Source organism: Podarcis erhardii, assembly GCF_964252035.2.
Source record: "Podarcis erhardii genome assembly, chromosome: 13".
In the NCBI taxonomy this organism is placed as follows: Eukaryota; Metazoa; Chordata; class Lepidosauria; order Squamata; family Lacertidae; genus Podarcis; species Podarcis erhardii.
Window position 1 is genome coordinate 3,453,498 of NC_138502.1, and position 134,262 is coordinate 3,587,759.

At 48.0% G+C, this 134,262-nt stretch overlaps 4 protein-coding genes across 6 annotated transcripts; 3 read left to right on the forward strand and 1 right to left on the reverse strand.

Moving 5' to 3' along the window:
- The first annotated feature begins 10,316 nt into the window (after positions 1-10,316).
- TNFSF12 (TNF superfamily member 12) lies at positions 10,317-28,899 on the forward strand. The gene is made up of 7 exons (XM_081835814.1): positions 10,317-10,592; positions 18,671-18,709; positions 20,583-20,667; positions 24,369-24,431; positions 24,691-24,726; positions 25,856-25,980; positions 28,124-28,899. The coding sequence occupies exons 1-7, from the start codon at positions 10,410-10,412 to the stop codon at positions 28,373-28,375; spliced, it is 783 nt and encodes a 260-aa protein (XP_081691940.1). The 5' UTR covers positions 10,317-10,409; the 3' UTR covers positions 28,376-28,899.
- A 9,117-nt stretch (positions 28,900-38,016) lies between these two features.
- Positions 38,017-59,143, forward strand: TNFSF13 (TNF superfamily member 13). 2 transcript variants are annotated; one of them, XM_081835817.1, is made up of 7 exons: positions 38,017-39,187; positions 44,330-44,432; positions 49,311-49,358; positions 52,337-52,455; positions 54,671-54,812; positions 56,855-56,967; positions 57,003-59,143. In XM_081835817.1, exons 1-6 carry the CDS (start codon positions 38,954-38,956, stop codon positions 56,962-56,964), a joined length of 756 nt encoding a protein of 251 aa, XP_081691943.1. In that variant the 5' UTR covers positions 38,017-38,953; the 3' UTR covers positions 56,965-56,967; positions 57,003-59,143. The 2 variants fall into 2 exon arrangements, with proteins under 2 accessions (XP_081691943.1, XP_081691942.1); XM_081835816.1 differs by having other exon boundaries at positions 56,855-59,142.
- A 10,798-nt stretch (positions 59,144-69,941) lies between these two features.
- Positions 69,942-81,197, reverse strand: LOC309326818 (thialysine N-epsilon-acetyltransferase-like). Its single transcript, XM_081835852.1, has 6 exons — positions 80,883-81,197; positions 78,752-78,803; positions 76,119-76,202; positions 74,902-75,003; positions 72,380-72,420; positions 69,942-70,533 (listed from the first exon to the last, which is right to left on the reverse strand). Exons 1-6 carry the CDS (start codon positions 80,943-80,945, stop codon positions 70,357-70,359), a joined length of 519 nt encoding a protein of 172 aa, XP_081691978.1. The 5' UTR covers positions 80,946-81,197; the 3' UTR covers positions 69,942-70,356.
- Positions 81,198-84,829: 3,632 nt separating this feature from the next.
- On the forward strand, positions 84,830-110,837 carry WRAP53 (WD repeat containing antisense to TP53). Of its 2 annotated transcripts, none has more exons than XM_081835728.1 (11): positions 84,830-84,900; positions 89,584-90,048; positions 91,954-92,052; positions 93,689-93,797; positions 96,577-96,665; positions 98,782-98,872; positions 100,644-100,776; positions 102,613-102,821; positions 104,376-104,479; positions 107,015-107,167; positions 109,886-110,837. In XM_081835728.1, exons 2-11 carry the CDS (start codon positions 89,768-89,770, stop codon positions 110,082-110,084), a joined length of 1,467 nt encoding a protein of 488 aa, XP_081691854.1. In that variant the 5' UTR covers positions 84,830-84,900; positions 89,584-89,767; the 3' UTR covers positions 110,085-110,837. The 2 variants fall into 2 exon arrangements, with proteins under 2 accessions (XP_081691854.1, XP_081691855.1); XM_081835729.1 differs by having other exon boundaries at positions 84,847-84,996.
- The last annotated feature ends 23,425 nt before the right edge of the window (positions 110,838-134,262 follow it).

The following is a 134,262-nucleotide window of genomic DNA, read 5'->3' on the forward strand; positions in this document are numbered from 1 at the left end:
TGTGGCCCGTGTTTTGTTGGCCAAAAATGGAAAACGAGCGAGTTCCCAATAGCAGCTTAAGTTGACCGAATAGGCACAACTCGCAGACTTAACATATAGAATAGAGAACAAGAAGAACATACATTTAAAGAAGATTGGGAAACATTTATAGAACATACGGGAAATCTGTACAATCTTGCCTCTCTGATCATATCTTGCAATAAATAACCTTCCATATTCTTTTTCTAGTTGTATATTAAGGTTACCAGTTGTTTTTTCCAATGAATCCGGGGACACTTTTCAACTTCCTATTAAATAGATAGATTTTGTCAGGGGACTGATTTGTAAATCCGGGGACTGTCCCCCGGGAAACGGGGACGTCTGGTAACCTTATTGTATATCCACTAGTCCCAGCAGGGAGAGTTCTAGTTTCCATTGAACATTAATCTTCAAAATCTCCTGTGTCAATGAATGTATTTGCGTCCAATATTTTATATATATATTTTTATCCTTCTACCAAGCGTTATAAAATGACCGTGTGGCTTTCCTGGTGCCACTGGACTCCCAGTCCCATCAACCCCGGCCAACAGGGGCCAGTGACCGACGATGATGGGAGTTGTAGTTTTCCAACACCTGAAGAACCACAGATTCCCTCTCCCTCCCACGTCTGCACTTTGAATAGAGGAGGGAAAACTGTTACAGTCCAAAATATGATTCCAGACCTACCTGCTGTGGCATATAGGATATTTTTTAGGTTTTAGCATTCCAGTTGAGTTGTGTGGAGGTTTTTTTTTTGGGGGGTGTCCTTGCTCCTGTTCTCGTGATTTGATGATGATGATGATGATGATTTGTACCCCGCCCATCTGGCTGGGTTTCCCCAGCCACTCTGGGCGGCTTCCAACAAAGATTAAAAATACATCAAAATGTCACACATTAAAAACTTCCCTGAATAATGTGCCCCCCCCCAAAAAAAAACCTCAGGCTGTTGCAAAACGCACAGCTGGCATTTCTCTAGTCTTTTTCTGACGATTTGCTTCCACAATGTCCTATTTTAAGGCTCCCGGCTCGAGAGGTCAGTGTACACAACAGTTAACTCGTGATCGGCCTAAAAGTAGAGAGGCGGAGCATATGCGCTGCATCTCTTGAGATCATCCCTGTTCCAAGGAAGAGGGAAGTGTTTTGGGGAAAGCATATTGCTGACCTGGCGACCAAGAAGCGGAACTATCTCTCGTGTTCTGGAGGAGGACGGTCAAGTCTTCCCCGTTTTCCTAGAAATGTCTCCCTAGAGTGCTGTACAGTGGTACCTTGGGTTAAGAACTTCATTCGTTCCAGAGGTCTTGATATGTGATATTTGTTATAATTGTGGAAAACCCAATAATTTAAAATAAATAAATAAAAAATAAGAAGAAGAAGAATTCAGGTCCAGAAGTAACATAGAAGAACTGGAGGCGGCTGCAGGTTCTTTTTGAGAAAAGGATGAGACGAACTCAAGTATGGGGTATAAAGCAGGCGAGGCAATCATTCTAAATAAAGGATGGTTTCTATGAGGTCAAAGGGCCCACAAAAGGAAGAGGCTGCTTGTTGCCTCTCTGTGTGAGTCTCTGCTTCTTCCCATCAGCCTGTGCCACTGAGTATGGCGAATTTCCCTTCATCCCTACGCTGGGGGAGATTGGAGCATCTCTTTAACTCCTGGCCCAGAGAGGCAGAGTCATGCGCTTTCTAAGGAGGGTGCTTGTCGCACCTCTTTGCAAGCCAATTCCTCTGGGCTTGTCTCCTAACATGCTTGTTCTGTTTAGGAGTTTGCTGTAACATCACACACACACACACAAGAGTTGGCAGCCTTTAAAAGCAACTTGAACACCTTCAGTGCGGAAGGCTAATCCATGATGGAGCCTTCAAAGTCAGGAGCAGTCTATCCAGGAACACAAGTAATTTAGCATGGGGTGGCTTTTTCTGCTCAGTCTTCTGCCCCAAACCATTCTTGTTGCTCTGATCACGGGACACCCCGCCTGAAATCCGGCAATCAGATTCCTTCTCCTTGTTTTCAAAGCCCCCCGGCTCAACATGACCCTCTTATAATCCCCAATTATAATAATTATAATTTTTATTATTGGTTTTGGGCTGGGTTGCCATCAGTATGCCGATGACACCCAACTCTATCTGTTGATGGATGGCCATCCCGACTCGGCCCCAGACACACTGACCAGATGTTTGGAAGCTGTGGCTGGATGGTTACGTGGGAGCCGGTTGAAGCTAAATCCTTCGAAGACAGAGGTCCTGTGGCTGGGACGGGACGATATGGGATTGAGGGGGCAACTCCCATCTCTTGCGGGGGCGCAATTAGTGCCAGCACCGTCCGTTAAGAGTTTGGGTGTAATCTTCGACACCTCCCTTTCCATGGAGGCGCAGATTGCAGCTATAACAAAGGCGGCATTTTTCCATCTCCGCCAAGCTAAGCAGTTGGCTCCTTACCTCTCTCGCCCTGACCTAGCCACTGTGATCCACGCAACGGTCACCTCCAGACTGGATTATTGTAACTCGCTCTACGTGGGGCTGCCCATGAGACTGACCCAGAAACTCCAGCGGGTGCAGAATGCTGCAGCGAGACTCCTTACAGGGTCTTCGCTGCGAGATCACATTCACCCGGTGCTATACCAGCTGCACTGGCTCCCGGTGGAGTACAGGGTCAGGTTTATGGTGCTGGTTTTAACCTTTAAAGCCCTATACGGCCTAGGACCCTTGTACCTATGGGACCGCCTCTCCTGGTATGCCCCACAGAGAAACTTACGGTCTTCAAATAAAAACATCTTGAAGGTCCCAGGCCACAGAGAAGTTAGGCTGGCCTCAACTAGAGCCAGGGCTTTTTCAGTAGTGGCTCCGATCTGGTGGAACGCTCTGTCCCAAGAGACTAGGACCCTGCAGGACTTGACATCTTTCTGCAGGGCCTGCAAGACAGAGCTGTTCCACCAGGCCTTTGGTTTGGACTCAGTGTGACTCCCTCCCTCGGCAATCTTCGCGGAGCTCTGGCCCAGTGGTTGCCAGTGGCTTGATTTGAATTAATTTTATAATGAATGGTTTTAGAGTGTTGTTTGTGCTGTACTTTTGTACTGTTTTATTGTCGTTAGTCGCCCTGAGCCCAGCTTCGGCTGGGGAGGGCGGGATATAAATAAAAATTATTATTATTATTATTATTATTATTATTATTCTTTATACTCCGCTCTCCCCAACCAAGGCCGGGCTCAGGGTGACTAACAAGCAATAATAAAAACAAGTTGAATGAATACAACTTAAAAACAAGATTAAAATACAACAATTAAAATACTGAAACATTAAAATATTAAAATGCAGCCTCATCACAGGAGGAGAAAGGAAAAAGGAAAAAGAAAGAGGGGGACGGAATCAAATTGGCTCCAAGCCAAAGGCCAGGTGGAACAGCTCTGTCTTACAGGCCCTGTGGAAAGAAATCAGATCCTGCAAGGCCCTGGTCTCATGAGACAGAGCGTTCCACCATGTCGGGGCCAGTGTTAAAAAGGCCCTGCCTCTGGTTGAGGCTAATCTGACTTCCTTAGGGCCCAGGACCACTAGGGTGTTGCTATTTATGGACCTTGAGGCTCTCCGTGGGGCATACCAGGAGAGGCGGTCCCGTAGGTACAAGGGTCCTAGGCCGTGAAGGGCTTTAAAGGTCAAAACCAGGACCCTAAATCTGACCCTGTACTCTACCGGGAGCCAGTGCAGTTTGAAAAGCACTGGGTGAATATGCTCCCATGGCAGGGACCCTGTGAGGAGCCTCGCTGCAGCATTCTGCACCCGCTGGAGTTTCTGGGACAGCTTCAAGGGCAGCCCCGCGGAGAGCGAATTACAGTAGTCAAGCCTGGAGATGACCGTCGCATGGATCACTGTGGCCAGGTCGGGGCGGGAAAGGGATTTGTGGACATCCATGGGCAACAACCCGCTAACCATTGGCCATGCTGGCCGTGGCTGGCAGCCACAGAAGTCCAACAAACGGTCTATCGCTCCGTCCGGTTCCCGATCGATCCCTGCTCTGCAGCCTCCCCTATTGAACTGTGGATTGTAAGCTCCAGAGGACAGAGTCCTTTTTGTACTCTGAAATGCTCTCATGCCCAGTGATCTCCTTTCTGAATTCAGGTTGCAAGAAAGGTGACTAAATGACAGTAATGGATTTGTAAACTAAATGAATATTTAATTTCGGCAAAATCAACTGCTATAATAAGAAATCAGTCGAATCAAAAATGTAAAAAGGAGTGGAAGTGTTTTGATGAATATATGGCAAAATATTGCTTTAAAAAATATACGCTAATATACGTAGATTAAAATGTGAAGTGATGGATGGAATAAAAATTAGTAAGGAAAGATAATAAGAATATATAGATGATTTGAGAAGATTGTGGATTGCAAAGATTATTGTAAATTTTATAGTGTGGAGGAAATCGAGTGGAGGCGGAGGGAAGTGGGAAGAAGGAGAAAAGAATAATAATAATATGATGATGATGATGATGATGATGATAATTATTATTATTATTATTATTATTATTATTATTATTATTTATTTGTACCCCGCCCATCTGGCTGGGTTTCCCCAGCCACTCTGGGCGGCTTCCGTAGAAACCAAGAATACACTAAAATATCACACATTAAAAACTTCCCTGAACATGGAAGTTTTTAATGTGTGATATATATCCTTCTCCGAGGATGTGGACAGGCTGCTTGGACGAGTGAAGCCAACCACCTGTCTCCTGGATCCTTGCCCATCCTGGCTTATAAAAGCTAGCCGGGAAGGACTGGGCGATGGGCTTCGTGGGGTGGTGAATGCTTCCCTCCGTGAGGGAGCCTTCCCAGACCCGCTGAAAGAGGCGGTTATTAAACCGCTTCTTAAAAAACCATCTTTAGATGCGGCCACGATGGCCAATTATCGCCCAGTCTCAAACCTCCCATTCTTGGGCAAGGTGATTGAGCGAGTGGTTGCTGAACAACTCCAGGCACGCCTGGAAGAAGCGGACCATTTGGATCCCTTCCAGTCGGGATTCAGGCCTCATCATGGGACTGAAACTGCCTTGGTCGCACTGGTTGATGATCTCCGGCGGGCTAGGGACAAAGGTGAGAGCTGTTTCCTAGTTCTGCTGGATCTCTCAGCGGCGTTTGATACCATCGACCATGACATCCTTCTGGACCGTCTTGAGGGGCTGGGAGCTGGGGGCACTGTCATACAGTGGTTCCGCTCCTTCCTCCTGGGCCGTGTTCAGAAAGTGGTGGTGGGGGATGAGTGTTCAGACCCCTGGCCGCTCACTTGTGGGGTGCCTCAGGGTTCTGTCCTCTCCCCCATGCTTTTCAACATCTACATGCAGCCGCTGGGAGCGATCATCAGGAGGTTTGGGCTGGGTGTTCATCAGTATGCAGATGATACCCAGCTCTACCTCTCTTTTAAATCAGAACCAGTGAAGGCGGTAAAGGTCCTGTGTGAGTGTCTGGAGGCGGTTGGAGGATGGATGGCGGCTAACAGATTGAGGTTGAATCCTGACAAGACAGAAGTACTGTTTTTGGGGGACAGGAGGCGGGCAGGTGTGGAGGATTCCCTGGTCCTGAATGGGGTAACTGTGCCCCTGAAGGACCAGGTGCGCAGCCTGGGAGTCATTTTGGACTCACAGCTGTCCATGGAGGCACAGGTCAAATCTGTATCCAGGGCAGCTGTTTACCAGCTCCATCTGGTACGTAGGCTGAGACCCTATCTGCCTGCGGACTGTCTCGCCAGAGTGGTACATGCTCTGGTTATCTCCCGCTTGGACTACTGCAATGCGCTCTACGTGGGGCTACCTTTGAAGGTGACCCGGAAACTACAACTAATACAGAATGCGGCAGCTAGACTGGTGACTGGGAGCGGCCGCCGAGACCATATAACACCGGTCTTGAAAGACCTACATTGGCTCCCAGTACGTTTCCGAGCACAATTCAAAGTGTTGGTGCTGACCTTTAAAGCCCTAAATGGCCTCGGTCCAGTATATCTGAAGGAGCGTCTCCTCCCCCATCGTTCTGCCCGGACACTGAGGTCCAGCTCCGAGGGCCTTCTGGCGGTTCCCTCACTGCGAGAGGCCAAGTTGCAGGGAACCAGGCAGAGGGCCTTCTCGGTGGTGGCGCCCGCCCTGTGGAATGCCCTCCCATCGGATGTCAAGGCGATGGACAACTACCTGACATTCAGAAGACATCTGAAGGCAGCCCTGTTCAGGGAAGTTTTTAATATGTGACATTTTAGTGTATTTTTTATCTCTGTTGGAAGCCGCCCAGAGTGGCTGGGGAAACCCAGCCAGATGGGCGGGGTACAAATAATAAATTATTATTATTATTATTATTATGATGGACTGAGGAAATGGAAATGGAAATGTATGAGGGGATGGGAAGGAAATGGTGTTGGCTTTGGTACATCTGTATTGTAATGCAATATGTGAAAACCAATTTTTAAAAACTGGGGGGGAAATCAGCACTAAAAAAAAAAAAGGGAACACCTGAAAGACTTTTCTGCCAGTTAAGAACTCCTGGACAGTGGAGCAAATGGTCTTTGGAGGTTTTTAAGCAGAGGCTGTCTGCCCATCTGTCATTGATGGTCTAGTTGAGATTCCTGCATTGCACGGGGTTGGACTAGATGACCCTGGGTGTCCCAACTCTGTGCAATCATAATATTGGGCTGCATGGTCTGCCTTTTTTGCAAGTTGCATCCTGGGCCAAATGAGCTTAGTCCTGATAGATCAGGGGGTCTGTGGGTGCGATGGGAAGAGATTTTTGTTTTGGCATTTCCTTAACAATAAATAAGCACATGTTGTTGTTGCTTAGTCGTGTCCGCCTCTTCGTGGCCCCTTGGACCAGAGCACGCCAGGCACTCCTGTCTTCCACTGCCTCCCGCAGTTTGGTCAAACTCATGCTGGTCGCTTCGAGAACACTGTCCCACCATCTCGTCCTCCGTCGTCCCCTTCTCCTTGCGCCCTCCATCTTTCCCAACATCAGGGTCTTTTCCAGGGAGTCTTCTCTTCTCATGAGGTGGCCAAAGTCTTGGAGCCTCAGCTTCAGGATCTGTCCTTCCAGTGAGCACTCAGGGCTGATTTCCTTCAGAATGGAGAGGTTTGATCTTCTTGCAGTCCATGGGACTCTCCAGAGTCTCCTCCAGCACCAGAATTCAAAAGCATCCATTCTTCGGCGATCAGCCTTCTTGATGGTCCAGCTCTCACTTCCATACATCACTACTGGGAAAACCAGAGCTTTAACTATACGGACCTTTGTTGACAAAGTGATGTCTCTGCTTTTTAAGATGCTGTCTAGGTTTGTCATTGCTTTCCTCCCAAGAAGCAGGCGTCTTTTAATTTTGTGGCTGCTGTCACCATCTGCAGTGATCATGGAGCCCAAGAAAGTCAAATCTCTCACTGCCTCCATTTCTTCCCCTTCTGTTTGCCAGGAGGTGATGGGCCCAGAGGTTTTTTTAATAAATAAGCAAACCCCCCCCCCCATTGTTGGATTGAAGCATGTGGGGAGCGTTGGAGAAAACCTCGACCGTCCTTGTTTGCATCTCGGGGGTGTTTGCATTTTGCAACAAACCAACATCAAGGTTACAGGCGCGGGAGCAGTGGAATTTTAAAGAAACCCGAAATAAATAAAAATTTAAAAATCTGCTGCGTTGGCCGGGAATCGAACCCGGGTCAACTGCTTGGAAGGCAGCTATGCTCACCACTATACCACCAACGCTTGCTGGGATTAAGCAAGCTGCCGGGAGCCAGAAATGGAAGGATCGCCTGTGCTTTTCTCCCTTTTGCAGAAAGGGAAAAGAATGCAGTGGGGGTGGAGGAAGGAGGAGCCAGCCAGGAAAACAGCGAGCTGCCTTTTTTCTCCCATAAGCCTGGGAAGCGCCGCCGACTCAGCAAAACCCTGCGAAAAACATCTGGCAGCGGTGGGATTCGAACCCACGTCCCCGGAGAGACTGGAGCCTAAATCCAGCGCCTTAGACCGCTCGGCCACGCTACCTTAAGTGGTGGGTGGGGGGAGGGCAAAGGGAGACGAAACCACAAAAGCGGTTTTTAAAAAAGGAGGAGATGCACCTATGCACGTGTGAACCCGCCGACACGTGTTGACCCCAGATGCCCCCGTTCTTTCCAGACAGGGATGCCGTGCGAGGAAAGCGGACTCACGTCCTTCTGGTTTGCACGCTGAGCAAGGGAGAAGCTGCGGGTTTGTTTGTTTTTTGTTAAATAACCATTTGCAACATCCAGAGCAAAAGACATTTTTTTTTGCAAGCTCCCTTTGCACGGGATGTCTCCGTCTTTTTGCTGGAGGGGCAGAAGTGAATGCAAGAAATCGCCTGCTTGATTTTATTTTATTTGCCCCTTTTCCAACTGGGATCTCTCTCCTGGGTTGATGCTCGTCTGAACGGAGCCGCGGGGTGACCCGGGTTCGGTTCGTGCTAGCGCAGGAATTGTGCATTTAAAAAAACCCCCGAAATAAAATCATTTTTTTAAAAAAAGCTTTCCGCCCCCAGAGAAAGATTAAACCGAGAAGTAGGATAATTTGTAACATTTGCAACTCCAAACTCCAAATCCTCACTTCGCAGGATGTATAGGAAACTGACGTAATCGGGTTCCGATCACATTTCATTCCCCTCTGACATCACTGTTGACAACGTCCCCTCCATGCAACACGTGTGTGTGTGTGTACACACGTGGTAACACAGGTTAACACTTCCCGCATGGGACGGACTGTATTCCTCGAAAGCTATTGCTACCACTAAACGGTTCAAGGTGCTACAAGACTCCTTGCCGTCTCCGATGTGACCCGTGCTTTATTCCGCGTTCACACGCCCATCGTTAACACGTGTCGACGCCTCAACTTTAAACGTATACCTTGAAAAAAAGGTGGAGCGGGGAAAGGCTCGATCGTTGATTCCCAAGTCCTGTGAGATCGCGCGCTTGGGCAGAAACTCCGGGTTTGTTTAATTGACGTCCCACCCCGGCCGCTAAAAAACCCCAAAACCCATAACGTGTGAAGCTACATCCTCGCAAACCACCCCCAGGTAATCTAAGTACGTGTTGGGAGAGAGGTGCCGGAGTTACACGCAACCAAGAGGGCAACACTCGCGCACGCGATCTCCTTCTTCGGGATGCGTTAACCTGCGGAACTCCCTGCTACGTGGTCCCCAGTAGCTCATTCCAGCCCGTCAGCTTCGGTTATCCAGAAGCTGCCAAGCTCTATAATGAATTGAAAAAAATGTTGAAATGTACATTTATAAAGAAACCAGAGGCCTTTTCTTCTTGGAATAACAGGTTTGGAATTGCCCAAGAAAGATGTTCAATTGTTTTTGTATGCCACAACTGCTGCGCGTTTTCTGTTAGCTGAAAAGTGGAAAAGCCAGGAATTACCAACCATAGAAGAATGGCAGATGAAGATGATGGATTTTTCGGAGCTTGCCGACCTAACCGGAAGAGTCCGCGACCAGGAGGAGGAGGAGTGGATTAAATTTAATGATTACTTAGTTAAATATGGTTAAGTTAAATTAACTGAAAACAGTTTGCAGATACAGTACTTAATTGGTTTAGGATTTTATTTATGTCAAGTGTCGAATTAATATGTTTCATTTCATAATGTGAAGATCTAAGGATGTTAAAGTTAAATTTTACAAGAACTGTGATTTGGAAAACCGTTAAAAGGACATGCAATGAAATTCAACCAAGAGGAAGCGAGGAAGTCACTTAATAATAATAATGTGTAATTTTCAATAAGGTTATGATTTATGTTTGTTAGTCTTATGTGTTTTGTTTATAATGTTGTGAAAACCAATAAAAAAATTTTTTTGGGGGGAAAGAGGGCGACACTCGCGCGCGCGCTCTCCTTCTTCGGGACGCGTTAACCTGCGGAACTCCCTGCTGCGTGGTCCCCTGCATATCATTCCAGCCCGGGGGCTTCGGCTATCCAAAAGCTGCCAAGCTGGGTGGGGAAAGCAGCCAGGCAAGCAGTCCATAGTTCTCCCCCAGCATCACCGGCCCCTGGGCTTCGTCTCCATTCCCTAAGATAGATTGCCACCGAAGCTGGAGGCTCTACTTTGCGCGCTTGGAGCTGTAGGCGGCGGCCGCGGCTTCCTGTGCCGGCGCCCCCGGCCGGGCCTGCTCCGCCCTCGGCGCGCCGCAGCTCCGGCGGGCGTTTCCTGTCCGGATGCTGCTGTTTTGGTGCTGCTGCTCCGCCTCGGCCTCTCGCCGCCGGGGCTGCTGCTGGCAGGCGGCCGAGCGCGGCCTCCCCTCGACGGCCTCGCTGTTGCTGCAGCCGCCGCTGCCGCCTCCTGCTCGTTCTCCGGCGCCGCCTCTCCGCGCCCGGTCGCTTCCGCGCTTGGAGTCGCCCTTCGCCATCGCCGCCGCCGCCGGCCTGGTCCGCCCTCTCCTGCCCCGGCCATGGGGAGGCGCCGCCGGGCCCGGGAGCCGCCCGCCCGCCTGGTGCTGCTGGCGCTGGCGCTGGCCTCCGGCTCGGCGTTGCTGCTGGCCTCGCTCAGCCTCCTGCTGGCCGCCTGGCCCCGATCCAGCGCCCGCGCCGCCCAGCAAGAAGCGCCGCCCGCCGCCGCCGCCGCGGTGCCACAGGTGAGGGGCGCACGGCGAGCGCGCAAGGCTCCAAGCCGCGCGTAATGCCAGCGAGGCGCACGGAAAGGTCCTTGGGGAGGAGGAGGGGGGACCCAACTCGGGGCCCCCCAGATCGCAGAGTTGCAAAGAGATTCGCACCGAGGGCGGCGAGGCGGACGGGCGGGGAGTAGCGGGAGGGAAGGCACCCTTAGGTGCAGCCACCAGCACCCATCAGGCGCAGCCAGGGCTGGGCGAAAGCAGCGCAGGGCGTGCGTCCGGGAGGGCTGAGGAATGCGCTCCGCTGTGCGCACTTTAAGTCAGCGATAATCCGGCCACCTGCTGTAAACGCAGGAGACCCGAGGCAGAGGGGAGGGGCGCCTGCCTTGCAAGATGCATATCTGCCAACAACACACACACACACACACACACACGTGTGACTCTTTGAAGGTGAGCAGGTTTATGGTTGCAGGAAGTTAATCAAAGAGTGATTCTGAATGGCATTGCAGAGGGTTGAGCTGGATGATCTTTGGAAGTCCCTTCCAGCTCTACAGTCTTGTATATAAATAAATGGAAGGGAGGAGGGAGATTGTAAACAGTGAGGCCAAGAGGCCAGGCCAGGCAAGAGTTCAAATGCAAAGCTCAAATATGCCCAAGATAAGCATTTGACAGCGAGCGATAAGGCACAACCTTCTTAGCTTTGCCCTGCTATTTCCAATCCTGTCGTGGGAGAGGAAGAAATTAACTCAGTGGGTACCAAACTTTTGGGGGGACCATTGCCCCCCCAACTCTGCAATTCTCAGATTCCAAACAGCAACAATTAATTGCAACCCAATTAAAACTCTTGAACTGCGGTGATTAATTTGACCCAGCGATTCCAGGTTGTGGAAGTCATTTATAACTCCGGCGCCCCACGCCTGCCCCCTTTGCCCCTTGGCAATCCCACTGCCGCCTGCCCGGGTGATGCTGCCCATTTTGGGAGGCCCAGCACTAACTGATCCCTCTGGAAATGGTGCAGGAGGCTGCCCGCACCTCCAGGGTCAGAGCAGAACAATGGGCATAAGATCTAGACCAGCCTTTGCCAGAACTGGGTTGGGGCTACGACTCCCCTCTGGAGGGTGCCCGGTTGGCAGAGCAGGCTGGTCTGTCCCCGGCCAGTAAAGAGTGCAAAGATCTGCACTGCTGGGAAACATTCCTAGACCCCTGAGGCAAAGCACACTGTTTGCCGCCTTGTGGGCATGCAACGCTCAACCACAGACCGCCACATGCCTGCCAACCCCTGCTGAGCCCTGGGCTGTGGGAAGCAGCCCAGTAGTTATTATGGTCTGCAGAGTGGGCATAACACTTCCTCCAAGTCCTTTAAATAGCTCTAAGTGGGTCATGTTCCCGCACCTTTCAGCAACCGCGGCGCGGCAGGCGGGAATTCAACTGGTGTAGCCTCTTCTCAGCATGCTGGTGCATTGGGGAGAGAAACCGGGTGAAAGCAGGGGACCCCCTTTAACATACCATGCTTGAAACAACAGATGCATTTACTTAGAGGGGCAGGGTGGGGTAGTGGTTAGAGTACTGGACTAGGGCCTGGGAGAGACCAGGGTTCCAGATGCTAATCTTGACGCCTCTCATTTGTCTTTCACTGTGCAAATGGCTCTGTTTTAACGCTGCCTTTCTCGCTCCTGCATGGCTGCGCTCAGGAGGGGTTTGCTGCAGATAAAACCTGAGGCCGCCCCAGCTGCCAGGCGCGAGGATGGGTTCGGATTCGGGTGGGGAGAGGTCACCCGAGAGAGATCTCCCCGGCCCCGGCCCGCCTTTCAGGTGGGGAAAGCGAAGAGCCTTCACAGCTTGGCCAAGCCCACCCAAGTGACTCAGTTGTTGGCCCGAGATTCGAACCTGGATCTTGCCAGAACTGTGTGCTCCGAAAGCCTCTGCTTTTTCTCTGAGTGGATCTCTTTGAGGCAGCCTGGATCCTTTGACGACCTTGTGCCCTCCAGATGGTTCTGCCGTGTACTAGTAATAAAACAGTCAGGCTGGACCCCTTTATTTGGAGCTGAAACCCCCAAACGAGTGGTGTGTGTGGGTGTGGGTGATGTGTGGTTCAGAGGTGAAGCCTCTGGTGCACCTTTTTCCCACCCCACCCGCTGGACCCACACGCCCAACAGCTGGGCTGGCCCCCCTGAGGCTGGAGGCCGGCCTGTCCTGGCTGCCTCTCCGTAGCAACCTCCCGATCGCTCCCTTCCCAGGCCTTTGCAAATAAAAACAAAAAGCCTTCGCTGAGTGCTCACATCTGTTAGATGCGAACAAGGCCCAGCAGAGTCCTTGAAAATGCAGAGGCCGTGCTGAAGCCCTTTGCAGCCCTCCCACCTGTCTGCACATGCAAATAACCTGGCTGCAGGATCAGACCCATCTGGTCCAGCCCCCTGTTCTCACAGCGGCCAACCAGATGTCCGTTGTGGGAAACCCGCAAAGCAGGATTTGAACTCTCTTCCCTCCTGTGCTTTCCAGCAACTAGTATGCAAAACGATTGCTGCCTTCTACGGTGGGGCCCGGAAGCCCCCCAACCCACCCCATAGCCCTCCCCTCCTCCATGAATTTACCCGATCCTCTTTTTAAATCCATCCAAGTTACAAGAACTGAGATTCCGACGAAACATCAGGAAGAACTTTGGGACAGCAAGAGCCGTTTAACAGTGGGATGGATTCACTCGCAATGTGGTGGGCTCTCTCCTTCCTTGGCAGTTTTTAAGCAGAGGTTGGGTGGCCATTTGCCATGGATGGTTTTGTTGAGATTCCTGCATCACAGGGGGTTGGACTTGTAATAAATTAAAATCTGCCCTTCTTCCCTTATGGGGGACACAAGAGCCCTTATAGAGTCCTTTGCAGGTTCTCCATCAGTCGGAGAAAATAACAGAGGCCAACCAGAGAATACTGAGAAGCAAAGCAACTCGTAAGCCTGATCTTTATTGAACTGTTGCAACAAGGTGCTCCCCTCACCCGCAGGAGAGGAGGAGGGACCCCGAAAAATGGCGTGCAAGGCCTTATATAGACATTTTAAATTGCCCGTCCTGGAGTCCAAGACCATCCCCAGAAACATCATACCTACATCACAGAAGAGGCGGTCTACAACAGAAATCTGAGTGTGTTGTTTATCTCCTGTCTGGCAAGTTACCTGTTAATGGTCTCTTGATTGGATTACCTGGGGAGCCTGGCCAGTCTTTTGTAATGATAAATACTTAGTTCCTGAGCAGGTCACAGGCTCACACCCTATTCATACGCAGACATACCCTTCAGACAGGATTTGTGAAGGAAAAGACAATGGGGAGGCTCTTCCATTTTCCTTGACCTTGCAGAGAAATCATTTGGTCAGTTTGGGAGTGAAAATGGTTCCAGGGCTGTTTTCCTGTGCTGCTTCAGACATGTGGTTTATATATTTATGTACGTGTTTGCTTGGTACAGTTATGAACATTTATTATATCTATAAGACCTTAATTTTTATATTTCAGACTCGATGACCCTCGGGGTCCCTTTCCAACACTCCGATTCTCCCGATTCTAAATTGGTGGCCATCCCTGCCTCTTGGAATCCCAATAGTTTAACTGTCCTGATGATAAAAGAGCACCTCCAATGCATTGTTTAATGTTTTCTCTTCTGTATGCTTGATGGCAAAGGAGAGAGAGCTTCTGAGCATGCGCAGAGTTGTTTTACTTTAAAATAGAGCAATTGCGTCTTGCTCATCCTCCGCCCATGAGATGGGGACGGACGGACGGACATTCTTCTCTCTTTTTTTTGTTTTTTAAATAATATTTATTAAAGTTTCAAAAAAAGTTACAGAAATGAGAAAGAAAAAAACACAACACAAAAAATACAAAATACAGAAAAATAAAAAACAATTGAAAACATTTCAATCTTTCCATGTCTTGTCTTTCATTTACTTGTTTCCCTGACCTCCTCACACCTCCCTTTTTCGTATTCTAATTCAATTAGCAATTTCAGCAAATCCTTTCCATCTTTACTTTTATCTTAATAATTCATCTTAATACGTTGTGACTTTATATTCTCACCTATTCATAATCCGATTTTACTTATTTCTATAACATTACTGCTAAACCACAAAACTTCATTCCAGCATCCTTCTAACATTCCTTAATTTTACAATGTTTCTGTAAATAATCTTTAAATTTCTTCCAATCTTCTTCTACCGACTCTTCTCCCTGGTCTCGGACTCTGCCAGTCATTTCCGCCAATTCCATGTACTCCATCACCTTCATCTGCCATTCTTCCCTGGTGGGTAGATCTTGTGTCTTCCAGTACTTTGCGATGAGTATTCTTGCTGCTGCTGTAGCGTACATAAAAAAAAATCTGTCCTTCTTTGGCACCAATTGGCCGACCATGCCCAGGAGAAAGGCCTCTGGACATTCTTCTCCAGGTCAAAGGTCACATCCTACGAAGCCTCATCTGGGAGTACTTTGCAAGAATGACCTCCTCTACAGTTGACTGGTTCTTTGGAAACTTTTCTTTTTTCTAATGGGATGAAGATGAATCTACATTCTGAAAATTACCATAAGAGACAGGTTTGCGTGGATGCGATAAGAAAACATACATTTCGCACAGTGCTTGTCTTTTCTGTGGTTTTTTTCTAGCCATACTGGACCAGAAATGTTCTAACTGACTGATGAAGGACACTGCTGCTTTTGGCCCTAAGATTCCCTCGTGCAAATTGTGGCATTGGCACTTGCAAGGGTACCTCTGAGCATGCACCGAGTGCTGCGTGGCGACAGGTGTGGGCATCGCACGACCCCGCTTCAGAAATTTGGGGTGCTGCCAAAGCTAGCCCTACTCAGAGTAAAATTAACAGGCCTTCCTGAGTTGTTGTTGTTGTTGTTGTTTAGTCGTGTCCGACTCTTCATGACCCCCTGGACCAGAGCAGGCCAGGCACTCCTGTCTTCCACTGCCTCCTGCAGTTTGGTCAAACTCATGTCCGTAGCTTCGAGAACACTGTCCCACCATCTCGTCCTCCGTCGTCCCCTTCTCCTTGTGCCCTCTATCTTTTCCAACATCAGGGTCTTTTCCAGGGAGTCTTCTCTTCTCATGAGGTGGCCAAAGTCTTGGAGCCTCAGCTTCAGGATCTGTCCTTCCAGTGAGCACTCAGGGCTGATTTCCTTCAGAATGGAGAGGTTGGATCTTCTTGCAGTCCATGGGACTCTCAAGAGTCTCCTCCAGCACCAGAATTCAAAAGCATCCATTCTTCAGCGATCAGCTTTTTAAGATGCGGTCTAGGTTTGTCATTGTTTTTCTCCCAAGAAACAGGTGTCTTTTAATTTCATGACTGCTGTCTATTTGCCAGGAGGTGATGGGCCCAGTGGCCATGATCTTCGTTTTTTTGATGTTGAGCTTCAGACCATATTTTGTGCTCTCCTCTTTCACCCTCATTAAAAGGTTCTTTAATTCCTCCTCACTTTCTGCCATCAAGGTTGTGTCATCTGCATATCTGAGGTTATTGATATTTCTTCCGGCAATATTAATTCCGGCTTGGGATTCATCCAGCCCAGCCTTTCGCATGATGAATTCTGCATATAAGTTAAATAAGCAGGGAGACAATATACAGCCTTGTCGTACGCCTTTCCCAATTTTGAACCAATCAGTTGTTCCATATCCAGTTCTAACTGTAACTTCTTGTTCCACATAGAGATTTCTCAGGAGACAGATGAGGTGATCAGGCACTCCCATTTCTTTAAATTTGAGCATGTCTGTTCTGCAGACTCGACAACGCTGAGCTCAATATCAGATGGTTTCCTATTTTCCTGAAATGGTGACTGGCCGTTCTCACACCTCCTCTCCCCCAAATGTACTCCCCACCCTGCTGTTTCCCCCCTTCCTGATGTTCCCCTTGACAGCAGAGAGGAGGATCAGAAATGCTACTTTTAAGAAAGGCGTTAGCAGCCGGGATGTTGGGAGAGACGTGTTTTCTGAGTTTCCGGGGCAACCATCTCCAGGCTGAACTCCCTGCTCTCCAAAAAAAAGTACATCTCAGGGCTGCATTTTTGAACCGTTCCCAGAACTGTCCTCTCCCACAGGTACGGAGCAATAAATCAGCCTCGAACTTTGCGTCGCTGTCTTCTTAACAACCCTGAGTTAAATCTGCAGGGTTATATATTGAAATAAATAATAATAATGTTCATAAATGTACCAAAAAAGCACGTGCATAGATATGGGGACCACATGTCTGGAGCAGCACAGGAAGACCGCCCTGAAATCATTTTGGCTCCCAAACTGACCAAATGTTTTCTCTGCAAGGAGGGAGGGGGTGAGGCAACCTTCCCATTGTCTCAGGAACAGGGTAATCACCATCTCAAAGGAATGGGCAGACTGCCAGGAAAGGCAATCAGATAAGGCGTTATCAGATAACCTGGCAGACAGGAAAAACAACAACACTCAAATTTCTGTTGTAGACCACCTTTTCTGTGATGTAGGTGTGATGTTTGTGGGGGGTGGTCTTGGGTTACACCCCTTCTGAGATGTATGTATGATGTATGTATGGAGGGGGTGGTCTTGAGCTCCAGGGCGGGCAATTTAAAATGTCTATACAGTGGTACCTCGCAAGACGAATGCCTCGCAAGACGAAAAACTCGCAAGACGAAAGAGTTTTTCATTTTTTGAGTTGCTTCTCAAGACGAATTTCCCTATGGGCTTGCTTCGCAAGACGAAAACGTCTTGCAAGTTTGTTTCCTTTGTCTTGCAAGTTTGTTTCTTTTTCTTAAAACCATGCATTCACTTCGAGGAGCAACTCATAGCATGCGGTGTGGCCTTTTTTGAGGTTTTTGAAGACTTTGGTGATTTTTGAAGCTTTTCCAAAGTCCGTGCTTCGCAAGACGAAAAAACTCGCAGAACGAATTAATTTCGTCTTGCGAGATACCACTGTATAAGGGCGGGCACACCTTGGTTCTGGGTCCTCCTCCTTTTCTGTGTGTGAGGGGAGCAACAGTTCAATAAAGATCAGGCTTACGAACTGCTTTGCTTCTCAATATTCTCTGATTGGCCTCCATTCTTTTCTCTGACCAATGGAGAACCTGCAAAGGACTCACCCCCAGACACATCATACCTACATCACAGAAAGGGCAGTCTACAACAGAAATCTGAGTGTGTTGTTTACCTCCTGTCTGGCAGGTTACCTGTTAATGGTCACTTGATTGGATACCCTGGGGAGCCTGGCCTGTCTTTGGTAATGATAAATACTTAGTTCCTGAGCCAGGTCACAGGCTCACCCTATTCATACACAGACATACCCTTAAGACAGGATTTGTGAAGGAAAAGACAATGGGGATGCTCTTCCATTTTCCTTGACCTTGCAGAGAAATCATTTGGTCAGTTTGGAAGTGAAAATGGTTTCAGGGCTGCTCCAGACATGTGGTCCACACATCTATGTATGCACTTGGTTGGTACATTTATGAACATTGATTATACAGTGGTACCTTGGGTTAAGTACTTAATTTGTTCTGGAGGTCCGTACTTAACCTGAAACTATTCTTAACCTGAAGCACCACTTAAGCTAATGGGGCTTCCTGCTGCCGCCGTGCGATTTCTGTTCTCATCCTGAAAGGTAAAAAGGTAAAGGTACCCCTGCCCGTTCGGGCCAGTCTTGCCAGACTCTAGGGTTATGCGCTCATCTCACTTAAGAGGCCGGGGGCCAGCGCTGTCCGCAAACACTTCCGGGTCACCTGGCCAGCGTGACAAGCTGCATCTGGCGAGCCAGCGCAGCACACGGAAACGCCGTTTACCTTCCCGCTAGTAAGCGGTCCCTATTTATCTACTTGCACCCGGGGGTGCTTTCGAACTGCTAGGTTGGCAGGCGCTGGGACCGAACGACGGGAGCACACCCCGCCGCGGGGATTCGAACCGCCGACCATGCGATCGGCAAGTCCTAGGCGCTGAGGTTTTACCCACAGCGCCACCCGCGTCTCATCCTGAAGCAAAGTTCTTAACCCGAGGTACTATTTCTGGGTTAGCAGAGTCTGTAACCTGAAGCGTATGTAACCCGAGGTACCACTGTGTATATATATAAGACCTTAATTCCCCCCCCCACACACATTTTTCTTTCTCTTTGGTCCTCAGGAGCTGCTGTCTGAGGATGATGCCGAAGAGCTGGACCCGGTATGTGGCTTTCTCTCCCAGGGGTCTGACCCAGTTGAACTGCTGCCTGCATGAGGGCTGTATGTCCATTTCGTCGCGTGTTTTGGAACAGCTCTGGAGCAGGGCTTCCAGAAAACCCCTTCTCCTCTGCACTGGTTTCTGCAGGAAAACAGATTGTCTAAGGCAGTGTTTCCCAACTTTGGGCCTCCAGCTGTTTTTGAACTACAATTCCCATCATCCCTGACCACTGGTCCTGCTAGCTAGGGATGATGGGAGTTGTAGTCCAAAAAACAGCTGGAGGCCCAAGGTTGGGAAACACTGGTCTAAGGCCATGGGGAGGAACCAGGAGCCCTTTTTGTATGTTTTCTGGAAAAGACTCCAGCTCCCATCACCCCCCACCATGGGCCACGCCAGCTGGGGATGATGGGAACTGAAGTCCAAGAACATCTGGGGGTCCCTGGTACAAGGGAACGGATCTGGCTGGGTCAGGCCAATGGCCCATTTGGTCTAGCACTCTGTTCTCATGGCGGCCACCCAGATGCCCCAAATGGGAAATCCGCCAGCAGGATCCGACCCAAGAACCCTCTCCCCTCTTGCTATTCGCAGAAATTGGTATTCAGAGACATAATAATAATAATAATGCCATCCATTTGGGCGGCTTCCAGGAAAATATAAAAACACAAGAGAACATCAAACCTTAAATACTTCATGTCTCAGACCGTGGAGGCAGATAACAGCCATCCTGGCTAGTAATAATAATAATAATAATAATAAATTTTTATTTATACCCCGCCCTTCCCGGTTCAGGAAACCAGGCTCAGGGCAGCTAACAACAAATTTTAAACACTTAATTGATGCTACAAAAAAACCCCAGCATAAAATACGGTATAAAACGTAAATAACAATAATATCAAAAATCAATTTAGTAGCTCTTTCTTCCGCCGTGAATTTATTTAAACCTCTTTTTGCTGCCTCCTGTGGCAGGGAGTTCCATAGTTCAGCTACGCCTGAATCTTTCAACGTTCAGTGTTGTTGGGTGTTCACGAATTCTCACGTCATTGGAGAGGGAGAAAAGCATTTTTCTATCCACTTTCTACATTTTATAAACTCCTGTTGTGTCTCCCGTTCCTTGCCTTTTCCGCAAGCTGAAAATGCCCAAACTCTGTAACCTTTATTTGTGGGACAGCTGCTCCAACCCCTCTGTCATTTTGGACACCCCTTTCCCTGCCCCTCTCCTAACTCTACAATAGCAGGTGGATGGAAAAGAAAATGTTTGATCCAAATATTACCTGGTAATGGAACAGCAGGCTCATGCCCCAGCTGAGCCTGGCATTGCCATCCTTTGGGGGTTCGCTTTTTACGGAGAACCCACATACAGTGGTCCCTTGGTTCTCAAACTTGATCCGTTCCGGAAGTCCGTTCCAAAACCAAAGCGCGTTCCAAAACCAAGGCGTGCTTTCCCATAGAAAGTAACGCAAAACGGATTAATCAACTCCAGACTTTTAAAAACAACCCCTAAAACAGCAATTTAGCATGAATTTTACTATCTAAAGAGACCATGCATCCATAAAATGAACGCAATAATTAATGCACTCTATTAAAGCCTCAAAAACGCAAAATAAATACCAAAACCAAACGGGCCAAACTTAATCTGTTCCAGAAGTCCATTTGACTTCTGAAATGTTTGAAAACCAAGACGTGGCTTCTGATTGGTGCAGGCACCCCAGAAACAATAGCCGACAGCCGCATCGGACGTTCGGCTTCCGAAAAACGTTCAAAAACCGGAACACTTACTTCCGGGTTTTCGGAGTTTGAGAACCAAAGCTTTTGAGAACCAAGGTACCTGTAATTTTGCCTGCCCTCTGTGTCTTGCATTGTCCCTCTCTAACTCTAGGTGGTGCTGTCTACCGGCTGGAGCAGCCAAGGCAAGTTCCTGCACCATTTTGCCCAGCAGGGGGCGCTGCGGCAGAGGAGACAGGGTGAGTGTCACCGCCTCCCTCAATGGAGTGGACGGGGAGGGGAGCAGGCGAGGCACCTGATAGGCCAGGGAATGTGGCAGTTGTACAGGTGAAACTCGAAAAATTAGAATATCATGGGAAAGTTCGTTTATTTCGGTAATTCAACTTCAAAGGTGAAACTAATATATGAGATAGACTCATGACATGCAAAGTGAGATATGTCAAGCCTTGATTTGTTATAATTGTGATGATCATGGCGTACAGCTGATGAAAACCCCAAATTAACAATCTCAGAAAATTAGAATATTACATGAAATCAGCAAAACAAGGGCTGAAAATTGAGCAATATTGGACCTCTGAGAAGTAGAAGCATGCATATGTACTCAGTGCTTGGTTTGCGCCCCTTTTGCATCAATTACTGCCTCAATGCGGTGTGGCATGGATGCTCTCAGCCTGTGGCACTGCTGAGGTGTTATGGAAAACCAGGATGCTTCAATAGCAGCCTTCAGCCACTGTCAAACAGCTCTTACTGTCAGGAAGTTCTTCCTAATGTTTAGGTGGAATCTTTTTTCTTGTAGTTTGGATCCATTGCTCCGTGTCCGCTTCTCTGGAGCAGCAGAAAACAACCTTTCTCCCTCCTCTATGTGACATCCTTTTATATATTTGAACATGGCTATCATATCACCCCTTAACCTCCTCTTCTCCAGGCTAAACATGCCCAGCTCCCTTAGCCGTTCCTCATAAGGCATTATTTCCAGGCCTTGGACCATTTTGGTTGCCCTCCTCTGGACACGTTCCAGTTTGTCAGTGTCCTTCTTGAACTGTGGTGCCCAGAACTGGAGACAGTACTCCAGGTGAGGTCTGACCAGAGCAGAATACAGTGGCACTATTACTTCCCTTGATCTAGATGCTATACTCCTATTGATGCAGCCCAGAATTGCATTGGCTTTTTTAGCTGCCGCGTCACACTGTTGGCTCATGTCAAGTTTGTGGTCAACCAAGACTCCTAGATCCTTTTCACATGTACTGCTCTCAAGCCAGGTGTCACCCATCTTGTATTTGTGCCTCTCATTTTTTTTGCCCAAGTGCAATACTTTACATTTCTCCCTATTAAAATTCATCTTGTTTGTTTTGGCCCAGTTCTCTAATCTGTCAAGGTCGTTTTGAAGTGTGATCCTGTCCTCTGGGGTGTTAGCCACCCCTCCCTCATGTCTCTCATCTTTCTCTTGGCGATGCCCCATAGATTCTCTATGGGGTTCAGGTCAGGCGAGTTTGCTGGCCAATCAAGCACAGTAATCCCATGGGCATTGAACCAGGTTTGGGTACTTTTGGCACTGTGGGCAGGTGCCAAAGTCCTGCTGGAAAATGAAGTCAGCATGCCCATAAAGCTCGTCTGCGGAAGGAAGCATGAAGTGCTCCTGGTAGATGGCTGTGTTGACCCTGGACTTAATGGAGCACAGTGGACCAACACCAGCTGACGACATGGCTCCCCAAATCTCTTCTGATGAGAGCAGCTTTTGCACCTCATTTGGAAACCAAGGATCCAGAGTCTGGAGGAAGAATGGGGAGGCACACAATGCCAGATGCTTGAAGTCCAGTGTGAGGTTTCCACAGTCTGTGTTGATTTGGGGATGTTTCAGACTGCAACTCCCAGTCGCCCCCAGCTAGCACCGCCGTGCAGTGACGATGGGAGTTGTAGTCCGACGTGGCTGGGCATCTGGGGCTGGAGGGGGTTCTGGTGCAAAGCCTTCACATCCCAGGAATGGCTTCAGCAGGCCAGCGAAACCAGGCAAGGGTCAGCGACGGGTCTCAAACCCACCTGTTTCAAAAAACAATGGAGTTCACCTCGGGGGGTGAAGTCAAGGGGAGACGGGAAGGCGAAGGCTGACCACAATGGACTTCTGAGCAGCACCCCCCCCCCACTTTAAACAGCCAGGACTCCCCCACCTCCCGCCAAAGAATCCTGGGAGATGCAGTTTGTTTGTTTTAAAAAATTTATTGATTTTCCAAAAATTTTAAACAATCAGACAAATCTCAACCGTATTTAAACCAATCTGAGTAACATTGTTAAGTGACTTCCTTGAGTCCCCCTTGTTGAATTTCAGTGTATATCATTTTAACAGTTTTCCAAAACCAATTTTCTCATAAAATTAACTTTATCGCTTAACATCTTTCTTTCTTTCTTTCTTTCTTTCTTTCTTTCTTTCTAATTTAGCTTTAAACATATTAATGCCTAACATTACATACTTAAATCCTAAGCCTATCGGATTAAATTAAATTTCCAATTAAATTATCTTAACATATTTAGCTAAATAGTCTTTAAATTTCATCCATTCCTCCTGGTACTCCTCCTTCTTCTGGTCGCGGACTCTTCCAATCAGGTCGGCTAGCTCCGAAAAGTCCATCATCTTCATCTGCCATTCTTCCACCGTTGGAACTTCTTGTGTTTTCCAATTCTTAGCTAACAAAATTCTTGCTGCAGTTGTGGCATACAGGGAGATGTAGTTTGTTAAGGTTGCTGAGAGTCATTAGGCGACCCCTGTTCCCCTGCTGGAACTACAGTTCCCAGAGTGGCGTAAAAACCAGTCCCTCTTCGTGGAGAATTCTGGGAATCGTAGCTTTCTGAGGGGAATAGGAGGGGTCTCCTAACAACTCCCAGCAAACTACAGCTCCCAGAATCTGCAACTCTCTCCGGCATCCTATAACTAGGCACTGGGTGGAATTGTGTACCCCCAGCCATGCCTTATTGATCTAGCAAGGCCCTACCTCTCTTTCAAATCAGAACCAGTGAAGGTCCCGTGTGAGTGTCTGGAGGCGGTTGGAGGATGGATGGCGGCTAACAGATTGAGGTTGAATCCTGACAAGACAGAAGTACTGTTTTGGGGGGACAGGGGGCGGGCGGGTGGGTGTGGAGGACTCCCTGGTCCTGAATGGGGCAACTGTGCCCCTGAAGGACCAGGTGCGCAGCCTGGGAGTCATTCTGGACTCACAGCTGTCCATGGAGGCGCAGGTCAGTTCTGTGTCCAGGGCGGCTGTCTGCCAGCTCCATCTGGTACGCAGGACCCTCCCTGCCCGCAGACTGTCTCGCCAGAGGGGTGCATGCTCTGGTTATCTCCCGCTTGGACTACTGCAATGCGGTCTACGTGGGGCTACCTTTGAAGGTGACCCAGAAACTAATTCAGAATGCGGCAGCCAGACTGGTGACTGGGAGCGGCCGCCGAGACCACATAACACCAGTCTTGAAAGACCTACATTGGCTCCCAGTACGTTTCCGAGCACAATTCAAAGTGTTGGTGCTGACCTTGAAAGCCCTAAACGACCTCAAAGGCCCAGTATATCTGAAGGAGCGTCTCCACCTCCATTGTTCTGCCCGGACACTGAGGTCCAGCTCTGAGGGTCTTCTGGCGCTTCCCTCCCTGCGAGAAGCCAAGTTACAGGGAACCAGGCAGAGGGCCTTCTCGGTGGTGGCGCCCGCCCTGTGGAACGCCCTCCCACCAGATGTCAAAGAGAAAAATAACTACCAAACTTTTAGAAGACATCAGAAGGCAGCCCTGTTTAGGGAAGCTTTTAATGTTTAATAGGTTTTTGTATTTTAGTGTTTTGTTGGAAGCCGCCCAGAGTGGCTGGGGAAACCCAGCCAGATGGGTGGGGTATGAAATAATAAATTATTATTATTATTATTATTATTATTATTATTATTATTATTTCTCCCCATTTCACAGCTGCCAAAGGCAAGCGCTCCCGGCCTCGGAGACCCAGCACTGTCTCAGCTGCGCACTACGAAGGTGAGAGAACGTGTGGCATGCTCCCTTGCGCCTTGTGGCCAGATCTGGCCCCACCCAGCCCACCTGTTGGGGGAAGAAAGCAGGGACCCTTCCCACAGCCCCCCTGCTTTTATTTGGAAGGGACTGCTTTGGGTTTTTTTGGGGGGGGGTCTTCCTTCTCGCCAAGCGGTGCTTCTTGCGCCTTCAGGAACCCACTCGCGGTCCGCTGGAGGACCCAGGAGTCCTGCTTGACCCCCGTCTTTTATTTTTATTCTTTCAGTGCAGCCCACCGAAGGACGAGCTGGGATTCAGGCAGGTAACACTTCTTGGGCTGGGGCTTCTGTAATGGCTGGGAGGGGAGAAGAGGGGAAGACTTCTGAGACCCTGCCTGCACCCTAATAATAATAATAATAAAAATAATAATAAAAATAATAATTTTTTATTTATACCCCACCCTTCCTGGTTCAAAAACCAGGCTCAGGGCGGCTAACAACAACTTTAAAACAATTATAAAAGCAGCATAAAATACAGTATAAAAACATGAATTAACAATAAAATTCAAAAATCAGTTAAATAATCCCCAGGGCTAGCTGGCTGAATTGGTCCTACTTGGGCCAGCGAGGAGGCCAGAGAAGAATTTGCTGTGGGGTCTCAGAGCGGGTGATCTTCATAAAAGGGGAAGGGGAGGGAAGAGAAGGGAAGGGAAATAAAAGATCAGGGCCATGCGGAATAGCTCTGTCTTACAGGCCCAACAGAAGGAGGTTAAATCGGACATGCTATGTGATCTGATGGTGAATTTGGGGTGACCCAGTGCAAAAATCTTGAGGATCCACGTGGATCCGTTCTTATTTTTTATATATGCAGTTGTTAAAAAAGGTAAAGGGACCCCTGACCATTAGGTCTAGTCGTGACCGACTCTGGGGTTGTGGCGCTCATCTCGCTTTACTGGCCAAGGGAGCCGGCGTCCAGCTTCTGGGTCATGTGGCCAGCATGACAAAGCCGCTTCTGGCGAACCAGAGCAGCGCATGGAAACGCCTTTTACCTTTCCGCTGGAGTGGTACCTATTTATCTACTTGCACTTTGACGTGCTTTCGAACTGCTAGGTTGGCAGGAGCAGGGACCAAGCAATGGGAGCTCACCCCGTCGTGGGGATTCGAACCGCCGACCTTCTGATCGGCAAGTCCTAGGCTCTGTGGTTTAACCCACAGCGCCACCCACATCGTATATGCAGTTGTTACATACATACATATACATGTGTGTGTGTGTGTGTATGGCACCATTCACATAGCAAAAACTACTGTAGATATTTTATCAAAATTTTTAAAAACGGGACCCCGCTGGGTAATCTGACCGGGGTAGCGAGGCAAAGGGGGGTAATTTGGAGAGATGCTTTGCCAGCCGCAAACTCCTCAACCGTTTCCTTCTCCCCCCACCCTGCCCCATAGATGCCGACGGGACCATCCGCGGGTGGGTGGAAGCTAAACTCAACACGACGAGTCCCCTCCGTTACGACAGCAGCCGGGGCGAGTTCAGGGTGGCCAAGAGGGGACTGTATTACCTGTACTGCCAGGTGAGGGCTAGAAAAGGTAATCTGGGGCCAGGGAGGGCCCAGGTGGTTTTTGGGTTATTGGGGGGGGGGAGGAAGCGGAGACTTGTGGGTAAAAAGAGCAAGGCATCCTGGGAAATGATGAGCTTTGGTTCTTGGGGGGGTGGGGAGAGGGAGAAAGAACATTTCCCAAAGTTTTCGGTATTGATCTCCCGGGGTCAGTGGGGCTTGCGTTGGGGTGATTAAAGGTCTAGAGGCCAGAAGGGGGTTCACGAGTCTCAGCAAGAAAGGTCACGAGCATGTACAGAGTGCCCCTGTCTGGCCAACAAGGACCCTCCGTACCCCATCTCTTTAGGTGATATTAAAAAAAATCATTATTTTGACCTATTGCACTTCCTTTTTTAAATACACATTTTATTATTGCTAGCTAACGGCGACGAGTGATTAATGTGAATTGTAAATATAGTGGTACCTCGGGTTACAGATGCTTCAGTTTACATACACTTCAGGCCACAGACTCCGCTAACCCAGAAATAGTGCTTCAGGTAAAGAACTTTGCTTCAGGATGAGAACAGAAATTGTGTTCCGGCGGCGCGGCGCAGCAGGAGGCCCCATTAGCTAAAGTGTGCTTCAGGTTAAGAACAGTTTCAGGTTAAGAATGGACCTCCGGAACGAATTAAATACTTAACCCGAGGTACCACTGTACTGATATTTCTTGACCTCTTTCTAGTTGCGAGTTCGCAAGGATTTGGGTTGGGGCAGGTGACAGGTTTAGGTTACGCCGATCAAGGGGCAGCTGAACTCAGAAGTTTGGGAAATAACAATAACAACAACTTATTATTTATACCCCGCCCATCTAGCTGAGTTTCCCCAGCCACTCTGGTCGGCTCCCAATTGAGTGTTAAAAACACTACAGCATTAAATTTAAAAAATTTCCCTAAACAGGGCTGCCTTCAGATGTCTTTTAAAGATAGGATAGCTGCTTATTTCCTTCACATCTGAAGGGAGGGCGTTCCACAGGGTGGGTGCCACCACCAAGAAGGCCCTCTGCCTGGTTCCCTGCAACCTCACTTCTCACAATGATGGAACCGCCAGGAGGCCTTTGGAGCTGGACCTCAGTCTCCAGGCTGAATGATGGGGGTGGAGGCGCTCCTTCAGGTCTACTGGGCCTTTGAGGCCGTTTAGGGCTTTAAAGGTCAACACCGACACTTTGAATTGTGCTTGGAAACGTACTGGGAGCCAATGCAGATCTCTCCGGACCGGTGTTATATGGTCTCGGCGGCCGCTCCCAGTCACCAGCCTAGCTGCCGCATTCTGGATTAATTGCAGTTTCCGGGTCACCTTCAAAGGTAGCCCCACGTAGAGCGCATGGCAGTAGTCCAAGCGAGAGATAACCAGAGCATGCACCACTCTGGCAAGACAGACAGCGGGCAGGGAGGGTCTTATCCTGCGTACCAGATGGAGCTGATAAACAGCTGCCCTGGACACAGAATTGACCTGCGCCTCCATGGACAGCTGTGAGTCCAGAATGACTCCCAGGCTGCGCACCTGGTCCTTCAGGGGCACAGTTACCCCATTCAGGACCAGGGAGTCCTCCACACCCGCCCGCCTCCTGTCCCCCCAAGAAGAGTACAGTGGTGCCTCGCAAGACGAAATCAATCCTTTCCGTGAGGCTCTTCGTATAGCGGTTTTTCCGTCTTGCGAAGCAAGCCCATTGACAGCTTAGCGGATTAGCGCTATTAGCGGTTTAGCGGCTTTTAGCGGATCAGCTGATAAGCAGCTTAGGGCTTAGGAAAAGGGGGGGAGGGGAAAAAACCCCGCAGGAACTCGCAAGACATTTTCGTCTGGCGAAGCAAGCCCATAGGGAAATTCGTTTTGCGAAGCGCCTCCAAAACGAAAAACCCTTTCGTCTAGCGGGTTTTCCGTCTTGCGAGGCGTTCATCTTGCGGGCACCACTGTACTTCTGTCTTGTCAGGATTCAACCTCAATTTTATCTCCAAAACCAGAGCATGCACCACTCTGTCAAGAGTTCATGCAGCTGCCTGCGAAGGATTCTTTAGCTGAGATTCCTGCCTTGCAGGGGGTTGGGCTGGATGTCCTTTGGGGGTCCCTTCCAGGTCGACAATTCTGCGATTCTGAGCTTATTCTCCGTGTCACCCCTTGCCAGGTCCATTTCAACGAAGGGAAGACCATCTACATGAAGCTGGACATCATGTTAGACGGCGAGCTGGCCCTGCGCTGCCTGGAGCAGTTCCCCCCCACCAGCTCTGGGCCCCAGGACCCCGAACTTCGCGTCTGCCAGGTCTCCGGCCTGGTCCTTCTCCGGCCCGACGAGTCCATCCGGGTCCGCACCATTGCCAACGTCCGCCTCAAGGCTGACCGTTACCTCACCTACTTCGGTCTCTTCCAAGTCCACTGAGACGAGGGGCGCTGGGGATCCGTCGAGAGGGAGGAGTTGGTGGGCTGCCTGCGCCCTTCAGGGAGCTGGATGTGGGGGTTCAGAGAGGAAGGGGGCAGGAGCCACTACGGACTCGATTCCTGCGTTGCGCGGGGTTGGACTGGATGACCCTCGGGGTCCCTTCCACTTCTATGGTTCTAGGACTCCCTGCGTTCAGTCTTTCGGCCTTCCTGGCTCCCAGATCGGAGCAGCACCAACGATTCGTTCCCCCTCCCGATCTGGAACTTCCCGTTTCGGTCCCGCTAAAGACGCCTTGGTCCATTTTTGCGGCGGGCAAAAGCTGCTCACCCCGCTGTGGCCAGAACCCGCCTTGCCACCCATCCCAGGCTTGGCGTCCCGTTGTTGCGGACAGGTGGGCCTCAGCTGTTGCGATTTGTGATTCCTGCGTCGCATTGCAGGGGGTTGGTCTAGATGACCCTGGGTGTCCCTTCCAACTCTATGAAAACAGAAGCCACAAACTGAAAAAAGAGAGAAAGGAAAGAGGAACTGGGAATTGTATTTTTCGCTGCTACACTTCTGCCTCTGCCGGGATCTGTGCCTTCCCAAATTTACAACGCCTCGTGTTTCCTACGTTATTCTGCTTTGTTTTCCGTTTCGTTTTCCGATTTTGTTTCTTTGAAGCTGCTGGACATTTGCTGTGGGTTGGGCCAGATGACCCCCCCCCAAAAAAACTCTGCAATTCTACGATTGTTTCAAAAGCTGTCCTGCTAGTATGGAGAGAAATAGACGCTGCTGAGGACCCTGCCAGCCTCAGCCCACTGCTGACATATATACTGCTTCATGCCATGCGCAGTATATAACGCAAAGTTTAGAAGCACATCTTGTACATAGAGACTGCAGTTCGGGTAGCGGCCAGCAGGTGGCGACATAGACACAGGAACAGGAAGCGGCCTGCTTTGGTGGATCCCGCCCATTCCAGCCAGTCGAGGGCCAATGGGATTCAAAGAAGCTTCCCATTGGCCGCGGAGAGCAAAAGGGGATTTTTCAAAGGACAACACATTGGCTGACGTCTCTGTCCCTGCAGATAGATAGATATACAGTATAATCTCTGCTAGCCAGTGCCGGACTTGAATAGGGGAGGAGGGCCTGATCCTGATGGACGGGAAGAGTTGCTGCTGTTATGTTACCTGTTCATACCTGGGGCAGTGGGAGGGGCTGGGGTTTTAATGACCTGTTAATTACAGAAGAAAAGCCTTCGTAAAAAAAAAAATTACACATTTATTTCCTTTTCAGTCTGAAGTGGGGCACACAAACACACACAGCTTAGTTCTCAGACCTCACCCCCCAGGCCAAAGTCCGTTTCGGGGGCCTAATCCGGCCCCTGTGGCTGTTTATGTCCTGGGGTAAAACCCTAAAAAAAGTTCCAACAACTCCAGTCCTAAAAAAAAGGCCAACAACTTTGGTTGGCCCTCACGGCCCTTCACTTCATCAAATCTGGCCCTCTTTGAAAAAAGTTTGGACACCACTCAAATAGGATGAGGTTGTTCCAAATGCCTCAGACCCACACGATTTGGAGCTTCCGAGTGCTATGGAGCAAGGGCAGAGGGCATTGCAAGGGGTTCGGCTAGATGGCGCTTGGGTACCCTTCTAACGCTGCAATTCCATGTCGCCGCCTCATTACAGAGCCCCACATTTTAGGGGGGCAACAGGGAGGATTCATGGCTAATGGTCTCCAGTGGTCCGCAAGGGATTCCCTTGCAGCGGGGCTGATGTTTCCGGCCTTGGTTGTCCCATTTGCAGACATCTTTGGAATGCGGAGTTGGTCTGGCAACAGGCCTGGCGTCTGAAGCCAGCTCACCATAGAGCACATTGGTGGGGATCTTGCCATCTTCCATTCTGTAGCAACATGCTGAGAACATGGGCTCGGGAGAACACCCTGAAATAAAAAAATTAAGGTTATATATAAACCACATGTCTGAAGCAGCACAGGAAAACAGCCCAGAAACCATTTTGACTCCCAAACTGACCAAATATTTTCTCTGCAAGGTCAGGGAAAATGGAAAAGCCTCCCCATTGTCTTTTCCTTCACAAATCCTGTCTGAAGGGTATGTCTGCCTATGAATAGGGTGAGCCTGTGACCTGGCTCAGGAACTATTTGTCATTACAAAAGACTGGCCAGGCTCCTCAGGGTATCCAATCAAGTGAGCATTGACAGGTAACCTGCCAGACAGGAGGTAAACAACACACTCAGATTTCTGTTGTAGACCACCCTTTCTGTGATGTATGTATGATGTTTCTGGGGGTGGTCTTGGACTCCAGGGTGGGCAATTTAAAATGTCTATATAAGGGCAGGAACACCTTTGTTCGGGGTCCTCCTCCTCCTCCTGCTTGTGAAGGGGGTAAGAGATCAATAAAGATCAGGCTTACAAGCTGCTTTGCTCCTCAATATTCTCTGATTGGCCTCTATTCTTTTCTCCGACCGATGGAGAACCTGCAAAGGACTCTATAAGGGCTCTTGTGTCCCCCATAAGGGAATAAGGGCAGATTTACCGGTATGTTTATTACAAAATCCTTTCTTTGTGACTCTTCTTTGGAGGCTCTGTCCTGCCAAGTGACACCTCTTTGCTTTGTTGTTAAGCTGCCCCGATGGTGATGGCAGTTTGGAGGATGGCGAAGGGGTGGAATACCCTATCTTTGTTCCACAAGCAGGGGGAAAGGAACTCTTCCGGATAAACCTGAGTGCATTATTTACTCTTGTTAAAAGAAAAAACTGCCCCTTTCCCTTATGGGGTATTCCAGAGCCCATATAGAGTCCTTAAGTGGGTTACCTATCAGTAGGAGAAAATAACAGAGGCCAACCAGAGAATATTGAGAAGCAAAGCGGCTCGTAAGCCTGATCTTTATTCAAGGAATTGTTGCAACAGGGTCCTCACTCAGGAGGAGAACCCTGAAAAATGGTGCACAAGCCTTTATATAGACTCTAGAAATTGCCCACCCTGTAGCCCAATACATCATTCATACATCACAGAAGGAGGCGATCTACAGCAGAAATCCTGCCTGCTGGGATACCTGATAATGGTCACTGACTGCATTACCTGGGCAGCCTGGCCATTCTTTGTGGTGGTTAATACTTTAGTTCCTGACACCAGGTCACAGGCTCACCCTATTCCTACACAAATACGCCCGTAAGTCAGGATTTGAAAGCGAAAAGACAACGGGAAGGCTTTCCCCATTTGCCTCTCTTACTGCAGAGGAATGTCTGAGGTCACTGGGAGAGTCCAAATGGCTTCAGGATTGCTCCCCCGTACCATTTCAGGCACATGGTTCATATATTTAGATATGTGTGCATTTATGAATATTTATTCTATATTTGAGACCTTATACCGTAATTCTTGTAACACTCTACAGCCAGCTCAGCCGTCGTGTTTGTTGTTGTTGAGTCATTTAGTCGTGTCTGCCTCTTCCTGATCCCCTGGACCAGAGCACGCCAGGCCCTCCTGTCTTCCACTGCCTCCCACAGTTTGGTCAAACTCATGCTGGTAGCTTCGAGAACACTGTCCCACCATCTCGTCCTCCGTCGTCCTCTTCTCCTTTCGCCCTCCATCTTTCCCAACATCAGGGTCTTTTCCAGGGAGTCTTCTCTTCTCATGAGGTGGCCAAAGTCTTGGAGCCTCAGCTTCAGGATCTGTCCTTCCAATGAGCCCTCAGGGCTGATTTCCTTCAGAATGGATCGGTTTGATCTTCTTGCAGTCCATGGGACTCTCAAGTGTCTCCTCCAGCACCAAAATTCAAAAGCATCCATTCTTGGGCGATCAGCCTTCTTTATGGTCCAGCTCTCACTTCCATACATCACTACTGGGAAAACCAGAGCTTTAACTATACGGACCTTTGTTGGCAAGGTGATGTCCCTGCTTTTTAAGCCCTCTACTCACCTGTAAAGGATGTGGGGAGACTTATGCACAACACAACTGCCTTGCAAGGAAGGCCAGCTGCTTCCCAAACCATGGCAATTGCTGTCATCACCACCACCCTGATTAAGTTCTACAACTCCCTGCCCCGAGTGCATTCTGGGAGGCCAAAGCAATCATTTCTGAAGGGGCCGCCTTGCAAGGGGTTGGAGCAGAGGGCCCCAATCCTTTCCAACTCTACCGTGCTGTGAAACCAAAACACCTCACTCACTCTGCCCTTATCAGCCGGGTTCCTCTCAGTTTATCAGGGACCAGAAGGCTTAGCAGCAGCCAGCTGCCTTCCCCACTCCTGGGGTCCATCGCAGCCCTGCAAAGCCCCCCTCTTCCACCCCAAAAGGATGCCCCCAGGAGATTGCAAGGATCCAGACCCCGACAGCCAAATGGCAACGGTGTTTTATTTAGAACAGAAAAGGGAAGGCAAAGAAAGGAGAGAACAAAGCGGCAAAGCAGGATGTTAAAAAACGGGTCTCTCCAACTCAAGTCTCTCTTATCTTAAACAAACAGTCTTCCTTATGAGTAACGCAGGGTAGGTAGGTGATGAGTCGCTGGGTTTATTTTATTTTTTTAATAATAAATTTTATTAATTTTAACATATAAATTATAATACGTACCACAAAATTTCACCACTTATACAATGTGTGTTTGGTTTTTTTTTTTTGGACTTCCATCAGCACCTCTGATGATCCACCATTTAAACCACTTTTTATGCATTTCTTAAATTCATATTGCCTTTAATTATCTTAACTAACCATCCTCCCCTTTATCCATTTTGGCAATAGTTCCGATAATTCACCTCACGAAACTTCTTGCAAACCTACAAACGTAGTTTGATCATCAGAAATACTTTTCAAATAGTCTGTAAATTTACACCAGTCTTCTGTGAATTTCTGGTCCCGCAGATTTCGAATCCTTCCTGTTAATTTATCTAGTTCTGCATAGTCCAGAGTTGCTGGGTTTTTTAATGGTTGATAAGGGACTGCTGGACTTCTTAAAGGTTTCCTGCCCAGGCTGGGCTGAGTGGCAATGCCTTTGCAGGAATTGGGCAGCGAGGAATGTCTGGCACGTTGCAGTCCAAGCTTGGGGATCCGGGAGCGCTGGGGACTGAGACTTCTTGGCAAACCAACCCTGTAATCTCGCAAACCTGAGCCAGGGGGAAGCAGCCCACCCCCTGCCTTGCCAGAACCAAGCCCACCATTTATCCTGTAACAAAGAACCAAGCGCCTGGGTCCCAGATTCGGTGCCAAGTTAATTCCCAGAAGCCACACCAGGATTGAGGAGGTTGTAAAGGTAAAAACTCGGTGCCAAGCTCGTTCGCATCCGCCTCGAGAGACAATGGAGTGCGCCTCTGGGGGTGAAGTCAAACAAGCAGCCCCAAAGTGACTTTTGGGGGCCCCAAGCCTGGGTATTGTGGCTGAGATCCTGGGCTGCCCAGATGGCAAGACCCCCATCTCTGCCCTACTGATGGCGTCCAAAGGAAAGCAGAGCAAGACGCTTGGCACCAGCTTGGCTTGGAGTTGCCGGAAGGAGGCGTACAAGGCCTCATCCCTAAGCCCTTTGTGGCTTAGGGCCCTGGTATTTATGGGACCGCCTCTCCTGGTATGCCCCGCAGAGGACCTTAAGGTCCATGAATAATTATAGTTTAGAGGTCCCGGGCCCTAAGGAAGTCAGATTATCCTCCACCAGGGCCAGGGCCTTTTTAGTGGTGGCTCCGGCCTGGTGGAATGCTCTGTCCCAGGAGACCAGGGCCCTGCAGGATTTAACTTCCTTCCGCAGGGCCTGTAAGACAGCTACTCCACCTGGCTTTCAATTTGAACTTAGCCTGATCTTTTATGCCCCTTCCTTCCCTCTCCCTCCCCTTTTTATGAAGATTACCCACTCTGGGATCCCACAGCTAATTCTCCCCTGGTCTCCTCGCTGGTCCAAATAGGACTAACTTAGCCAGCTAGCCCTGGCGATCATCTAATGTTTATTGGATGGTTTTTACCCCCTAAATTGATTTTTGAATTCTGAATCTCCCAGCATCCTTCACAACAAAGGAACTCCTTGGGATGCGGTTAAGCCTGTTTCCGGTCAAAGGAGCTGTCCCGGGAGAATCCTTTACAGCTGCACAGGCACTGTAAATTTCAAGCACACTCCACACACAAAATACTGGGAGCTATAGTTTAAGGTGCTGGGAATTGTAGCTCTGCAAGGAGTCAACTGAAGCGCCCGCAATTCTTTGCAGGCGAGTGTGGTTTGTGTGCTCTTAAGGGGTGGCATCTACGCAGCAGTTTCAGAAGCCTTCATTAGGCATCCTGGCTGGGTCCGTGAGTAGAAGGAAAAGGCTGAGCATCTCAAGGGTCAAAGGCCAAGATGGAAAGATGGGTGCCTTCAGCCTTTGCCAGATCCTGAGCAGCGATGGTGCTAGGCTCACCTCTGAGGGGAGGGAGTTTCGAAGCTTAGGGGCCGCCACTGAGAAGGCCCTGTCCTGGTATGCCGTACACTTAAGGAGAATGTTATGAAAATGGCGTACAGGTGGTATTTAACACCAGTTAAATTGGACAAAATGTATAGAACAAAAAATGAATGTTGGAAATGTAAGGAAAAGGAAGATACTTTTGTGGTGGACACACAAAGAGGTAAAAGCTTTCTGGGAAATATATATAATATAATGAGCTAAAGAAAACACTTTTGTTAAAAAAGCCAGAAGCTTTTTTACTGGGGATAGTGGGTAGAGAGGTACTGGCAAACTGGCGAAACTGACCGGAAGAATCCGGAATCAGCGTGACCAAGCATTCCAAAAGGACTGGAACAAATTTATATTATATATTTTTTCTTTTTTTATTAAATATTTTCTTTCTTTCTTTATGTTATATTTGAAAGACAACTGTCAGCAATTAACATCACTATCAGATTTGTCAGATGAAATTGCTACCAATCCAGGGTTGAGTAATACAATATTTTCGGTAGCGATATAACAAGGATAGGAAACAAAGCGAAATGTAAAGATGCCAAGTTTAATTTTGTAAACTGTCAGACGGGAGGGAGGGAGGGAGGGAAGCCGCCAGGCTCAGTTGAGCCAAAAAGATAAAATAAGAGGAGACGGTGTTACATAATGTGCTTACAGTATATGTAAAACCAATAATTTTTTATTTTTATTTTTTAAGAGAAGGCCCTCTTCTGAGCTGCAGCTACCAAGAGGGCCTCTTCTGCTGATCTCTGCACCCCGTGGTTCTGTAGGTCTTGCCGCCCCGGAGGCTACTTTTCCTTTCCCTTTCCTCTTTCATCGCCACAGGATTTTCTGCCCGCCTATTAATAGGTGTTTATTAATTGCGTCTGTGCCCAACCCTTCACGGGGCAACGTTCACCCTGTCCCTCCCCACCCAAATTATCCCTTACACTGAGCCTCTCACTCTCTCATAGTCCGCATTCAAACCCCCCATTCGGTGCCTTTAAATGCCACCAAGAATTGTGGGAGTTGTAGTTTGATGAGGGTGCTGAGAATTGGGAGAAAACCCTTTCTCTCCCCCCCCCCCAGCTCCTAGAGTTCCCTGGGAATGGACTGTTAAAACAGCCATGGCTTCCCCCCGCCCCCAAGGTGTTAAGTTGTGGGGGAACATGTCAGACGACACAGCGATTCTTTAAACAGCTCTTCTTTATTCAGATGCCAGAACAGAACTAGGCTGAGGAGCTCAGTCAGCCTGCTTATATAGAGCAGTGTTTCCCAACCGGTGTTCCGCGGCACACTAGTGTGCCGCAAGACGTTGCCTGGTGTGCCGTGGGAGGGAGGCGGGCGAGTCCGGCGGCGAGAGGCGGGGCGGCGGCGGCGGCGAGCACACGCGGGGCGGCGAGCGAGCTCCCTCCCAAATCCCATCGCCGCTCGCTTCGGCCGGCCGCCCCGTGCCGCCGCCCCAAGCCTCGCGCGCCCAGCAGGAGCTCCTGCCGGGCGCGCAAGGCTTGCAGACACTCGCCCGAAGCACGGGGAGCCCTCCGGAGGGCTCCCTGTGCTTCGGGCAACAGGCTGCCGCCCCAAGCCTTGCGCGCCCAGCGGGAGCTCCTGCCGGGCGCGCAAGGCTTGCAGACACTCGCCCGAAGCACGGGGAGCCCTCCGGAGGGCTCCGCGTGCTTCGGGCAACAGGCTGCCGCCCCAAGCCTTGCGCGCCTGGCGGGAGCTCCTGCCGGGCGCGCAAGGCTTGCAGACACTCGCCGAAGCACGGGGCACCCTCCGGAGGGCTCCGCGTGCTTCGGGCAACAGGCTGCCGCCCCAAGCCTTGCGCGCCCAGCGGGAGCTCCTGCCGGGCGCGCAAGCCTTGCAGACACTCGCCCGAAGCACGGGGAGCCCTCCGGAGGGCTCCCTGTGCTTCGGGCAACAGGCTGCCGCCCCAAGCCTTGCGCGCTGGGCGGGAGCTCCTGCCGGGCGCGCAAGGCTTGCGGACAGCTTCCTGAAGCCTGGAGAGCAAGAGGGGTCAGTGCGCACCGATGCCTCTTGCTCTCCAGGCTTCAGCGAAAGCCTGCATTCGCCCCATAGGACGCACACACATTTCCCCTTTATTTTTGGAGGGGAAAAAGTGCGTCCTATGGGGCGAAAAATACGGTACTTTCTTTGTGTTTATTTGATGCCTATTAAAGAGAGTTACTTTATATATAGTCAATATAGGCACAGAGTTAATTTTTTAAACATTTTCTAATGGTGGTGTGCCTCGAGATTTTTTTCATGAAACAAGTGTGCCTTTGCCCAAAAAAGGTTGGGAAACACTGATATAGAGCTCCAGAATAATGCAACTGTTGCCATTTTCTAAAACTATCCAATCACTGAATATCACTTTTCGATCCTTCATTTGCATACAAAACTATCCAATCACTGAACGTCACTTTTCGATCCTTCATTTGCATACAAAACTATCCAATCACTGAACGTCACTTTTCGATCCTTCATTTGCATACAAAACTATCCAATCACTGAACGTCACTTTTCGATCCTTCATTTGCATAACTATCTACAGTATCCGCCTGCTGGCCCAGGGTGAGAACTTCAGTACATAACACAAGGAATCCTGGGAGTCGTAGTTTTGCTGAGGGCGCCGGAGTTTTTCGGAGACTCCCGTCGTTCCCCCTCACAGTTCCTGGAGAAGAGGGACTTGTTGTCAAACCACTCTGGGAATTGTAGCTCTGTGAGGGGAAGCTGGGGGTGCCCATGTAGTCTTATGAGGCTTTGCCCTCGGGTGGGAAAAATATTGCGCCCGGGAAAGGGAGATGGGAGTCAGCAGACACTCAAGGAATAGTTTCGGAGAAAAAGCGTTTATTTCTACCATCCATGAACTGGTAGAAGGAGCAAGTGTGATAAGTCACAAAAAGCATGCACAAAGTTCACAGCCATGTGCACAAGCACATACCGGTATACGCTTCCAGTTCCCTCCCCCTTTCTCCTCCTTCTTCCAGAGTCCTGCCTCGAGTTCCTCTGAGCATGAACAGAAAGCTCCTGTCTTGGGACTCTTGGACTCTTGGCGCCCTTCCCAGGAAGGGGGAATGAAAGCGGTTCAGCCTGTCCAGAGATGTTGCAACTAGAATGAGATAAGATTCGTTTCTCAGGCCTGAGTATTCTTGGCATTGACAGAGGCTATTCATTAGCCTTTAAAAGTAACATTTTGCCTATGCACAGCATCTTGTGATACAGCAGAGAAAAGCTGTTTGGGATTTTTAGAAGACAAAAGGTGTGATTATTGAAGCCTGGGGTGATTTCACAGACAGGATTTGGGTATCCTGTCCCTTCACCCTCTAACTTCAGGAAACTACAGTTCCCAGAACTAGCTGTGACGGCTTCAGGAGGCACCGCAGCGCTTTAAAGGCATGGTGGCAATGTGGCCTACCTTGCAGGTTTGCCGTGAGGCTCCTTGCAAAGAAAAGGAGTCCCTTTGAGAAACTGGCATGGGAGGGTGCCAAGCAGTGCCAACACGCTACCCTACTCTGAGATCTGGGTGCCGGACGACCCAGAAAGAGCTCCCTCTTGGCCTCTCTCCACTCTGGGCGCCGAAGGCAGCAGTCTGTCAGCCTGCTTCCTCAAAATCTTGCACAACCCTCTCGGCTGTTCTTGGCACGGGTTCAGATCCCGCCCGGCGGAACAAGAGGCAGAGACGGCCAAAGCCAGATGCATGCCAGCGCTGCCGGAGGTAGGGAGACTGGGTGTGAGTGTGGAGGATTGGCACCCCGTCGCCTTGAGCACCCAGTGGACGCCGGGCACAGGAAGGGCTGGCTTTTGAGGGTGCCCAGAATTCGGGTATCAGATGGGCAGAGGCTGAGTTTCAGCTGAACTGGCAGCAGGTGTCCTTTGGGGACGAAGAACCTAGGGCAGACCAGGGGGGTATACTTTGGAGGGCATGGGGATGTTTTCGTGCCCAGGGGACCCTGGCAAGCAAAAAGGGTCTCCTTAAGAGGAGGGGTGGTTTTTGTGTGTTTCTCCCCAAAGCCCAGTCCAGGTTCTCCAAGGAAGGAAGCAGTAGAGGGTGCAGATTTCCTGGGTTCTACCCCTGAGAATCTGGGTGCAGAAATCCTGCGGCTCTGGGACGCCTAAAGTCAAGGGGGTCACCAATTTTGGACCTGCCAGGCCATTTTTAGAGAGCAGGGACGGTCCGGCTGTATTTCCAGGCCCCCCCATATGGCAAAGACAAGGTCGCAGCGAGGGTCCTCTGAACAGCACCCCTCTCTGCCCGCCACGGTCTGGGTGGGTGGGTGCTTCCTGGGGGTGGGCTTCTTGGCCTGCCTGCTCGTTTTGATCTGCACCCAGTGGCGCCTGGAAACTCTGCGCGGAGAACTGTCACAGCTGCGAGGGGAGGTGCGATCTGCCATTCACGGGACACTGGGGGGCCAGGTCACCCCCAGGCCATGCCAGGTAAGCGGGAGTCGAGACGGGCGCAGGGGGGAGCTGGAAAGGGGCACAGCAAGAAGGGAGGTGGTGGGTGGGTACTAGCCACGAGGGGAAATGGACTCTGGTGGAAGGGACCCTGGGAGTCATCTAGTCCAACCCCCTTTCAATGCAGGGATCTTTTTTGCCCAATGTGAGATTCGAACCCACAACCTGTCCTGTGCTCCACCGAGCAAGCTCTCCTCCCTGGGATATGTTCATATTTTCAGCTTGAGGAGCAAACTTCTCAGTGCCTGGGAAACCGCCAAGGAGCAAAGACAAAACAAATTCCTTCCAGTAGCACCTTAAAGACCAACTAAGTCAGTTCTTGGTATGAGCTTTCGTGTGCATGCACACGTCTTTAAGGTGCTACTGGAAGGAATTTGTTTTGTTTTGACTATGGCAGACCAACACGGCTACCTATCTGTAACAAGGAGCAAAGAGTTCTTCTGAGCACGGGCAGAGTGCCTTCCCCACACCATGGTTTGGTTTTGTCTGTTTGTTTCTGACCTAAATGTCTGGGCAAGAGGCGAGGCCCACGGAAGGTCAGAAGCGATGTGATATTTGAATTCTGGAGAGCTCTGTTGTTTCGAGCGTGTTGCCAAGGTTGTGGGTTCGATTCCTGCATATTCCTGCCTGGCAGGGGGTTGGACTAGATGACCGCCAGAGTCCCCTTCCAACTCTACAATTTGGTGATTTCTGCCAGAGCATCTTAACAGGTTGAGGGCAAGAGGAATTCCTGCTAGAGGGCAGGAGGAAGGAGAATGAAAAGAGCTTGGCAAATGTTTATTGAATATATGAGGGGGAATTGTGTACACCAGAAAAACGTTGGCAGCATTAAATCCAACAGCGTAATTAAGTTTAGGTGGCTGTAATAATGGAATACTGAATGGTTTAGTTTTTGTAAAATATGCAGGGGTTTATGATATGCAAAACGAACCACGGAAAGAGAAGAAGGGAAGTCGTTGATATTATCAGGATGTTAAAATGAGTGTTGTGAATTTAATAACATTTTAATATAATAAAAGAGAAAATGGAAAAGCTCTGTGTTACAATGGCCTTGTGAAATTTTGGGAACTTCGGAGTTCCCCGGCTTCGAAGAACCAACTTTCCAACCCAACCCTGCAAAATGGCGTGGATTTATTGAATTGGGGTTTTAAAAACCTTCCCCAAAACATTCATTTCCCTCCCCCCTCCACACCCCGCAAACCAGATTTCTTTCTTCTTCCCAGCAAAAGCTTACATTTTATTCTGGTTTGGTTTTCCCCAAATCCCAACTGGGAGCAAATCCAGTCTGGGCAGGAATGAAGGCAGAGATTCCCAGAAACTGCGCAATTTCAAAAAATCCAAACTTTTTTCAAAGAGGCCCAAATTTGATGAAGTGAAGGGCCGTGAGGGCCGACCAAAGTTGTTAACCTTTTTTTTGGATTGAAGTTGTTCTTGAGCTTTTTTTAGGCTTTCACCCCAAAGTTCTAGTTCTTAAGCTTTTTTTAGGATTGAAGCTGTTCTTGAGGTTTTTTAGGATTTTGCCCCAAAGTTGTTTAAGTTTTTTTAGGATTTTAACCCAGGAAACAAACTGCTGCAATGGCTGGATTAAATCGACCGGCAGGCCGATTTAAGCCCCCGAAACGGACTTTGGACATGCCTGATTCTGGGGAAAGGAAGAGAGAAGATAGAATAATCCTCCAGGAATATGTCAATTATAGGAACAGCTCTTAACGTCAGAAGTAAATAAAAGAGGGAAAGATCCCTCTGAGCATGTGCAGAGTCAGTTCTTTCTTTCCTCACAAACTGTAAGTGGCCTGCCTCCTAATATGTGTGCGTGGTTGAGGAGAATGCACTCTGCACATGCTCAAGGACACAGTTGTTGTTCTGTCACATATTTCAGGATTGGGTTTGGGGCTTGGCCTCCGTGACTGACACTGACTGCATATTGCGGAGAGGACCCAGGAGTCCGGTCTTCCAGTCACCTCCCCACTCCCCCACTAGATTCTGCTCTGGGAGGCAGAGATGAGGAATTTTATCCATTCTGTTTCTCTCAGTTTTTCACGTCTCAAGTCTTAAGTTCCATTCCCACATCCGTCTGCGACTTATTTATTTTAGTCCTCGTGGAGATTCATCAACTATGCTGTTGTTATTATTATTGTTATTCCTATAATTTATTCTTATTATTAAGTAGCTGCCCTTCACCTTAAGGTCCCAGGGCGGCTCACAACATTAGAAACAGTTTAAATAATCGCAAAAATAAGGTGGGTCATAAAAATATACGCCTCAAGTGCCAAGAGAAGTCAGGACAAAGGGGTGTAAATTTCTCCCGATATTCTTCCATGCATTTTTTGCTTGTAATTCTCACCAAATTATACCTGTTTTTACGCACCCTTTACCCCAGCAGATGCATTTTTGCAAAGATTCCCTTGGGCTGGAGAACTGCAGAATTTGGAGAGGCCCGAATTTCAGACAGTTTGCATATTGTTGCAGAAAGTACAGATGGGATAGGCCTGCCTTCTCACCCCATTCCTTATCGCATCTTACCTCCTTCCCTTTTGAACTTCCTGTTCCCTAGTTCGCTGGAAAAAGGGGGAATAAACACACACACAGAAAACATTGTCTGTGTGAAGACAGAAGCAGGTGTTCCCGTAACCTGAAGGCTACAAGTCCCTGATTGCCTCTCCCTCCATCCTGAGACCAGGAAACTGCTCTTAGGTGTGCCTCCTCTAGAGCAGGTTGCCAACTTCCCACGACTGGTCCTGCTGCTGCGCTCTTATCCAAACCCCGACACGCAGAAATTAAGCCGATTCACCTGCCTTTCCATCATCGGCACGCTTGGGAAAATTGCACCAGCTCATTTCTTTTCCACGTCAGAGAGTGCTGCTAAAAGCATAGGAGCATACCCAGAATGGGAAGTTGGCAACCCTTCTCTCAAGCGAGTCTGCAGACTTAGGATTGCCAAATGTCCTCTTTTTCACGACGAGCGTCGTTGCTGCAATCCATAGTTAAAAGTAGAAGTTGGCAAATGTGTCCTCTTTTTTGCTCTTCGAAACATGGCGGCCACTTTTTAAAATGTTTTGTTGCTGTGGGGAAGGAAGAAAGAAAGGACACAGACAGACAGAGGCTTATTGTAGGATCAGCGTTGCTCATGCACAGAGTTTTGCTTTCGTTTTGCCTTTGTTGCTCTCAAGATGCCAGCCTGTGCTTTTTATTTACCATCATCCGGATTTCCTCTTGCTGCAGGAAAACCCTTTATGAATACAGTAAAACAATACGTTACACATCCACAGTCACCGCCGATGTGGAAGCAGTGGCGCTTTTGTGGTGGGGACGAGTTGGGGCAGTTTGTCGTGTGTGTGGAATAGGGTTGCCAGTTCAGGAGCATCACAAGACTTTGCGATGTCAGGTCCCTAAACTGCCCCTGGTGAAATAATGGGGGGGGGGAGTAGCCTTTGGAGAGGGAGGTTAATTGGGAGAGGACCCCGGCAGAGTGTCTTTGTAAAAACTGGCATACTACAGAAGAAAACACACAATCCAGCTGGGGGAAAGACAACACCCACTTTGCAAAATCTAATTAGCTCCCAAAGGCTATGGTTTGGTTTCTTAAAGCCAGTTTTTAAGACCTGTTTTAAAATTAGAAAGGGTTTGCTTTCTCTCGCCTGGGTATTTTATTTTATTTTTGTGCGGGGGAACGGATGGACTGCTGAAAAAAGCCAATAGGATTGCCAAGTCAGGACAGAGCATCCCAGACCCTGAAATTTCAGGGCCCCAAACTGATCAATAGGGCAAGTCCTGGAGATGGAGGTTAATTGGGAAGGAGGGCAGACCTGCCCAGAATGCCTGTACAGTGGTACCTCGGTTTAAGAGCAGCCCTGTTTACGTACTATTCGGTTTACGAACTCCGCAAAACCGGAAGTAGTGTCCCGGTTTGTGAACTTTACCTTGATCTAAGAATGGAAGCCGAACGATGGAAGGGCGCTGGCGGCTGGAGGCCTCATTAGGGAAAGCGCACCTCAGTTTAAGAACGGTTTCGGTTTAAGAACGGACTTCCAGAATGGATTAAGTTTGTAAACCGAGGTACCACTGTACAGTGGTACCTCTGATTGTGAACGGGATCCAACATAAAAAGAACTCAAACCAAAGGGGCGCGTCTGTGCACGCGCTGGTTGTGATTCGCCACTTCTGCGCATGCATGTGACGTCATTTTGCGCGTCTTCCGGGTTGCCACGGGAGGTATCCTGAAAGAACGTAACATGAAGAGGACGTAACATGAGGTATGACTGTAGTATAATTTCATTCCTGGCTGAAACTTGCAAGATGCGTGCATGTTGTTGTTGTTTAGTCGTTCAGTTGTGTCCGCCTCTTCCTGGCCCCCTGGACCAGAGCACGCCAGGCACTCCTGTCTTCCACTGCCTCCCGCAGTTTGGTCAAACTCATGCTGGTCCCTTCGAGAACACTGTCCCACCATCTCGTCCTCTGTCGCCCCCTTCTCCTTGTGCCCTCCATCTTTCCCAACATCAGGGTCTTTTCCAGGGACTCTTCTCTTCTCCTGAGGTGGCCAAAGTCTTGGAGCCTCAGCTTCAGGATTTGTCCTTCCAGTGAGCACTCAGGGCTGATTTCCTTAAGAATGGATAGGTTTGGTCTTCTTGCAGTCCATGGGACTCTCAAGAGTCTCCTCCAGCACCAGAATTCAAAAGCATCCATTCTTCGGCGATCAGCCTTCTTGATGGTCCAGCTCTCACTTCCATACATCACTACTGGGAAAAGCATAGCTTTAACTATACGGACCTTTGTTGGCAAGGTGATGTCTCTGCTTACTATTATTATTCTTATTATATTATTATTATTATTACCACCACTACACACCTGGAGATTGACGCCTGCCCCCTGGAGGCAGCCAGGCAAACCTGGTGATATCATGTCAGACCTGGAGGTCCCTATTGTGGTGACATTTCGGTGGGTGGCACCCATTGCTACTCCCCTCTTTCCACTTGCTCCTCACCTGAACACAACCACACCCTTTGCTTCCAAAGGCCGAAAAGGACACGGCCGTGGGAACTGATGGGATGGTTGAAGGCAAAACAGCACTCTTTTTAAGCCAAACCCCCAAGTTAACGCCATTCCTCTCTGGTCTGGTTTCAGAGTCCTGGAAATCTTCCAGAGAGGTCTCCCACACATCTGGAAAGGAGGAGGCGGAGGCGAAGGGATACTGGAAGAACCCCCCAGGACTCGCCGCGTCCCTGCAGTAAGTAGGCCATTATGAGATTTGCCTCCTGTGAAACCATGCCCTATGGAGGAAAGCAGAATAAGCCAGAACTCGTGTGCCGTTCTGGTGCATATCGCTCAAAATAAAGCTTTGGGATGGTAATTTCTCTGGGCGCAGGAACAGTCACTCCCTCTTCCCTCTCCACAAAAAAATAAAAACCTTCAGGGAGCAGGGAGCATAACCTGTCTGTGCACTGTATCAGTTGAATGCCTGCCTCTTGCGCTGCTATTAAAAGCCCAGGAGCTCCCCCAAGGGGGAAATGTGGCAGTCAAAAGCCTAATGATGACATAAAGGTAAAGGTTAAGGGACCCCTGACCATTAGGTCCAGTCGTGACCGACTCTGGGGTTGCGGCGCTCATCTCGCTTTATTGGCCGAGGGAGCCGGCGTACAGCTTCTGGGTCATGTGGCCAGCATGACTAAGCCGCTTCTGGCGAACCAGAGCAGTGCACGGAAACACCACTGGAGTGGTACCTATTTATCTACTTGCACTTTGATGTGCTTTCCAACTGCTAGGTTGGCAGGAGCAGGGACCAAGCAACGGGAGCTCACCCCGTTGCGGGGATTCGAACCGCCGACCTTCTGATCGGCAAGTCCTAGGCTCTGTGGTTTAACCCACAGCACCACCCGCGTCCCTTTGATGATGACATAGGGGTTTATAATTTTTTTAAAAAGATATTTATTAAGATTTTATAAGCAAGGAAAGATTACAGAATAAAAAAGATAAAAATAAACAAAACAAAGATACAAAAATACAAGTTAACAAATGCAAAATACATAAAAAAGAATAAATGGAAAGAAAAAAAAAAACCTTAAAAACAAATCCGTCTTTTCATGACTTGTATTTCATTTACTTATTTTCCTGACCTCCTCACATAGGGGTTTATAAATTTGGTCCGCTTTGTAGGGCTGTCTGTAAGGACTGCTGAGCAAAGGCTGCTATTATTATTGTATTTATTTATTTATTTCGTAAAACATAGGCGCCGCTTGACTGCGGAAAAATAGCCCCGAAGCTCTTTGGGAAAAGGATAAAGCGATAACGCTATCCATCAGAAGAATCTTTTAAGACTTTTGAAAAGTTCCAACAGATTAAAACGCTAAACACCTGGGTGGGCCTGTATAGGACTTGATTGTAAGAAAACACAACAGCAACCTCAAAGTGGTTTGCAAAATTAACAAATCATTGCTGTAAGGTTATAGCAGAACAGAAGGTCAGCGGTTCAAAACCCCACGATGGGGTGAGCTCCCGTTGCTCGGTCCCTGCTCCTGCCAACCTTGCAGTTCGAAAGCACGCCAGTGCTAGTAGATAAATAGGTACAGCCATGGCGGGAAGGTAAACAGTGTTTCCGTGCTTTCTGGTTTCCGTCACGGTGTCCCTTTGCATCAGAAGCGGTTTAGTCCTGCTGGCCACATAACCCTGAAAGCTGTCTGTGGACAAACACCGGCTCCCTCGGCCTGAAAGCGAGATGAGCGCCGCAACCCCAGAGTCGCCTTTGACTGGACTTAACCGTCCAGGGGTCCTTTACCTTTTTTTTTTGTAACCTCTACAACCACAGAAGGCACTGTTACCATCCAACAACTTGACCTCACCCCCAAAGGCACATTCCTCCATTGTCTCCCAATCAAGTAAAAGCATTCAATGAATTAAAACCAATAAGCGGAAAAGGCTAAAAATCAGCTTTCTAAGTATCCGGGTAAAGGTAAAGGTAAAGGTAAAGGGACCCCTAACCATTAGGTCCAGTCGTGGCCGACTCTGGGGTTGCGGCGCTCATCTCGCTTTACTGGCCGAGGGAGCTAGTGTACAGCTTCCGGGTCATGTGGCCAGCAGGACTAAGCCGCTTCTGGCGAACCAGAGCAGCGCACAGAAACGCCGTTTACCTTCCCACCAGAGTGGTACCTATTTATCTACTTGGACTTTGTGGCATGCTTTCGAACTGCTAGGTTGACAGGAGCAGGGACTGAGCAACAGGAGCTCACCCCGTCACGGGGATTCGAACCGCCGACCTTCAGATCGGCAAGTCCTAGGCTCTGTGGTTTAACCCACAGCGCCATCTGCATCCCAAGTATCTGGTCAGGTTTGTGCAAATGAAAATGTTCTTGACAGGCTCTGACAAGGGTACTGTGAAGGCGCCTTTCAAGGGGCAGGGAGTTCCAAAGTCCTGCCACGCTGGGAGTTCGAGTTCTTACGAACACAGCAGCGGTGCAGTAAGGAACTGTGAATATTCTTGCTGTTGCAAATACTAAATTCGCATTGGAGAGGGAAATGATAAGAGGGACGTGATGGGGAAGACGGGAAGTGGCCTTACGCTGTGTCAGGCCCTCCAGCAGTTCTCCAAAATTCTGGATTAGGGGACATGGCCAGCAGTTATTCTGTCGCTGAGTTATGACCCTACTGTTATAAGGGGAAGAAACTGTTCCCTTTCCCTTATGGGGTATTCCGGAGCCCGTATAGAGTCCTTAAGTGGGTTCCCTATCGGTAGGAGAAAATAGCAGAGGCCAACGAGAGTATATTGAGAAGCAAAGCGGCTAGTAAAGCTGATCTTTATTCAAGGAACTGTTGCGACAGGGTCCCCACTCACCACACGCAGGAAGGAGGAGAACCCTAAACAGTGGTGTGCATGTCCTTATATAGACACTTGAAATTGCCCACCCTGTAGCCCAAGACCACCCCCCAAAACATGCATACATCACAGAAGGAGGCGGCCTACAGCAGAAATCCTGTCTGCCAGAATACCTGATAATGGTCACTGATTGCATTACCTAGGCAGTTTGGCCGTTGTTTTGTGATGGTTAATACTTTGGTTCCTGAGTCCAGGTCAGAGGCTCACCCTATTCATACACAAATGTGCCCTTCAGACAGGGTTTGCAAGCAAAAAGACAATGGGAAGGCTTTCCCCATTTGCCTCCCTTACCGCAAAGGATTATTTGAGGTCACTTTGGGAGAGTCCAAATGGCTCCAGGATTGCTCCCCTGTACTATTTCAGACTAATAATAATAATAATAATAATAATAATAATAATAATAATAAATTATTTATACCCCGCCCTCCCCAGCCAAGACCGGGCTCAGGGTGGCTGACACCAGATATTAAAAACAATTGATTGAAATACAACTTAATAACTTGATTCTAAGCCAAAGTCCAGGCAGAACAACTCTGTCTTACAGGCCCTGTGGAAAGAAATCAGATCCCGCAGGGCCCTGGTCTCATGAGACAGAGCATTCCACCAGGCTGGGGCCAGTGCTGAAAAGGCCCTGCCTCTGGTTGAGGCTAATCTGACTTCCTTAGGGCCCGGGACCTCTAAGGTGTTGCTATTTATGGACCTTAAGGTCCTCCGTGGGGCATATCGGGAGAGGCGGTTCCGTAGGTACAAGGTTCGTATATTTAGCTATGTGTGCATTTATGAATATTTACTCTATATCTGAGACTTTAAAATTCTTATAATACTTCCTTCGGGCGCACGGCGCACTCTCCCAGCTTTTACAGACACCTGTGTGCAGGAACACAGTGAGGGTCACAGCTGGCTAGACGGGTGGGCAAACTGGGTCTCCCCCTTCCTGTTTCTTGTTTTCAGCCCCACAGAGCGAGGAGAGGAAGGATGGAGAGGAAGTTGGAGGGGAAGTGAAAGTGATATTTAAATAAAACAGCGGAGTATGCAAAGCCAGCTCCTTGATCCAGAGCCCCCTCCTAAGGATACGTGGCCATAGCTGTCAACTTTTCCCTTTTCTTGCGAGGAATCCTATTCGGAATAAGGGAATTTCCCTTTAAAAAAGGGAGCTATGTACATGGCTAAGCAGAGGAAGGGCCTTCCTGGCTACAGGGCCCTGGACGTTGTGTAGAGATTTTCGCCTGATGCCAAATTTGGTGTATTTTTGGCCCCAGCTACGATAGCATGGCAGTGTTCGCACTTTGGAACTCCCTGCTACTTGAAATCAAGCGCTCTGTTCGGTGCCTGCTAAAAACATTCTCATCTAGACAAGCTTGCCCAGATGCTTAGAAGGCGGAGGTGATTTTAATCTGTTTTAGCATTATGGCTTCTGTGTCCTTTAAAGCACGGTTGCAATCTTTTCGTAAACTGCTTCGACGTATGTGGTTATTTTTCCTTACAATCAAGTGGTGTGTACATTTTTCCCTGTATACTTGAAAGAGCGGGTGGCGCTGGGGGTTAAACCACAGAGTCTAGGACTTGCCGATCAGAAGGTTGGCGGTTCGAATCCCCGCAATGACGGGGTGAGCTCCCGTTGCTCGGTCCCTGCTCCTGCCAACCTAGCAGTTCAAAAGCACGTCAAAGTGCAAGTAGATAAATAGGTACCGTTCCGGCGGGAAGGTAAACGGCGTTTCCGTGAGCTGCTCTGGTTCGCCAGAAGCAGCTTAGTCATGCTGGCCACATGACCCGGAAGCTGTACGCCAGCTCCCTCGGCCAGTAAAGCGAGATGAGCACCGCAACCCCAGAGTCGGCCACGACTGGACCTAATAGTCAGGGGTCCCTTTACCTTTACCTTTTACCTGAAAGAGCACCTCTGCCTCCATCGTTCAGCCTGAGGTCCAGCTCTGAGGGCCTTCTGGTGGTTCCCTCCCTGCGAGAAGGGAGCTTACATGGGAACCAGGCAGTGGGCCTTCTCGGTGGTGGCGCCCTCCCGTCAGATATCAAGGAGATAAACAGACCTTCTGTAGACATTTGAAGGCAGCCTTGTACGGAGATTTTAATTTTTGATGCTTTATTGTGTTTTTAAAGTTTGCTGGAAGCTGCCCGGAATGGCTGGGGAAACCCAGTCAGATGGGCGGCATATAAATAGTAAAAATGTTTATTATTATTATTATTATTGTTGTTGTTGTTATTATTATTATTATTACCTGCCAGGAAAGCAGTCTGTTCTGCATTTGGCTCCCCTCCGACATTCCAACAGTGGTGAGTTTTGGTCTCTTTCTTCCATGGAGCTGAATGGCTTTGTCATTCAGTCTTCCGACTGTTAAGATCTGCGTGATTGTTCTGCCGCTGTGTATTGTTGTAAACAAAACCAATCTGCCCTTTTTCGCTTATGGGTACCCAAGAGCTCATACAGAGTCCTTACCTGGGTTCCCTATTGGTAGGAGAAAATAACAGAGGCCAACCAGAGAATATTGAGAAGCAAAGCAGCTCGTAAGTCTGATCTTTATTAAACTGTTGCAACATGGTGCTCCCCTCACATGCAGGAAAGTAGGAGGACCTCGAACAATGGCGTGCAAGGCCTTATATAGACATTTTAAATTGCCCGCCCTGGAGCTCCAGACCACCCCTCCATACATCATACATACTACATCACAGAAAAGGCAGTCTACAACAGAAATCTGAGTGTGTTGTTTATCTCGTCTGACAGATTACCTATTAATGCTCACTTGATTGGATACCCTGGGGAGCCTGGCCAGTCTTTTATAATGATAAATACTTCGTTCCTGAGCCAGGTCACAGGCTCACCCTATTCAAACACAGACAGACATACCCTTAAGACAGGATTTGTGAAGGAAAAGGCAATGGGGAGGCTTTTCAAGTTTGACCTTGCAGAGAAAACATTTGGTCAGTTTGGGCATCAAAAATGGTTTCAGGTTGGTCTTCCTGTGCTATGTACGTGCTTGGTTGGTACATTTATGAACATTTATTATATATCTAAGACTTTAAAATTCTTATCACAGTATAAAAATGTGCAGTCCTTTCCAATTCCTTCCTCTCTCGTTTTCTTTTAACGACACAAGACTGCAGAAATCCGCCATCCTTAACTTTTAAAATCCCCCGAAAATACATTCTCTATCGCCATCACCCTCACAGTTCAAAAACACTGATCCGTTGTTTATAATTATTTCCTGGCTCAGCTGCTGCAATTCTCTTTCCAGGTTTCTTATTTGTTGCATTCGTGATCGTTTTGTGCTTGTGCGCTGTTCCGCTTCCAAGACTTTTTGAGCCTGCAAAAGATTTGGGGTGGACTGGCTGCTTCATTTACGACCAACACATGCTGAAATTCCTTTAACTTTTCATGCCATTTTTGTTAGAGTTGCTCTCTAAACGGCACTCACGTGGCATCCCAGAACAATTAATAAATTCGAATAATGGATGGATGGTCCCGTATAAATCCACCACAGATGCATGGAGAAACTGCAGAAGATAGTGTTGGCAAGAGATGAAGTTCTAGGTGGAACAGACAAAATAAAAACTGTCAAATCATTGGGTTTGGGCAGCAATAAAAGACCTCAAACGTGAAATTGCTGATCTTCTAACAAAAAATATGTAATGTCTCCCTCAGATTAGCCTGCATACCCAAGGGCTGGAAGTAGCTAATATAACACCAAATAATAGATAATAGATAATAGATAATAGATAATTTATTTATACCCTGCCCATCTGACTGGGTTTCCCCAGCCACTCCGGGCAGCTTCCAACAAAATATTAAGATACAATAGTCCTTCAGATATTAAAAGCTTCCCTAAAAAAAGATTGAGGGGCAAATTACAGGCGAGTTAGCATAACATGGTGGAAAGTATTGTTAAATATCTTACTGATCAGCTGCTTCCTTTCAACACTCCCTTCCCTCTTGTTTGCCTTAGTGTTTTTTCCTTAGCTGGAGCAGTTTTTTGCTCCTCCTTTTCTTCCAATTTCTCTCCTCGTTGCTTTAGTCTTCCTGTCTCCTCTCCTTGCAAGTTCGCTGTCTTTACCTCCCCCCTCCCAGGCAGCCTCCTTTATTGCTAGCGTCCCTTATCTCGCTCCCGATCACTTGCCGATCAGCGGCTTCCTTTCAACACCCCCTTCCCTCTTTCTAAAAAACAAAACAAAAAACCATGATCTGCTTTTTGCCCCTGGGCAATTCGGCTCCAGGGACCACACATTTGCTCCATAAGACGTACAGACATTTCCCCTTACTTTTTAGGGGAAAAAAAGTGTATCTTATGGAGCGAAAAATACGGTATTTTGTGTGGAGGGGGAAGCTTTCCCAATAGTCCTTTTCACTTGCAAAACCCTTCAAATCCTGTGTAAATAGATGAATGGGGTAGGTCTGTCGAGAAATACTTATTTACCTTTTCAAAAGAATGACCAGAATAAAGCAATCGGCACTCATGATCAAGTATCTCTCAAATTTATTGTTGTAGACCATTTCTTTTCTGTGACATAATGATGCTTTTTCTGTGATCTTTGGCTAAGGGGTTGGGGCAATTTCTGAAGCTTTTAAAGGTGGTTACACAGCTTTTGTTCTGTGTTAAGTTGTGGGCGAACATATCAGACGACACAGCGATTCTTCAAACAGCTCTTGTTTATTCAAAGGCCAGAACAGAACAACGTAACTGTAGCAACTTTCTAAAACTATCCAATCACTGGACGTCACTTTCGATCCTTCATTTGCATACAAACTATCCAATCACTGAACGTCACTTTCGATCCTTCATTTGCATAACTATCTACAGTATCCCCCTGCTGGCCCAGGGTGAGAACTTCAGTACATAACATTCTGGGTCCTCACCTCCTTGCAAAGAGGGGGGGACTCTGTTGCAACAGAAAACAAAAATATGCCTCATATTTTACTAGTTCCTGCCTCCAGCTATTCTTCTCTGATTGACAACGAACAGGGGATCGCCTTGATAGAGAGATGGGCTATAAAAACCAACCCCATTCCCCGCCCCACCTAATTTCAGAGGATGGGGCAAGAGAACGACCAGACAGTTGTGTTAACTCAAAGATTTAGTTTATGGGGACAGCTTTACCCTTTGAATGTCTGCCTGGCTTGGGAAGCGACCCAGGAGTGGTGGGTAAAGGAAAACAAAAGGTTGGCAACTCATTTGGGGGGGGGGGTGGATGGACTGCCATGGGTGAGTTTTAAATGGGACGACAGTGTAATAATCTTTTTCCTGTCGCCCGCATTTTAGAAGATGGATTTGCCACAGAAATATGGTGGGAGCCTTTCCTCCAGCAAGGCCGAGCCCTGGAGCTCAGCGGACGGGACGTGGTGGTGAGGCACATGGGGCTTTACTTCATTTACAGCCAGGTAAGAGGGCAGGGCAGGATCCTGACCCTAGTTTGCCAGTGGTGGGGGCCACCCAGATTAGGTAGGGCTGGGAAGGAGGAGGCTTCATCACAACACACAAATGCACCCTCTTCTACTGGGCTGTGGTACGTAGCTCAGTGACCGAACCATCATTTCAGTCCCTGGTGGCATTTCATAGAATCGTAGGCTCATCCAGTCCACGAGGCTCATCCAGTCCAACCCCCTGCCATGCAGGAATATTTTGCCCAATGTGGGATTCAAACCCACGACCTTGAGATTCAGAGTCTCAAACTCTAAGGACTGAGCTATCTACTGACTGAGCTGCAACCCTGGAGAGTCGCTGCCATCCAGTCAGTTTAGACCAGGAGCAGGGTTCGGATCCCTGCGTAGCCATGAAGCTTCCTGGGTGGTCTTGGGCCAGTTGCCATTTCTTTGTTGTTGTTGAGTCGTTTAGTCGTGTCCGACTCTTCGTGACCCCCTGGACCAGAGCACGCCAGGCCCTCCTGTCTTCCACTGCCTCCCGCAGTTTGGTCAAACTCATGCTGGTCCCTTCGAGAACACTGTCCCACCATCTCTTCCTCTGTTGTCCCCTTCTCCTTGGGCCCTCCATCTTTCCCAACATCAGGGTCTTTTCCAGGGACTCTTCTCTTCTCATGAGGTGGCCAAAGTATTGGAGCCTCAGCTTCAGGATCTGTCCTTCCAGTGAGCACTCAGGGCTGATTTCCTTCAAAATGGATCGGTCTGATCTTCTTGCAGTCCATGGGATTCTCAAGAGTCTCCTCCAGCACCAGAATTCAAAAGCATCCATTCTTCGGCGATCAGCCTTCTTTATGGTCCAGCTCTCACTTCCATACATCACTACTGGGAAAACCATAGCTTTAACTATACAGACCTTTGTTGGCAAGGTGATGTCTCTGCTTTTTAAGATGCTGTCTAGGTTTGTCATTGCTTTTCTCCCAAGAAGCAGGCGTCTTTTAATTTCGTGGCTGCTGTCACCATCTGCAGTGATCATGGAGCCCAAGAAATTCAAAAGCACCCATTCTTCGGTGATCAGCCTTCTTTATGGTCCAGCTCTCACTTTCGTACATCACTACTGGGAAAACCATAGCTTTAACTATACGGACCTTTGTTGCCAGAGCTTTCCAAACTTTTCATGCTGGTGGCTTTTTAGACATGCATCATTTTGCAACATAGTAATTCAGTTTCACTAGCAAACCAGAGGTTAGACGAACCCCTTTCCAGCCCCGGGAGGAATGCAGGGAAAGTTGGTGCGACAGGTCCACACCCTGAAGCCGACACAATCGCGTGTTGCGACACACAGATTTGGAAAGCACTGTGTTAGCCTAACCTTCCTCGCAAGGTTGTTGTGAGGGGGAACTGGGGGGGGGGGGAGAACCAGGTACCCCACCTTGGAAGATAAAGGTGTTCTATAAATGAAATCAATAAGGAAATCGATAAAATTTGTCTTCTTCTTCTTCTTTGGCGATCACTCGTAGCCGAGTAAGATTGTCTTCCATAAACACGGTTTTCACAATGACATGATTTTCACCACTCGACAGCTTGAAGAAAAATGCAGAGAGCAAAACCAACCCCTGTGTATGGCGTTAATTGACCTGACGAAGGCTTTCGACACTGTATATCGTAATGCCCTTCTGTCCTTCTGAAAATTGGATAAAAATTGTACACATGTGTTGGGAAGACATTTTTTAAAAAATCATTTTTATTGATTTTCCAGTAAAAACAGCCAATCAACCTATCCACATCATAATCCAATTAAAAACAAGAAACTAAAATTTAAAAAGACCAAATTGTAATTATTAATTTTTCTGGGCTCCTGATAGTCTGGACCTCTGAAGCATATCTCCAAATCTTCAGTCCTGCCTCTTCTCATTGTTTTCGTATTTTCCGCCTTCTGGTCTTAACACTTTAAAGTTCTCCTTCGCTGGCTATGCGATTCTCAATTGTGTCAAAAATCATATGTCCTTTCATCCACCGAACACAGCTTTATTTGAAAATATATGTGTGTTGGGAAGAAATTTGGCCCGGCCTTTTAAGGCTGACGGCACCACACAGACGCTGCGGGAAATATTTGTGTGCGGGGAGAGCGATGTTGAGCACCCTTCAGGAAGTGTCCGGATTACACCCTGCTGCCTTTTGCCCTTCTTCGCCGCTGGGCCAGCGAAACCGACCCACACACCCCTTTTCTTCCCCCTAGGTGCTGTTCCATGACCCCACCTTTACTATGGGGCAGGTGCTGTGGCGGAAAGCTCCCGGGAAGCCCGGCCAAATCCTGTTCCGCTGCGTCCAGAGCATGCCCCCAAACCCAGAAAAGGCCTTCAACAGCTGCTATAGTGGAGGTGAGAGGAGAATCAGACCTGGCTGGCGGGAGGAGGGGCTGCTATCCAGGACTCCTGGGTTCCCTTGAAAGGGGAGCGGGATTTGGGTTGGGGTGTTGGCGTCAAATGGTCTTGGGTTGCCACCTCTCTCCTGGGCAGAAATCCCCCCCCCCCCCAGCATTTTCTGGGGCTTCACCTGTTGAACCTCGGCAAGTCAGTCAGCTGTCAAAGGCCAGACTGGGGAGAGGGGGGCAACCTTTGTGTATTCCACAGGGCTTTATGGTACTCAAGAACATTGTTATAGGGGGAAAACCGCTCCCTTTCATTTATGGGGTATTTCGGAGCCCTCCTATTGGTAGGAGGAAATAACAGAGGCCAACCAGAGAATTTTGGGAAGCAAAGCGGCTAGTTAGCCTGATCTTTTTTAACTGTTGCAAAGGGGTCCCCACTCACCACACGCAGGAGGGAGGAGGGACCCCGAACAATGGTGTGTAAGCACTTATATAGACTCTAGAAATTGCCCACCCTGTAGCCCAAGACCACCCCACAAAACATCATATATGCATCACAGAAGGAGGCGGTCTTCAGCAGAAATCCTGTCTGACAGGGTACCTGATAATGGGCCCTGATTGCTTTACCTGGGCAGCCTGGCCATTCTTTTGTGACGGTTAAAACTTTAGCTCCTGAGTCCAGGTCACAGGCTCACCCTATTCCTACACAAATATGCCCTCAAGACAGGATTTGTGAGCCAAAAAGACAATGGGAAGGCTCTCCCCATTTGCCTCCCTTACTGCAGAGGAATATTTGAGGTCATTGGGAGAGTCCAAATGGCTTCAGGATTGCTCCCCCGTACCATTTCAGACACATGGTTTATATACTTATGTATGTGTTTGCCTCGTAAATTTATGAACATTTAATTTATATTTGAGACCTTAGAGTTCTTATAACAAAGGGGAGTGGGATTTGGTGGGGACACATGGGGTGTTGGCGTTGAACGGTTTCAAATTGCCCCCTCTCTCCTGGGCAGAAACCCCACCCGGCATCTTCTTGCTGGGCCGGAGCTTCACCTGTTGAACCTCGGCAAGTTAGCTGTCAAAGGCCAGACTGGGGATGGGGTGTGGAGCAGGGCCAACCTTTGTATATTCCATGGGAATTAATGATGCTCAATAACACCTACTGCCCGCGGACTGCCTCGCCAGAGTGGCGCATGCTCTGGTTATCTCCCGCTTGGACTACTGCCATGCGCTCTATGTGGGGCTACCTTTGAAGGTGACCCGGAAACTACAACTAATCCAGAATGCGGCAACTAGACTGGGGACTGGGAGTGGCTGCCGAGACCATATAAGACCAGTCCTGAAAGACCTACATTGGCTCCCAGTACGTTTCTGAGCACAATTCAAAGTGTTGGTGCTGACCTTTAAAGCCCTAAATGGCCCAGTAGACCTGAAGGAGCGTCTCCACCACCATCGTTCAGCCCGGACACTGAGGTCCAGCTCCGAGGGTCTTCTGGCGGTTCCCTCGCTGCGAGAAGCCAAGTTACAGGGAACCAGGCAGAGGGCCTTCTCGGTGGTGGCACCCGCCCTGTGGAACTCCCTCCCACCAGATGTCAAAGAGATAAATAACCACCGTACTTGACATTTAGAAGACATCTGAAGGCAGCTCTGTTCAGGGAAGTTTTTAATGTGTGACATTTTAATGTATTTGTAATCTTTGTTGGAAGTGTTGGTGCTGACATTTAAAACCAGGGTACAAATAATAAATTATTATTATTAATAATAATAATGGTGAGGCCCCAGCGTGTCTGAGCGAAGGGGGTCGTCTCCTGTATCATTATCATTATCATTATTATTAATTTATTAATATTATTATTATTATCATTATTATTACTGAAATTGAAATACTCCAAAGCCCCTATTCCTACCAATCCTGCAAGACAATTTGCTAGCGTCAAATTCAGCAGGATGAGGCCCTGTCAGGCGCCAGGGGAACCAGAGGCCCTTGAGAGGAAGGGGTTTCCGCCCCGCTGTGTTTCTGCCTGACCCTCCTCATTCTCCTCCTCTTAGGGGTTTTCCACCTGCAGCCTGGAGACCGGCTGAATCTCCGAATCCCTCGTTTCAACGCATCCTTTGACCTGACTGCCCACGGGACCTTCCTGGGGTTTCTCCGTCTATAGTGGTCTTCTCGGGGGGGGGGGGCCCACCGTGAGAGACTTCGGGGCCAGAGTGTCAGTCAACCAGAGTCAAAGACTTCTACGTTCTGCTCTGAACTTCGAGGGTCTGATGGGGAAGACGCTCTGGGGACCAGGGGGATGAGCTGGTATTTGCTGCAGGAAGCGAGGTAAAGAGCTTAGGCCAAGCTGAGCTGCTTGAGAACGTCTCTGACCCTCCTTTTTCCAAGATGCCAGAGTCTTTCCTGGCTCGCAGTGAGAGCACACAAGGCCCCCGGGATTATAAGAGCAACAGCATGTTTTTTCGTGGCCGGGAAGGGTTTGCCATCCTGGCATCTGCCAAGGACAAAAATGGATTTTCCCGAGCCCTTATGGTCGCTACTTCGAGCTTGGGAGGATAAAATACCCAGTACAATGGTACCTCGGGTTACATACGCTTCAAGTTACATACGCTTCAGGTTACAGACTCTGCTTACCCAGAAATAGTACCTCGGGTTAAGAACTTTGCTTCAGGATGAGAACAGAAATCGTGCTCTGGCGGCGCGGCGGCACCAGAGGGAGGCGCCATTAGCTAAAGTGGTGCTTCAGGTTATGAACAGTTTCAGGTTAAGAACGGACCTCCGGAATGAATTATGTACTTAACCAGAGGTACCACTGTATCTATTACACAGCAGCATAAAGACCTGAACGCCTTGGCTCCACTGGAACACACTTTCTATAAACACCGTTTTCATTGGGACACCTTTTCAGACATTTGGACGGCGTATACTGTCTTGTAAACTAAGATGGATATACAGTCATACCTCAGGTTACAAACGCTTCGGGTTGTGCGATTTCAGGTTGCGCACCGTGCCGAACCCGGAAGTACTGGGACGGGTTACTTCTGGGTTTTGGCGCTTGTGCAGAAGTGCCGAATCGCAACCCACGTGTGTGGAGACGTGGCACTGCGGGTTGCGGACGCTGCGGGTTGTGAACATGCGTCCCACACAGATCATGTTCGCAACCCGAGCGTCCCCTGTACTGCAATGTTGGTTATTGTTCTGTTAAAAGTAAACTTACAGAGGGTCGCTTTTCCCCTCCCTGCCCCCCCCTTTCCCCCGCAAAATAATTTTTTTCAATTAAAGCATGATTTCAAAGCACATGCAAACGGCGTCCTCCGTGTTTTGGACTACAATTCCCATCATCCTGAGCGAGCGCAGTCCAACTCCCTGGCTCTGATGGGTTTTGTAGTCCAAAACATGGCAGGCACCAGTTTGGTGAAGGCTGATTTAAGAACATAAGAAGAGCCTGCTGGATCAGTCCAGTGCAGGACCTGAACACACTCCCCCTTCCTGTGGCTTCTAGCTAATACGGAAGGGGGGGCATGTCTTCTTCACCCCTTCCGCCGGTCCCCAGAGGGTCCGAGACGATGACCTCAAGGGCACCCAGCCCTCAGCTCCCACACTGTTACACCAGCACCACATTTAACCCCAAGCCCCATAAATAAAAGTGCCTTTCTCCCTTCCCTACGCCCATTCGCTTCATTGGTAAACCGTGTGCACTAATGTTTTGTATCTCTTGAATGGGAACGTTCTACCCAATCAGAACCATGCAACTTGCCCCTGCAGAGGACTAAAATCTATAAAAATCCATAGAAAATCAACCGTGGCACCGATTTTCTTGCTTTTGGTGCCAATCTGCTTAATTTCCCTAGGACTCCATGACACCTTCACTGTCCACCATAATCCCTCAAGCGAGGTGTCAGGTAAACTCAGGAAGACCCTAATCTTCTCAAATCACCTTGCCAAGCCCTTCCTCCGGGCAGGGCCAGGTGGCAGACGATGCATACCTGGACCATTGTCCTCTCATCACCGGTACTCAGGATGTGCTTATATGTGCATATCTCCAGCTCTGCATATTCCCCCCTCCCTCCTCCATATGTTAATCCTGTGTAACCCAACCTCTCCTTAATGTATTCATGATGTAACCGTGATGTATTTTGCACTGTATTCTGGGACATGGAGGGAAGTTTTAAAAGTTCATGTCACCCCTTCCTCAGGGTTCAATCTAGCCTTGAACCTGTTGTGCAATAAACTTGGATCTTCTGCAGCTTGCTCCTGTCTCCGGCTGAGCTCATTTTCCTCCGCAGGGACCCGCGGACTTAGTCCGACGAGCTGGGTGGCAGAGCAGCCTCGCACCCAGATTTTACCGTCACACAGCAATTGATATTCAGAAGTGACTGCAGAGAATATAGGCGTGTTGGCTAGTTGCCAGCCATAGCTCTCTCCTCCTCCAGGAATTTGTCCCATCCTCTTCCAAAGCTGCAGCAGGGAGTTCCACAATTCTGCTACGCACTGCATTTAAGGCCAAAGCACTGTCCTTTTAAGACCTACACTCGTTGGCCAAAATTGTGGAAACCCTTTTGGAGAAAGTGCATTTCCGACCTTTGATGGCTCATAACGCCACTTTCTTTTGGAGTAATACCATCAAATGATATATCAGCGGAAAGATAATTTAATGAGGAGTGTAATGCAACAAAGTTTGTTCAGTTATCTGTATCCTATCAAACGTTATAGCCAAATAACCAGAAAAAGGAGAGTTTAGAGAGCCAGCGTGGTCTAGTGGTTAAGAGCAGTAGTCTTGTAATCTGGGGAACCGGGTTCGCGTCTCCGTTCCTCCACATGCAGCTGCAGGGTGACCTTGGGCCAGCCACACTTTTTTGAAGTCTCTCAGCCCCACTCACCCCACAGAGTGTTTGTTGTGGGGGAGGAAGGGAAAGGAGAATGTTAGCTGCTTTGAGACTCCTTAAGGGGAGTGAAAGGCGGGATATTAAATCCAAACTCTTCTTCTTCAATCAGGTGTAATAGTGTTTTGGCAATGATGGCTCATAACACCACTTTTTTTGGAGCAATACCATAAAATTATATATCAACAGAAAGATAATTTAATGAAGAATGTAATGCAGTACCTTTTATGATGGATTATTTATTACAACAGGTTTGCTACTCTGTCCTCCCCCCTAGCAGTTCCTTGTATTTGGAACAGCAATGAGGAGTTGAAGATTTCCCAACGCTTTGTTTTCTGTTTCGCAAGTACACTGGTAACCACAAACAGCTGCCAATTGCAAATAGGCAAAAACTTGGCAGTTCCAGCATTTTTTTTGGCTTTGTTTACTAAATACAACGCTAGATTAAGCCACTCTCTAGGGCACCAGACAATTTTTGTGATTTGCATAGGAACATTTTATGGGGGGAATACAATTCAGAGTTTTCAAGAAAGCCCACATCACTGATCATGAGCTAGTGGTGCAGCCCTTTCTCCTAGCACAGAAATAGAAAGGGCCGTAACAGGTGAGTTTTACCTGCCACACACCTGGGGGGGGGGGGGAGGAAGGCAGGGATTGCAACTTTGCCTCTGCTTCCTGTAATGCAATTGCCCTTGCAGAAAAAGTTGCTCCCTCTCCCCAGTTTGGAATATTCTTCTGCATGAAACAACAGTCTTGTAAGCTGAGAAGGTGTCCATGTAATTGTACTATTGTGAAATAGTATTTTATAAGGCCGTTTTTTGCCAGAATCCAATTTTGGAGGGAGCTGTTTCCAGTCTGTTGTAGAATCATAGAATCATAGAATCCTAGAGTTGGAAGAGACCACAAGGGCCATCGAGTCCAACCCCCTGCCAAGCAGGAAACACCATCAGAGCACTCCTGACATATGGTTGTCAAGCCTCTGCTTAAAGACCCCCAAAGAAGGAGACTCCACCACACTCCTGGGCAGCAAATTCCACTGGCAAACAGCTCTTACTGTCAGGAAGTTCTTCCTAATGTTTAGGTGGAATCTTCTTTCTTGTAATTTGGAACCATTGCTCCGTGTCCGCTTCTCTGGAGCAGCAGAAAACAACCTTTCTCCCTCCTCTATGTGACATCCTTTTATATATTTGAACATGGCTATCATATCACCCCTTAACCTCCTCTTCTCCAGGCTAAACATGCCCAGCTCCTTTAGCCGTTCCTCATAAGGCATCGTTTCCAGGCCTTTGGCCATTTTGGTTGCCCTCCTCTGGACACGTTCCAGTTTGTCAGTGTCCTTCTTGAACTGTGGTGCCCAGAACTGGACACAGTACTCCAGGTGAGATCTGACCAGAGCAGAATACAGTGGCACTATTACTTCCCTTGATCTAGATGCTATACTCCTATTGATGCAGCCCAGAATTGCATTGGCTTTTTTAGCTGCTGCGTCACACTGTTGGCTCATGTCAAGTTTGTGGTCAACCAAGACTCCCAGATCCTTTTCACATGTACTGCTCTCAAGCCAGGTGTCACCCATCTTGTATTTGTGCCTCTCATTTTTTTTGCCCAAGTGCAATACTTTACATTTCTCCCTGCTAAAATTCATCTTGTTTGTTTTGGCCCAGTCCTCTAATCTGTCAAGGTCATTTTGAAGTGTGATCCTGTCCTCTGGGGTGTTAGCCACCCCTCCCAGTTTGGTGTCATCTGCAAATTTGATCAGGATGCCCTTGAGTCCATCATCCAAGTCGTTGATAAAGATGTTGAATAAGACCGGGCCCAAGTCAGAACCCTGTGGCACCCCACTAGTCACTCTTCTCCAGGATGAAGAGGAACCATTGATGAGCACCCTTTGGGTTCGGTCAGTCAGCCAGTTACAAATCCACTGAGTGGTAAAGAAGCTCTGTAAGAGCCTAAGAAATATTGCAAAAAAGAAAAACAGGTATGAAAGGGTATACTAAAAGGCAATAGTAAATTCAGGAAATGTGTAATTAAAAAGTTTAATTTGGATGATTATGAGAGAGGCTGAAGGAAGTCCAAAAGTGAAAAAAATTGTTAAAGTTGTAATGTGATGTGATATGTATTTTTTATGATGAAAATTAATAAAAATTATTTTTAAAAAACCCAAATCCACTGAGTGGTAGCATAGTCAAGACCGCATTTTACCAGCTTCTTTACAATAATATCATGGGGCATCTTGTCAAATGCCTTGTTGAAATCAAGGTAGGCTACATCCACTGCATTCCCTTCATCTACCAGATCAGGTTAGTCTGACATGACTTATTTTTCAGAAATCCATGCTGACTATTGGTGATCACAGTATTCCTTTCTAGGTGCTCACAGACTGTTTGCTTAATGATCTGCTCCAGAATCTTCCCTGGTATTGATGTCAGACTGACTGGGCGGTAATTATTTGGGTCCTCTCTTTTCCCCTTTTTGAAAATAGGGACAACATTTGCCCTCCTCCAGTCTGCCGGGACTTCGCCTGTTCTCCAGGAATTCTCAAAGATGACTGCCAGTGGTTCTGAGATCACATCTGCCAGTTCTTTTAATACTCTTGGATGCAGTTCATCTGGCCCTGGAGACTTGAATACATCTAGACTAGCCAAGTATTCTTGTACTATCTCCTTAGTTATTCTGGGCTGTGTTTCCTCTGCTGAATCATTTGCTCCAAATTCTTCAGGTCGGGCATTGTTTTCTTTATCGGAGAAGACTGAGGCAAAGAAGGCATTGAGTTGTTCAGTCCTTTCTGTGTCCCCTGTTTGCATTTCACCATCTTCTCCTCTGAGTGACCCCACTGTTTCTTTGTTCTTCCTTTTGCTACGAACATACCCATAAAAGCCTTTTTTGTTGCTTTTAACCTCTCTAGCAAGCCTGAGTTCATTCTGTGCTTTAGCTTTTCTGACTTTGTGTCTACACGTGCTGGCTATTTGTTTGAATTCCTCTTTGGTGGTTTTCCCCCTTTTCCATTTTTTGTACGCATCCTTTTTTAATCTTAACTCAGTTAAAAGTTCTTTAGATAGCCACCCTGGCTTCTTTAGGCACCTTCCATGTTTCCGTCTCATCGGTATTGCCTGAAGTTGTGCTTTTACTATCTCCCTCTTAACAAACTCCCAGCCATCATGAACTCCCTTTCCTTTTAGTATTACTGTCCATGGGATCTCACCCAGCACTTCCCTAAGTTTTATGAAGTCGGCTTTCTTAAAGTCAAGAAATTGAGTCCTAGTATGCTTGGCTACTCCTTTCCGCTGTATAGTAAACTTCAGAAGAGCATGATCACTCGCGCCTAATGATCCTTCCACTTCTACCCCAGTAACCAGGTCATCAACATTGGTTAGGACCAGATCTAAAATGGCTGTCCCTCTTGTTGCTTCTCCCACTTTCTGGACAATGAAGTTGTCTGCAAGGCCAGTGAGGAATCTGTTTGACCTTATGCTCTTGGCTGAGTTTGACATCCAACAAGTATCCGGGTAATTGAAGTCCCCCATTCTAGTATCTCCCTTCCTTTTGCATGCTTGGCTATCTGTTCCAGGAAGGCATCATCTATGTCCTCCGTTTGGCTTGGGGATCTATAGTAAACTCCCACAATGAGGTCACTGTTATTCTTCTCTCCCTTAATTTTGACCCAAATGCTCTCACTTTGGCTTTGAGGTTCTAAATCTTGGATCTCTTCACAGGTATACACATCCCTGACATATAACGCCACTCCTCCTCCTTTCTTGTCTGGTCTGTTTCTCTGAAATAGATTGTATCCCTCCATTATTACATTCCAGTCGTGGGACTTATCCCACCAGGTTTCAGTGATGCCTATTATGTCATATTTAGTTTGCTGTACCAAGAGCTCAAGCTCATCTTGTTTATTCCCATGCTTTGCGCATTAGTGTACAGACACTGAAGTCCATTAATCATTCCCCCGTGTCTCATATTTAAGGATTTTTTCCTCCCACCACTAGGTCTGCGTGCTGTTTGCTCCATTTGGTCTATGACATTTGGATGATCATCTTCATCAATTGATAGACTCCTACCTTCAGGAGCACTGTCTCCCTCCCCCACATTAGTCAGTTTAAAGCCTAATGTGGTTTAAACTATTGTACTATTCTATTTTATTAAATCTTTTATTGTAGGCCTCCTTGGGAACATATTTGTGGGACGGGGGGCAACTTTTAAAATATAAGAAATGCTGGCTGAAGCAGAGAGGTACGGTCTTGAACCCAGACTCTGTGGCTTTAGAGCAGGAAGCTCTAAGTAATAGGGAACAGCACTTGGTGCAAGCTCAGATATGCTCTCGCTTTGTTGCGCCAGTGGAGGAAAGTCTATAATGATGATGATGATGATGATTTATTTATACCCTGTCCATCTGGCTGGGTTCCCCCAGCCACTCTGGGCAGCTTCCAGCAAAATATTAAAATACTTTCGTTCTCTAAATGCTAAATGTCATCCAAAGAAACGGACAGGCTGTAGACTCAGGGCAAACAAAGGGAATATTATTCGAGGCACAATGAATCCATTGTCCTAAGATGCGGTTATGGCTTTCAGTGCAAATTAGCTTCAGGCAAAGGCTTCACAGTCATGGGTGGCTATTAGCTATGACAGATTAAGGCTCTTCATCTGGGTTAACGTTCCCACTTGGTTGCTGACCCCAGAAAAGCATGAAGAGGATTGATCTGCAGAGAACCCCACACCCCCTTCTGAATAGCGGAGGCTATTCTGCTTGTAGGTATTGTTACGGCTAAAATCTGGGTGCAAGGCTGCTCTGCCACCCAGCTCATCGGACTAAGTCCGTGGGTCCCTGCGGAGGAAAATGAGCTCAGCCGGAGACAGGAGCAAACTGCAGAAGATCCAAGTTTATTGCGCAACAGGTTCAAGGCGAGATTGAACAGTGAGAAAGGGGTGACATGAGTTTTTGAAACTCCCTCCATGTCCCAGAATACAGTGCAAAACACGTCATGAATACATCACAGAAAGGTGGGGTTACACAGATCAGCACTTCAGGAAGGTGGAGGGGTTACACAGATTAACATATGGAGGAGGGAGGGGGGAATATGCAGAGCTGGAGATATGCACAGATAAACACTTCCTGGGGATGAAAAAACAATGGTCTCAAATATGCATAGTCTGCCACCTGACATTGTCTGGAGGAAAGGCTGATCAGAGCAATTTGAAAGGATTAGGGTCTTGACACTTTGCTTGAGGGATTATGCTGGACAGGGGAGATGTGATGGAGTCCTAGAGTAATTGAGCAAACTGGCACGCTGATTTTCTATGAATTTTATAGATTTTAGTCCCTTTTGACATTGACAATTGGAAATAAATTGATATATTGTAGCGAAGAAGAAGGTGAAGAAGACATGCCCCCCCCTTCCGTAACAGTATGCAGCCTTAAAAAAGAAAAGGCAAGCCTGGTGGATCTGGCCCATCTAGTCCAGTATCCTGTCCCTGCAGGATACCCCAAAAGGGAAACCCGCAAGCAGTGCTGGATTTCTGTATAGGCTAAGTAGGCTGAAGGGACGCGGGTGGCGCTGTGGGTTAAACCACAGAGCCTAGGACTTGCCAATCAGAAGGTCAGTGGTTCAAATCCCCGTGACGGGGTGAGCTCCCATTGCTTGGTCCCTGCTCCTGCCAACCTAGCAGTTCGAAAGCACCTCAAAGTGCAAGTAGATAAATAGGTACCGCTCCAGCGGGAAGGTAAACGGCGTTTCTGTGTGCTGCTCTGGTTCGCCAGAAGCGGCTTAGTCCTGCTGGCCACATGACCCGGAAGCTGTACGCCGGCTCCCTCGGCCAGTAAAGCAAGATGAGCGCCGCAACCCCAGAGTCGGCCACGACTGGACCTAATGGTCAGGGGTCCCTTTACCTTTAAGCAGGCTGAAGCCTAGGGCCTTAGATGCACTTTCTTCAAGAGATAAGTTTAGGATAAAATCCTTTATTCCTATATTAGATGCACGTGAAGCCAATTGAAAAAGACGTGCTGTGTACCGTGATGTTGCACAATTGTTTTTCCATTCTTGCTATTCTGATAGCATCTAAGCAGGAAATTCAGCAAGGTGTTGAGCAGTTGACAGAAGCATACCCAGAAGATATTGACTTATTGATGAACCTTTGCACTTTCACTTGTACATAAGACTTACAGCGGAGCACTCTCTGTCTCATACAGACCTTTATCAAATTATATACAAGGGGAAAATTCAGGTGGCCTTTCCTAATGTGGAAGCAATTGTGCGGCTGTTTCTTAGCTTTATGGTCACCAACCGCTCAGGAGAGAGGAGTTTTTCAAGACTCAAACGAATAAAAAATGAATTAAGCGCCACGATGTCTCAAAAGAGGTTGTCTGCACTGAGCATTGTGTACAGTGGTACCTTGGTTTACAACCATAATCCGTTCCGGAGGTCCAGTTGTAAACCAAAACAGTTTGTAACCCAAGGCGCGTTTTCGCCAATGGGGCCTAAAAATAAATAAATCAGGGTTTTAATCCAAAAAAAGAGGGTTGTAATCCAAAAAAAGGGACACACACTTCCAGGTTTGACGTGGTTGTAATCCAAAATGGTTGCAAACCAAGGTACCACTGTACAGTGAAAGTGACAAACTTAAGACAAACAAATTTTGATGAAGTTGTCCTATGTCCTTTAGAGGAGAAATTGGGAATTGCAGAATTTTAAATATCTGTTGTCATCCTTGGCTTCACTCAGTTTTGTTTATAACTGTTAAGTTGTGGGTGAACATATCAGACAACACAGCGATTCTCCAAACGGCTCTTGTTTATTCACAGGTCAGAACAGAACTGAACTGAAGGGTTCAGCCAGCCTGCTTATACAGCCTGCTTATACAGAGCTCCAGTACAACGTAACTGTAACAACTTTCTGTAACTATCCAATCACTGAACGTCACTTTCGATCCCTTATTTGCATATGTGGACTTGAGTGAAAACTATCTACAGTATCCCCCTGCTGGCCCAGGGTGAGAACTTCAGTACATAACAATAACACTCTTCCATTTTCTTCTAGTCGTGAGGGTGGGGGGTTGGGAGGGGCCTCTCAAGTGGAGTAGCCAAGGGCCTCTCTTCATCAAAATCCGGCGCTGCCCCGAGCACAAGAGCCCTCAGCCCTCCTGTGGTTGCCAGCAATTGGTGTTCAGATGGTGCCAAAGCGTAGCCATTGTGGCTGGAAACCGTTTTCCTCCACGAATTCCTCCACTGCTCTTTGAAAGCCACCCAGGTAGGTGGCCATTGCTCTGTTCTCTCCTGAGGCGGGGAGTTCCGTAGTTCTAACCACGCGCTGCTCAAATAAGCACATCCTTCCGTTTATCTGCCCTGAACCTTCCAACATTCAGCTCCGCCGGCTGTCTGCATGTTCTGGTGTTGCGAGAGACGGAGGAGAACCTTTTCTCTAAACACTTCCTCTGTGTCGGGCATAATTTTATAAACTACTTTCTAGAATAAAAGGAGCTCAGGGATTTTAAATATATATATGGTTTTCCCAGTAGTGATGTATGGAAGTGAGAGCTGGACCATAAAGAAGGCTGATTGCCAAAGAATTGATGCTTTCGAATTCTGATGCTGGAGGAGACTCTTGAGAGTCCCATGGACTGCAAGAAGATCAAACCTCTCCATTCTGAAGGAAATCTGCCCTGAGTGCTCACTGGAAGGACAGATCCTGAAGCTGAGGCTCCAAGACTTTGGCCTCCTCATGAGAAGAGAAGACTCCCTGGAAAAGACCCTGATGTTGGGAAAGATGGAGGGCACAAGGAGAAGGGGACGACAGAGGACGAGATGGTGGGACAGTGTTCTGGAAGCTACCAGCATGAGTTTGACCAAACTGCGGGAGGCAGTGGAAGACAGGAGTGCCTGGCGTGTTCTGGTCCAGGGGATCAGGAAGAGGCAGACACGACTAAACAACACCATATCTATACATATATATATATATGTGTGTGTGTGTGTGTGTGTATGTATATGTATATGTGTCTGTGTGTGTGTCTTTTGTTTCTCAATTTGATCCTTTTTACTGGCTTGTTTTAATGTGCTGCAAACCGCTTTGAGATTTTATTTTCTGAAAAATATAAAGAGGTATAGAAAGGAATTGAACAGCAGAAACTTTACTAATTATTTGCAATCCGTTTCTAGTTGCCAGCAGCAACGCGGTGCAATGTTTAGGGAAGCTTTTAATGTCTGATGTATTACGGTATTTTAATATTTTGTTGGAAGCCGCCCAGATGGGCGGGGTAAAAATAAATAATAATAATAATAATAATAATAATAATAATTACTGTACTAAGCAGTATTTAAAGCAAAGGGCTGTAAATAAAACACAAAACCAATTTAAACACAAAATACCCCCAAAGCAGAAAGAGAAAAATAGAAAAATTTAAAAAATAACCCCTTTCCAGCAAAGGGGTGAGGAACCACAATGGCTGACCCCTGTTGGAGACAGAATACTGGGCTGCGCATGAATCTTTGCCCTGAGTCTCCAAAGGAGGCGTCTGAAACAGGATCTCGCGGGATTTGAGGCTATAATATCGCGCGATTGGAGGCAGGGGTGAAGCGTTCGGCGAGATCGGACGTCGCGCTCTCGCGAGATCCGAGCGGAAACAAGCGGAGAGGTGGCGCAAGCCGCCGCCGCGGGATAAGAACATAGAGTTACAAAAAGTGTAGAGCAGCCTCCTTGCTTTTTAATCGGGGCTTCCGGGTTCCTTCCGACCCTGTTTTGATTTTGTGTTAAGAAAGAAACCTTGGAAGAAGAAACATACAAGAAGACTTTGGAAAACAGGACTGGACGGGATTCAGACGTTTATTTGGGTCGTTCCAGAAGCAGAAGGGGGGAGGGCGCACCCCAACAAAATCATGATTGTGTCAGAGTTGTACTGCAAAGATCAACACAAATTTTGTGGGCACCAGTGAGCGGAATAATTGGGAATAAGGTTTCAGATTTACGCCCTGCGAATTCCTTGCTTTGACAGGGCAAGGAGAACCGTAGTTTTATGATAGATCTCGTGGAAACTCTCAGCACCCTTAGCAAACTACAGTTCCCAGGATCCTTTAGGGGGAGCTGCGCCTCTCAAAGTGGGGCAAGAGTGTTTAAAATGCATAGTGCGGATGGGACCTTAAAGGTAAAGGTAAAGGTAACCCTGACCATTAGGTCCAGTCGTGGCCGACTCTGGGGTTGCGGCGCTCATCTCGCTTTATTGGCCGAGGGAGCCGGCGTCCAGCTTCCAGGTCATGTGGCCAGCATGACTAAGCCGCTTGTGGCGAACCAGAGCAGCGCATGGAAACACCGTTTACCTTCCCGCTGGAGTGGTACCTATTTATCTACTTGCACTTTGACGTGCTTTTGAACTGCTAGGTTGGCAGGAGCAGGGACTGAGCAACGGGAGCTCACCCCGTCGCGGGGATTCGAACCGCCGACCTTCTTAACGGCAAGTCCTAGGCTCTGTGGTTTATCCCACAGCGCCACCTGCGTCCCCAGATGGGACCTTAGGGCTCAGGAAATACATTTGGTTCCTCTAAGATGGCGGGGAGGAATGCCATTTGAAGTAACAGAGGGGACTTCCTTTCACATGTGGTGGGATTGTAAAATTGTACGTAATTTATATGGTTTTTAAATCTAGCAATGAACATGCGGTATGTTGAGTAATAATGGAACCAAGGAAGGGACTAGGGGGAAGCCAGCTTGATTTGTTTTGGATTTGTATTGTTGTTGTTTTTATAAATGTTATTTTTGGAAAATCAATAAAATATTATCAAGAAAAGCAGGATTTGCGGGGACAGAAGAAAGCCTAAGGAACCAGGACTCCGGGGTTCCTGGGAGAGACAGACAGGGGTTCGGGGTATAGCACAACCCTCATCCACCAGGCGCCCTCCAGATGCTTTGGACTACAACTCCCATTATCCTGAGTGTTATGTACTGAGTTGAAAAGGATCCAAAATGCAGCAGTCTGATTGGTCCCAGAACAATAGGATTCAGAATGCAGCAGTCTGATTGGTCCCAGAATGATAGGATTCAGAATGCAGCAGTCTGATTGGTCCCAGAATGATAGGATTCAGAATGCAGCAGTCTGATTGGTCCTAGAACAATAGGATCCAAAATGCAGCAGTCTGATTGGTCCGAGAATAATAGGATTCAGAATGCAGCAGTCTGATTGGTCCTAGAACAATAGGATCCAAAATGCAGCAGTCTGATTGGTCCTAGAACAATGCAGCAGTCTGACTGGTCCTAGAATGCAGCAGTATGATTGGTCTGCAGGAGCCACCCAATCCAGCTCCAGATGCAAGTGAATCCACAACCTGATTGGCCTACAGGAGAATTCCGGAATTAGCCAATCATGTGCAGCCCATTGTGTAAATAATGTATATAAAGCAGATACTTTGGGGGAACTTTCATTCCTCCTTCCACCATGAGCTGAATAAAGAGCATGAAATCCACTCTCGACTCTGAGTATATTTCACTGAGCAAGCACAGCCAAGCTCCCTGGGTCTGATGGGAGTTGTAGTCCAAAATTTCCAGAGTGTGCCTGACTTGGTGAAGGTCTGTCCAGCAGGAATGGGCCTAAACCTTTGCCAAAATGGCCTCTAGGGCTTGGAGCCAGGGGCATGAAAAGGAATCCTGAATAATTTTCTGGGCCAAACAACTACTGCCATTATATCTCGGCTGCTATTTCCTCTTTTGCTGCGCTAGCTTCTGGACATGTGCTCCTTCGATGTGGCAGAGGTGCCAGTGGTCCCGAATCGTGACGTTCACGGCTCCCAATTTGGCGTAGAAATCCATCGCCGGCTGGTTCCACCGGGCACAGATGAAGCGGAATTCGGAACACCCTTTCTCCAACGCAATCTGAGGGGATGGGGGCGGAATTGGAGGCCGTTATTTATTAATTTTATTTCATAAAAAATTTCCATACCTCTTCATTGGGGGGGGGGGGCTGAAAGCAGTTTACAAAAAAAAGGATAAAAGCAAGAAAAACAAGTGAAATCTGCAACTCAACTTTAAAACACATGGCAGTTAAAATCCTAAAAGCAGATTAGCATCATCTCAGCCATCTAAGCATCTGCGTGGGTGGGTCTAAACAGGAATAAAACTGCCCTTTATCAAAAGATCTTAGGCAGCGTACAACATCTGCCTCAAAGAATTTTGGGTACCATAGTTACAATCCCTGGGAACCTTTACGATACGATAATCTTTATTGTCATTGTCCCATACAGAACAATGAAATTGGAAAAATCTACATCAGACATTCAAAAACCAACAAGCCTGCTATCCCAGCTATCCCAGCCTGGTTAACCCCCTAAAAACTCTGATACCCCATAATTAAATACAATATACTCCCACAGAGACTACCTTACACTGTGTTTAAAACCAAAATCGCATTTGGATAGAAACTGTTTCTCAGGCGGCTAGTCCTAGTCTTTATAACTCTGTCCCTTCTTCCAGAAGGCAGAAGCTGAGAGAGATCATTTCCAGGGTACGCACTACCCTGCGCTATCTCTGAAGCTTTCTTATGGCACCTGGAAGTGTAGATTTGATCCAAGGTGGGAAGAGTGCACCCAATTATTCTCTCCGCAGTCTTTACAACCCTGGACAGCATTGTTTTTTCCCTGACCGTGCGGATTCCAACACATAGACCATAAGTTAATACACTCTCAACAGCACAATGGTAAAATGCCATCAAACGACAGCGGCTAAATAATTCTTTCATCAGAGAAATGGGCTTTGAATAATAATAATAATAATAATAATAATAATAATAATAATAATAATAATTTATTTATACCCCGGCCATCTGGCTGGGTTTCCCCAGCCACTCTGGGCGGCTTCCAATAAAACACTAAAATACAATAACCTATTAAACATTAAAAGCTTCCCTAAACAGGGCTGCCTTCAGATGTCTTCTAAAAGTTTGGTAGTTGTTGTTCTCTTTGACATCTGGTGGGAGGGCATTCCACAGGGCGGGTGCCACCACCGAGAAGGCCCTCTGACTGGTTCCCTGTAACTTGGCTTCTCTCAGGGAGGGAACCGTCAGAAGGCCCTCAGAGCTGGACCTCAGTGTCCGGGCTGAACGATGGTGGTGGAGACGCTCCTTTAGGTCTACTGGGCCTTTGAGGCCATTTAGGGCTTTCAAGGTCAGCACCAACACTTTGAAATGTGCTCAGAAATGTACTGGGACGGTCTCAGCCTGACCTACCTCGCAGGGTTGTTGCAAGGATATGATGAAGGTGTGGTATAAATGTAAGAAACGGATAAATACAGTGGTGCCTCGCAAGACGAAATTAATCCATTCCGTGAGGCTCTTCGTATAGCGGTTTTTTCGTCTTGCGAAGCAAGCCCATTGACAGCTTAGCGGATTAGCGCTATTAGGGGTTTAGCGGCTTTTAGTGGATCAGCTGATAAGCAGCTTAGCAGCTTAGGAAAAGGGGGGGGAAAGGGGAAAAACCCCGCAGGAACTCGCAAGACATTTCGTCTTGCAAAGCAAGCCCATAGGGAAATTCGTTTTGCAAAGCGCCTCCAAAACGGAAAACCCTTTCGTCTAGCGGGTTTTCCGTCTTGCGAGGCGTTCGTCTTGCGGGGCACCACTGTAGTCCATTCACATCCTGGCCTGGTTCAGTCGGGGGTGGCTAGCCAGGCTCCTTCCCAACAACAACAACACACAGACACACCCACACCCACCCCTGTTCAGCCTCACCTTTGCCACTTTATTCATTAAACTCGTGCCAATGCCTTTGCCTGGTTGGGAAAATGGGGAAAAATGAATGAACAAGTTAATCACACTTTATTTTTAGCTGTGGACATTCTGAACTAGGCTTTGAGCGTTTTCTCGGTTTAAAAAGATCTGCTTGTGTGATGGCCTGGGACTCGGGCTCGGCCTCGGAGCCAGAGGTGTCTCAGTCTGCACCGGATTCTTTGCCTCAGGCATCACCTGAACCAAGTCTGGGGCCTGATCCTGAAGAGCCCCAGTCTGCCCAGGTTCCCTTCAACAAGCACCAGCTGGGCCGTGTCAGGGGCCTGAGCCTGCCCTGGCTCCAGATGCGAGGATGACCTCGTTGCCTCCAGCTGGACCATCACTTACAGCTGCTCCACTACCGGCTGGGTCAGGGGAGGCTGAGGCGGCCTCTGGGTCTAGTAACCCACCGACGTCTCCCGAGCTGCAGAGACTGAGGTCGGAGAGAAGGAGAGACCTGAGTACTTGCAGGAGGAGTGCTCGCCTTTGGGCGAGACAGGGAGGCGAGTCGCCGGGGGATCAGGACCAGCCGTTACCCAGGCAAAGATAAAAGGATGTCGGACCCCGCCCCAGGTTGCAGGAGCATCATTGCTGTATGCTAGATTGCTGCCTGAGAGCCTGTGCCTGTCCTTGCCTGGTTTCCTGCCTTGACCCTGTTGGACTGACTCCCAGTGGAACCTTTGGATTCTGGACTGGTCCTGGACTGCATTTCACGGGTTACCGTTGGGTCCAGTGGTGGCTGACTCTGGGGTTGTGGCGCTCATCTTGCTTTACTGGCCGAGGGAGCCGGCGTACAGCTTCCGGGTCATGTGGCCAGCATGACTAAGCCGCTTCTGGCAAACCAGAGCAGCGCACGGAAACACCGTTTACCTTCCTGCCGGAGCGGTACCTATTGATCTACTTGCACTTTGACGTGTTTTCAAACTGCTAGGTGGGCAGGAGCAGGGACCGAGCAACAGGAGCTCACCCCGTCGTGGGGATTCGAACCACCGACCTTCTGATCGGCAAGTCCTAGGCTTTGTGGTTTAACCCACAGCACCACCCGCGTCCCTATATATATATATATATATACATATATACACACACACACACACACACACAGAGAGAGAGAGAGAGAGAGAGAGAGAGAGAGAGAGAGAGAGAGAGAGAGAAGCACTGTACCCAGGTTAATACATTAGCAGGGTGTTACCTCAGGGTAAATACGCTTCGAGATGAATATTTTTAGGTTGTGCTCTGCGGCGACCAGGAAGTAACAGAGCGCGTTACTTCTGGGTTTCGCTGTGCACACATGCGCAGACGCTCAAAATGACGTCAAGCACATGCATGGAAGCACCGGAACGCAACCCGCACACGCACAGACGTGCGGGCACAGGTTGCATTCGCTTCAGGACTTTTTTTAAAAAAACATTTGCAGTGTGAACCCTTTTTTTAGTCTGAGGGCCAGATTCCCATGCACACAACCTTCTGGGGGCCACTTATCAGAGAAGGGCAGGGCCAGAGGCGAAACTGGGTGAAAGAACTGTTGCAGGAATTTATGTATGAGGACCCTGTTGCAACAGCTTTAATAAAGATGAGGCTTACTAGCTGCTTTGCTTCTCAATCTTCTCTGGTTGGCCTCTGTTATTTTCTCCTACCGATAGGGAACCTATGTAAGGACTCTATACGGGCTCTTTCCCCATAAGGAAAGAAGGGCAGATTTTGTTTACAACAGAACTGACTCTTGTCTTGACAGTATGGCAGGCAACTATCCAGACACGTTATTGCAACTGCAACAACCACATCCTCAACAGTCAGACCATAGCTGTCAACTTACAGATTTGAAAATAAGGGACCAGCAGCCTCGAAAATAAGGGATCAGCAGCCAAAATAAGGGGTTTTCTGGGCAAAGGTATGTTCAACTTCTGAGCCCCTCCGAGCCAAAGGCAGAAAGCCCAGCCAGCAGCCAAACGAAGCCTCAAGCGGTGGTTCCCACAGCGCAGCAACCCGGCAAAGGGGATGCAGCAAGGAAAACCCCCGTCCCCTCTCCGCTGGGAAGCACTGAGCAAAGGCGAGTCCCCAGGCACAAGGCATGCAAGCTCCACCCCCCAGTCGTTCTCAGACTCCTTATTGGGTGAGCAACGCAGCCAAGCAACACAGTTGGAGCCTCCCTCCTCCCTGGCCGGCAGGGAGGGAGGGAGGGAGAGGAGCTGCTTCCTTTGAAACCCGGGAAATTTAAGGGACATCATCAAAAAGGGACAGCAGCGGGACACAGCGCTGGGATAAGGGACTGTCCCGCCAAATAAGGGACGGTTGACAGCTATGAGTGAGACCCATCCAGCTAACCCATAAAATGGACCCAAAAAAGGCTATGAAGTTTTTCCTGCTAATCTGCCCTCTGATCCTTCACTATTCCTCATCCTAGTTTACTGATTATGGTCTGTGCACTCAGTAAGAAGAGAGAGGGGTGCAGTCTGCACATGCTCAGAGACACCCAACTTCCTGAGTACCTCGGAATTCCGGCAGTACGTAGAGATCTTCGCCGAAGAGGATTCCGCCGTACCATGTGCAGTAGGACAGGTAATGGAACTGGTACCCGACTATTGTGCGACCTGGAGAGCAAGGAGGAGGAGCAAAATTTAAAAGCATATTAAAAGGGAATAGGCTGGGCGATAATTCCCAACACTAGCGGAAGCCCAAATTCAGCATCAGTTCACCTCCAGTTTTATGATTACCGTCTTTTTCCGTCTATAAGACACCCCCTATTTTTTGGGATCCTAATTTAAGAAAATGGGATGGCCCCGTGTATAAGACGCCCCCAAATTTTGGACATTATTTTTTAGGGGAAAAAATCTAGTTTTATACAGTGGACACTCGGATTGCGAACGTGATCCGTGCGCGATGCACATTCGCAACCTGCTGCGTCCGCAACCCGCAGCGGTGCGTCTGCGCAAGCATGGGTTGCGATTTGTCATTTTTGTGTATGTGTGAGCGCCGAAACCTGGTAGTAACCTGTTCCTGTACTTCCGGGTTTCGGTGGTCCGCAACCCGAAAAAACACAACCTGCTGCGTCTGTAACCCGAGGTATGACTGTATAAGGAAAAATATGGTAGTTTTTATTTTTATTTATTAATTAAATTTGTATACCACCCTTCATATGTAGACCTCAGGGCAGTTCAAAGCATCAAAATACAAGATAAAAGCACAAAATACATACATAAGAAAAACAAGAACAATCCAAACCATTAATCTGAACCTCCCACAAACCCATTTAAAAGGATATTATGGGATGTTAACCAGCCAAAGGCCCGGTTGACTTAAAAACAAGATCAAAATACAACATTAAAATGCAGCCTCATTTCAGTAGAAACGCAAATCAAAAACTTTTTGGGGGTGAAAACGTCAAATCTTCAACAATGGCTCTCTCTTCCTCCACGAATTTGCCTAATTCTCTTTTAAAGGCATCCGGCTTAGCGGCTGTCTCCACCTCCATTCACCCCGCAGCATATCGCGTAATACTGTAAATCAACAACCGCAACAATCATTCCTCATCCTGATAATCATCCCGGTTTTGTATTTCTGTCCCTTACCTGCTGAGCTATATATATATAGCTTGGTTTCCTTGGCTTTCCCCACCCACTAGGCAACATTGCTCCACTTTCCCGCTCACACCAAAAAGAAGTTTAGCAGTTTCCCTTGCAAGGCTCAGTCCGCCTCTTTTGCTTACCGTCTTTGCTCTTCTGTTCCGGGGGTAGCTCAGCTACGAGGCACCCAAAGGTGGAATCTTTCTCAAAACCATCTTTTCTGAGAACTAGAAAGAAAAGGACAGATTTGTTTAAAACACTGTTATGATTCATTGGGCTATAGACATTGGTCATAATATACAAAAAAATATGGGACAGGGAATAAAATTTACTGCATGTAGTGCATTGAAAGAAAACATTATGAAAATGATGGTGGTATATAGAAGGATAGATAGTAAATAAAAGGAAGGAACTTTTTATCACATGTGGTGGGAATGTGAAAAAGTGAAAAGCTTCTGGGAAGTGATATATAATGAGATGAAAAAGATTTTGAAATATACATTTATTAAGAAACCAGAAGCATTTTTACTTGGCATTGTAGGAGATGATATTAATAAACCGGCGAAAGAAGAATTGAGGACTAAGTTGATGGACTATGCAGAATCAGATAAATTAACAGGAAGGATTCGAAACCTGCGGGATCAGAGATTCTTAGAAGACTGGAGTAAATATATGAACTTGTCAGGTCTGCCTCTAGATCCCAGCTCACAGAGGACCAACGCCCGGTGGATATAATATACCATGTCTTTATTGAAGTTTAGTTTCCATTTCAAAGCTCTGGGCGCGCAGACCCACGTCTCGACGCTAGACCGGCTAAGTCCCCTCTGACTCACTGCTCCTCCCACACCAGTTTAAGATCCTAGCCCGGCTCCACCTCCTACGCTGTTCTTTCCTTTGCTGGGTCCTTCTGCCCTCTGGGGTTTCCTCCTTCCTGGACTCCTCTGACGCTGACCCCCCTTGGTCTTCCCCTTCCTTCCGGCGGGCTTTAGGACCTGGCTCCCTACCCGGGCTCCCTGCTGTGCCGCTCGCCTGTACATTTGAACTTGGCGCGCGCGCCCAGCCGGTAACCTTCCTCCTGACCGTTTCCCCGCTTCCTGATGTGGGCGTGACCAAACCTGACTCCTCTCCTCCCGCTGGTGGTGAGAGCACTGGTCCCGATTCCTGGGACTCCCCCTCCCCACTGCGCTCTGGTGGGGAAGCTGGTCCTGATTTCCAACTGCTGCTCAGGGACTCCCCGCTGGCCCCTTCCTCCTGGGGCTTCCCCCCTGGAACCCCCCTCGCTCTGGCCATCGGCGCTCCCTTCTGTGAGTCCTCCGATTCGCTGGAGAGGCTTGTGGAATAACTCTTTCCACTGTCACTGCCTGCTCCCCCCTCGGACTCCTCCTCCTCACTCTCCATTTGCTCCCCCTCCTGTGTCTCTCCTTCTGAACCCCTGACAGAACTTTTTGAAAAGTAATTGTGATGAGCAGACTGCAAAAAGTTTTGTAAGGTGGGCTATTTGAAATACTGCCAGAATGACTATGAAAAGAATTATTAGTTAAGGACAATTAAATGTAATATAGAAATTAAGAAATGCAGAATAAGTGATAAAGAACGGAAAATCACCAGAGGTGTTGACAGAAGTCTAAAATATTGTATAAGATGAGAAGATATGTTGTATGACTGTGGGAACTGATATGTTTAAAAATGAATAAAAAGAAAAGAAAATGATGGTGGTATATAGGTATAGAACACCAGCAAAATTAGGCAGAATGTATAAAATAGATAATAAATGTTGGAAATGTAAAGAAAAAGAAGGTACCTTTTACCATATGTGGCGGGAATGTAAGAAAGTGAAGGACTCCTGGGAAATGATTTATAATGAGGTGAAAAAAATGTTGAAATATACATTTGTTAAAAAAACCCAGAAGCCCTTCTATTGGGTATTGTGGGTACAGAAATTCATAAGAACAATAAAAAAACCTGTTTTTATATGCGATAACTGCAGCAAGGACACTATTAGCCCAAAGATGGAAACTAGAAGACATACCAACTAAAGAAGAGTAGCAAGAGAAATTGATGAACTATGCCAAGATGGCGAGACTAACAGGGAAAATTCAGAACCAGCAGGACCAGACTTTCCTAAAGGAATGGAAGAAGTTTTTGACATATCTGGAAAGCAATTGTAATCAATTGACATCGCTTGTAGGGTTAAAATAAGTTTTGTAAAGAGTAATTTATAAATTATTGTGAAGAGAATTAAGAATAGATGTATTGGAAATCTGAGTTTATAGCAATAACTATAGTAACAAAATGCATAATTTGTTGTTGTTGAGTCGTTTAGTCGTGTCCGCCTCTTCGTGACTTTTCTGGACCAGAGCAAAGTCTACCCACTGCCAGGATGGCTTACGAGGACTCCGACCGGCAGCAAGAAATCATTGGCCCACAGGCAAATTTATTATTTCCTTAAGAGTATTTGTATCCAAAAGGGCTTCCAGAATGACTTAAAGGTAAAGGTAAAGGGACCCCTGACCATTAGGTCCAGTCGTGACCGACTCTGGGGTTGCGGCGCTCATCTTGTTTTATTGGCCGAGGGAGCCGGCGTACAGCTTCCGGGTCATGTGGCCAGATCTTTTGGGAGATCCCCACCCAAAAAGAGGTGACAGCCTGGAAGCACCCAGGGCTGCTGTCAAGGAGGGTGTGGGGAGAGATGCCACCCCTCAAGGGGCCAGGGCAGTGTGCCAGCTGCAATCCATTTAAATACGAAACGCTGCCGTCGCCGCAGAATTTTCCTTACGTTCTGGGGTGGTTGTCAGCTGGTCCAAACCTTTGTGGAAAGCTGCAGATTCCTGAAAGAAGCAAAATGTTGTGTATGAGTCCTGCAAGGCCCTTGGATTACAATGCCAGCCACATTGTAGGGACATAGGAAACTGACTTCTACCGACTCCGACCATTGGTCCATCCAGCCCAGCACTGCCTACACTGAATGGCAGTAGCATCTCTCCAGGATTTCAGACCTGAGGAGCCACGCCTGCCCACCAGAGTGCGGCATAGTGGTTACTGCATTGGCCTAGGACCCGGGAGAGCAGGGTTCAAGTCCTCCACTCAGCCAGTTGCTGTCTCCTTAGCCTAGCCCAGGCATAGGCAAACTCCGGCCTGCCAGAGGTTTTGGGACTACAACTCCCATCAGCCCTAGCTAACAGGACCAGTGGTCAGGGATGATGGGAGTTGTAGTACCAAAACATCTGGAGGGCTGAGTTTCCCTGTGCCTGGCCTAGCCTACCTCACAGGGTTGTTGTGTGCATGAAATGGGGGCAGGGAGAGAGCTATTTACAATGCCTTAAAATCCTGGGAAGATCAAAGCGGCCAGTAAATGTGATACATGAATAAATAACAAATGTTCACCACCTTGAGCGGGTGGAATGCAAAGTTAATAAACGAATGGTTTGTTTATCTTGAGAGACAATGGAGTGCGCCTCCAGGGGTTGCTGGAAGGAGGCGTACAAGGCCTCATCCAACCCTCTTAGGGACTCTGCTCCAGATTTGTGTAGGGTTTAGTCCAGAGGTTTTTCTTCTCCTGTGTGATGGCCTGGGACTCGGACTCGGAGCCAGAGGAGTCTCAGTCCACACCGGATCCTTTGCCCCAGGCGGCATCTGAACCTAGTCTGGGGCCTGATCCTGAAGAGCCCAAGTCCGCCCAGGTTCCCCTGCAAGAAGCACCAGCTGGGCCGAGTCAGGGGCCTGAGCCTGCCCTGGCTCCAGATGCGGGGATGACCTCGTTGGGTCAGGGGAGGCTGAGGCGGCCTCTGGGTCTAGTAACCCACCGACGTCTCCTGAGCTGCAGAGACTGAGGTCTGAGAGAAGGAGAGACCTGAGTACTCGCAGGAGGAGTGCTCGCCTTCGGGCGAAACAGGGAGGTGAGTCGCTGGGGGATCAGGACCGGCCTTTACCCCGACAGAGATAAAAGGCTGCTGGACCCCACCCCAGGTTGCAGGAGCAACGTTGCTGTTTGCCAGAACCTGCCTGAGACCCTGTGCTTGACCCTGCCTGGTCTCCTGCCTTGGCTATGTTGGATTGACTCCTCGTAGAACCCTTGGATTCGGGACTGGACCTGGACCGTGTTACTCAGGTTACCCCTGGGCCCAGCACATCCTGAAGATGTCCGGCAAGGCAGAGGAGGTTGAGGATCAGAGTTTTCCTTCTCCAAGATGGGCTCCCTTCCCAGGTGGACGAGTCCCATTTGCCCCTCATTCCCTCTTGACCATTAGACCCACTCCTGGTCTCGTCTGCTTCATCTTCTAGAGTCTGTCCTCACAGGCAGAGGATGTCCCTAACTCCCCGAGGCTTTGAGACCCACTGGCTCCCCTCGCCTGGTTCTGCCAGCCGGTTGAAGCCGTTCCCAGTGTGTGGCCGCTGTCGCACGCCGACAGCTTCTAAGAGCCGCAGGTGAGAGCAGAGCGCAGGATGGGGTCCAGAGGTGGACAAACCACCCCAGAAGGAGCATGACGTGTCCCTCAACAGAGGTACTGTATTTTTTGCTCTAAAAGACTCACTTTTCCCTCCTAAAAAGTAAGGGGAAATGTGTGTGCGTCTTATGGAGCGAATGCAGGCTGCGCAGCTATCCCAGAAACCAGAACAGCAAGAGGGATTGCTGCTTTCACTGCGCAGCGATCCCTCTTGCTGTTCTGGCTTCTGCGATTCAGAATATTTTTTTTCTTCTTTTCCTCCTCCAAAAACTAGGTGCATCTTGTGGTCTGGTGCGTCTTATAGAGCGAAAAATACGGTAATTTCCCTTTCCTGAATGCCCCGTACACCCCAACCATAAATGGGGGTGCACAGAAATCCAGCTCTGGGTCTAAGGCACTCCCTGTACCCAAATCTCCTGCTTTCTAGGTGCTCTCTTGCCCTCCCACCCCCAAATCTCTTACCCTAATAAGTCGCATGATGGCCTTAAGGTCTCCTGCGACCCAGGGGCGTATGATATAACTCATGCTGGCTCCTCCGAGATCCTTGCTCTCTGCCCTCCTGTCCTGGACTCTGATCTACTGAAGGGATGGTCTCTCTTTTTTTCTGCTTTGCTGGATTTGACAATGGGAGGGGTCCCTCCCTCCCCCCAAGGCTTTGGGTCACTAGGCCATCTCAATTTGCTGACGCTCAGTCGTTTTCTTAGGGAGCTGTGCCGGTTTGCAAACCCTGACCCATAAACAGGCAACAAGGTTCTCCCCCCTCCCCCCCCCGGTGAAAATTAACTTCTTTTGGCACGAGCTTGCATCACTTTCACCTCCTCGAAGCATTCTTGACCCAAGCAGGGCTCGGCTATGAGCAAGCAACCCAGGAGGTCACTTAGGGTGAGGGTTTTGGTCGAAGGGTGGCCCCCTTTAGATGGGAGGGGGGCGTCGCATACCAGCCACGGGCAGGGACAGATGGGAAAGTGGGCAGAGGTTACATTCCGGACATGCAAAAGGCAGAGATTTCTGGACATCCTGTTAACGGAAAAATCCGAGGGCTCCCTTGGACAAAAAACAAAGACACCAACCAGGATTACTTGGAGCAAAACAGCAGCCTGTAGGCTTGGCCTTTATTGATCTGTTGCAACAGGGTGCTCCCCTCACCTGCAGGAGAGAGGAGAGACCCATAAAAATGGTGCGCAAGGCCTTATAAATACAGTTACAGATAGGTAGCCGTGTTGGTCTGCCATAGTCAAAACAAAACAAATTCCTTCCAGTAGCACCTTAAAGACCAACTAAGTCAGTTCTTGGTATGAGCTTTCGTGTGCATGCACACTTCTTCAGATACCTTATAAAGCCTTATAAAGACTTTTTATATAAGGCCTTATAAAGACTTTTGAAATTGCCACCCTGTAGATCAAGACCACCCCCAGAAACATCATACATACATCACAGAAAAGGCGGTCTAAAACAGAAATTTTAATATTGTTTTTCTTCTGTTGTTGTTTATCTCCTGTCTGGTGGGATACTTGATTGGATTTCCTGGGGAGCCCTGCCAGTCTTTTGTAAGGATAAATACTTAGTTCCTGGGCCAGATCACAGGCTCACACCCTATTCAAACACAGACATATCCTTAAGACAGGACAAAAAAATTCCTTCCAGTAGCACCTTAAAGACCAACTAAGTCAGTTCTTGGTAAGACAGGATTTGTGAAGGAAAAGACAATGGGGAGGCTTTTCCAGTTTGACCCTGCAGAGAAAACATTTGCTCAATTTAGGAATCAAAATGGTTCCAGGTTGGCCTTCCTGTGCTGATCTACGTATGTGCTTGGTTGGTACACTTATGAACATTACCATATATCTAAGACCATAAAATTCCTGTCACAATCCCACAGCCCTCTCCTGCCATGCAAGCAAGAGGTGTTTTCTCAGCATTCAAAAAGAGCAAGTTGTGTTGCTTTACAGGTGGAAATGGCATTTCTGCCAGGAAACCCCTTTGGCAAGCCGGCAAAATGGGGCATCATAAAATCGAGTTTTAGAGTTGGAAGGGATAAAACGTCAAACATTTAAAAATTCCCTAAATGGCTTGGTCCCATCTCCTAATCCGAAGTAAGAACAGCGTACTACTGTGTTGTAAACAAAAAATGCCCTTTTTTCCCTTATGGGGTATCCAAGAGCCCGTATAGAGTCCTTACGTAGGTTCCCTATTGGTAGAAGAAAATACAGTGGTGCCTCGCAAGACGAAATTAATTCGTTCCGCGAGTTTTTTCGTCTTGTGATTTTTTCGTCTTGCAAAGCACGGACCTTGGAAAAGCTTAAAAAAATCACCAAAGTCTTCAAAAACCTCAAAAAAGGCTACCACACCGCGTGCTATGAGTTGCTCCTCGAAGTGAATGCACGGTTTTAAGAAAAAGGAAACAAACTTGCAAGACAAAGGAAACAAACTTGCAAGACGTTTTCGTCTTGCGAGGCAAGCCCATAGGGAAATCCGTCTTGCGAAGCAACTCAAAAAACGAAAAACTCTTTCGTTTTGCGAGTTTTTCGTCTTACGAGGCATTTGTCTTGCGAGGTACGACTGTAACAGAGGCCAACCAGAGAATATTGAGAAGCAAAGCAGCTAGTAAGCCTGATCTTTATTGATCTGTTGCAACAGGGTGCTCCCCTCACCTGCAGGAGAGGAGGAGGGACCCCGAAAAATGGCATGCAAGGCCTTATAAAGACTTTTGAAATTGCCACCCTGTAGATCAAGACCACCCCCAGAAACATCATACATACATCACAGAAGGGGTGTAGCTCAAGACCAGCACCCCAGATACATCATACCTATCACAGAAAAGGCGGTCTAAAACAGAAATTTGAATGTTTTCCAGGTTATCTGATTGCCTTTCCTGATAGTCTGTCACCCATTAAAATGCTGATTACTCAATTCCTGAGACAATGGGAAGGCTCCCTCACCCCCTCCCTCCTTGCAGGGAAAACATTTGGTCAGTTTGGGAATCAAAAATGGTTCTAGGTCGGTCTTCCTGGGCTGATCTATGTACGTGCTTGGTTGGTACACTTATGAACGTTGTTGTTTAGTCATTTAGTCGTGTCCGCCTCTCCGTGGCCCCCTGGACCAGAGCACGCCAGGCACTCCTGTCTTCCACTGCCTCCCGCAGTTTGGTCAAACTCATGCTGGTAGCTTCCAGAACACTGTCCCACCATCTCGTCCTCTGTCGTCCCCTTCTCCTTGGGCCCTCCATCTTTCCCAACATCAGGGTCTTTTCCAGGGAGTCTTCTCTTCTCATGAGGAGGCCAAAGTCTTGGAGCTTCAGCTTCAGGATCTGTCCTTCCAGTGAGCACTCAGGGCTGATCTCCTTCAGAATGGAGAGGTTGGATCTTCTTGCAGTCCATGGGACTCTCAAGAGTCTCCTCCAACACCAGAATTCAAAAGCATCCATTCTTTGGAGATCAGCCTTCTTTATGGTCCAGCTCTCACTTCCATACATCACTACTGGGAAAACCAGAGCTTTAACTATACGGACCTTTGTTGGCAAGGTGGTGTCTCTGCTTTTTAAGATGCTCTCTAGGTTTGTCATTGCTTTTCTCCCAAGAAGCAGGTGTCTTTTAATTTCGTGGCTGCTGTCACCATCTGCAGTGATCGTGGAGCCCAAGAAAGTAAAATCTCTCACTGCCTCCATTTCTTCCCCTTCTATTTGCCAGGAGGTGATGGGACCAGTGGCCATGATCTTCCTTTTTTTGATGTTGAGCTTCAGACCATATTTTGCGCTCTCCTCTTTCACCCTCATTCAAAGGTTCTTTAATTCCTCCTCACTTTCTGCCATCAATGTTGTGTCATCTGCATATCGGAGGTTGTTGATATTTCTTCCGGCAATCTTAATTCCTGCTTGGGATTCATCCAGCCCAGCCTTTTGCATGATAAATTCTGCATATATATATATATATATACACACACACACACACACATAATTAATATAATATAATATAATATAATATAATATAATATAATATAAAATATAATATATATTATGAACATTACCATATATCTAAGACCTCAAAATTCCTATCACAACTGCAAGGTTGTTGTAAGCCACCCTGTTAGCCACAGACTTCCTTTTTTTCATTTTCCATTTCTCATTGCCCTTGGGCCGACCTCGGCACCCTCCTCCTCCCGCCACCTTTTTTTTTGTTCGGGTCGGGGAGAGCGGACACGCGACTGCCCATTCACACGGCTCTGGCAAAACTCGCGGGTTCCATTCCCCCACCCCGCCCACCCCGTTGCAAACCCGCAACCTCCCCCTCCAAACACCGAGGCGCCGCGCGCTGCTCTAACAGCTTTTCGTATCTCTATGGGTAGGATGGGGGGAGGGAGCGAATCATCTCGCGAGAGGGAGCCCGAGCCTTCCAGCTCTCGCGAGACGCGAGTGGGCGGAGCCGGCGGGGTGTCATGGCCGCCTCCAGTGGCTGCCCATGAGTTGCTGTTGGGGAGCTGCTGGGAGGTAAAGGGGCGCTCCTGTTCTCTGGGCGGGGGGAGATTGGGGGGGGCTTTTTCTGTGCTTTCAGCCCCCACCCTCCAGCCCCTCCCCTTAAAATAGGTAATTTATTTACTTTTATTTATTACGCCTGCACTTTGCGTTTTTATATATATAATTTTTATTAATTTTCCATTTAATAATATACAATCACATCATTATTCTCCACTTTCTGGCTCCCTAGAGCCTCTCGACTTCCTTCCCTCCCGCCTCGTGGCTTCCAAAATTGACCTTTCTATCATAATAATAATAATAATAATAATAATAATAATAATAATTTATTATTTATACCCCGCCCATCTGGCTGAGTTTCCCCAGCCACTCTGGGCGGCTCCCAATCAGTATTAAAAACAATACAGCATTACATATTAAAAACATCCCTGAACAGGGCTGTTTTTAATCATAGCATTTAATACGTTTTCTAATTAAACTCTAATTAATTTTAATTAAACTCGTTACAAGGTACCTCAAGATTTAAATAAACGTGAAAAGAAAGATGATTTCTCATTACAAGGCTTCAGGCAACCCTACTGGTGATGTTAATGACTTACAATGTTCTTTCAAATACTGTATAAATTTCATCCAGTCTTTTTGGAATACTTGATCGTGCTGGTTTCGGATTTTTTTCCCCCGTCATCTTCGCCAGTTCTGCAAAGTCCATCATTTTTGTCTGCTTCTCTCATATTGCACCTGCACTTTGGAACTCACTGCCTGTTGACATCTAGAGTTTGCTGTTCTCTTTTTAAAAAAGCCCAAAACATTCTTGTTTACACAAGGCTGCTTGGAAAGTTGGCGTGAATCTTGATTTCCTTTAATGTTTTCACTTTCTTATGTTTTAAAGTACATCTGTGATCTTTCCTTCCCACAATTTTATTCCTCTTTTTGTGAAGCAATTTGAGGTTTGTTCGTTTCACTTTCTTGGATTGTATCACTTTTCGTGAATGGCTTTGAAGTTTGTTTTCTTTCATTACAATCGATACATCATTATTATTCGTTTCCTTTCAACGCCACTTTCTCTTTTTATGTGTGTGTGGGGGTGAATCTCAGAGCGGTTTGCTAGCCTTTTATATATTAAATTTGTATACCGCCTCAAGGTGGGTCAGAACATTAAAAATACAAAATAAAAACACAAAGCCCACATTAAAAAAATCCATGTAAAACAACCCAGAATAAAACATCACAGAAGAAAGTCAAATATAAAGTAAGCAACATAATTAGCGGAAAACTGAAATATTCTCTTGAAAGATTTCAAAATAAAACATGCAGCATAGTTAACAAAAAAAGTTATCGTAAAAACATTACAAAGGACGTCAAGTACAGAATGCGCATTTAATGCAGCAAAGTTAACAAAAAAAATCATAAATGTTTCAAAAGAAAACATTACTAAAGGAAGTCTAATATAAAATGCACATTTAAAACAGCATATGTAGCAGAAGAATGAAAAACTAATATTATGAATATTGTGAAATAAATAATATTCCAGCTTTTCTGCTCGGAATATGTAGTTCTCCATGTCATTTAATCCCCAACAACAACCCTGCGGGGGGGGGGGTAAGTTAGGAGGAGAGAGGCAGTGCCTCAGTGAGGTGCTTCATGAAGCTGAGTGGGGGAATTTTTTTTTTTTTAAAAAAAAGATATTTATTAAAGTTTTTAAATATAAATGCACAAATAATAATCTTACTTCTGTCACAAACATAGTTTCATCACTTCTTTAGACTCCCTCACGTCTCCCGCTCCCATTTACATCGTTAAAAGTTTTTTCCAAACAAATTATCAACTTGTTTACAAATCTCATGTCCAATCATTCAAATATGATCTAGCAATTCTTCCAAAAAGTTTTATATTTTCTTTAGTCTCACTTATCATCAATTTTTAATTCTAATTTAGTGGTGGCCGATTTTTTATAATCTAGCATCCTTCTTAACATTCAGCCAGATTACAATGTTTTTGTAGATACATCTTAAATTTCTTCCAGTCTTCCTCCATCTTCTCTTCTCCCAGGTCTCGGATTCTGCCAGTCATCTCGGCCAGTTGCATATAGTCCATCAGCTGCATCTGCCACTCTTCCAGTGTGGGTAGATCTTGAGTTTTCCAGTTTTTTGCGATGAGTATCCTTGCTGCCGTTGTTGCATACATAAAGAATGTTCGGTCCTTCTTTAGCACCTTCTGGCCGACAATACCCAGGAGGAAGGCCTCTGGTTTCTTAGTGAAGGTATATTTAAATACCTTTTTCAGCTCATTATATATCATTTCCTAGAAGGCCTTCACCTTAGGGCATGTCCACCAGAGGTGAAAGAATGTTCCTTCATTTTCTTTACATTTCCAACATTTATTATCAGACGAATGGTATATTTTGGCAAGTTTAACTGGGGTCATGTACCATCTATATATCATTTTCATTATATTTTCCTTCAGAGCATTACATGCGGTGAAGTTCAGCCCAGTGGTCCACAACCTTTCCCAATCCTCAAACATAATGTTATGCCCAATGTCCTGCGCCCACTTTATCATAGCCGATTTAACCATTTCGTCTTGTGTATTCCATTTTAACAGCAAGTTATACATTCTAGATAGTACCTTAGTCTTTGGTTCTAACAATTCTGTTTCTAACTTTGATTTCTCCACCTGGAACCCTAACTTTTTGTCATTTTTAAAAACTTCTTTAATCTGAGCGTAATGTAACCAGTCTCGCACCTTATCCTTCATTTTCTCCAAACTCTGCAATTTCCAATTGTCTCCATCTTTTTCCAGTATTTCCCAATATTTTGGCCACTTGGCCTCCATATTGGGTCTTTTTCGGGCCTCTGAGTGGGGGAATTTGAACCCTGGTCTCTCTCCTAGGTCCTAGTTCAGCACTCTTAACAACTAGCCCACCACTGGCTTTCTTTGCAGTTATTATTTACAGCACCCTCAGTGGGCCTGGGGAGCAACAGGAGTACAGGGAGGCTGGTCTCCCCCACCCCCAAGTAGCTTAAATGCTAAAACTTAGCACACGGTGACTTTAAAAAACCTGCGGGAAACTGTTCTGTTCCTTCAATCTTACTGCAGCAATTAAGAGTACAGTGGTGCCCCGCAAGACAAACGCCTCGCAAGACGGAAAACCCGCTAGACGAAAGGGTTTTCCGTTTTGGAGGCGCTTCGCAAAACGAATTTCCCTATGGGCTTGCTTCGCAAGACGAAAATGTCTTGCGAGTTCCTGCGGGTTTTTTTTCCTTTTCCCCCCCTTCTTCTAAGCCGCTAAGCCGCTTATCAGCCGATCCGATAAGCCGCTAAAAGCCGCTAATAGCGCTAAGCCGCTAAGCCGTCAATGGGCTTGCTTCGCAAGACGAAAAAACCGCTAGACGAAGAGAATCGCGGAACGGATTCTTTTCATCTTGCGAGGCACCACTGTACATCTTCCACAATACAGCTATCTGATTCCTGATTTTGATGTTTTTTGTTTGGCTTTATGTGTAAATCTTGTAACCCAATCTGGTATTTTTTCTATGAATAGAGGTATGTGCTAATTCACAGCTAATTCTCCCCTGGTCTCTTCGCTGGCCCACATAGGACTAATCCATCCAGCTAGCCCTGGTGATCATCTAATATTTATTGGATGGATTTCCCCCCTAAATTGATTTTTGAATCCTGAATTTATTATTCACGTTTTATAATGTATTTTATGCTGTTTTTTGTTACACCAATTAAGTGTTTTAAATCTGTGGTTAGCCGCCCTGAACTGGGAAGGACGGGGTATAAATAAAAATTTATTATGATTATTAATTATTATTTTTATCCATAAAATAACAAAAAGCACCTTGAGCTTGGCCCAGCAGCAAATTGATTCCTGAGTGCTAGAAGTCTACTCCCACCCCTCGCCGAAAAAGCTTTCCCCGCCCCCAGATTCATTCCCCTGAGGGCGTGCTTGTGTTTCTCTTAGTCATGAGGTGGGTAAAAAAAAATTAAAATGCCTGGCAGGGCACCTGTGCCAATGGGAAATCCTACTCAACAGTTCCCTTTCATGTGGACTAGCAACTTGATTTTGTTTTTTTACTTTTGAAAAAAAAAGCTGAGACTGGCAGGCTACCGTATTCTGTGGTTGCTGCAGAATACGTTCAGTCCTAATGATGGCTGGAATATTTGGGTATCAGTCTGGGCTATAGCTGTCAACCGTCCCTTATTTGGCGGGACAGTCCCTTATCCCAGCGCTGTGTCCCGCTGCTGTCCCTTATTGATGATGTCCCTTAAATTTCCCGGGTTTCAAAGGAAGCAGCTCCTCTCCCTCCCTCCCAGCCAGGGAGGAGGGAGGCTCCAGCTGTGTTGCTTGGCTGGGTTGCTCACCCAATAAGGAGTCTGAGAACGACTGGGGGGTGGAGCTTGCATGCCTTGTGCCCATCAAATCGGCCGCCTTGCCTGGGGACTCGCCTTTGCTCAGCGCTTCCCAGCGGAGAGGGGACGGGGGTTTTCCTTGCTGCATCCCCTTTGCCGGGTTGCTGCGCTGTGTGAACCACCGCTTGAGGCTTCGTTTGGCTGCTGGTTGACTAAAATCCCTTGTTTTGGCTGCTGATCCCTTATTTTCGAGGCTGCTGGTCCCTTATTTTCAAATCTGTAAGTTGACAGCTATGGTCTGGGCATTCTTATTTATTTTGCAACTTTTTCCTTTCCGTGCAGAATCCTTCCTCCCTCTCGGCAACCTCCACCTCCTTACGCTGGGATGAATGCAGCACCCGGCGCTCTGGTACACTCAAGCTTTCCCTGGTGGTCTGGCTTACATAAACACTGTCCTGTTAGTATTAGTAGTAGCGGTGGTGCCTCTTAGGAGCAGGGCTTAAGGAGACACTCCAAGGTTTGTGTGATGGATGCCAAGCCGCCCCTTGACCATCAGGTTGTTCTGGAGCTGGGGCAGCCAGACGACAGCAAGGTGGACCCTGGGACCATCTCTGGACCTGCGGCGAAGGTGCCAAGGCTAAATGGGAGCCAGGAAGACGAGGGGGCTGCTGCAGAGGCAGTTCCTGGGCCCAAACCCCCGAAGGAAGAACCTGAGATTGGGGACACAGAAGCGCATCACCTCAAGGAAGAAAAGGAGGAAGACGCGATTGATGGAGGAGAAATGTTGGCAGAGGAAGGAGAGTATTAGTGAGTGTCTGGTGCTGCCTTGCAGGCAGATGGGTGGAGGTCCAGCTCAGATGGGTCCTTTGCCCAGTTCAGAAAGGGGAAAGATGATTTTTTAAATTACTGATGTTGAGCTCAAAGTGTCTCACAATAATCACAATAGCTTTATTTTTTTAATGCAGTGGCACTGTGGGTTAGACCACAGAGCCTAGGACTTGCCGATCAGAAGGTCGGCGGCTCAAATCCCCGCGATGGGGTGAGCTCCTGTTGCTTGGTCCCTGCTCCTGCCAACCTAGCAGTTCGAAAGCACATCAAAGTGCAAGTAGATAAATAGGTACCGCTCCGGCGGGAAGGTAAACGGCGTTTCCGTGCGCAGCTCTGGTTCGCCAGAAGCGGCTAAGTCATGCTGCCCACATGACCCGGAAGCTGAACGCCGGCTCCCTCGGCCAATAAACCGAGATGAGCGCTGCAACCCCAGAGTCGGCCACGACTGGACCTAATGGTCAGGGGTCCCTTTACCTTTATACAGTCATACCTCATGTTACATTTGCTTCAGATCGCGCATTTTCAGGTTGCGTCCCGCAGCGACCCGGAAGTACTGGAAAGGGTTACTTCCGGGTTTCGCCGCTTGCGCGTGTGCACACGTGCAAAATGACGTCACACGCATGTGCAGAAGCGGCGAATCACGATGTGCAGACGCGGGTTGTGTTCTTTTCAGGTTGCAAACGGGTCTCCGGAACGGATCCCGTTCGCAACCAGAGGTACCACTGTACTATTAAAGGCAGCATTGGCTAAAAGCACTTAAAGGCATGAACTGCCAGTGTGGCTCATCTCACCAAAATTGCTTAGAAAGGTGCATGCACATTTTGTTTCATAACTTTCTTTGTGGTAGGGTTGGAGTTTTACTTGAAAAAAGAAGTAAACTTAGCCTTTGCTTTCTTGCAGGCATGAGCCCTAGTGCATTTGCTCCTTTTGCACGGTTATAAATTTGGCCGTGCAAATAAAAGCAAGTTCACTTGCATAATCCAAGATCACTTGTCTACTCTTAAGAATTTGCACACTTCAGGCTTGCAGGCTCTCACTCCTTAACATTACAAACAGGTTTGCTTAACTTCAGTTTATTTGGGCTCAGTTAGCCACACCAGTTGTGGTGTTTAACGCACAAGGCCAGAACAATAGCGGCTACTGGGAAACCACAGAAGCCAGTTTCACAGAGCTTTAAGTTACGCAGCTTTAGGACTTCCATCACCTTTACACATGCGTAGAAATTAAGCCGCATGGTAAGCAGAGTCGGAACAGCCTTGTCAGAAGAACAAAAGTAGCGTCGTAGGTACAGCCTTGGGTGAAAACAAGGCCATAGATTCATCTATCAGTGCTAGAAAAATCCCTCACTCATCTTCACAGGCAGGTTGAGACCCTTTCACCATCTTTTCATTCACTGTTCTCTTCAAACTTACTCTTACTGCTTATTCCACTGTGTTTATCAATACTTTGATCCACCACAAATTGCAGGGAGGCTGGATTTCAGAGTTCTCTTTTTGAGGGTGAGGCCCCAGCGTGTCTGAGCGAAGGGGGTGGTCTCCTGTATCCTGTATCCTTCATCATCATCATCATCATTATTATTAATAGGGGTAGAGGTTTGAGATAGGGATTGGACTTAGGGTTAGGGATAGGGTTGTTATTATTATTAGGGATTAGGGAGCAGCCCAGAGTGGCTGGGGAAACCCAGCCAGATGGGTGGGGTATAAATAATAAATTATGATTGTTGTTGTTATTATTATTATTATTGCAGTATTCCTATAGAAGCTCCTGCCTTTCCTTTCGGGCTGGATCCTGGGAGGGGAATAGGATGTTAACAAGCTTTGTAAGGGGGTGGTTGGGTGTTCCTGGCTTAGCACAGTGTGACTTTCCTTTTCCTTCCCCTTCTAGCTTCCCGACCTACGATTTCTCGCAGGCCCCCAAACCTCTGACAGGCTCCTGGGTGGAGTACAGCCACGTACAGGAGAATTTCCTTAAAGGCTGCAAATGGTGAGTGGACTGGAATCGTAGAACTGTAGACTTGGGAGGGACCCCTAGGGTCATCTAGTCCAACCCCCTGAATTACAGCTGAAGAACCCCTGACCGATGGCTGTCCAATCTCTGCTTGAAAACCTCCAAAGTAAGGAGAGTCCACAACGTCCATAGGGAGACCGTTTTCACTGTTGAACAGCTCTCATGGTCAGAAAGTTCTTCCTTGTGTTCGAGTCGGAATTTCCGTTTCTTGCCACCCTGTCTTCTGATTTCCTCGCTTTTGTAAGGAGCAAAAACACGCGCTGCTCCCTTCGCTCTCCGCCTTCGTCACTGGCAAATGTTGAAGCTGAACTATAGTTGTCCAGAATAGTTGGATTTTTGGGACACTCCCACCACGTGTGGAGGTATGTGCCTGTGGAGGTATGTGCCTTCCAAAGCCGCGCGTCACATCTCCAGCTGGGAGAGGGTCGCAGGGCTATTCCTTAGCCCCGCGCACACTCTCCGGGCTGGAGAGATGGCGCGCGGCTAAAGAGGCTGCTTCCAAAGCTGCGCGTCACCTCTCCAGCTGGGGGAGGGTCGCGGGGCTATTCCTTAGCCCTGCGCACACTCTCCGGGTTGGAGAGATGGCGCACGGCTAAAGAGGCTGCTGCCATAGCCACCTGCCACCTCTCCAGCCGGGAGAGGCTGCGTGCAGCTATGGCAATATCCCCACCTCCTGCAAAAGCCCACAGGAGCTGCACACCCTTTAAGGAGCACAAGGCTCCTGTGGGCTTTTCTAGAGGAGGGAGAAGGGACTGACTGGCTGCGTCAGTCCCTTGTCTCTCCTGAGGAAAAGCCGCAAGAGCCGCGCGGAGCTTGTGTGCGGCTTTGGGGAGCTTTTCCTGCCTGCCTGCCTCCTGCATTCGCCCCATAGGACGCACACACATTTCCCCTTCATTTTTGGAGGGGGAAAAGTGCGTCCTATGGGGCGAAAAATACGGTACTTTTAAATGTTTTTTTCCCATTCATTATGAATTATTTCCCAATACCCTTTTACAGGTCCACCACATACAAAAGAACGTTCCCGAGTTTGGGAACTCTTGATGGACAGCAATGGGCCATTCCTTTGGAAGGGGGGGGGCAGGGAAAGATGGGGGTGGGGTAATCATATCTGGGGAGACGGGTTGTATGTTATCTCTTTCCTCTCTTGCTGTATAACTTGGCTTCCTTGATCCTCAAAACGATTGTTTGGTCCCCGTGGCCTATCATAGTCAGGACCATGAATAGGCAAACTAAGGCCCGGGGGCCAGATCCGGCCCAATCGCCTTCTCAATCTGGCCCGCAAACGGTCCGGGAATCAGCGTGTTTTTACATGAGTAGAATGTGTCCTTTTATTTAAAATGCATCTCTGGGTTATTTGTGGGGCCTGCCTGGTGTTTTTACATGAGCAGAATGTGTGCTTTTATTTAAAATGCAACTCTGGGTCATTTGTGGGGCATAGGAATTTGTTCATTTCCCCCACCAAAAAAATATAGTCCGGCCCCCCACAAGATCTGAGGGACAGTGGACCGACCCCCTGCTGAAACAGTTTGCTAACCCGTGGTCTGGACAAACAAGGGAATAAGTTGCCACTCTGCTCAATAACAGTGTGCCCCTTCCCACCTCTCCCCCCCAGGGCTCCTGATGGGACTTGCCTGCTCAGCAACAGTGCTGACAACACCCTGCGGATCTACAACCTCCCTGCTGAGCTGTACGCGGAGGAATGGGGAACCATCTCTGAAATGGTTGGTAGTAGTATGAGCGCCGAGTGTGCGTCTTGTCTGCCTGCCAGCACATGTTTGCGTGGGGAGGGGAAGAGGCAAATTCTCTTGTGGCAGGAATCGGGGGACCTCTGGCCCTCCCAAAGTTGCTGGACTCCCCATCATCCCAAACCATTGGCCATGCTGGGGGGCAGGGCGGTGGCGATGGGGAATTGCAGCCCCAGAAATACCTGGAGGGCTATAGGTGTCAGGAGCTCATCCCTACACTCGAGTAGGACCCTGGCAGAGACACATGCCCGACTGGCATGTTCTCTCCCTCCTGGTCGATCGTTCGGGAGCTTCAAAAGCTTTATTCAGCCCGAACATCACAGCGACCGATGCCAACCAACACCGGCACACTTAGGGATCCACAGAGTCTTTGTATTTTGCGTGACAGGCCTCAGCAACTCAGCATTTTGGCTAATCTAGTTTATTTACATATAAACACACACGGAGCACTGCAACATGGCTCCCTCTCTCTAGCAGGAGACAGCAAAGACCAACAACAACAACAACAATTTATTATTTATACCCCGCCCATCTGGCTGGGTTTCCCCAGCCACTTTGGGCGGCTTCCAACAAAACACTAAAGTACAGTATCCTATTAAACATTAAAAGCTTCCCTAAACAGGGCTGCCTTTAGATGTCTTCTAAAAGTTTGGTAGTTATTTTTCTCTTTGACATCTGGTGGGAGGGCGTTCCACAGGGCGGGCACCACTACCAAGAAGGCCCTCTGCCTGGTTCCCTGTAACTTGGCTTCTCGCAGTGAGGGAACCGCCAGAAGGCCCTCGGAGCCGGACCTCAGTGTCCGGGCAGAACAGTTCCACTTCACAGTAACACAAACATCCTGTTTCCGTCACTTCCCACTTTGTGGAGCTAAAACATATACAGTGGTGCCCCGCAAGACGAATGCCTCGCAAGACGAAAAACTCGCTAGACGAAAGAGTTTTCCGTTTTTGAGGTGCTTCGCAAGACGAATTTCCTTATGGGCTTGCTTTGCAAGACGAAAACGTCTTGCGAGTTCTTGCGAGTCCCCCCCCCTTTTTTTCCTTTTTCTAAGCCGCTAATAGCCGCTAAGCCACTAATGGCCGTGCTTCGCAAGACGGAAAAACCGCTAGACGAAGAGACTCGCGGAACGAATTATTTTTGTCTTGCGAGGCACCACTGTACCGTCATGTGAAAGACAAAAATCCCATGACTGCAATCATGGACCAGGAATTCTAACAGTAGGTTCCACAGTGGGGGCGAGCGGTGAGATTCCAGAGTTTGCCGGCGATGCTAAATGGTTCAGGGTCCTAAAAACGAGATGGGGTTGAGCTCCGAAAGGACCTCTCCAAAGTTAGCAAATGGCGTGGTAAAGGGACATAGGCCGTTCGGTGAGAGCAGGTGCAAAGCGGTGCGTGCAGGGGCAGTCATATTCCTAACATCCATGGGTCTGAACTGGCATGATTGGCTGGGAATGAGGCCTCGGGCAGGTAGCAGATCACTCAATGAAGACATAGACCCAGAACGCAGCAGGGTGGAAGCTGTGAAAATAAGGCAGATTCTGTGACCATGAGGGAAGGAACTGGAAACAAAATTGCTGATAGCGTAAAACTGTTACACAAATTATTATTATTATTATTATTATTATTATTATTATTATTATTATTATTATTAGGAAGTGTGTGGAACAGGTCTCGGTATTTCAATTTCTGGGAATGGAGTTGAGAGATGACCTAACCTGGGGAAAAAACAGTAAAGACCTGATGAAGAGAGCAAAGCAGAGGCTATATTTTCTGAGAATCCTCCGGAAAAACAATCTCTCAAAGGACCTTTTGATGGCATTTTACCATTGTACTGTGGAGAGTGTATTAACTTATGGTCTGTGTGTGTGGTATGGGAGCTTCACGGTCAGGGGGAAAAAACAATGCTGTCCAGGGTTGTAAAGACTGCGGAGAGAATAATTGGGTGCACTCTTCCCACCTTGGATCAAATCTACACTTCCAGGTGCCATAAGAAAGCTTCAGAGATAGCGCAGGGTAGTGCGTACCCTGGAAATGATCTCTCTCAGCTTCTGCCTTCTGGAAGAAGGGACAGAGTTATAAAGACTAGAACTAGCCGCCTGAGAAACAGTTTCTATCCAAATGTGATTTTGCTTTTAAACACAGTGTAAGGTAGTCTCTGTGGGTGTATATTGTATTTAATTGTGGGGTATCAGAGTTTTTAGGGTGTCAACCAGGCTGGGATAGCAGGCTTGTTGGCTTTTGAATGTCTGATATAGATTTTTTCAATTTCGTTGTTCTGCATGGGACAATGACAATAAAGATTATCGTATTATTATTATTATTATTATTATTATTATTAATATACCACCCTTCATCTGAAGATCTCGGGGCGGTTCACAGGATAAAATCTCAGGATAAAAGCACAAGATAAATAGTTAAAACAAAACACTGTGTTTGGAACATGGTTCTGGTCGCCTTGCCTCAAAAAAGGATTTTGTGGAGCTGCGAAAGTTCTCACCGACCTTGCTCTTCCCTAGAGCGCAGAACAGAGGAGGATTCTGGGAAAGACCTTGCATCGCGCTTTCCCAGGCGCGAATCTTCCTTTCTGGGGGATGTCAAAGAGTGGGGGGGGGGCAGCAAAGGCTGGATGGGGGCCAGTCTTCCAGGCTAACGCAGGAAATATTCCTGTGTAGGTGGCAACCTTGGTCGCAATCTCTGCTCCAGACAGGGTGCTCATTTCTCTCTCTCTCTCTCTCTCTCTCTCTCTCTCTCTCCAGAGTCCTGTCTTGCACATGGCCGAAGGAGACACTGTCTACGATTACTGCTGGTTCCCGCTGATGAACTCCTCCGACCCGCAGACTTGTTTGTAAATCCATTTTTCCCCTCTTTTCCCCCCTGCCTTCCTCTTCTTCCCCAGTTGCTGGTGGGAATAAAAAAGAAAGAAAACATTTTGCCAAGTAGCCGGAAGAGGCTCGAGGTTTGAACAGCCCCAGGAGAGGCGTCCGGAAAAGCCAATTGCCGAAATAATTGAACGCTGCCTTAATTTAATTAACTGAATTGAAATTAACCAGCGCCTAATTAGAAAGGTGGGGCTCTGCAAAGGGAGCTGGAATCTGTACGTCCCCTGCCTTGCCCTTGTGGTTTGACAGGTGGGCGGGTAATAATTAGACAGTTTGCACTTATTACAATAAATAATTACTCATCTATAATCTATTAAAATATCAGCAAATCACAATGCATAAAATACCGCAAATCATACAAAAGGATGTAAAAGGATTAAATTTAAGAAACAAACACACACAACTTATAAAATTATTTTCAAAACAATACATAACAAACTATCCCTGAACTCTCCTCTCAACTGCCTCTGCTGTTCTCAAAGTCATGGTCTGGGAAAGGCTCCGGGGGGGGGGGCGGACAAGGCTGGTGGAAGCCATTGGCTGCAGATAGTGGCCCACTCCTCGTCCTGTTCTTGCAGCTGCCAGCTAGATGTCCCAGTGGGAGGCCTCTCTGTATTAGCTGCGGCCAGCAAAATTCTTGCAAGGATCTTAGCAAACCGTCTCTTAACAATATCCGAGTTGACCCTTCCTGAATCCCAAAATGGTTTTCGGCCTTCTAGGGGGACAGTGGATGTGATTTTCACTGCTCGACAGCTCCAAGAAACATGCAGAGAGCAAAACCAACTTCTGTATATGGTGATTATTGATTTGACTAAGGCTTTCGACACTGTAATAATACTAATAATTTATTATTTGTTCCCCAGCCACTCTGGGTGACTTCCAACAAAGATTAAAAATACATTAAAATGTCACACATTAAAAACTTCCCTGAACAAGGCTGTCTTCAGATGTCTTCTAAATGTCAGGTAGTTGTTTATCTCTTTGACATCTGGTGGGAGGGCGTTCCACTGGGCGGACGCCACCACCGAGAAGGCCCTCTGCCTGGTTCCCTGTAACTTGGCTTCTCGCAGTAAGGGAACCACCAGAAGGCCCTCGGAGCTGGACCTCAGTGTCTGGGCTGAATGATGGGGGTGGAGACGCTCCTTCAGGTCTACTGGGCCTTTGAGGCCATTTTGGGCTTTAAAGGTCAGCACCAACACTTTGAATTGTGCTTGGAAACGTACTGGGAGCCAATGTAGGTCTTTCAAGACTGGTGTTATGTGGTCTCAGCGGCCACCCCCAATCACCAGTCTAGCTGCCACATTCTGGATTAGTTGTAGTTTCTCAGTCACCTTCCAAGGTAGCCCCATATAGAGTGCATTGCAGTAGTCCAAGCGGGAGATAACTAGAGCATGCACCACTCTGGCGAGACAGTCTGCGGACAGGGAGGGTCTCATCCTGCATACCAGATGGAGCTGGTAGACAGCTGCCCTGGACATAGAACTGACCTGTGCCTCCATGGACAGCGGTGAGTCCAAAATGACTCCCAGGCTGCGCACCTGGTCCTTCGGGGGCACAGTTGCCCCATTCAGGACCAGGGAGTCCCCCACACCAGCTCCCCCTGTTCCCCAAAAACAGCACTTCTGTCTTGTACTGTAGATTGTAATGCCCTGTGGACTGTCCTCCTGAAAATTGGCTGCCCGGATAAATTTGTGAACCTCATTCGGCTCCCCCATGATAATACGACAGCAGCCATCGCAGATAACAATGGCTCTCAAAGCGAACCATTCACAATGGTATCAGGTGTTAAACCTCCGAGCAGGACCCCCCAGCGCAAGAGCACACTCCCCCCCTCACTATTAATTCAGAAGTATTGCTCCCTCCAGTTGCAGAGGCAGGGCACAGCCGCCATCGCTAGCCCTCTCCACCACGAATTTGCCAGGGCTCATCCAGGGTTTGTCTCTGGCATTTATGCCCAGTTGTGAGGTGGCGCTGGGAAGTGATTAGGGACTGCCTACCCTTTTGCCTGCCCCTTCCTTTCTAGTTCACCCGGCCCCCGGCTGTCCCTCACTGGCCCTCCTTCTGCTTTTCTCCCCCTTGCAGTGTTGCCAGCAGCAGCCGGGACAACCCTATCCACATATGGGATGCTTTCTACGGAGACCTGCGCGCCACCTTTCGACCCTACAATCACCTGGTGAGCATGTGCCCGGGTTGTGGGTGTGTGTGTTGCTGACTTTGCCCAGCACACGTGGTGTGGGCAGTGTGGTAAATTGTGGTCCGAGTGTCAGACTGGGAGTGGCCAGGGTTCAAATCGTCCCACTGGAGCACAAAGCTTGCTGGGTGACCTTGAGCTAGACACTGCCTCTCTCGGCCTCAACTCCCTCGCAGGGTTGTTGTTTAGTCGTTTAGTCGTGTCCGCCTCTCCATGGCCCCCTGGACCAGAGCACGCCAGGCACTCCTGTCTTCCACTGCCTCCCGCAGTTTGGTCAAACTCATGCTGGTAGCTTCCAGAACACTGTCCCACCATCTCGTCCTCTGTTGTCCCCTTCTCCTTAGGCCCTCCATCTTTCCCAACATCAGGGTCTTTTCCAGGGAGTCTTCTCTTCTCATAAGGTGGCCAAAGTCTTGGAGCCTCTGCTTCAGGATCTGTCCTTCCAGTGAGCACTCAGGGCTGATTTCCTTCAGAATGGAGAGGTTTGATCTTCTTGCAGTCCATGGGACTCTCAAGAGTCTCCTCCAGCACCAGAATTCAAAAGCATCCATTCTTTGGCAATCAGCCTTCTTTATGGTCCAGCTCTCACTTCCATATATAACTGCTGGGAAAACCATGGCTTTAACTATACGGACCTTTGTTGGCAAGGTGATGTCTCTGCTTTTTAAGATGCTGTCTAGGTTTGTCATTGCTTTTCTCCCACAATTTTATGGATACGTGGTCTCGTTAGATAGTAAAATCCAAGTTAAATTGCTGTTTTAGGGGTTGCTTTTAAAAGTCTGGAACGGATTAATCCATTTTGCGGATTAAGTTTGAGAACCAAGGTACCGCAGTACACCACTTGGAACTGGGTCCAGGTCCCCCTGCAAAGATGGTTTGGCATCTCCCTTCTCCCTTCCGGGGGTAGCAGTAGCAAAGCAAAACAGGGAGGAGACGGTAGCCAAAGTTTAGCCTTCTTTGCAGTTGCCGGCTGCATTGGCACCTCTGAACATGACACAATCCCACGGCCTAGGACCCTCATACCTACAGGACCGCCTCTCCCAGTATGTCCCACAGAGGACCTTAAGGTCCATAAATAGCAACACCCTAGAGGCCCTGGGCCCTAAGGAAGTCAGATTAGCCTCAACCAGAGGCAGGGCCTTTTCAACACTGGCTCCGGGCTGGTGGAACGCTCTGTCTCATGAGACCAGGGCACTGCGGGATCTGATTTCGTTCCGCAGGGCCTGTAAGAGTTGTTCCACCCGGCCCTTGGCTTGGAATCCACTTGATCCCCTCCCCCTTTCCTTTCTCATTCTGTGTTGGAACTCCTATTTGGGGACTTCCCTGGCTTTTTTCTGGCCCACGTAGGACCAGTCTGGATAATTAGCCTTGGTGAAGACTTGACGTTTTCATCCCCAAAAAAGTTTTTGATTTGAGTTCCACTGAAAGGAGGCTGCATTTTAATGTTGTATTTTAATCTTGTTTTTTAAGCTGTATTCTAATTCAGTGTTTCCCAACCTTGTGCCTCCAGCTGTTTTTGGACTACAATTCCCATCATCCCTTGCCACTGGTCTTGCTAGTCAGGGATGATGGGAGTTGTAGTTCAAAAACAGCTGGAGGCACAAGGTTGGGAAACACAATTAATTGTTTTTATATTTGGTGTTAGCCGCCCTGAGCCCGGTCTTGGCTGGGGAGGGCGGGGTATAAATAAAAATTATTATTATTACTATTCTTCTGGAGTTGGTTCCCGCTGACCCTCCCATTTTCTCGCCAGGATGAGCTGACGGCTGCCCACTCCTTGTGCTTTACCCCGGACGGCTCGCAGCTCTTCTGTGGCTTCGACAAGATTGTGAGGGTGTTTGACACGTCGCGGCCCGGACGCATGTGCGAAAACAGGCCCACCCTCGGTGAGTCGGCCTCAGATCCGTCCAGGGAGTTTCTGGGTGAGGCAACATCTCCCCTTATCAGGTGCTTTGGGGCTGAGAGACCCGTTGGTGTGTCTCGATGGGGCCAGGAGCAAAACAGTGGAGGCAGGGATCTGGGCAGTGTGGTGTCGTGGTCAGAGAGTTTGGACTATGACCCATGAGACCAGAGTTCAAATTTCCCTCGACCCATAAAGATCTCTGCCCTTGTCAGCCTTGCCAACCTCGCTTGGCTGTCGTTGGGATTAAATGAGGAGGGGGTGTACCATGAACTCCTTCGAAGAAAGAAGTTGGGATACTAATCAACAGCAGCCAGTCATAACCTTAGAAAGGTAAAGGGACCGTTAGGTCCAGTTGTGGACGAATCTGGGGTTGCGGCGCTTATCTCGCTTTACTGGCCGAGGGAGCCGGCGTACAGCTTCCGGGTCCTGTGGCCAGCACAACTAAGCCGCTTGTGGCGAACCAGAGCAGCGCACGGAAACGCCGTTTACCTTCCCACCGGAGCGGTACCTATTTATCTACTAGTAATGGCGTGCTTTCGAACTGCTAGGTTGGCAGGAGCAGGGGCTGAGCAACGGGAGCTCACCCCGTCGCGGGGATTTGAACCGCCGACCTTCTGATCGGCAAGTCCTAGGCTCTGTGGTTTAACCCACAGCGCCACCCGCGTCCCTCATAAGCTTAGAAACCTTGGCTCAGATCAGATGTGTGTCTTTTTAAATGAGGTAAACGGCTGTTGCACCGGTTTGGGAAGCCTAACAATTGCGTGTTGGTGTTGTTATAAGAAAAAAACTGCTCCCTTTCCCTTATGGGGTATTCTGGAGCCCATACAGAGCCCTTAAGTGGGTTCCCTATCGGTCAGAGAAAATAACAGACACCAGCCAGAGTAAATTGAGAAGCAAAGCAGCTAGTAAGCCTGATCTTTATTAAACTGTTGCAACAGGGTCCCCCACTCACTGCGTGCAGGAGGGAGGAGAGAACCCAGAACAAGCTTCTATATAGACTTTTGAAATTGCCCACCCTGTAGCCCAAGACCACCCCCCAAAGCATCATACATACATCACAGAAGGAGGCGGTCTACAGCACAAATCCTGTCTGCCAGGAGACCTGATAATGGTCACTGATTGCATTGCCTGGGCAGCCTGGCTGTTGTTTTGTGATGGTTAATACTTTGGTTCCTGACTCCAGGTCACAGGCTCTCCCTATTCCTACACGAATACGCCCTTAAGACAGGATTTGCAGGCGAGAAATACATTGAGAAATACATTGAGGTCAATTTGGGAGAGTCAAAATGGCTTCAGGATTGTTCTCCTGTACTATTTCAGACACGTGGTTTATATACTTACGTATGCGTTTGCCTTGTACATTTATGAACATTTATATTTGAGACCTCAGAATTCTTATAACAGTGTTGATGCGCCTCCTCTGGAAAGTTGTCCCATAACCTTGGGGGCAGTTGCAGAAAAGGCCCTGCTGCGTCCTGCATCTGTCCTGAGCACAAGAGCAGCCTGTTGGATCAGGCCGACGGCTCACCTAGTCCCGGCATCCTGTTCTCGCAGTGCGACCAGCCTGTGGGAACCCCAATGAGCAGGATCCGAGCGCAGAGCCCCTTCCCGCCCCAGTAACCAGCATTCAGAAACATCTCTGCCTCCGACCGTGAAGGCTAGCAGCCCTCGATAGCCCTCTTTGAATTTGTCCAGTCCTCTTTTGAAACCATCTAAGCCGGCGGCCACCGCTGTTTCCTGTGGGAAGGAGTTCCGCAGGTTACCGCTGCGCAAAGAAGCCCTTTCTCTCCTCTAACCTCTCCCCTCTCCGGTCCCCCAGTGAAGAAGCAGGGCCAGAGCGGGATTATTTCCTGCATTGCCTTCAGCCCGACGCAGCCCATCTATGCCTGCACCTCGTACTCCAAGACGGTGGGCCTCTACTCCCAAGCGGAGGGCGACCCCCTCACCATGCTGCACGGGCACCAGGGGGGTGTCACCCACGCCCTCTTCTCCCTGGACGGCTTCCACCTCTTCACCGGGGGGCGCAAGGTGAGAGCTTACCTGTGGAGGGGAAGCTGAGGGCTGGGCGCAGGAGAGAGGGGCATTGTGGGCCTGGCCCTTAAGAACCCATTGAGTCCACCATCCTGTTCTCACAGTGACTAATAGCAATAATAATAATAATAATAATAATAATAATAATAATAATAATAATAATTTATTACTTGTAACCCCGTCCATCTGGCCAGGCTTCCCCAGCTACTCTGAGCTGCTCCCAACAGGATATTAAAAACACAATACAGTGGTACCTCGGGTTAAGAACTTAATTCGTTCTGGAGGTCTGTTCTTAACCTGAGGTACCACTTTAGGTAATGGGGCCTCCCGCTGCCGCTGCCACACGATTTCTGTTCTCATCCTGAGGTAAAGTTCTTAACCTGAGGTAACTTATTTCTGGGTTAGTGGAGTCTGTAACCTGAAGCGTCTGTAACCTGAGGTACCACTGTAATAATAATAAATTTTATTTATACCCCGCCCTCCCCGGCCAGAGCCAGGTTCAGGCAGCTAACACCAGTTAAATTACAATAAAAACATAATGGGGGGGGCAGGACTCAATTTAAAATACAGGTTAAAATGCAATTTAAAATGCAGCCTCATTTTAAAAGTAGCCCATAAATCAGTCCTCTCATAATTTGCCTAATCCTCTTAAAGCCATCCGGGTTGGCCGTCCTGTGGGAGCGAGTTCCGCAGCTTAACACCCGCGCAAAATGCTTCATAATAATAATAATAATATTTTTTTATTATTTATATCCCTCCCTTCCTAGTTAAAAAACCGGGCTCAGGGCGGCTAACAACAAATTTAAAACACTTTAAAACACTTAATTATAAAAACAGCATAAAATACAGTATAAAAGCATGAATGACAATAAAATTCAAAAATCAATTAGATAATCCCCAGGGCTAGCTGGCTGAATTGGTCCTACTTGGGCCAGCGAGGAGGCCAGGGGAGAATTAGCTGTGGGTAATCTTCATAAAAGTGGAGGGGGGAGGCAAGAGAAGGGAAATAAAAGATCAGGCTGAATTCAAATTAAAGGCTAGGCAGAATAACTCGTGTCTTACAGGCCCTGCGGAAGGAGGTTAAATCCTGCAGGGCCCTGGTCTCCTGGGACAGAGCATTCCACCAGGTCGGAGCTACCACCGAGAAGGCCCTGGCCCTGGTGGAGGATAGTCTGACTTCCCGGGACCCCTAAACTATGGTTATTCATGGACCTTAAGGTCCTCTGTGGGGCAGACCAGGAGAGGCTATCCCATAGATACGAGGGCCCTAAGCCACAACCTTCATTCGCCCAATCTTCGGTTATTTCTGTGGACTTTATCCTCACTTTCCTGGGAATATGTGGGGGAACCGGAGCAAGACTTCAGGTTCCCCCATCTCCCTCGAAGTCTGGGGCAGCATTCCCCAACCTCCCAAGCTGTTTTTGCCTATTGGTCCCATCAGCCCCAACCAGCACAGACCAAAACCAGCTGGAGGGGCACCAGTTTGGGGAAGGCCGGCCTGGGGGAAGCGGCCTATGATGGGCCTGTGCTATTATTGCCTTTATTTTCCAGGACACTGAGATCCTCTGCTGGGACCTTCGACAGCCAGGCGAGGTCCTGTTTTCTGTGTCCCGGACAGTTGCCACCAACCAGAGGCTCTATTTTGACTTAGATCCGTGAGTCCGCCCTCTCCCCTTACAAGATGATATCCTTTTCTTTGTTTATTTATTTTTGTTTAAATAATACAGGAAACAGCAACAACAACAACAAAAAAGAAAGAAAGAAAGAAAAGATTGAAAACAATCCAAAACCATTGAAAACAAATATTACACACTTATCACATAATATCCACCTGCCACAATTCGACTTCTTTGAATCTCTGTTTCCACCTTTATCTTTGCATCCTCCAAATGTATCATTCTTTGTATTTCTTTTATCTCTTTTCTTTCCCAATTCATAGATATACTTTACATTTTTATTCTAGGCATATCTTTCTTAGAACAATATTTTAACATATAATCTTTGAAACATTTCCCTTTTTTTAATTTTTGATTTGACTGATATCTTATGATTGAGCTTAGCTTTGCCAGTTCTAAATATTCATTTCATTTGTAAATCCACTCCTTTTTTGAGGGCAAGATTTGAGATTCCCATTTAGAAGCAATCGCTACCCTGGCTGCCGTAGTTGCAAATAGAAAAATTCCTTTTCCCTCCACTTGCGGTATATCTTTCCCTATCAAGCCTAGGAGATATGCCTCTCGTCTTTTTAACAATTGGGATTTTCAACATTTTCTTTAATTCCTCATGTATTACTCCCCAAATTTCTTAATCTCCTCACAACCCCACCACATACGTATTGTTGTTCCTGCTTCTTTGCCACATCTCCAGCAGAGGTTGGATTTCAGTTTATAGATTTTGGCCCGCTTAACTGGTGTAAAATACCACCTGTGGAACGTTTTAACAAAATTCTCTTTAACTTGAAGTCATGGGTTCGAGTCCTACCCACCAGAGTGGGAGAAAACAAGCTTGCTCCCCCTTCCATGTGGCAGCCGTTCAGATATTTGAAGTTGATTGTCCTATTTCCTCTCAGTCTCCTCTATTTCAGGTTAAACATGCCCAGCTCCTTCAACCGTTCCTCATCAGCCTCGGTTTCCAGACCCTTTATTTTCTCGGCCGCCTTCCTCTGCACACCTTCCCACTCGTAAACACCCTTCTTAACGGGGATAATTTTCCTTTTGCTTCTAGCCACCTTTCCTGGAGTTGCTGGCCAGATGCAAGTTTTCAAAAACATGCACCCAGGCTACAAGGAAAGGGCCCTAGAAGGAGACCCCTGGGTTCAGCCCCTTCTGGGATCAGGTGGGGCTTCCCGGTGCCCTTTGGGGACACCCCCAGGCCTGTCCCACCAACTTCGTCTCCCCGGGACCACCTTGCAGCTTGGCCCGCGGTGCTTTAAGCAGCTGGTCCCTTACCTTTCCCGCCCCGATCTGGCCACAGTGATCCGTGCAACAGTCACCTCCAGGTTTGACTATTGTAATTTGCTCTACGCGGGGCTGCCCTTGAAGCTGTCCCAGAAACTCCAGCGGGTGCAGAATGCAGCAGCGAGGCTCCTCATGGGGTCTCTGCCATGGGAGCATATTCACCCAGTGCTTTACCAGTTGCACTGGATCCCGGTGGAGTATAGGGTCAGGTTTAAGGTGCTGGTTTTGACCTTTAAAGCCCTTTGTGGCTTAAAAGGTAAAGGGACCCCTGATCATTAGGTCCAGTCGTGGCCGACTCTGGGGTTGCGGCGCTCATCTCGCTTTATTGGCCGAAGGAGCCGGCGTACAGCTTCCAGGTCATGTGGCCAGCAGGACTAAGCCGCTTCTGGCAAACCAGAGCAGCGCACAAAACACCGTTTACCTTCCCACCGGAGCGGTACCTATTTATCTACTTGCACTTTGAGGTGCTTTCGAACTGCTAGGTTGGCAGGAGCAGGGACCGAGCAACGGGAGCTCTCACCGTCATAGAGATTCGAACCGCCGACCTTCTGATCGGCAAGCCCTAGGCTCTGTGGTTTAACCGACAGCGCCACCCGGTCCCTTTTGTGGCTTAGGGGCTTTGTATTTACGGGACCGCCTCTCCTGGTCTGCCCCGCAGAGGACCTTAAGGTCCATGAATAATCATAGTTTAGAGATCCCATACCCTAAGGAAGTCAGATTATCCTCCACCAGGGCCAGGGCCTTCTCAGTGATGGCTCCAACCTGGTGGAATGCTCTGTCCCAGGAGACCAGGGCCCTGCAGGATTTAACTTCCTTCCGCAGGGCCTGTAAGACAGAACTATTCTGCCTGGCTTTTAATTTGAATCCAGCCTGATCTTTCATTCCCCTTCCCTTCCCTTCCCTTCCCTCCCCTTCCCCTTTTTATGAAGATTACCCGCTCTGGGATCCCACAGCTAATTCTCCCCTGGTTTCCTCGCTGGCCCAAACAGGACTAACTTAGCCAGCTAGCCCTGGTGATCATCTAATGTTTATTGGATGGATTTCCCCCCTAAATTGATTTTTGAATTCTGAATTTATCGTTATTCACGTTTCATACTGTATTTTATGCTGTTTTTTTGTTGTTGTATCACTTAAGTGTTTTAAATTTGTTGTTAGCCGCCCTGAGCCCGGTTTTATGAAGGGCGGGGTATAAATAAAAATCTATTATTATTATTTATTATTTTTCCTCCGCAGGAGTGGGAGGTTTCTCCTGAGCGGTGACACAGAAGGACTGGTCAGCGTCTGGGACACGGCTCAGGCCCCCAACAGCAGCAGCAACCTGGCCCACCCCCTTCTGGAGCCCACCTTGCAGTTCCAGGCTCTGAGCGACTGCGTCAACGGGATCAGGTACTTATTGTGGGGGGGGGTGTTGAGTCCCTGCCCTTAATTCGGAGGTGGAAACGGGGTTTCAGGACCCCTGAGGGTTGGGGTTATTGCAGATATTTGAAGATGGCCCTCATCTCTCCTCTCGGTCTCCTCTTCCCCAGGCTAAGCATGCCCAAATCCGTCGTCGCCATTCCTCCTGAGGCCTGTTGAGGGACTGGCACTGAGGGTGGGTGGGTGGCACTCCCCTCACCCTAACTTGCCCACCCAATGTCAGGTGAAGAGGGAGACAGTGTAGATGTAGAACAGTGATCTGCAGAAATTCCAGCGGGTGCAGAATGCCGCGGCGGGGCTCCTTACGGGGTCCTTGCCGCAGGATCACATTCACCCGGTGCTTTGCCAACTGCACTGGCTTCCGGTGGAGTACAGGGTCAGGTTTAAGGTGCTAGTTTTGACCTTTAAAGCCCTATGCGGCCTAGAACCCACGTACCTACGGGACCGCCTCTCCTGGTACGCCCCGCGGAGGACCTTACGGTGTTCAAACAAAAACATCTTGGAGGTCCCATGCCGCAAGGTGGTTAGATTGGTCTCAACTAAGGCCAGGGCCTTTTCAGTACTGGCCCCGACTTGGTGGAACGCTCTGTCCCAAGAGACCAGGACCCTGCGGGACTTGACATCTTTCCGCAGGGCCTGCAAGACAGAGCTGTTCCGCCTGGCCTTTGGTTTGGACTCAGTCTGATCCTTATGTTTCCCTCCCCTTATGGTTTTGATCTATGGGCTATTATTAAAATAAGGCTGCATTTTAAATTGTATTTTTAACTTGCATTTTAAATTGTCCCCCACCCCCATTATGGTTTTATTGTAATTTTACTGGTGTTAGCCGCCCTGAGCCCAGCTCTGGCCAGGGAGGGCAGGGTATAAATAAAAATATTATTATTATTATTATTATTATTATTATTATTATTATTCAGAGGCTGCAGAGGGAAGAAGCTGGGAAATATTGGGAGGGGAGCAGGAGGAAGAAGGAGAAGAATCACCAGGGGAGAGACAGCTGACAGAGGGTGTCTTTAGAAAGCATTCCAGATCCCTCCCTTCTCCCAGAACCAGGCGGGCATTGAGAGTAGGAGAACAGAACCTTTATGCACATATGGTGGGACTGTGCGAAGATAAGAGAATTTTGGCATATAATATACAATGAATTCAAAAATATCTTAATAATAATAATAATAATAATAATAATAATAATAATGGGATATAACATAGAAATGGATGATTGGCAAAGAATATGGAATGAAAACCTGAAGTTTACAGCATGTGTCACATTGAAAGAAAATGTTATGAAGATGGTATATAGGTGGTATATGACACCAGTAAAATTAGCAAAAATGTACAAAACTTGTAACAAATGTTGGAGATGTAAGGAGAAAGAAGGTACATTCATGCATATGTGGTGGGATTGTAAGAAAGTAAGGGGGTTCTGGGAGATGATATATAATGAACTAAAGAAAATGCTAAAATATAGCTTTGTTAAGAAACCAGAAACCTTTCTGCTGGGAATAACAAGAATGGACATAAATAGGAGAGACTGTAAACGTTTTCAGTATGCAATCACCGCAGCAAGAACATTGTTGGCCCAAAAATGGAAACAAGAAGAAGTACCGACTTTGGAAGAATGGAGGACAAAATTAACAGACTATGCAGAACTGGATAAATTAACTGGGAAAATCAGATTCCAAAAGGATCACAGGTTTTTTGAGGACTGGGGAAAATTTACGGAGTATTTGAAAACTGTATGTGAGGACTGTACAACGCTAGTGTGCTTTAAAGAAGCTTTGTGAAAATACAAGGAATATTGCTAGAAAGCAAATAAGGACAGAAATATAGTATTTAATGGCAATATTAAAATTAAGGAATGTGAAGATAGGATTTGAACAACGAATGATTGTCAGAGAAGTTGAGGGAGGTCCAATAAGCTAAAATATGTGATGTGCAAATTGATATGATTGGAGTTTTTTATGGAAAAATTTTTTAATAAAAAATTTATATAAAATAATAATAATAATAATAATAATAATAATAATAATAATAATAATAATAATTTATTATTTGTAACCCGCCCATCTGGCTGCGTTTCCCAAGCCACTCTGGGCGGCTTCCAACAAAGATTAAAAATATATTAAAATGTCACACATTAAAAACTTCCCTGAACAGGGCTGCCTTCAGATGTCTTCTAAATGTCAGGTAGTTGTTTATCTCTTTGATATCTGACGGGAGGGCGTTCCACAGGGCAGGCGCCACCACCGAGAAGGCCCTCTGCCTGGTTCCCTGTAGCTTTGCTTCTCGCAATGAGGGAATAAAATACCATAGTGAGAACTTCTTGTTTTCCCAGCCGCGAGGGAGGGGGATCGGACACTGAGAACCAGACCAAGGGTCTTCTGGCAGTTCCCTCATTGCGAGAAGTGAGGTTACAGGAATCCAGACAGAGGGCCTTCTCAGTCAAGGAAGTAAGCAGCTATCTTCTCTTTAAAAGACATCTGAAGACAGCCCTGTTTAGGGAAGTTTTTAATATTTAATGCTGTATAACACTTGATTGGAAGCCGCCCAGAGTGGCTGGGGAAACTCAGCCAGATGGGCGGGGTATAAATAATATATTGTTGTTGTTGTTGTTGTTGTTGTTGTTGTTGTTGTTGTTAGGTTCCCTGAAGCCTGACCCCCCCCTGACTTTCTGCCTCCTTCTCTTAGCCTCCACCCCAGCCTTCCCCTTCTGGCCACGGCTTCTGGCCAGCGCAAATTCCCTGACCTGTGGGATAGCGAAGACGACGACCAGGAGAAAGGGAGAAGGCCATCCGCTCGCCACCAAGACCGCGGTGACAACTCTCTCCAGCTCTGGTGGTGCTCCCCGGGCACCGGGGCGGAGGAGAAGCCCCAGGCCCACCCGTAGCCTCGGGCCCCTTCCTCGTGCCTGCTGGGGTTTGCCAGGGGGCCCAACGCTTCATACTGCCACGGGGCCGCGAGGGTGCGGGACCTCTGGCGTGCCACAGGTGCCCTCGGCCCCTGAACGTTGCCGTGTTTATATGTTTCTACGCGTGGCACTTTTGTACCAAAGAGAGAACGTGTGTTGTGCGAGGGGACGTTTGAAAACAGTGTGTTTTTTGAGAGGACGGAGCTGGGTGTTGCCGTAGGGACTGGATTTTCTGCATGCTCCATGCTCTGAAGGAGAGATGTTGGGTCAGGGCAGAATTGTCACTGTGCCTCTGTGGGTCGGAGGCACGAGGGTAAGGAATCTCTCCTGTCTCAAAAAAAACAACATTTTCCTTCTCTCGCCCGGCTAGCGGAAAGATTTTGGTTCATCTGTTTGTCGATCTGAGTCTTGTGCTAGGGAACTCTGTGTGTGTGTGTGTGTGTGTGTGTGTGTGTGTGTGTGTGTGTGTGTTTGCTTTTTTTATATAAGGGGAGAATAATTGCTTCTTTTGGGATTTTTCCATTGTCCCCCACTTTTCTGTGCTATGTAAATAGTTTTCCACCCCTTGCCCAACGGGTGGGCCGTGGTGCTGATTCGCTTGGGGGAGGGCAGGGCTGTTGTGGTGGGTTTCGTGAATGTTCGTCACCAGTTGCTGTTTCCTGGCGAAAGAATACGTTCTCTTGTTGGCAATTAAGTGATGCAGGTGATTAATAAAAGTTTATGATGATCGTAGCTCTTGTTTTTCCTTAGTCTTCTCCTTTCTAGAGGGGGAGGGTGTTGGTGCGAATTTCGACGCATGATTACGAAAAGATGTAGAGGAGGTCTGTTTCTGTGCATGTGCGGCGCGGTTTAGTGCTTTTGCGCATGCACGCACGGCGAAACCCGGAAAAATACTTTCGGGTTTGCCATGTACATATCCCGAAGGATACGTAACCGGAGGTGAACACAACTAGAGGTACCGCTGTACTTTAAAAGGTCTAAGACTTTTCCTGCCTGTTTTCCTGAAATTAGGATTTTTAATAATTTTTTAATCTTAAAAACAGAGAACCTTGTTTCGTGCAAACATCAGCTGTAAAAATGTATGTTAGTCCTGCAAGGTAAGTTAATGCAGAGAACTTGAGGTGTATTTTTAAATACAGGCTTTCAAGTTGCATGGGTTTCTGTTGGGGTGGGGAGAATTTGGGGCTTGTGATCGTTGCAAATTTTGGCCCTCACTTTTACATGGAAATAGGTCAAACAAGGGGTGAAGTTTGAAGCTTCTTGTTGTTCAGTTGTTTAGTGGTGTCCGCCTCTTTGTGACCCCCTGGACCAGAGCACGCCAGGCACTCCTGTCTTCCACTGCCTCCCGCAGTTTGGTCAAACTCATGCTGGTCGCTTCCAGAACACTGTCCCACCATCTCATCCTCCGTCGTCCCCTTCTCCTTGCGCCCTCCATCTTTCCCCACATCAGGGTCTTTTCCAGGGAGTCTTCTCTTCTCATGAGGTGGCCAAAGTCTTGGAGCCTCAGCTTCAGGATCCGTCCTTCCAGTGAGCACTCGGGGCTGATTTCCTTCAGAATGGAGAGGTTGGATCTTCTTGCAGTCCATGGGACTCTCAAGAGTCTCCTCCAGCACCAGAATTCAAAAGCATCCATTCTTGGGCGATCAGCCTTCTTTATGGTCCAGCTCTCACTTCCATACATCACTACTGGGAAAACCATGGCTTTAACTGTACGGACCTTTGTTGGCAAAGTGATGTCTCTGCTTTTTAAGATGCTGTTTGAAGCTACCCACTTTTTAAAACGGCCATTGTGGATGAGATGAGGGGGGAATATTCTTGGTGCGCGAATAATTTCTAGTCCTTTATCTCAGATAAGCAGGAATCATTGTTTGAATTTCTTGTTTTATTGGCTGTTATGGGAAGGGTGCTGCAATACTCGCTTAGTACCATAAGGGGGCAGCCTCTCCCCATAGATTTCTTGCTTCTGTAAATCTATGAGATTCCACAGTTGGGTATTGTGGTTGCAGTTGAGGAATTTGAAGAAAAAATCTGTTTGTTCCCTTCCCGCCCCCCACCCGACATTATTTCGGAGCCGATCACCCAGTTCCCCCCTGTCTTTTTGCAGAATATATTAATGGGAGGTGGGGGCAAGAAGGAAAGCAGTTCTGCGCATTTGGGGCAGCCTAGAAGGTCTTGCCTCAGGAAGGTTTTCCAGAAATTTTGAAAGGCAAACAATCCCAGTAAGCTTATTAGTCATTAAATATGTTAGTCCTTTATGGGGGGGGGCGCATATTGGATGGTTGTTTTTATTTTGATCTTGTATTTTGAGGTTTTATATTTTGATTTTATTCTGCGAACTGCCCTGGGACCTGCGGGTACAGGGTGGCATATAAATTCAGTAAATAATAATAATAATATTAATAGGACGCGGGTGGCGCTGTGGGTTAAACCACAGAGCCTAGGACTTGCCGATCAGAAGGTCAGCGGTTCGAATCCCCGCGACGGGGTGAGCTCCCGTTGCTCGGTCCCTGCTCCTGCCAACCTAGCAGTTCGAAAGCACGTCAAAGCGCAAGTAGATAAAGAGGTACTGCTCCAGCGGGAAGGTAAATGGCGTTTCCGTGTGCTGCTCTGGTTCGCCACAAGCGGCTTAGTCCTGCTGGCCACATGACCCGGAAGCTGTACGCCGGCTCCCTCAGCCAATAAAGCGAGATGAGCGCCGCAACCCCAGAGTCGGCCATGACTAGACCTAATGGTCAGGGGTCCCTTTACCTTTATCAATAATAATAATAATAATAATAATAATAATACATTGCTCAGGGCAACCCAAAGTGACTTACAACCAAACAGACAGACGAAATCCTCCACAGAGAGATGTTAAAACCAACCGTGGGGGGGATGCATCAGAAACATCCCTCCCACTTCTGAAAGTTGGGGAAAATACGGAAATAAGTGTCCAACTGGAGCATCATCCACCATTCCCTTTTATTTTGCATTTCTAGGCTCACAGCCATCTAAGCCCCTTCTCCAAGGCTTTTCCCAAGCAATCGGAGACTGCGCCTGCGTTCAGCCAACCTCCCCTCTGCCCTTTTCATGTCTCTCCTTGTCCTGGGTAAAAAGGTAAAGGACCCCTGGACAGTTACCTCCAGTCAAAGGCGACTATGGGGCTGCAGCGCTCATCTCGCTTTCAGGCCGAGGGAGCCAGCCTTTGTCCACAGACAGGACTAAACTGCTTCTGGTGCAACGGGACACCGTGACGGAAACCAGAGCGCACAGAAACGCTGTTTACCTTCCTGCCACAGCAGTACCTATTTATCTACTCGCACTGGTGTGCTTTTGAACTGCTAGGTTGGCAGGAGCTGGCACAGAGCAACGGGAGCTCACTCCGTCGTGGGGATTCGAACCGCCGACCTTCCGATCGGCAAACCCAAGAGGGTTTAGACCACAGCTCCACCCGAGACAAGGCTGGAGGGAGGAGACCCCCGTGATTCTTCATCAGCCTCTCTCGGCCTCCCTCCTCCCCTGCTTTGTTCTACTGCCTCTCGATTCTGGACTGCTCTCTGCCACAGATTCCTCCTGCTCACTAAGCCCTGTTGAAATCTTAGAGTCTGGGATGCTCTGGACTTGACCACCCTATGAGTAGGTGACCCAGAAGAGGGTGCCCTTTTAAGCCATCTCCCTGCCCCCCCCCAAAAAAACAAAATATGGATTTCAGTTCCATGTGAGATGCTAATGTTCCAACGGGCCTTTTTAAAAACCACAGCCTTGGCCACAAATTTAAATCAGCAAATTAGGTATTGAATTTTTTTTGTTCGCCAGCATGCTGGTTTGTGCACCTCGGTGTGTGTGTGTGTGTGTGTGTGTAAGTGGATTTTGAACATTGGAACATTTTTATTGTTGCATCTTTTGTAGCACCAGCAGGTATGAGCGGCTCTTGAGGGCTGCGTCCGCCTCAAAGAAAACCAGCCTGCGGGTGAATTAAAACAAATTTAATTCTCCGTCCCTGATTATCGCCGTAAATAAATATAACTCTCCTCACGAGGATGGGTGGGGGACGGCTTTCTTCGGTTCAAGGAGCCCTTGGTCGCCTCCCCAGAGATGATATGTCACTTAATTTCAAAATAAAAATAAATCCCGGCTTCTTCGCCCAGCCTGAACGTAACTAGGTTTCAAACCGGCCGGTAAAAGGGGTTTTTTTTGTTGTTTTTTTTGGGGGGTGGTAGTGAGCATGATTTGCACACACTCACACTCAGGCTCCCTCGCCTCTTATCCTGCTGGCTCTGGGCCCCCCCTGCCATTGTGGTATAAATAGATGCTGTTAATGGGCCCAAAGTGAATTCTTGCACGGAGAGGCGGTTGCCCGGCAACCGTGTAAACTGAACTGGCCCCGGTGAGCGGGTGTGCGTGGCTTGCCTGTGTATAGGGACATTTCCTCTCTCACTAGGCCTAGCCCAGCCATTTTCACCCCCCGCCCCAAGGCCGAAATGATAAAAACGATCTCAAACGGGTCCAGTTTCTCGGACGCACAATGAGGCCTCCTGGCTTACGTGCAAGCGATGCCCATCTGCCTCCAGGAAACCCGTTGTCTGGGCTTCATCCTGGCTCCCAGGCCAGGAGAAGGCTGCCTCTGAGCACGTGCGGGGTGCATTTCTGCAGGAGACCGCAGGCTGACTTTGTTCAGCCGGAGCGTATCAGAAAAGGAGGAGCGGTAAATTTGGTGGCCACCTGTATTGTTAGTGTTGGTAATGAGAATGCTGATTATTTGCATCCCATATATTTCTTTTAAATTTTTATTAATTTTATTGAAATGATTTAGAACAGAAATCATTTACACCGACAACAAAAACAGAACCAACTGCTACCCTTGACCCACAAAGCAAAACAGGAAGATTTATGGTTCTTAGGTTACAATTTGGGAAAATCGTAAAAATAATTCAAAAACGAGGCAGTGGAGAAGGAGAAAATAGAAAACCGTGTACAGGATGAAGGAGGTCAAAAAAGAAGAATTTGGAATGAAAATATGGTGTGTGTGTGTGTGTGTGTGTGTGACAAATTTTTCTTTTATTTTTTGTTTTCCTGTTTGGTTCTGTTTTACTGTCTTGTTTGTTTTGCATCCCATATTTTTCATCTCAGGAGCCTGTTTCACTGGTCAAACAGCGCTTGCCACTTTCCCTTTTCTGCACAATTTTTTCATTGAAGCTTTTTACGAGACAAAGAGAATCTCCTTTATTGCAATCCAGATCGATTGGTTCGGGTGGCGCCCGCTCCATCTTCCGTGGGACAAACCCTTCAGATAAGGCCAGATCTTTATCTCTCCCCCACCTGTCGGCCAACTTTAGGAGGTGGGCAGGGGCCACCCATCTGCCGATAAAATACTTTGTGATGACGTCTCAAAACGCTCACCTGTCAGAGCTGGCCTGCGGGGTGAAGAATCTGCTTTGCCGGCGCGTTCATGCTGGCAAAACCGCACCCGTTTAACGGCAGCTGATTGGCAAGTGGCTGTCTTTTTGGCACCCAAGGATGCACTAATCCAGGCACGTCCAACAGGTAGAGCATGATCTCCCGGTAGATCACTGGACCATAGCTGTCAACTTACAGATTTGAAAATAAGGGACCAGCAGCCTCGAAAATAAGGGATCAGCAGCCAAAATACAGTGGTGCCTCGCAAGACGAAATTAATCCGTTCCGTGAGTCTCTTCGTCTTGCGGTTTTTTCGTCTTGCGAAGCGTGGCTATTAGCGGCTTAGCGGCTACTAACGGCTTAGCGGCTTAGCGGCTATTAACGGCTTAGCGGCTTAGCGGCTATTAATGGCTTAGCGGCTATTAGCGGCTTAGCGGCTATTAACGGCTATTAACGGCTATTAGCAGCTTAGCGGCTCTTAGCGGCTTAGCGGATATTAACGGTTTAGCGGCTTAGCGGCTATTAACGGCTATTAACGGCTATTAGCAGCTTAGCGGCTCTTAGTGGCTTAGCGGCTATTAGCGGCTTAGCGGCTATTAACGGCTATTAACGGCTATTAGCAGCTTAGCGGCTCTTAGCGGCTTAGCGGCTATTAACGGCTTAGCGGCTTAGCGGCTATTAACGGCTTAGCGGCTTAGCGGCTATTAACGGCTTAGCAGCTTAGCGGCTATTAATGGCTTAGCGGCTATTAGCGGCTTAGCGGCTATTAACGGCTATTAACGGCTATTAGCAGCTTAGCGGCTCTTAGCGGCTTAGCGGCTATTAACGGTTTAGCGGCTTAGCGGCTATTAACGGCTTAGCGGCTTAGCGGCTTAGCAGCTATTAGCGGCTTAGTGGCTTTAAGAAAAAGGAAACAAACTCACAAGACATTTCGTCTTGCGAAGCAAGCCCATAGGGAAATTCGTCTTGCGGAATGACTCAAAAAACAGAAAACTCTTTTGTCTTGCATGTTTTTCGTCTTGCGAGGCATTCATCTTGCGGGGTACCACTGTAAGGGATTTTCCCGGCACAGGTATGTTCTGCAAGCCCCCTCCATGGAGGCTGGCCCCTCTCACTGTCCTCGGAGCTTGCTTACTGGTAACCTCCTGTGGCTGATATCCAGACAGACCAGGGAGATTTTGATAGGCAACATTTTCCCAAGCATGGGTAAAATGCACAACCCCTCCCTCCTGCTTCCGCAGGGGAAAGAAAACAAGTCAGAAATCTATTTACATGATGTTTATTTCTGACATTACAGCACTAGAGAAAAACACGTCCTTTCAGTTCAGTTCTTCTAGCATGTCTGACAAACTTCCTGAACATGCGCACACAGAAGGTTTAAAGTTACACTCTTCACAAAGACTTATCCAGCCTGTGAACGTCCTGGGAAATTCTTCTTTCCCACAGATAGGCGCATCAATTGATGTCAACAAACTGGCTGTCTGCAGCGGTGATGTTTCCATATACTGACATATTCAGCTTCTGAGCCAAAGGCAGAAAGCCCAGCCAGCAGCCAAACAAAGCCTCAAGTGGTGGTTCCCACAGCGCAGCAACCCGGCAAAGGGGATGCAGCAAGAAAACCCCCGTCCCCTCTCCGCTGGGAAGCGCTGAGCAAAGGCGAGTCCCCAGGCAAGGCGGCCGATTTGATCGGCACAAGGCATGCAAGCTCCACCCCCCAGTCGTTCTCAGACTCCTTATTGGGTGAGCAACGCAGCCAAGCAACACAGTTGGAGCCTCCCTCCTCCCTGGCCGGCAGGGAGGGAGGGAGAGGAGCTGCGTCCTTTGAAACCCGGGAAATTTAAGGGACATCATCAATAAGGGACAGCAGCGGGACACGGCGCTGGGATAAGGGACTGTCCCGCCAAATAAGGGACGGTTGACAGCTATGCCAAGAGACTGCGATCTACTTACGAAGTTAAAAACTGGCAAGAATATTTTAAGAATATTTTAAAAATCACGGTATAAAAGGAAACTTCTTGGCAGAATTAGACTGAACCTTGCATTGTATAAATATAAGTTTGTAGGGAAGTTAACAGAAACTGTATAAGAAATATGTAACTGTGCAGTATAAGATAATCAACAGACAAAGTACAGCGAGACTAATTGGAAGTCATTTTTAATTTCCTGTTTTACAATCGTTCACATCATTGGGAGTATAAAGGATGTTAGTTATAATAATTGTGTTGTTTCATATACAGTATTGCTACTGTCTGTTTGTCAATTTATAGTTTGTTTGTTTATTTGACTGTACGTTTGTCTGTTGGTTGGTTTGCTTTCCTGGCATAAATGTATGTATTTTAAAACAATAAAGATACACACATTCAAAAGAGTTAAAAACTGGAAGTGATCTACCTCCTTTTTGGGCGTTCAGGTCAAAGTAAGTTGTTGACCTTTTTTTTAGGAAGGAAAACCCTGTTTTTGGAGGTTCGGGTCAAGGTTGCTGGGCTTCTTTTAGGGTTGTTTAGCTTCTTTGGGGAGAGCCAGTGATCTACTGCAGATGTCTAGTGCATAGCTGTCAACCGTCCCTTATTTGGCAGGAAAGTCCCTTATCCCAGCACCGTCCCTTATCCCAAAACACTGTTGCTGTATGTAGGTTTGATTTGATTTGTTTTTTATCTTATATTTTGGAAATGTACATCCAGTTGTTTTTTCCTTTACATTGTTGGGGGGGCCCAAGAAAGTGGGGCCCTAAGCTGTAGCTTGTTTAGCTTATATGTAAATCTGGCTGTCATTGCAGTGGGGTTGCACTAGATCAGTGTTTCCCAACCTTGTGCCTCCAGCTGTTTTTGGACTACAATTCCCATCATCCCTTGCCACTGGTCTTGCTAGTCAGGGATGATGGGAGTTGTAGTTCAAAAACAGCTGGAGGCACAAGGTTGGGAAACACTGCACTAGATCACCCTCGGATCCCTTTCCAACTCCATGCAGTTCTATGATTTGCATAAGGACGCACACCTGTGTGTGGCCAGCTTTGGCAAAGGCCACAGACTGGGGCTGATTCTGCCACTTTCTCCGTACAGTGGTGCCTCGCAAGACGAAAAGAATCCGATCCGCGAGTCTCTTCGTCTAGCGGTCTTTTCGTCTTGCGAAGCAAGCCCATTAGCGGCTTAGCGGATTAGCGCTATTAGTGGTTTAGCGGCTTTTAGCGGCTTATCGGCTTAGCAGATAAGCGGATAAGCGGCTTAGAAAAAGGGGGGGAAGGGGTGGGAAACCACAGGAACTCGCAATACATTTTCGTCTTGCGAAGCAAGCCCATAGGAAATTCGTTTTGTGAAGCACCTCCAAAACGGAAAACCCTTTCGTCTAGCGAGTTTTCCGTCTTGCGAGGCATTCGTCTTGCGGGGAACCACTGTAGTCTGTTCCGTCTGCTTCTCTCTCCACTGTCTCGGCTTGTTTCTCCTCCCTCCTCAAAATCACCTCTTTCTTGACACCTCTGTGCCAGGGACAGAGAAGGCAATTATCTGGAAAAGGAGTCATGGAGAATCTTTCCTTCAGTGTTTGTGTCTCTGTGAGATCACCTGGATACACAGGTTAGCTGCACAACCTGGTCAGGACTTGAGGCGGTTTGCGCAAATTCAAACGGCACGGATAAAACGCAAAAAGCTAAAAAACATACAGAAGACTGTTACAATATGGATGCAATGCAGCTGCAAAGTGCTAGCTTGAAAAGTAAACATGATGGGACTGCCCGTGGGAATCAGAGGGACAGTCATTTCACAGTGCGAAGCACCAGAATTAGCTCAGAGTGTAATATGAGCTCTTCCGTTTGTTCCTGTCCAGGAAGTTTTTGTCTCTAGACTGCTGGAGTTTGAAGAGAGCAGTCATGTTTTTTGTAACGCTGCTAAGACAGAAATAAAGGCATGTAAATACATTTCTGTCTATCTCTTTCCCCTGCCTGGGGGGGGGGGCAGGAAAGAAGGGTGTGTTCTTCTCACGTTTGAGAAGAATCGCCGATCGAGACCTTGCCTGCGCCTGCTGGGGAATGCAGCCAGGGAGGTCAACAGGGAATCATGCCGGGTGCCAAGGATTGTTGCCAGTTCCTCCTGATAAAGGGCTTGATATCCCAGTTCGAAAGGCAACTAAATAGAACTAAAAATTAAAAAATTAATGGACTATGCAGAATTAGACAAGATGACAGGAAGGATTCGAAACCTGCGGGATCAGAGATTCTCAGAGGACTGGAGTAAATATGTGAATTATCTGAAAAACAATTGTAATCAACAGCTAGTAGGATTGCAAGAAGTTTCGTAAGGAGGACTATGTGAAATGTTGCAGAGAAAAGTATGAAAAAAATTATTAGTGAAGGACTATTACAAGCAATAGTGAAACTATTGAAATGCAGATTAAGTGATAAAGATTGAAAAATCTTCAGATGTGGTTGATGGAACTCCAAAACACTGAATGAGATAAGAAAATATTTTGTATGTTTTTTTTGGAAATTTCATGTAAAAACTAATAAAAATATATTTAAAAAACCTAAACTAAAACTTAAAAAAGGAATATTAAAATACAGATAGCCAAAACTTCAAAGCACTCTTTAAAAGCCCTTTCCTGAAAAACAAAAAGAAAAAGCATTCAGTTCCCAAAGGCCTGTCGGAATAAAACCGTCTCAGCCAGCTGACGGAAGGGCAGCAGAGAGGGAGCAAGTCTGGCTTCTCTAAGCTGGGAGTTCCAAAGTTGCCTGCGGGGAGCCACCACCAAGAAGGCCCTGTCCCGCATCCCCAACAAGCGTCCCTGTGAGGGGGGAGGGACTGAGAGTAGGGCTCCCTCAAAGATCCCTAGCCCCAGTTTTTATCAACTATTTTCAAATATATATATATTTACTAACAGGAGTGTCCCCCCCCCCAGCGGTGTAGCGTGGGTTGTCAGCACCCGGGGCAAGGCAAGTAATTTGCGCCCCTAACCCCTAACCTGCCGCCGCTGCCAGCTTCTTCTTGCTGCTGCCTGGGCTGGGGTATTTACGGTAAGGTAGCCACGGCGGCGGGGGCGGGTCCGTGTCAGGTGATCTGAGGCGAGTTGCCCCTGGCGCTGCCGCCCAAACGACGCCGCTTGCCCGGAGGAGGAGGAGGAGGGCAGAGAGGCGAGGAAAATGCAACATGGCCCAGCAGCTGTGAGGAGGGGCTGCCTGGTGCGCCCTCCGTGGCCCTGACGCGTGGGGACCGCGGCGAGCGCTGAGAGCCGCTGCCTGCCGGACGCCTTCAGCCCGGATGCGTGCACAGCTCGTCGGTTCCGCGAGACATAGGGCTCTGCTACAGCCTGCGCCCGAGGCTCTTCGGTGACTCCGGAGGCGGCGAGCGCCCCCCCCCCCGATGTTGCGCCTGGTGCTGCCAGGCCCCCCTGCACCCCCCACGCTACGCCACTGCCTCCCCTCACCCCAATGTATCAATAGCACATTTATGGGTAGAATTAGATTTCCAGTCCTCACTTCTCACAGGTACGGGATCAGAGAGTGATAGTGACTCTGGATTACCTAAAACCACAGTAAACGTTTGGAGGTGTCTCAGGTTATGGACATGTTGGGATTTCCTTCCTACGGGGATTTTTCAGACAGGCTCAAGCGCGGTACAGAACATCCTCTTTCGGACGCCGAGGGTTAGCTAAGACGTTACGAAGACTCCTTCTTCCTCTCGAGATTGCAATTTATTTTTCTGACAGTTATCCCTCTGTGAACATGCTTCTCATGCCTTTGAGAGGGTTGGGGGATGAACTTCCCTGCTCCTCTCCTGACGCCGGCGAGAAAAAGGGTGGGGGGGAGAATCTCACTGCTGAAAGAGACCGTCCTTGCAGTTTCACTCCTTTGGGAGGGGTAAGAACAGAATAATAGCCTGGGATAGCTCAGGCAGTAGAGCATGAGACTTTTGATCTCAGGGTTCTGAGTTCGAGTCTCACAGGGGGCAAAAGATTCCTGCTTTGCAGGGGGTTGGACTTGAAATAAAAAAATTAAGGAGCGTCTCCACCCCCATCGTTCTGTCCGGACACTGAGGTCCAGCTCCGAGGGCCTTTTGGCGGTTCCCTCCCTGCGAGAGGTCAAGTTACAGGGAACCAGGCAGAGGGCCTTCTCGGTAGTGGCACCCGCCCTGTGGAACGCCCTCCCACCAGATGTCAAAGAGAACAACAACTACCAGACTTTTAGAAGACATCTGAAGGCAGCCCTGTTCAGGGAAGCTTTTAATGTTTGATGTATTACAGTAAAAACTTCCCTAAACAGAGCTGCCTTCAGATGTCTTTTAAAGATAGGATAGCTGCTTATTTCCTTCACATCTGATGGGAGGGTGTTCCACAGGGTGGGCGTCACCACTGAGAAGGCCCTGTGTCTTGTTCCCTGTAACCTCACTTCTTGCAATGAGGGAACCGCCAGAAAGCCCTCAGCGCTGGATCTCAGTGTCCGGGCTGAACAATGGGGGTGGAGATGCTCCTTCCGGTGGTCCCGGCGGCCACTCCCAGTCACCAGCCTAGCTGCCGCATTCTGGATTAATTGCAGTTTCCAGGTCACCTTCAAAGGTAGCCCCACGTAGAGTGCATGGCAGTAGTCCAAGCGGGAGATAACCAGAGCATGCACCACTCTGGCGAGACAGTCCGCGGGCAGGGAGGGTCTCATCCTGCGTACCAGGTGGAGCTGGTAGACAGCTGCCCTGGATACAGATCTGACCTGCGCCTTTATGGGCAGCTGTGAGTCCAAAATGACTCCCAGGCTGCGCACCTGGTCCTTCAGGGGCACAGTTGCCCCATTCAGGACCAGGGAGTCCCCTACACCCGCCCGCCTCCTGTCCCCCCAAAACAGTACTTCTGTCTTGTCAGGATTCAACCTCAATCTGTTAGCCGCCATCCATCCTCCAACCGCCTCCAGGCACTCACGCAGGACCTTCACCGCCTTCACTGGTTCTGATTTAAAGGAAATCTTAAGGATTCGAACTCAAGACCCATCTCTTTTTTCCCTCTCTCTTTCTCTCTTAAGGCGCTGGAGCAATGCAGATCGAGAGGGTGGGGCTTCAGCGCTGATGGGAGACAGACTTACGCAAAGGAAGCACAGTTGCATATATCCTGCATAAACTATCTAAGCTAATTGGAAGTGTTAAAGGCGTGTGCATCTCTAAGAGCCAGAGAGATGGACCAAAAAATTATTGTTGAAAGCAGTGCTCTGTATGTTTTGTTGCAAGAGAACGTGAACACGGTTGGAAATTATCGCAATCCTGGCCTACCTTGTCAGGCTGTTGCAAAGATTTTTATCAAACAGAACCTGAGAATATGTTGAGGGCTTGACCCCCTGAAGGCAGGGAAAAGAATTCAAAATACTCTTTCCCCTGTTTGTTTCAGAGATCACCTCCAAATTTGTAAAACTGTACATGGCACGGAGACAGTGAAAAGTTTTTCTCCCTCTCTCTTAGCGCTGGAACCCGTGAACACCCAATGAATAATAATAATAATAATAATAATAATAATAATAATAATAATAATAATAATAATAATTTATTTGTACCCCACCCATCTGGCTGGGTTTCCCCAGCCACTCTGGGCGGCTTCCAACAAGAGATTAAAAATACATTAAAACATCAGTCATTAAAAACTTCCCTCAACAGGCCTGCCTTCAGATGTCTTCTAAATGTCAGGTCGCTGTTTATTTCTTTGACATCTGATGGGAGGGCCTTCCACGGGGCAAATGCTGGAAGATTCGGGGATGAGAAAAGAAAGCCGTTTGCCTCTGAAAGTTGGAGGTGACAATGCTTCGGAATACCTGTTGCAAAGAAAGAGAGAGAGAGAGAGAGAGAGAGAGAGGGAAAAAAGAGATGGGTCTTGAGTTTGAATCCTGATTGCAGCTTTCCTTTGGGGGAATCTGGCTGGCCACTGTGAGAACAGGACACTGCCGGACTAGATGAACCACTGGCCTGATCCTGCAAGCTTTTCCTGTCTCCTTCTAAGCGATTCTCTCTCTGTTCTTGCCCAGCCCTGCTCAGCATGCAGACAAATGTATTAAACATTCTTTTCCGCCACCTGCCTTCGCCTCTTCTGCTCTCCATCAGGAATCTGTCTCGGTCCAGAGGGAGGAGGACCGGCTGTGTGTGTGTCTCTGTTTCTTAGGAGGGGGGCTTGTCTCCACAGTGGGGACCCGAAGGTTTTAGAATCAGCTCTGGGCAGCCAGCAGGGAGCCTTGCCTGCCCAGGCTGTGTGAGCATATTCATTGGCTATTTGCATTCAAATGCCCAGGCTTCCTAAGGGGAGCCCAGGTAAAGGACAAAGTTATTATCTTTCCCGGTTATTATCTTTCCAGGCGGAGGGGAAGTGGAGCCCAATGGTCAGAGCTCGGTTGACAAGAGAGAGAGAGGGGAGAGGATTTCCGAAAACGGGGCGGATTTCAGGCCCAGTGTTTGGTAGGCTTTTCTCGCGTTCAAGAAACCTTTGTTTAAAAAAAATTTGGAAATTCAATAAGAATTATATTGGGGTGGGGGTGGGGATAGAAACCTTTGCCAAGCTGCTCAGCTAGGGTACCAGCAAGAGAATTGCTGCTTTGCAACTCTTGGTAGGTGTGGCTCGGGTCTGGCGGAGAGGGAGGTGCACTCTGTGTATGTTCAGAAGCACTTGTATCTTATCCACGTGTTCCAAGGGTGGGACCCTGGTTCAAAAGCAGCCCGTGACTCACGCAGCATAAACAGGGACTGATGTTTCTTAGCCCCGCAAGGTGTGCTGCGAAGGGATCTCGCTCGTAATTCCTGCATTGCAGGGGGTTGGACTAGGACCCTCATGTTTACGGGACCCCCTCTCCCGGTATGCCCCACGGAGGACCTTAAGGTCCATAAATAGCAAGAAGGGGAAGAAATGGAGGCAGTGAGAGATTTTACTTTCTTGGGCTCCATGATCACTGCAGATGGTGACAGCAGTCACGAAATTAAAAGACGCCTGCTCCTTGGGAGAAAGGCGATGGCAAACCTAGACAGCGTCTTAAAAAGCAGAGATATCACCTTGCCAACAAAGGTCCGTATAGTAAAAGCTCTGGTTTTCACAGTAGCGATGTATGGAAGTGAGAGCTGGACCATAAAGAAGGCAGATGGCCGAAGAATGGATGCTTTTGATTTCTGGTGCTGGAGGAGACTCTTGAGAGTCCCATGGACTGCAAGAAGATCAAACCTCTCCATTCTGAAGGAAATCAGCCCTGAGTGCTCACTGGAAGGACAGATCCTGAAGCTAAGGCTCCAAGACTTTGGCCACCTCATGAGAAGAGAAGACTCCCCGGAAAAGACCCTGATGTTGGGAAAGATGGAGGGCAAAAGGAGAAGGGGACGACAGAGGACGAGATGGTGGGACAGTGTTCTCGAAGCTCCCAGCATGAGTCTGACCAAACTGCGGGAGGCAGTGGAAGACAGGAGGGCCTGGCGTGCTCTGGTCCAGGGGGTCACAAAGAGTCGGACACAACTAGAATAGGAGGTTAAGGGGTGATATGATAGCCATGTTCAAATATATAAAAGGATGTCACATAGAGGAGGGAGAAAGGTTGTTTTCTGCTGCTCCAGAGAAGCAGACATGGAGCAATGGTTCCAAACTACAAGAAAGAAGATTCCACCTAAACATTAGGAAGAACTTCCTGACAGTAAGAGCTGCTTGACAGTGGAATTTGCTGCCAAGGAGTGTGGTGGAGTCTCCTTCTTTGGAGGTCTTTAAGCAGAGGCTTGACAACCATATGTCAGGAGTGCTCTGATGGTGTTTCCTGCTTGGCAGGGGGTTGGACTCGATGGCCCTTGTGGTCTCTTCCAACTCTAGGATTCTAGGATTCTATGATTCTAAACGACTCAACAACAACAACAAATGGTTTAGGACTACAAACCTAAAAGCAACAATCCACCCCTGCAATAAATCTGCCTGCTTTAAGAGATCTACTAATGAGGCCCTCCAGTATATCTTTCTATCTTCCAAGGTTTGCATGGTGAGGATCTGAGAATGTGCCTGTAACATTGTGACAAACTGAACTTTAAGAAAAGATCTTTAGCCAGCTGAAACACCATACTTGGCGTTTAACTACAATGTTCTATGTTCAAGTTATCTGAACATTTATGTTCAACATTTTGTTTTCCTGTTAACCTTCCTGCTTTAAACATCACCTTGCCAACAAAGGTCCATATAGTTAAAGCCGTGGTTTTCCCAGTAGTGATGTATGGAAGTGAGAGCTGGACCATAAAGAAGGCTGATCGCCGAAGAATTGGTGCTTTTGAATTCTGGTGCTGGAGGAGACTCTTGAGAGTCCCATGGACTGCAAGAAGATCCAACCTCTCCATTCTGAAGGAAATCAGCCCTGAGTGGTCACTGGAAGGACAGATCCTGAAGCTGAGGCTCCAAGACTTTGGCCACCTCATGAGAAGAGAAGACTCCCTGGAAAAGACCCTGATGTTGGGAAAGATGGAGGGCGCAAGGAGAAGGGGACGACAGAGGACGAGATGGTGGGACAGTGTTCTTGAAGCTCCCAGCATGAGTTTGACCAAACTGCGGGAGGCAGTGGAAGACAGGAGTGCCTGGCGTGTTCTGGTCCATGGGGTCACAAAGAGTCGGACACGACTAAATGACTAAACAACAACTGTAATGTTTTGATACTCTGTCATTCTTTACTTTATGCTTTAAGTTAAATTGTAAGCTGTTTAAAACATATAGAAATGATTTCAATGAAATAAACAGTCTTGTAAAGAAGGGGGGGGGGGGGAATAGCAATACCTTAGATGTCCCGGGCGCTAAGGAAGTCAGATTAGCCTCAACCAGAGGTAGGGCCTTTTCAACACTGGCCCCGGCCTGGTGGAATGCTCTGTCTCATGATTTCTTTCTGCAAGGCCTGTAAGACAGTGTTGTTCCTCCTGCCCTTTGGCTTGGAATCAACTTGATCCCCTCCCTCTCTTTCCTTTCTCCTTCTGTGATGGAACTCCTATTTGGGGACTTCCCTGGCTTTTTTCTGGCCCACGTAGGACCAGTCTGGATAGTTGGCCTTGGTGAAGATTTGATGTTTTCATCCCCAAAAGGTTTCTGATTTGAGTTTCTACTGAAATGAGGCTGCATTTTAATGTTGTATTTTAATCTTGTTTTTAAATTGTGTCTTAATCAGTTGTTTTATATCTGATGTTAGCCGCCCTGAGCCCGGTCTTGGCTGGGGAGGGCGGGGTATAAATAATAATAATAATAATAATAATAATAATAATAATAATAATAATTAGATGACCCTTAAAGCCAGGTTCCCACTTAGGCAAATCCCAGAGACCCCTGAACTCCTGCTCCCACCTTTGATTTCATTGTAATTTTAGATTTCTTGGAGTCCAGCCTTTGAGATATGTATATATATATATATATTATATATATATAGAGAGAGAGTTGCTATTAGGGGCGGTTTTGAATCTGCATCTGGGGTGAAAGTGGGCGTCAGTTCCATCGATTGCATGTGATAAAGGAGTCCTGCAATAAGAACACCTCATGGACTGAGCAGAAAAGGTGTTTTTTGGGAGTGTGTGGAGACGAGCCAATTCCACTCTGCACATGGTCAAAGCCCCATTTTCCCCCCTCAGGAAAAACCTATTGGTTTTTGCAGTTGTTTCAGGGGCTTCTTATGAACAGAGGTCTCGGTTAAAAGTCCATTTGCAGGTCTGAGCCATAGCTTTCAACGGTTCCCTTTTTTCCCTTATTCCAAATAGGATTCCTCGCAAGAAAGGGGAAAAGTTGACAGCTATGGTCTGAGCTGAGTTTAATTCTGAATACCACCAGGTTTTACTGGTCATAGAAATACAGGTTACAACAAAAGGAAGGAAGGAAGGAAGGAAGGAAGGAAGGAAGGAAGGAAGGAAGGAAGGAAGGAAGGAAGGAAGGAGTAGACAAACAGGCCTCAAAAACATATTACAGCACATATGATTAAATCATTATAATACTGCTGTTTAATCCTGTGGTATCTTTGTTTCTGGTGTCCTTTCGCTTTTTCGCCTCTAGATGGTGCTCTTTTGCTACTTGAACTTAGCTCACCTTGAGTCCCTGCAAAGTGGAGGTCAGGACACTCTGTGTGGAGTTTTGTGTGGTTGTGTTTTTTTGTGTGTGTGTTTTTGGACTTGCAACTCTCTGCTCTCTTCCCCCAACCCCCCAACCCCCCCCCAAAGCTAATACAGTACACCTTTGCAGTAATGTCTCCTTAAACAACCCCATTGAAAAATCCCTGGCCACATTTTCTGAACGACCTAACCTAAACAGGCACCAAAATCCCTTTAAATAAGAGGTTTTTAAAAAGATCTCGTTTATTTTATCCTACCTTGTCTCAAGAGCTCTGGGCGGGTCAACATCACCTCCCTTCCCCACACTGCTGTCCCCTTTTGCTTCCTCTTGCCCTCGGATTTTCCATGAGGGCTAGAAACTTCGCTTAAGGCAGCATAAAGGTAAAGGTAAAGGTAAAGGGACCCCTGACCGTTAGGTCCAGTCATGACCGACTCTGGGGTTGCGGCGCTCATCTCGCTTTATTGGCCGAGGGAGCCGGCGTCCAGCTTCCGGGTCATGTGGCCAGCAGGACTAAGCCGCTTCCGGCGAACCAGAGCAGCGTACGGAAACGCCGTTTACCTTCCCGCCGGAGCGGTACCTATTCATCCACTTGCACTTTGACGTGCTTTTGAGCTGCTAGGTGGGCAGAAGCAGGGACTAAAGAATGGGAGCTCTCCCCGTCGCGGGGATTTGAACCACCGACCTTCTGATCGGCAAGTCCTAGGCTCTGTGGTTTAACCCACAGCGCCACCCGCGTCCCTAAGGCAGCATAGAATCATAGAATTGTAGAGCAGGAAGGGACCGCTAGAGTCATCTAGTCCAGCCCCCTGCAATGCAGGAATCTTTTGCCCAACGTGGGATTCGAACCCACAACCTTGAGAGTAAGAGTCTTGGACTGCTTGTGTACGCAGGCAATATATTGGGTCCTTTTGGAGGGATAGAGGCCCACGCCTGCCCAGCCTGTAGGCAGCAGGAATATTGATTCTGAGGCTTCCCCAAATCTGAGGATTGATTTTCCAAAGTGTAGGCCTTCAGGGAGCACTTTCCACATCCATTGTCCTGGACGGTGCAGATGATTCTGGGGGGATATTTTAAGAGGCACACACTCTGTTCACATGGCCTGTTGGAGTCTCACTGCCACCCGTGAACTGAGAGCGCCCTGTTAGAACAAACTCAATTTTCTTTTCCTGGGGGGCAGGGAAGACTGGTAGCGGTGAGGAAAGTCGTCCTTTGCAACTGGACTTCTAACAGAGAGACCCCTGTTCATAAGAAACTCCGACCCCCTGAAACCACTGCGAAAAACAACCGTTTTTCCTGCGGGGGGAAAAAACCAAAACAGGGCTTTTGCAGAATTGGGCATCTTGACCAATATTTTTCCTTCTCCCCCCCCCCACTGTTCTTTTTTTAGAAAAACCAGACCACAAACTCAAGCAGGTTAGACTCATGCTGCAACAATGCCAGCGCCACTAGCCCTCATGATTCTAAAATGAACTGAAGTTGCGTGAACCTCTTGCCTGCGGCAACCTCACGAGGTAGACTAAGGGGAAGGGGTGGCAGCTGGAAGAAGGTTCCCAGATATTTTCGGGATGCTGGAGCGGAGGAATTCTTCCGTCCCTCTTTCCTCCTCGCCTGACCAGCAAGGAAGCCCATCAGATTGCGCCCAATAAGCAGAGGTGCAAATTTGCTTAACTTGCACGGTTTCCGCAGCTTGCCGTGTCGGATGCTAGAAGTGTAAGGTGTGCACATTCTTGTACGAAAGTCTGGTTCCCAAGGAGTGGCTCAAATGAGCCGCTTATATATTTAGGAGGGCGTGTGTGTGTGTAGGGGAAAGTCCACGGAGGTGATGCAAACAGCTTGAGCCTTTCCACACCTCCGAAAGGAAGAACAAGCAGAACACCTGGGAAATGGAGCAGGCAGGTGTTGACGTCAGCCTGTCCATCTTCTGGGTCAAGAATGGGAGCAGCACAAATCTTCTCCAGCTTTTGCCTATAGATTTAAACCTCAGGGGACATTTTATCATGTGTGGTGGGATTGTAATGTTTTGGAAAACTGCTACAATGATTTATATGGAAACTCAGCCAGGGGGATTCGAGGAAGTCACTTAACAACGATAACAAAAGTGGAATTTCTACAGTCAGGATATACTGTATTTTTTGCTCTATAAGACTCAATTTTCCCCTCCTAAAAAGTAAGGGGAAATGTGTGTGCGTCTTATGGGGCGAATGCAGGCTGCGCAGCTACCCCAGAAGCCAGAACAGCAAGAGGGATCGCTGCTTTCACTGCGCAGCGATCCCTCTTGCTGTTCTGGCTTCTGGGATTCAGAATATTTTTTTCTTGTTTTCTTCCTCCAAAAACTAGGTGCGTCTTTGGTCTGGTGCGTCTTATAGAGCGAAAAATATGGCAGTTTTTTTTTGGGGGGGGGAATGATATACAATGAATTGAATAAAATGTTCCACTTAACATTTGTTAAAAAACCTGAAACATTTTTGTTAGGGATTGTAGGGAAAGACCTGCCAAAAAAGCTGGAAAATATCTTCATGTATGCGACAACAGCGGCGAGAGTCCTAATAGCACAAGGATGGAAGACTGAAGAAACCCCAACTAAAGAATCATGGCATGAAAAATTGATGGACTATGCAGAGCTGGCAAAATTGACACATAAGCTGCGGGACAAGGATAACTGTGACTTTAAAGAGGAACGGGAACCCTTTCCAATGTATTTGAAGATGCAACAAAGTGAATTGGACGCCTTGGCAGGTTTTGAATAAACATTCACAAACTTTTTATTGACAATCATTAGTTAAACAATTTAAGGATTTATACAACTTTGTAACATGCAGAGAAAAGCATTCACAGAGAAACCAAAGACTGGAACTGAGGGAAGTTGGGGGGTGGGTTTTGTGTGGGAGGGTGGGGGAAGGGAGGAAAATGGGGGTGGAAATTAAGGATGACATGTTTTTGGACCCTGGCGGCCATCTAGTCCATGTTGGGACCCTGGCGGCCATCTAGTCCAACCCCCTGGAATCCAGGAATCTCATCTCAAGCATCCCTGAGAAATGGCCGCCCCACCTGCACTTAAAATCCTCCCAAAGGATGAGAGTCCATCTCCCGAGGGAGTCCGTTCCACTGTCGGACAGCTCTTGCTGCCAGATGTTGAGTCGGAACCTCTTTCCTTGAAGCCACGGGTTCGGGTCCTGCCCTCTGGAGCAGGAGAAAGCAAGCTTGCCCCTTCCTCCAGGTCTTTAGATATTTGAAGATGGCTCCTCTCTGCCTGCCTCGACTGTTCCTCACAAGGCTTGGCTTCCAGACCCTCGATCGTCTTGGTCGCCCTCCTGTGCACACTTTCTGGTCTTCTGAACTGGGTTAGGCCCCCCACCCCTCATGGAAGCAAAATAACTTTAAGAAGGCACGGACTTCTTGTGAGAAATGAGTGGCCCCTTCCGTTCCTCTTCGCACCTTCTTCACTGGTTGCGGACAAGAAAGCTACCCTAAGTCTTGCCCAGGTGCGGTTGTTTTCCTTTTCACGTACCTGTACAGGTGCCTTGTACAATATAGGTGTCCATCTGATGATCGCAGAGCCCAGGGGCTCCTCTGAGAATCAATTTTATCGTGCCTTTGTGATTATTTGTTTTCATGATGGTATCAGGGCAGTTATATGCCCTCCCGTTTTCAATACTGTTTGTGTCTGCAAAAGTTCTGGGGTGGCTGTACAGTGGTACCTCAGGTTACATACGCTTCAGGTTACAGACTCCGCTAACCCAGAAATATTACCTCAGGTTAAGAACTTTGCTTCAGGATGAGAACAGAAATCGTGCTCCGGCGGCGCGGCAGCAGCAGGAGGCCCCATTAGCTAAAGTGGTGCTTCAGGTTAAGAACAGTTTCAGGTTAAGAACGGACCTCCAGAACAAATTAAGTACTTAACCTGAGGTACCACTGTACTGCTTTGTTCTCAACCGGTGTTTGTGCTGTAGCTTCCTCCTGAAAATCGATAATTTTTTCATCCCAGAAATGTTCCAGTTTCCCCCCCTTTGTCCCGCTTTGTTGCACAAGAGTTGCCCCTCCAGATGGCAATAATAGAGTAGCTTTGTGGAAGCATCACAAAACCATGAAAAACACCAGACTGGAGGAACCCTAAGTAGGTTCTGAAGGCGGACCTAGTTTCTTGCTTCCGTACTGAGGACCAGAAGTTTTTTAGAAATATAGAAAGCAGGGGTCAAGATGTTAAGAGCTCTTCTGCTTTGCAATATTCCATCTTAAAACCAAAAGAAAAATGGCGAGGTATATTCTGAGAACGAAGCCACATTGGCTGTTTTGGTTCGAAGCTGGTAGTGGAGTTATATAAATATATATAAATTTTTATTTATACCCTCCCCGGCCAGTTACCACCTTGATGCTTATTTAGTTGTTCTTAAGGTCTAGTTTAGTGGTGTTTTGTAACATCTTGTGGTAGGAGGTTCCACTGGTTAATTCCTTTTGTATTTGTTAGCCCTGTGGAGGAAGCCCAAGGGCTAATAAAAAGGAGGCCTTCTCACTGGCTTGGGATTTTTGCAGTGCTTTGAGCTTGGAAACAAAGGATTTCTCACAAGTCATTCGCTCTCACCCATAAGGCTTTCCGTTTCTTATCAGGTTCTGGGATTATCAGGCTGTGGTTTCCTGGTGCAGACGGGGAAAGTACTCTGTATATGCTCAAAGGCACATTAGCCTCTGTAATTATTGGTTTGGGTCCCCCAGCTAGGCCTCTGCTGTCACTTAAGGAGAGTGCGAGGTTAGTTCTGCGGAACATTTTAGAATTTAACCAAGATGGCTTCACTCGTCCCATTTAGACTCGTAAGACTTCTTATCTTTCCGGAGAAAAGCTCTGTGAAACTGGAAAACACGCAAAACAAAAACAACGTCCTCCTCCCTTTTATTGAGTTCAATTGGCACAGGAGCGTGTGAGTTGCTGGTATCACAGATCTCTTCATCTGAGAGTGCTGCCTCTTCCATCTTGCACAACCGACACCACAACACATTGTTTGCAACTGAGCCTTTGTCAGTTGATCTGTTATTTTTATTTAATAACCTGTCAGTCGTGGTACTGTACAACTGGCTTCGTCTGCAACGGCAGCTCGGTTTCGAAGCAAGCTTTTTCCTCTCTGGGCCTGCCTTCCTCCACAGCGTTCTTGCGTCCTGGATGGAAGATAGCTGCCGGAAAGGCAGAAATTCAACAGGTGTGGCTCCCCCCCCAGGCATGCAGAGAAGGGGAAAGCTGCCCCTGTTGAATGTTGGGTTCTCCGGGGCTCTTTTCCTTCGAATTAAAACAAACTGCATCTGCGTGCCCTTCTGTGGCTCTCTGTGGAAATCATAGAATCATAGAGTTGGAAGAGACCACAAGGGCCATCGAGTCCAACCCCTGCCAAGCAGGAAACACCATCAGAGCACTCCTGACATATGGTTGTCAAGCCTCTGCTTTAAAGACCTCCAAAGAAGGAGACTCCACCACACTCCTGGGCAGCAAATTCCACTGTCGAACAGCTCTTACTGTCAGGAAGTTCTTCCTAATGTTTAGGTGGAATCTTCTTTCTTGTAGTTTGGATCCATTGCTCCGTGTCTGCTTCTCTGGAGCAGCAGAAAACAACCTTTCTCCCTCCTCTATGTGACATCCTTTTCTAGATTTGAACATGGCTATCATATCACCCCTTCACCTCCTCTTCTCCAGGCTAAACATGCCCAGCTCCCTTAGCCGTTCCTCATAAGGCATCGTTTCCAGGCCTTGGACCATTTTGGTTGCCCTCCTCTGGACACGTTCCAGTTTGTCAGTGTCCTTCTTGAACTGTGGTGCCCAGAACTGGACACAGTACTCCAGGTGAATCTCCTGAAATGAATCTCCAGATCTTTTCAACTAAAACTTCCTCTGTCAAAGGGGCTGTTTTCTGGATGAGTTTTGGGAACACAAAAGTTCTTGAGCCCAGTTCCTACTAATGTGCCAATTTCTCTCTCGATTTGACCCCACGGCGGGGCACATCTCTCTGGGGCACCCTTTGGCGATGCCCAACGTTGCCAGCTCACCAAATGCCCCCCTGTCTGTGTGTGCAGAGACATCAACATCCCACCTCCTTGAACTTGCCCAAATTCTGCCAACCTTCCTCTCTCTCCCCCCCCCACTCCTATTTCTATATATAATTATGCTGACTCCTTCCAAATCAGCATTTCCATTAATCTACCTCCAATTCTATTCACCTGGGGGTGGAGAGAGAGGGGGGGGGAACCCACAACATTAGATTTTTAAAATTAATTTTTTTACCATTTCCCACTTTTTAAATGCAGCCACGCAAATACACCCCAAACAAACCCCCTGCAAGGGTAAAAAGAAAACGTGTTAGCAAATCTCCACCTTGAGAGGTGATTTTGGGGGGTGTGGAGAGTGGAAACTGGGGAACAAAACATTTCCTCTTCCTTCAAAGGAGTCTTTTTGTGGCGTTCCGGGGGCATATTTTTCTCTCTTCACCTTCCTGCTCTTTCTCCCTCCTTTATTTCCTACCCCCCCGGAGGTATTTACTCTCTCTTCCTCTCTCTCTTTTTTGCATTGGCAACGTGCAAGATTGGATTCCGGAGTCCGTATCTTCTTTCATCTCCTGACTCCGGCTCCCCTGCCTGGCGTTTCAGAGTGTCTCTTCGTTCCAGAATTTCACATTCACCAATTCTTCTCTCCTCCCTTTTCTCTCTCTCTCTCTCTCTCACTCAAAAAGAAAAAAAAATCCCACCCTCCTCTCTCCTTATTCCC

Excerpts from the sequence above, each read along its gene's own strand:
- TNFSF12 (XM_081835814.1), top strand. The coding sequence starts at position 10,410 with ATGGGGAGGCGCCGCCGGGCCCGGGAGCCGCCCGCCCGCCTGGTGCTG. Across the intron at positions 10,593-18,670 it reads CCGCCGCCGCGGTGCCACAG|GAGCTGCTGTCTGAGGATGA; the intron begins GTGAGGGGCGCA and ends TTTGGTCCTCAG. Across the intron at positions 18,710-20,582 it reads ATGCCGAAGAGCTGGACCCG|GTGGTGCTGTCTACCGGCTG; the intron begins GTATGTGGCTTT and ends CTCTAACTCTAG.
- TNFSF13 (XM_081835817.1), top strand. The coding sequence starts at position 38,954 with ATGGCAAAGACAAGGTCGCAGCGAGGGTCCTCTGAACAGCACCCCTCT. Across the intron at positions 49,359-52,336 it reads CCTCCGACATTCCAACAGTG|AAGATGGATTTGCCACAGAA; the intron begins GTGAGTTTTGGT and ends CCCGCATTTTAG. Across the intron at positions 52,456-54,670 it reads TTTACTTCATTTACAGCCAG|GTGCTGTTCCATGACCCCAC; the intron begins GTAAGAGGGCAG and ends TCTTCCCCCTAG.
- LOC309326818 (XM_081835852.1), bottom strand. The coding sequence starts at position 80,945 with ATGAGTTATATCATACGCCCCTGGGTCGCAGGAGACCTTAAGGCCATC. Across the intron at positions 78,804-80,882 it reads CCATCATGCGACTTATTAGG|GAATCTGCAGCTTTCCACAA; the intron begins GTAAGAGATTTG and ends TGCTTCTTTCAG. Across the intron at positions 75,004-76,118 it reads GGAACAGAAGAGCAAAGACG|GTCGCACAATAGTCGGGTAC; the intron begins GTAAGCAAAAGA and ends CTTGCTCTCCAG.
- WRAP53 (XM_081835728.1), top strand. The coding sequence starts at position 89,768 with ATGGATGCCAAGCCGCCCCTTGACCATCAGGTTGTTCTGGAGCTGGGG. Across the intron at positions 93,798-96,576 it reads GGGGAACCATCTCTGAAATG|AGTCCTGTCTTGCACATGGC; the intron begins GTTGGTAGTAGT and ends CTCTCTCTCCAG. Across the intron at positions 96,666-98,781 it reads TCCGACCCGCAGACTTGTTT|TGTTGCCAGCAGCAGCCGGG; the intron begins GTAAATCCATTT and ends TCCCCCTTGCAG.